At 54.7% G+C, this 141,003-nt stretch overlaps 1 protein-coding gene across 3 annotated transcripts; it reads left to right on the forward strand.

Moving 5' to 3' along the window:
- The first annotated feature begins 22,129 nt into the window (after window positions 1–22,129).
- SPSB1 (splA/ryanodine receptor domain and SOCS box containing 1) lies at window positions 22,130–90,827 on the forward strand. 3 transcript variants are annotated; one of them, XM_082612310.1, is made up of 4 exons: window positions 22,185–22,268; window positions 66,879–67,089; window positions 79,958–80,800; window positions 88,821–90,827. In XM_082612310.1, the coding sequence occupies exons 3-4, from the start codon at window positions 80,107–80,109 to the stop codon at window positions 88,946–88,948; spliced, it is 822 nt and encodes a 273-aa protein (XP_082468436.1). In that variant the 5' UTR covers window positions 22,185–22,268; window positions 66,879–67,089; window positions 79,958–80,106; the 3' UTR covers window positions 88,949–90,827. The 3 variants fall into 3 exon arrangements, with proteins under 3 accessions (XP_082468435.1, XP_082468436.1, XP_082468437.1); XM_082612311.1 differs by lacking the exon at window positions 66,879–67,089 and adding an exon at window positions 78,758–78,895 and having other exon boundaries at window positions 22,189–22,268; XM_082612309.1 differs by lacking the exon at window positions 66,879–67,089 and having other exon boundaries at window positions 22,130–22,268.
- Window positions 90,828–141,003: the final 50,176 nt, after the last annotated feature.

Here is a 141,003-nt window from a genome sequence, read left to right on the forward strand (position 1 = left end):
AGGGGACGGGCGGGGATCTAGGTGAGGTACGCTGCTTTTAGTCTTCATTCCCAGGATGGTCTTTGTTGAAAACTCTTACCTTCCTCTCAGGCGTTTTTTTTTTTTTTTTTTTTTTTTTGCGGTACGCGGCCTCTCACTGTTGTGGCCTCTCCCATTGAGGAGCACAGGCTCTGGACGCACAGGCTCAGCGGCCATGGCTCACGGGCCCAGCCGCTCCGCAGCATGTGGGATCTTCCCGGAGCGGGGCACGAACCCGCGTCCCTTGCATTGGCAGGCTGATTCCCAACCACTGCGCCACCAGGGAAGCCCCTCTCAGGCGTTTTAAAGGAAGTCTCTGCATCTTTTCTGTCCGTCCAGCGTGGGAAGGGATAAACACGTTTTCATTCACTGAAAGCTGCGTGGAGTCTGTTTGAATGGCGAGTAGCTTTGAAAGTGGAACTGTAAACAGAACTACATGTATTTGTCAGTTTGGGTCTTTAGCTGTACCCCACAGAAGTCTAGAAGGGTCGGTTATAAACGGTATGAGGTACTTGAGTATAAGAGGAAAGGACCCTGGAGGAGCTGGTAGTCAAGGGCCCAGTTGCATCCACTTCTCCGAGATGTGGCCTGTACAGTCTGCCCCTCCTGGCCCTTCATGTGGGAGAACGGGCTGAGAACAGACACCGTGGGCCCTCTGCTGGGTCCAAGAGCCGTTGCTGCCCATGGCTGAGTGAAGGGCCTCGTTTCCAGCACGTTGGCGCCGTGCTTAGTGGGTGCCAGAGTGAGACCTAGATTAGGGTGGGGGGTGGGCGTGTGGGCACTGAAATCAGGGCATGTTGCAATCTGGGTCGTGTCCGTGCGTTCTGTCCCGAGCTGGGAAAGCCAGCACAGCACGGACTTTTGTCGGGAGAGAAGAGAGACAGGAAGACTCTTTTCTCAGAGGGCCTGTCTGTTCCCTCATGTGCTGGGAGACCGTGGACGTGACCACCTCCAGCCCCGCCCCCCGCCAGTGGCAAGAACATGCCATGCCTTTCTGCAGAGACAGAAACCGCCCCTGGTTTTTATGGAAATACTGCACACTTTTAACGATGCCTCTGACAATGAGACATATTCAGAACAGAGTTTTTAAAATGCCTTTTTGTATGTCAAATGTACCATTTATTCTTTTAAACAATGAAATAGTTTTGCCAAAATTCATGCTTTCATTTTCTCTGGGAGATGGAATGTGACGGCTGTGTGTGTGCTTGAAGCAGGGGATGGGGAGGGAGACCCGGTTACCCCCGTGCCCATCACAGGTGGGACGTCTGAGCAACCAGCTGGTCTCCACTTGCTTGAGGGCCCCTGGGCTCCTGGGAAAGACAGTGGGGGGGCAAGACGACTGAGTCTCATAGGTTCCCAAGCAGTCAGGAAAGCTGTCCCCCCACCGCTGTCAACCTAGCTGGCAGTCCACCGACAGACAGCCTCACCCAGAGGGTGCTTACTGTGGTGTCTGAGGGGGCGGTCGGGACAGCGCACCTTCGGAAGCAGCAGCGCCTGATGCCATCTTCTGTCTTCTCTTACGTTCTCTGCTATCACTCCAGCCTGTGTCATGATCCCAGGAACACAGGGTTCTGGGGGAGTCGAATAAAACTGCAGGACCACTGGGGGTGCACGAGCCAGGGATTTGTTAGTTGTTGTCCACGGTGTGCAGGACCCAAGCAGACCTGGAGGCCTCACAAGGCGGGGACAGGAGCAGCGTGCACATCCAGAGGGGGTGGGATCCCGAGGGACCGAGAGGCACAGGTGACAGACACACCCAGGGCCCTCCCCGCCCCCCACCCCCCCCGGAAGAAGGGAAGGCCCGTGGGCAGTAATGGAGGCTGGAAACCGAAGGCTGCAGTCACATCCTTGATGGAGCCTTGGCCTGGGAACACACGGCTCACGCACGCCCTCGGGGAGGGCGCCCAGAGCTGGGGAGCATTCCCGGGTCTCTGCTGATGGCCTCTGGCTGTGCCAGATGGTGTCAGCCCGCCTGCCCCACTCCCAACACAAGGGGACAGCGTGGCTCCAGCTACCCCCACCCCACGCCATCCACTCCTCACCTGTCCGGCTGAGGACCAAGCCTGCAGACTCCAGTGTCTCTTGCATTTCGGGTACTTAGTGCCCTGCGGTAAATGTGTGAGTGAATGAAGGGCAATCATGAAAGCAGGAGAGGAAGCATCAGCTGCAGCTGGTAGAGCTCTTGGATGGCCCAGGTGTCGTGGTCCAGGCTGCCTGGACACTTGCCACAGCCCCTTCTCCTGAAGAAGATGCTGAGTAGGACCGTCTGCCTGGAAACAGACAGAGGTGGCCCCAGCAGCCAGGGCTCAGGACCTGGGCTGAGTCACCAAGAGAGGCTCAGGAGGGTCCGCCAGCAGGACCCAAGAGGGCGTGTAGGCCCCAGGCCCGCTGTCTGTGGCTAAGGAGAGGAGAATGGGAGCCGGCACCTTGGACAGGAGCTTCTCAGAGCTGGGGCGGCCAGCAGAGAGGCGGGACAGGACGGGCGGAGGACGAGGCAGGGGTGGCAGCCAGAGGGGAGCCTGGCCTTGGGTGGTCATCTCTAGGGGAGACTGGATCTCCTGCCTTCACAGGGGGCTGGGGCCGAGGAGGCAATGAAAGGTGGTCCATCCACGTCGGGGGCCAGCACTTGTCGGCACTAGAGGAATGGGGTGGGAGGCGTGACAAAAGCAAGGCAAGGTCTGAGCCCCACGCGTGGCGATTTTCCCGCTTGCTGCAGGTGGAGAGCAGGGCTAGGAGGTCGGGGCCAGCTGCCGGGCACTGGAGGTGAGGGCCTTGAAGCCCGGCTCTCCTCGTCCGTCCGCCACCTGCGTCACCCTCTGCCGTCGTCTTTCCTGTCCCAACCCCCTGGCTTGTGGGAACCCATCATCACATTTTTTGCTTGAAGAAGCATTCTTGGAAATAAAAACGGTAAAACTGAGCTCAACGCCCCCCGCCTACACACACCTGTTCCATAAACCTTTATTTTTCAATTACAGGGAAAAAAAAGAAGGAAAAATATGAGGAAAAGCGCAAAGACAAGACTACGAATCCATACAGATTACTTCCACTCAGCATTAACCACTGTAAGATCTTTGCCTGCTGTCTTTTTTTTTTTTTTTTTTTTTGCGGTACACGGCCTCTCACTGCTGTGGCCTCTCCCGTTGCGGAGCACAGGCTCCGGACACGCAGGCTCAGCGGCCATGGCTCACGGGCCCAGCCCCTCCACGGCATGTGGGATCTTCCCGGACCGGGGCACGAACCCGTGTCCCCTGCATCGGCAGGCAGATGCTCAACCACTTTGCCACCAGGGAAGCCCACCTGCTGTCTTTTTTTAAGGAAAAACATCACAAATATTTTGGTAAAATAAGGCTTACTTATTATAAGTGAATTCATAGAGTGCCAAAAAGTACACAAATGAATGTTCAAAAAAAAAATCACTGCAGTCCAGTCCCCTCCACTGCAGAAATTAGCAATATTAGCAAAAGGTGAACCAGAGCTCGTGTCCTCCGGGAGCCTCTCCTCCTCGTCCTCTTGATCCCTCCATCTGCCCTTTATTTTGGGTGGCCCGTCCGTCCATCCCTCTTTGAGTTCCTCTTTCTCCTCCATGCCCTCTTCACCAGCAGATTTCTCAGTGGCCTCCCCAGCGGCAGCCAAAACAGTCCAGGCGTGAGACCTCGTTTCGCTGATGGTCATCAAGAGGTAACCATCGTCAAGACCTGCCGGCTGACACTGAATCTGGGGGACCAGGGCAGTGTCCGCTGACCCTGAGAGTGAAGCCCTGGTCGGGGTTGGGGGACTCCTGCTTTCACTGCTGTCTTGTCCTCTTCCTTGATTCTCTGTGAATTTCATTACGTGGCCCCCAAAGCTGAGGTCTGTCCCCCCTCTCACTTCCAATCAAGAGGGGAGGCAGTTTGGAAAAGGTGACTTGTCTCCCGTTTGGATTTCTATTTATGTATAAAACAGACACCACTAAAAACATGAAATAGAGGAAAGTTGTCCACAGCGCCTGCCACCCTGCCTAATAATCGTTGTTGTGTCCGGCCACCTCCCTCGCCCATGAGACTCTCATCTCAGCGGTCTCTGTCGTCACACTTTTGTGTCCTGCTTTACTTCACGTTTATCTCATCGCGAGCATTCTCCACACGTCCTCATGGTCTTCATACTTTGTTTCCACGCAAGCGTGAGATCCATCAACCAATAGCATCCTGTTAACAGGTCCTGTCCTCTGTGGTTGAACACTTAGGTTATGTCTCGCTTTTACCTGTTGGAAGACAATGCTGCAACAAAGCGTACTTAGAAGGCAGAAACCCTTTTTATTCTTTTAAAATTACAGAAATATGAGGTTTCAAAGGACCCGGTACACGTGAACTACTTTGTAATCGAGAAACAAACCCTGATACGACAATCATTATAACCACAAGAATCATCAATGGCCTAGGAAGGAAAGGTGGGGAGAATCTGAAGACACAGGAGGAGGCTGGAAACCTCTAGGTCAGAAGAGAGAGGAGGGAACCATGGGGCTGGCACGGCCACAGGCTGTGTCGGGAGCACGACCCCTGAGAGAGAAGTGAGAAGAGGCTGCAGGCGGGGGCGCCAGGCCCAGAAATCCTCCTTCAAGGGTTCTTGAGCCCCTGGCGCTACACTTTGGGTTTCCAAGCCCCTGGATTCCCAGGCCACTTGCTACTTTGTTGCTGAATGGTGGCCATCACTTGCTATTTTAACCCAGACCCCTTTGGTCGCAAATGACAGAAACCCATCTCAAACTAGATCTGAAAGAAGAAGGAAGTGGCCGGCTCCTCTCCTTGGAAAGCCCAGGGTGGGAGCAGCTTCAGCCGGGCTGGACTCAGGGAAGTCAGCCAGTGTCACCAGGAAGCTGTTAGGCTCTCCTTTCATTAGGGCTGCCAGATTTAGCAAATAAATCTACAGGACACCCTGTTAAGGTTGAGTTTCAGGTAAAGAACAAATAACGATTTTAGTAGCGGTATGTCTGAGGCAACATTTGGGACAGATTTAGACTAAAACATTATTTGTTGTTCATTCGAAATGCAAATTTACCTGGGTGGCCTGTGTTTAATCTGGCGATCCTACTGTGCACGCTGGCTTCATTCCTGCCTCATGTACCTGGCCTTTCCTGGGAGGGCTGGTGGTTGCCGGCAGCTCACAGCATCTCGGTGGCCCCGGGATGCCGAAAGGAGAGAGGGCCTCGGGCTCACGGCTCTGCCTGGGACACCCTGGGGAGGACTTGGTTGCGTCCAGCAAGGGTCACTGTGGTGGTGGCACCAGCAGGTGTCTGGAGAGCCCTCTCACTTCCCTCCCCACCCCATCAGAGCACCCCGAAAATTCTTGGATATGAACAGTTGAGGTTTTCTCAATGTTTGTCAAGTTCTGGGCAATCAGTGCAGCCCGAAGGCAAGTACTGGGCTCCCCTTTTTAATCAGATACCTGCCCCAAAGCCCCTCCTCATGGGAATTTGGGTGGCACCCGCCTCTGAATTGATCACTGGATGGGGATGGGGGCAGTTGCCCATCCCTGGGGTGTTGCCATCATCAGGTGGGTCGCTGCCAAAGGAGAAGCAGACGCGCCCAGACCCACGTGGACCCACCACGCAGGCTGAACGCACGCTGGAGAGCTTCAAACTTTTCACTCGGTGCCTTCCGGTCCTTAGAAATCAGGTCCGTCTAGTGAATAGAAATAACCATTTTAGCAGTAGTTATTCCGTGTTCTGGAGAACGGAACATCCACCCAAAAGTTTTTCTAGTCCTAAAGCTGTTTCAGAAGCAAGTCATCCGCCAAGAAGCCCAAGCTAAGGATAGAGTTTACAGCCAGTTTTCGGGTCACCTGCTCGGACGCCCGCCCATATTCGGGAGCCAAGTTAGAAGGTGAGGCGGGAGGGAGTGTCCACGGGGTCCCTGTGCTCTTCAAGGTCGGCACAACCATGGTACTTTCCACGCCTCCCCCCTCAGCAAACGCTAAAATTACCCCCAGTGCCTCAGAAAGTCCAGGGCAACAACGACCTCTCCCACTGCAGCCGTGGTTTGATTCTTTGCAAATATTATGACTTCTTGTGCCTCTGTGGAGGGTTGTCACAAAATCCTACAAGGCGGGGTAGATGGCCAGGGACGGCAGAGGCGCAGTTGCCTATGTCTTGAATTTGAGCGACGTTCCAAGCTGGTTGAACCCAACAGACGGGCTGCGAGGGGCTGCAGGTGCTGTGCGCTGGTCACCTGAGGGGGGAAGGTCCCTGGGCTGGACCTCAGGTGACCCAGAAGCAGTTTGGGGCCGGGATCCCGCTGCAGCCTCCCCTGTGAGGGTTGTGTCTATGTGTCCCCGTCCTGGGACGGCCACCCTGGTGACTCCATCACCAACAGGCTCAGTTTTTCCTAGAAAGGGACTCTCGTAGCCCATGCCTTCTCTCCTCCTTGCTCTCCAGGCCTCCCTGTTCCCACACCCCAGCGCCCCAGAATCCACCTAGCAGCTCCGCTCAGGGATGCCTGCTGTACCCGCTCAGCCTGGCCCAGCAGGGAGGCCGTCCCTCTGGGCCTCTTCCCAGGCCTGATCTTGAGGACACCCGGCCTGTGCACCACGCCCTGGAGAAGCCATCTGTGTGGTGTGAGCGTGGCAGGGAAGAAGCCCAAAGCCCCGCCTTCCCACTGTCCCTGCAGCCTGAGCCCCAGGCTGGAACCTGGGGCCTCGCTCACTGCCCAGGAGGCGGCTGAGCACATCTGTGCCCAGCAGCCCCTGAGCACCAGGCTTGGGGACAGCCTCTTTCATCCGTTTCAACATTTATTGATTGGTGTTGAGCCCCGGTGAGAGGAGGCCCATCACAGGCCCTGACCCCTGGGGCCCGGTGTGCTGAGTGGGTGTCAAGACTGTGGCGTTCACCTTCCCACACGCTTTCCTCCCTCTGCCTGCCCCACCACCTCCACCCAGAGGAGGGCAGATGCCCGAGGCTGGACTGGCCAGGCTCCCTCCCCGGCCGCAGAGAGGTCCGCGGAGAGAGGGTGATGCACAGGGGTCTTCCGCGTGACCCATGCTGCATCCTGCCACCCCTCACCCCCGTCTGGGTCCCAGCAGGTTGGTCTGCATGGGCTACATCTCAGCCTCCCTTGGCCCCCGGTTCCAGTCGGATCCATCGATGGGACAAGAGTGAAGAGGGTAATTTATTACCCCAGCTCTGAAGGGTCCCCTGGGCTGGCCGTGTCCTTGAAGGAGGGTCACAGCGCTTGTGCAGCCAGACTCCCTGTGTGTCTCTCCCTTGGGGTTCCAGTGCTTGTTCCCTCGCACGGGCCCTTCAGACCTGGGGGTGGGAACAGCCCTCCCACCCCATCCCGAGGGCTGTGCTGTCCCCGCTGGTTTCCCTAATGGGCCCAGGCCTCTGTAAAGGGTCCCCTTTGCAGCTCTCCTCAAATTAGCCTAATGTGTGTGAGCCAGCAGGCTGGGGTCCAGGCTGATACAGCTTCCCTGGAATTTTCTACCTGGAACTGGTGGAAAAGAGTGTTTTTTCTGTGACTCAGACCTGTTTGTATGTTTGCCTGGGGAGCAGGCAGCCAGGCCTCCTGTCCTAGAGAAGGAAGCCACTTAGACAAGAGGCACAGAGGGTTCCAACCATCCCTGTCACTCCCAGGTTTGCCCCGCCCATGCCTTCCCAGTTTTGTGAATCAATCCATCCCACCTCTTTTTCCAACTTACTGGATTTTTGTCATCCGCTGGATTGTACAGTGGACAGACGTGGAGCGTTATTCTAACCCTACACTGGGAGTGTGATAAACAAGGGGGGGCTGGAGGACACGGAAGAGCACTGAGCCCCACCTGGGGGCCAGGAGGGCTTCCTGGAGGAGAAGGTGCTGAGTCAAGTCCTGAAGGGTGAGTAGGCATCAGCCAGAAGAGGAGGGTGGGGCCTGAAGCAGCCTGTGTTGGTTGGGGGGGCCACACACAGTCCTGTGCTGCTGGGGGGGACAGTCCAAGTGGCCGTTGTGGGAAGCAGAGGCGACAGAGGCCAGACCTCAGGGCCTTGAAGGCCAGCCAAGGAGTGTGGACGTTAACCTGGGTCGGTCCCAGCTTCTCAAACTTCTCAAAAACTTCACTACACAGAGCTGGGGGGGACTTGAAGCCACAGGACAAACAAAGCACCATATCCTAGGACAAAATCCGTACTCCAAGAGTTGAAGGCAAACATTTTTATGCTAAAACAAAGCTGGAGCAGAAAGTAAACTTCTATCCCTTTCCAATATAAAACACAAGATACCAAAGATATTCCCACTTGGGTTAGGATGGTCGGTAGGGGAAGCTGGAGCATCACTTCCTGGGATGGTGGGGTCGTCAAGGGGGCTGCTAACTGGGGAGGGGTCCAGCTAGGTCTGGTTGTGGTGTGAGGGCTCAGCAAGACGGGGATCAGCCAAACTGTCCATCCCTGGAGTCATCCGTCCATGCACGCATGCATGCATGCATCCATCCATTCCACAAATAACTCATCACTGTGGCAAGTGCTGGGGACACAGCCGTGAACAAGGCAGGCAGGGTCCCCCCTTCCATAGCAACCTGTGATTTGTCTGGTGACATATGCTCCCCACTAGCCCGGCCGACTGCTCGTCTCTGGGGCCCTGCTGTCTGGTACACAGTCGGCACCCAGTTAGTGCTCGTCGATGGAGTCAGCGCCGGCTTCAGGACCAGCTCGTCAGGTTGTGCGGCCGTGTGTTGTGGATCCGCAGAGAGGCCGCGCTTGCTGCCCCCACGAGGTCCCCACTCCGGCTCTGTCCACACAGTGGCTCCCGCTCCAGAAGTGCTCCTGCCAAGAGCGATTTCCTGTCGGGCCTGAGGCCTGTGCAAGGAGCGAGGGTGCTCGACTAGCCTGTGGCACAGTTTCCGCCCCTCAGTAGGATGTTGAGAGCAAGGATGCGGGTCCTGCCACCCTGGGCCCCCCTAGGATCCCTGGGAGAAGACAGCGCTCTGTGGGGTTAAGAGTCCGGCCCTGGAGTCAGTCACATCTGGCTTCAAATCCTGGCCCTGCTGCTTAGTTGCAGAGTGATGGCCCAGTTTCACCACTATGAACTTCAGTCTCCTCCTCTGCTAACCGGGAAGATGAACCCGGCTTTGTGGGAAGGAGCACAGAGCCAGGGGCTCAGCATGGCCCTCGTCAGGAGAGGCCCACGGCCCGGAGGCCCGGGCCCCACCGAGAGCAGGTCGTGTGTCCTCCGCCATGCCCACTCTTCCAACAGCTGGGGTCTCTTGGGTGCCAGGGCCTCTGTCTTACACAGAGCAGACTCTCAGGTGCTGAACTCGGCCTGGAGCAGCAAGGCTCTGGGAAAGATGGCAGTTCTAGGGTTCCGGGGAGTAAGGCAGGGAGTCAGGAAACAGCTCCACAAGTTGGGTCACAAATTACGTCTTCAGGAACTGCCGATAACTGGTGTCACAGTCATCCACCCACATTTGTTGAGCACCTACTGTGTGCCAGGCACTGTGCGTGGTGTTGTATAAATGGGGCACAGGGCTAGGCGGACCCTCCTCAGGACTCCCTGTCTGGTCGGGGAGAGAGACAAGGCCCAGGCAACAGCAGCCTGGCTGGGAACTGTGGGAGCGCATGGCAGGGGCGCTTACCCACCCCAGGGGGGTCTCACAGGCACTGGGAGTCAGGAGAGGAAAGGCTGCTGTGGGACTCAGGCTCAGCCACTTGCCGTCTTTGGGCCTCGGTCTCATGATCCACAAGCCAAGGGTGTTGGAGCTGCCAGAACCCCAGAGAATGGTTCTCTCTCGGGTCCTGGCAGCCTGATGGGATGTAACTCCCAGGCCTCCCCACGGTCCTGGAGGACCTACTCCCACTTATGACCTGGAAGCCCTTGGAAAGCACAGGGCCTTCACAGGGTGTGGCTATGGAGGCGGATTTACCAGCAAATCTGTCCATCCAGCAGCCCAGCCCTGGGGGCGGGGGCACCCAGCCCCTGCCTCAGCAGTTGCCTTGCCCATGTGCCCAGGCCTTCACCTCCCCAGGGGCACCCAGAGACCGGAAGCCCCTAAGGGGACACTGATCTTCTCTCTTGGGCCTTTGGCTGTAGTCCCTGTGTCCTTCCCAGCCACCCCGGGAGACAGAGGAGACCTCCACATGTGCACAAGCTACAGTCATTGGAGAACCTTGCAACTGGCCCTGCTGGGCGCAGAGAAACGCAGGTTGACAATCCCGCAGATGGCCCTGGCTTCAGGCGTCTGCAGCAGAGTGTCTCCCAGATGTGGCTTCCAGACAGCTCAGCTCACTCTTGGTACGTGCCAGCCACCTGGGTGGTCTGGTATCAGAATGAAATCCAGAGGCCAGAAGGAGCCTGGGTTCAAATGGCCACTAATTTCCTGAAAGTTCGGAGCTCCAGACAAACCCGCTGGCTGAGTGGGGAAAAAAAGAGACCCTTCACTTAAAACCAGATGTCAGCATCTGTCCTGAACCAGCCCAGGAAGCCGGACACCACCCTGCCTTCCTCTCCCCGTCCCAACTCTGCAGGCTGGGTCAGCCACCTCCCCGCCACACAGCAGACAAAGACCCTGTTCAGAGGAAGCAACTTCTTAGCTGGCACCTAAAAATATTGACTTGGGTTTTTTTCTTTAAATAGAAAGGAAACTCAACTCACTCCACCCCAGTCCTCCTCCTTCTGGGTAGTGAGTGGGCACCCTGGGGACCTCACCCAGACTCAGCTTCCCCAACACTGAGCCATTGGAGATGGAACAAGGACAGGGTGGGGGACACGGAGGGGCCCTCCCACTCCTGAGGGCAGATTCCTGGGGCAGGGCGGACCCGATGTCCCAGAGTGCCATCCGTCCTGAGAGGCACTGGGCGTCTCTGTGGCACCTAGAAATCAGAGGACAAAGGCAACCAGACGGCCCATAAAATGCAAAGGGGGCTCTGATGCCCCCGGGCCACCTGGCTTACTGACCTCACCTCCCCTAGATCCTCCATGGGCCTGGAGGCCGGGCAGGAGCTCTCCCTCTGTGTCAGACACCGGGGCTCTAAGCTCTGCCTGGACCTGACAGCCCTGCTCCCATGTCTGGGTGGCTGGCTTCATGTGGATCCTCAGGCATGTGGGGGAGAGCTCTCCCAGGGCCCCCTCCAGCCAAGACACCTGTCTTGATCCTGAGCCACAATGGAACACAATGGAGAGATGCTAGTGCCTGGACTGGACCATCTCCGAGAGAGAAGCAAAGGGAGAGAGCCATGTGTGGTATATAGCCCCCAGGTTAGAGCACAGACAGGTCTGGATGACACACAGGAAGCTGGCCAGAGGGTTGCCTTGGGGGAGGGGACTGGGGATCCCTTTTGTACTGTTTGAAGCTCCTTTTTTGGACTTGATTTGTATTTTAATCAAAATAATGTATGTGGGGCTTCCCTGGTGGCACAGTGGTTGAGAATCTGCCTGCTAATGCAGGGGACACGGGTTCGCGCCCTGGTCTGGGAGGATCCCACATGCCGCGGAGCAACTAGGCCCGTGAGCCACAACTACTGAGCCCGCGCGTCTGGAGCCTGTGCTCTGCAACAAGAGAGGCCGCGATAGTGAGAGGCCCGCGCACCGCGATGAAGAGTGGCCCCCGCTTGCCACAACTAGGGAAAGCCCTTGCACAGAAACGAAGACCCAACACAGAAAAAATTAATTAATTAATTAATAAAACTCCTACCCCCAACATAAAAAAAGAGGATATATGTATATGTATAACTGATACACTTTGCTGTACACCTGAAACTAACACAACATTGTAAATCAACTATAATCCAATAAAAATTAAAAAATAAAAAGGATGTTTAAAAAAAATAATGCATGCAAATAGTTTTTAAAATATCGGAGTCAAGTAAAACAAAAAACCCCCAGCAATTTCCTGTCCCGCTCCTCCCCAGGCCCAGTTGCTACACCCAAGAGGTGGCTACTTGCAATTATTTTTAGCTGTTTCTTCTGATATTTAGAGCTGTATTTCTCAACAGCTTGCTAATACTATTGTTTCATTTCTTTTTTCACTTATAACATCATCCAAATGTCTAAAATTTAAGAAACTACATAGAATAATGGTTAAGATGCTGACTTTTGAGCCAGATTACCTGGGTTCAAATCCAGGCTCTGCGCTTACTAGAGGAACAACCACGAACAAGTTATTTATCTCATCATGCCTCAGTTTCCTTACCTATAATATGGGATACTAGTATCTAACCCATGGGGCTCATGTGAGGAAGAAATGGACCAACACATGTACTTTGGGCCTGGCACGTAAGAGTCTCTCAATAAGTGTTGACCATCAACATCATCATCATTTTTACTGTTATTATTATCTTCCATCTATGAGAGATGAGAATCCACATTCTGTTCCTTCCAAATTCATAATTTAGTTATATCACCATTTTGATTAAATAAACATTTATTGTATCTATTGTAATGAGTATCCAAATATCATTTACAGCTGAGCCACATTGTGTACCATAATTAAATTTCTTTTCTGGTATGTATTTTGTTATGTTTTTCCTGTAGTTAATTATTGCTTTGTCTTTTAATTTCCTATCACTAGTTCTTCCCCTCAAATCCCTGAGAAAACTGTGACTCTCCTCTCAATATGGTCATCCATCAGCTCCACTTCTGGAGCCTTCCAGCCTCCTGCTCCAAGCCAGCATGGTTGCTCCCTGAGCAGGGGTCCAGCATGGGCAAGGGCCCGTGAGAATGAACACCCAGATCCTGGGTTCTAAATATCCCTCTCCTGCAAAAGGAATCAGGGCTCCTTGGAGAAATGGCTGGTTGCAGGGTAAGCATAAAATGAGCCTGGAACATCTAGCTGCGTAGGAAAGGAAATGTTCAGAGAATGGTGGAGATTTGTCAAAAGGACATTACAGAAGACAGCTTGATGGGTGTCCCACTGGCCAAAAAGGCACAATTTGAGCATTAAAATAAATCATGATAGTAATGGATTGTAATCCTTTGAAGTAGGAATCCATGAGTTCATACCAATGTAAACAGGGAAATAAAATGGAAGTTTGACCAGAAATGGAATCTTTACGTTGTCTCAAAGCACCTACCCACAAAATATGTGTTAATTCCAAAGGGGAAAAGAGTAACTTTACAATAGAAAAGTCTGGCAGACACTACCTTAATTACATGGTCAAAGTTAATGTCACCAGTAATGGGACAAATAAAAATCAAGCGCCACCTGACGGGAGGCCATGAGAGGAAGCCAGCATCATTTCTGTGATCTTCCTGGCAAAAAGGCCCAACGTGAATTTAGCCGTGAGGAAACTGACACACCCAGATGGAGGGACATCCACAAAATAACTGGCCTGTCATCTTCCAAAGGGGCCAGGTCATGAGACTCAAGGAGAGATAGAAGGGAGGCAAAGAGATGCAACCACTAAAGGTGACATGTAATTGTGAACTGGGATTTCTGCTCTGAAGGCCATTATTGGGACAACTGGCAGAACTCGTAGGGTCTGGGGATTAGCTGTGCTCACATCTCAAAGTGAGGTTCCTGATTTGGATGGATGTCTTGTGGTTGGGCAGGGGAGAAGCCTTGTTTTGGGAGTGATGAGGCATCATGCCAGAACTCTCAAGTGGTTCAAGAAAAAAAATCCTTTACACTGTTCCTGCAACTTTTCTGTAAGTTTCAGGTCATTGAAAAACAACCACCAGAATTATCGATAAGGGTAGAGAGTCATTACGGAAGTGATCGTGCCTTCTCTTTGCTACAGCAGCCCACAGATGATGGAGTCCCCGCTGGTCTGGGTCCCTCAGTGAGGGCAACATGGAGCGGAGCTTCCCTACAGTGAGATGAACAGGGAGTGTGGACGAGAAATCAGTGCTCTGAGCTGTGGGGAGCTGGGTCCCATCATAACCTCACCTCTGCTGACCGACTCAGAGACTCTGCTCAGATGTCTGACATCCTTGGCTCCCCTTCCTGTTTGAAAGTGAGGCTTAGAAGGTTGATGGAAACTCGGTGTATGTGTGGGTGGGGGGATGGAATGGTGCAGGTGGTGCTCATCGACCGTGGAGTGCCCTTGTTTGTCGAGGACCCTCAAATGTGAGGATCTGCAGGTCTTTGCTCTTGGACAGGTTAGTTTCCCCAAAGAAGCTCCCTCTAGTCTCTTGTCTGTGGGGAAAAACCTTGGTCACCAGTGCCCTGGGAGCTGGTGAAGGGGGCAGGGGTCCCACTGCTACCAAACCAAACCTGGCTTCACTCGCCTGCCTGCTCGCAGGAAAGCCCGCCTACTGACACCAGGTTGTGGTGAAGGAAAGCGCAACGTTTATTGCAGGCGTCAAACAAGGAGTCCAGGCAGCTGGCGCTTAAAAGGCCTGAACTCCCTGAAAGCTTTCAGGGAAAGGTTTTTAAAGACAGGGTGAGGGAAGGGGGTTGTGGGGTGTGTGATCAGCTCGTGGACATTCTTCTGATCGGTTGGTGGTGAGGTAATCGGGAGTCAAAATCATCAACCTTCTGGTTCCAGCTGGTCTGGGGTCTACGTGCTTGTGGGCAGCATGCACTTAATTTCTTCCACCTGGTGGGGGCTTCACTACCTGCAAAACAGCTCAAAGGACATGGCTCAGAATATTATGTATAGTACTTGAGGAGCAACTAAAGGTCCTTGACTTTGTTTAATGGCTAAGCTATTATTATTTTGTTTTGCTTGACTGTTTTCCTCCCATCTGATTCCCACTCAGCAGTGGAAGTGATATTTGCAAACTGTGTATCAGAATCCTTAATGTGCCCACAAGGCTCTAGGCAGTCTGCCTTCTGCCTGTCCCTTCAGCCTGTATGGACCCCCCTACCCCCCCACCACACTTCTCCTGGCTCCTTCCTTCTACAGCCCCTCAAAGTGCCATGCTCCCTCCTGCCATGAAGTGTTGCCCCAAGGCCTCTCTGCCTGGATTTCCCTTCCTTGCCTTCTTCTCACAGTCATCCCCTGCTTCTCCTCCAGCTCCCAGCTCCCATCCTATCTGGCCTGATCCTATTTTCCCATTGCACACTATCCCATGTACCCCTTCCTCTGTACACTTGTCACGGGAGTTAGTTTCACTCTTATTTATCTCAGAACTTGGTACACCATAGGCTCTTGTATCAGTCAGCTGTTGCTGCATAACAAACCACTCCAAAACACAGTGGCTTCAAGCTACAACCATTTCTTCTCATTCACATGTCTGCAGGGTGGCTGGGGGCCAGCTGGTCCCACCAGGCTTGACTGGGTGCCTCTGCTTTGGGCTCTAGGGCTCCCTGATGTGGCTCACAGCTGTGTTCTATGCACTCATCCCAGGGAAGAAGGGGAAGCGGAAACCCCTGGGAAGCTCTTCTCCCGGTTGTCACAGAGGTGCCAAGAAGGAAAGCCCAATGGTGCAAGCTCATTTCAGGGTCTGTTTGAGTTGCACATCTGCTCACTTCCCATTGGCCACACCAAGTCTGAGCTCCAGGTCACAGGGTGGGGAAGGACTGTCTCCAGTGGCTGGGGTGGAGGACAATAAATATTTCTCTCCTGCAGTTTTCAATCAATATTTGCTTGAGCAAGATTAGTCATGGGGAAATAAAGGGATGCAGAATTCCAGGAGGGTCCTGAATGCTTTGCAAGTTTGACATACCCAGTGCTGACCTTCAGGAGAGTGTTTCTGGGAGACCCTGCAAAGGTCAGTGTTAAGATCCCATGGAAGAGCGTAGAGATGCTGGTCCAACTTCATCACGGGGTGGCCACAGAGGGAGACCCTGGGGGTGGACTCGCTCTTCTCTTTCCTCACTGCTCCGGTGGTCTCTCCCCTCATTACACTGGCCCCGCTGATGTCTCACAGCCCACAGCTGGCCGGCGGTCAGCCCTGGATGCACTTCTCCAGAGAACATGCTGCCCTGCTGGCTACACCCAGCAGTGCCCTGCTCTCCCCTGCCTCCTTGTGATGACAGATGGCATGTTCCCATGTCTGGGAGTTACCTCGCAGACCCTGTCCCCAGAGGCAGGCAGGAGGCCAACTGATGCTTCCCTGCTCACCCTGGAACTTCGGCTGGGCAGACTTCCACTCTCAGAATCCTCATCTGTGATCATGCTATAGGTTTGGATGCCTTAATTCTTTCTTCTTCCAACCTGATCCCTCCTGGAGAGAAAAATTCAGGACATCCCCAATGAAGAAGTGGTCCACCCAGAATGAGCCTCACCAGTTCCCAGCCGGCAAGTGCCGGGCTTTGTGCAGAAGGGTGGTAGGCCTGATGCTTTAAGCTCTTGGAGGTATTTTCCAGGAGTGAGGCAGAATGGGAGCTGATTCAGAATGGGAGCTGAGTCATCTCATTCTCCAAACTGGTCCCTGTGGGACCAATGCTAACCTTAGAATCTCCCAGCACAGAATGGGAGCTCACTCCCACTAAATGTTTGCTTAATGAATGTGGCAGCTGACCCCCTAGCTGGAAGATGGGGCATCCTGTGATGAGGATGGAGTAGAGAGGCCAGACCTGTGAGTTTGAAGTCATTTCAAGGTGTCTACCAAACACGGCAAACGGCTGTGGGGGACAGGAAGGAGATATGAGTCCCTGACTATCGGAGGTCTCTGATCTGCCATTTGGGACAGAAGGGTTAACTTTCTAGAATCTTTACATAGAGTCTTTTTTTTAAAAAAATAAATAATTAATTAATTTTTGGCTGCGCTGGGTCTTCATTGCTGCATGTGGGCTTTCTCTAGTTGCGGCGAGCGGGGGCTACTCTTCATTGTGGTGCGCAGGCTTCTCATTGCGGTGGCTTCTCTTGCTGCGGAGCACGGGCTCTAGGTGTGCGGGCTTCAGTAGTTGTGGCACGCGGGCTCAGTAGTTGTGGCTCACGGGATCTAGAGCGCAGGCTCAGTAGTTGGGGCACAGGTGCAACTGTGCAACGCGGGCTTAGTTGCTCCGTGGCATGTGGGATCTTCCTGGACCAGGGCTCGAACCCGTGTCCCCTGCATCGGCAGGCAGATCCTTAATCACTGCACCACCAGGGAAGCCCATAAAATGATTCTTTATTATCACTTGTTACTCTCTGAAATGATCTCATTTACTGTTTATCGTCTGTCTCCCTCACTTACATGGAAATGGCCAGGAGTCTGGTCCATTTTGTTTACTACTTTCTCTTCAGCCTGCAGAGGAGTGCTGTTCGATATTTATTCATTCAGTTCCTCAATATTTAGTAAAAAATAAAATAAAATAAATACTTGGAGGGGTGCTTCACTCGTACTAGAGTTTTACTATAATACTGAAGATGTTCCCACGGGGGGAAAAAATACACTGAAGGACTATTGAAAACCTCCGGTGAAGAGTGAAGACAGGCATCGAGGTCTCAGCTGGCTCACTTTTAAGTCACTGAAAGTGTTTTTGAATAACTTTACAATAATTATTGTCACAAGTCCAAGGTCATCTCTTTATTAATTTCTTCTCAAGGCCATAGGAACTCTCCTCAAGTCTGGTTGCCACCCAGTGTCTCATTTAAAGCGTCTGCAACTTTGCTCAGCATCATCCCTTTGTTCTGATGACCGGCAATGTCTGATAGAGCTACACTGCAATATCACACTCTGCCAGCAGGTGTCCCTGTCTACTAATTATGTGATCAAGAGTGAAACCCACAGACCTTTAAGGCCGAGAAGAGTCTAAGAAAAGAATCCGTGTACTAATTCATGAATGCTTTAAGATCAAAGTTCTGAAAGATAAGGTCTATTCTACTTCAGTTTCACTTCATGAGCTAAGTATATGTCGTGTTAGGGATGCAGAATGGGCTTAAATTTTTAAAAATATGCTTCAGCGTTCTTTCTGTTTTGGTGGATCTTGCCACACTTTTGTGTTACGGATCCCATGCTTTTTTAGGAAACCTCTTTTTCTTATTGTCAACAATAATATCTAAAATGTGTCTATTATCTTGACATTCCTCTAAACCCTCTGGATTTCATTTTAGCCCAATACCTTGCGCATGTTGTACTCAATGAATATTTGTGGAATGACTGCTACTTTTCCCCCACCACCAAATCCTGGAAAACTTGTAGAGCTATTCTACAGGTGAGAAAACTGGGTCCCAGAAAGATTAAGTAACTTGCCCAAGTGAATGGCAGCGCTGGGGTTTGCCCTAGGCTTGTCTAATCCCAAATCCCTTGTCCATTCACTCCAATCAACAAAAGGGACTCAAAGACAATGGGAGCCCCCAGGAGGCAGGAGCTTGTGAGGGCAGCAGGATTCTGCTCTGAATGCTCAAAGTGTGTCTGAGACATCATCTCTGGACAGACTTTTCATCATCAGAAAAAGCAGCTGATAGCTAGTTTGCTATCTAATAATTTCTCCCCATCATTTTCCTGAAACAGATTAGAGAGATGAGCAAACAGTGTTGATGTAAGTGATGAAATGTTGAGTGGAGGTGGAGGTGGAGTTGGGGGGAGATGACACCACCAGGAGCCACAGCCACCCCCCCCCACTCACCCCTGTGGAACAGAGATACTTGGTTTAAGACTTGAGTCAGTCTTCAAACTCCTGGATGGTGTTTATCGGCTGATGTCACAATATGACAAGTTTATGTATCTTTTTAACAATAGTATCAGTGCTGATGGCATGAGTATACACCCCTTTCACACAATCTGGTCTCCACAATTGCTCAACACTGTTCCAGGTCACTGCTGGATGACCAGCTTCCCAGCATCGATAGGCTTACCTGCCCATGCCCTGGTGGAGAGGAAGGCTCACTCCCCAGGGATTGCTCTGGGAAATTTAGGTCAGCAGGAGCTAATTACCCAACTGGATCTGAGCTGAGAGGTCAGATTAATGCTGAAGGAGGGTGGGGTGGGAGCGCTGCGGACTTCTGATTGGAAATGGTCTGTTTCGGGGCCCTCACATCAGAAGTGGGGCTCTGGTCCCAAATGGACGGACTCTGCCACTTGAATTACACTTGGTCTGCTCTGGAAGGTCAATAATAACATTTAAATATCGTCCAGGCTAAGGGCGAGGCCTGGAGGAGCTCCCCTCAGGAAGGCTGACGGCATCACGGTCCCAGGCTATGTGGCTGAAGCACCAGCCTCCCCCCACCCCCTGTCCCAGCCAGGACAGCTCCTAGTGAGAGGTGCCCACTTCCCGCAGAACACGGAAGAGGAATGAAGCACAGAGGCCATAGAGGCAGCTGTACTTGGCAGGGATTAGGCTACTCTGGGGGTCCACCAGGAACTCGGAAAGACTTCCTGCCACCCTGGATGTTTTTGAAACAGGGGGGAAGGGGGCAGGGCACAACCTTTAAAAGAATGACATAGCCATAGGACACGGTATAAACTGGTTAGAACCAACTAGGTCCAAGATGGTGGACGAGTCCACATCCACTAGACCTTGAGCCTCATCATACACTCACTGTAACACATCAGCAAGCTAAACGACACACCCACAGACGCCATGACAGTTCCAAGGCTGACCATAAAGGTCAAAAAGTGGGCGGTGGCCCAACTTCTGGAAATCCCCACCCCTTCCCCCAAATAGCTGGAAGTCTCCCCCCACTCATTAGCCTATGAAATTACCCATCCCTATAAAAACTGACAACCCCATACCCTGGGGCGGCTCCCCACCTTCTGAGATGACCCACACTCTGTCTGTGGAGTGTGTTTCTCTCCAAATAAATCCACTTCTTAGCCATCACTTTGTCTCTCACTGAATTCTTTCTGTGATGAGACATCAAGAACCTGAGCTTCACTAAGTCCTGAGAGCAGGTGTGATCTCAGTTAAAAGACCGTGGGTCCAAGTCCCAATCTGAATTACAAGGTTTCATTTTCATGGTTCTCCCAAGTCCCATTTCATCTTGGGACAACTAACAGTTCTCAAATCGCAAGCGGCTAAAGGGAGTCCGGGGCTCCTTTTAAATGCAAAGCATCCCTGGGGTGCTGGCAGTGGCTCCCTGCCTGCCAGGCCTAGGTTCAACATACTAGACAACTCAGACCCAGAGTGTTAACCAAGGCCGGAACACAGGCCCGCCCTGCCCATGACTGCTACAGTATTTTTAAAATTCAAAACAAAACAAAACAAAACTGACTTTCAGCACCAGTGAGGTGAGAAGACAACAAACTCTGGCATCTCACAGAGTCCAGCTGGGCCCCAAGCTCTGCTACAGCGGGGCCTTTCCCCAGTTACTGCTGCTGATGCCGAAAGCTCAGCCTCTGTACACTGGTGCCGAAATGAATCTCCGAGACAGAGTTTTGGGTGAAGTAGAAAAGAATAGCTTCATTGCTTTGCCAGGCAGAGGGGGACACAGCAGGCTCCTGCCCTCGAAAAATATGTGTCCCAACCCGGGAGGATTTGGTGAGGAGTTTTATAGCAATACTTCAAAGGGTGAGGTTGCTGATAAGATCAGGGTGTGTGCAGGACCTGCACTCCTTTAATCTGGTCTCAGGTAATCTTTTATTTATTTATTTTAAAAATTTTTGGCCCCACCGCAAGGCGTGTGGGATCTCAGTTTCCTGACCAGGGATCGAATCCACACTCCCTGCAGTGGAAGAGTGAGTCTTAACCATTGGACCGCCAGGGTAGCCCCTCAGGTAATCTTGATGAGCTTCTCTGGTTCCTTTAGTCTGGCCTCAGGTGGTCTTCTCTGGTATGGAGAATGCTGACATCTTCCATTTGTTGGGTTTGAATTCCATAAAAAAGGGTTAAAGATATTACTCTGGGGCTTCCCTAGTGGTGCAGTGGTTGAGAGTCTGCCTACCGATGCAGGGACACGGGTTCGTGCCCCGGTCCGGGAAGATCCCACATGCCGTGGAGCGGCTGGGCCCGTGAGCCATGGCCGCTGAGCCTGCGCGTCCGGAGCCTGTGCTCCGCAACGGGAGAGGCCACAACAGTGAGAGGCCCGCGTACCGCAAAAAAAAAAAAAATTACTCTGTGTGTCCCTTTAGCTGGAACCAGGACTCTGCCCCAAGGCTGTACTACTATTTCTTGGGTGTTCCTCCCTTGACTCTGCATCCCCTCTCTTCCCGGATTAGCAACTGTTCAAATCTGCCCTTTGGAACTCAGAGAAGGTCATGGAGGCTGCACAGAAAGGCTCCCTACGCCCAGGAGCCCCTACAGGGTCCTGCTCAGTTTCACTGCTTCATCTTTGCAATCGGTATAACAGTCCCGCCCTCCTAGTTACAGTAGAGATGAAATAACTGTGGAGCCATGTTCTTCCCAGCAGCTTCTCTAATAATGTTAATTCTCCATTCCCTTCCAGGGACACTACACACAACGAGGGGTGGAGTAATGTAAAGAGATTTTGGTCTTTGAAACCTTCTTTCCTTACAATCTTCCCGGTTCTAGGGTGCAACTGCCTGCTCTGTTGAGGGCGGGGGAGGAATTTCTTTGGTGACCTAGAGAAGTCTTGGCGGGGTTGGGGGTGGTGGGTACCTACCAGGCATTCTCTCCTTCCTTCCTTCATTCATTCAACAAACACTCAGGCGAAGCCGCCTGCTGTATGCCCAGAGCCATCAAGGAGCTGGGGATGCCAAGGTGCCGGGCCCCCAGGGTCTGGGAGTCCCAAGACCCGGGTCCTTGTGGGCACCGAGACGGAAATGCGTCCCGGGGCTCCGGCAGGGCGGCGAGTCCCTGGGTTATCTGCCGGCCCAGGAACTCCTCTCCTGTGCCCTAGAATTACGGAACTTTAAGCTGCTGGGAATTTGAAATGAGGCAAGCAAGGCCTTGCTCCCGAGGTTACTGAAACAACACTGATCCTCCCAAGAGATTACAAAAATTATTATTAGTAAGCCCCCCGCCCCCACTCCGGGCCCAGCGCCGCCGCGGTCCTCCGGGTGTTGCAACTCCGGCCTCTTGCCCAGCGGAGGCTGCCCGGCGTTTCCCAAAGACGCCTCCGGAGGGACCACAGCTTCGGCGCCGCCCCGCGCGGCAGCTCGGCCGCAGCCCCGCGCGCCCCGATGGCCTCCGGGTGGGGCGGCGGCTGGGGCGGCCGAGCGAGCGCCGGGCACGTGACACACCACCCGCCCCGCGCCCCCGCCGCCGCCCCCGCTGCAGCGCTCAGCGCCCAGAGCGCCGCAGCCCGAGCCGGAGCCGGAGCCGGAGCCGGAGCCCGAGCCCGAGCGCGAGCCGGAGCCGGGGGGCGGGGCGGGGCGGGGCGGGGGCGGGCCGGCCCCGCCCCCCTGCGCTTTCCTTTTTTCACTTTAAAGCCTACGGGTGCTTTTCCTTCTTCGCACAGAAGTCGCGCTCGGCAGCCCGCGCGCTCGCAGGAACCAGGCTCCAGGCGCTGGCGCCGGGGCCACGGGGAGGCGGCGGCTTCTCTCCCGGCGGCGGAGCCTCCTCGGCCCCGGAGAGCGGGCGGCGGCGGCGGCCTCCGCGGAACGGTAGGCAGGGCCAGGCACGGGGACTGGGTGGGTGGATAGGGGGCCAGGCCGGGTGCGCGCGGGGATCGCACTGGGGGACCGAGTGGGCACCCGGGCGCGGGACCGGGCAGTGGGGACCGGGTGGGGTCCCGGCTGGGGACCCGGTAGGGGTGCGCGGGGAGCCCTTGTCTCGCCGCGGGTCCCAGGAGAGGGGGCCGGGGCGCCGCCCAGCGCCGCTGCCGCCTCAGGCGCGGGCAGGTCGCGCGGCCCCGGGTCCCACCTGGGGGGACGAGACGGGGCGGGAGTCCCGGCGGCCCCGGCGACCGTCGCACCCGGGATTGAGCCTCGGCAGCTGCAGGCCCAGTAAGGGGCTCGGGACGCGCGGCGGCCCCCGCCAACTTGTAGGTGCTGGCATTCCCGGGGGCCTCCGTTCCCGGGACCATCCCTGCGGCCGAGGCGGGGGGCAGCGCGACCCCGCTCCGCGAAGTTACTTTCGCTTTTCCCGCCATCTGGGGTCGCAGCGCAGCCCGACTAACTCTCTCGGGGCTCCCCAGCTCTGCCCGCAGCGCTTACCCCGGGGAGCCCGCCGGGCAACACCCCGGGCGGTGCCACCCTCCCCGCCGCCCCGGAGCCGCCGCGGCTTCTCCCGGTCACCAAGGGAGAGCCGAAGAGTTCTGTCAGGAAATCGATTAAAACGGAAAAACCGGAGCAGCCTGGGGCCGTCGGCGGTAACTGTCCTGTTCAAGTTCAAGGCAAAGGCTCCTCGGAATGCTCACGGCCCTGGCGGCGCGGTGGCTTGGTCTGCGGGGAGAGACTGCGAGGTGTGAGTGTGAGTGTATGGTGTGTGCTGAGTGTACGTCTGTGTGTGGGAGGGCTGTGTGAAAGTGTGTCTGTGTGAGCCCGTCTGTGTGTGTGTGCGCGTGAATAGTGTATGAATGTATATGTGCTAGTGTGTGTCTCTGAGTGCATGTGTGAGTGTGTCCTTGTGTGAGTTGGTGTGCACCTCTGAGTGCCTCTGTGTGTGTGTCTGTGTGTGGTGAGTGTGTCTCTGTGAGTGTGTGTGCGTGTGCCATCCATGGTAATCTGGCAGTGGGACTGCTGGCTCTTGAGATCTGCTTACCTTGACTTTCCCTGCTTGATTCTCAAAAGAGCGCTGCGCTGGACCCGGGAACAGGGGAACAGGGGACTCGGGCAGTTCTGCTGGTACCAGCTGAGGAGAGCTCAGGCTCCTCCCTCCCTCTCTTTTTCTCTGAAAATGAACTGTATGGTTTGGAGGTGAGTTGGCAGGGGCTGCTTCCTGAGTGAGTAATGTTTAATTAAATGCTCCAGCCAGTAGCATCAGAAACTGGTCATGAGTTGAGTTTTGACAGGTGTTGATGGTAAAAATGCCATCTCTGCTGACTAAAGGTTGGTATCCTTGGAAGAATTCTCTCCTGGGCAGAACATTTTGGGGGGAGGCAGACCTGTAACCTTGGTCTGGGTGTGTGGACAGAGGGCAAGGAAGGGGGCGGGGCTGCCCCTACCTTCTTCCTGGCACTTCCCCCACTCCCACTGTGGAAAGCGTGCGAGATCAAGTGTTAGCGGTATAGGTAGACTTCTCCCCCATTGAGGAGTCATGCGGCTAGGGAAGCCCTATGTTACTTATAGGGCATCCATCTGGGCCAACCCTTCCTTTCCGTGCAGAGGCCCGGAGAGGGTGGCTGGCTTACCCACACTGTACAGCCAGGGGCTGTGGACCACGTCTCCAGAGCCCTAAGCTGTTGCCTTGGGTTACTGTCACCAGTGCTGAGGTCATGTGCCAGGCACTTCTTATCTCCCCAGCTGTAAAGTGATGGGCTGGATTAGATCATTTTAAACACTTCTCTTGTTCCCTTACTGCTTTGTTTTCTGCAGGGAGTGCTTTACCCAGTAGATGGAGAGAGAGAGAAAGCAAGAAAGATAGATGGGGATGTGTGGAGTGACCTAATGCAATAACTTTACAAACTTCCTTTTCTTTCCCGGTCTGGCTACCACCAGGGAAGCAGAGAGAATAAAAGCAGTGGCACGTTGACCACAGTGGCTCTGACAGTCAAGAGCAGGGGCAGGCCTGGCTTCAGGGAGGTCGGGGCTCTAGGAAGAATCAGTGGGTTCTGGGGGTTCCAGGCCTCTTAGGGAGAAGTGGTCCTGCCTGGGGTCCCAGGTGATGTCACTTTGGAGCTGGGCGAGGTTGCGTTCCTTGGGCTGCTCCAGTAAGGCTGAAACCACCCGTCAGTGGGCTCCCTTGGGTTGCCTGGTAAAACTCTGACACCCCCTGGGGAATCATCTTCCTATGGGTCGGGGGAGCGTGGTGGGTGTCCAGCTGGTGGAGGCCCGCGCTGCCCACTGCTCGCTGAGGATGAAGGATGCTGTGCTCCCCCCGTGCTGTGCCTGTCCTTTCTCGCACCTTCCTCCTCCTCCTGGGTGAGCAGAGACTTGCCTGCTCGCACGCTTTCACACTTAGCAAAACCTGTGATTCTTAACGGTGTTCAAGAGCTTAGTCTGGGAATTTTGCAACAATTCTTCCCAAGAACTAGGTGGTGGCTGTTTTTCATGACCGATTTATCTTCTAGTTCCTGAAAAGTTTGAGAATGAGCATCTTTATCAGACAGAAGCACAGAGCAGGTATAGGTACGCCTCGGTCCACCTGGAGGTGGACCTCATCCTTCCCCCACGAGCCTGACCCATGAAATCCAGACTTAAAATAAGGACCGTTAGGGCTTCCCTGGTGGCGCAGTGGTTGAGAGTCCACCTGCCAATGCAGGGGACACGGGTTCGTGCCCCGGTCCGGGAAGATCCCACATGCCGTGGAGCGGCTGGGCCCGTGAGCCATGGCCATTGAGCCTGCGCGTCCAGAGCCTGTGCTCCACAACGGGAGAGGTCACAGCAGTGAGAGGCCCGCATACCGCAAAAAAAAAAAAAAAAAAAAAAAAAGGACCTTTATTTTGGACTTTCAGCCCAGTGCTCTCCCATTTCCCTGTTATCTGATAGCATCCCTCCCAATCTAAGACTGAAAAGTGCCAGGCATTGTGCTGTAAATGCTTTGTGGGTACGACCTTGTTTGGTGATGATGATGATGATGATGACAGTAATAATAATGACAGAGGGAAACAGTGTTATGGCCCCTGCGCTAGTGGCAGACTCTGATCTGAGTCCTTAACCCTCGTCCTCTTCCTATGAACCCAGGGCAGTGAGTGGCTTTTCCCTTCGTCCACCTTCTACTGAGGCTGGAACAGCCACGTGACTTGGCCAAGGTTAGAGTTTTGCTACTGTTTGGTGGAGGAAAACCCTAAACGTGATTTTGGCACCCAGACCCTTAACCAGTAGTCTCCCACCTCCATCACCTTAGCCTTTTCTTCAGGAAGCATTTGTTAATTTTTTAATGAAAAATTGTTATTATTATGGAAAGTTTCAAACATATACCAAAGTTGTGAGAAATATAAGGTTCCCTCACCAGCTTCAAGTGTCAGCACGCATACACACATACGTATGTGCATGCACACATGCCCATGCCCACACATGCACATGCACACACATGCACACATGCCCATGCCCACACATACACATGCACACAATGCACACACATGCACACATGCCCATGCCCACACATACACACACATGCACACACTCATCCTGGGTTATTTGGAAGCAAATCTCAGACATGATGTCAGTCACCTGTAAGTACTTTCTAAAAAGCATTTAGGGGAAGCGTTAAGTCTCCAAGAGGTAGACTTCGGAGGGCAAGTCGGGGTAAGGGTACTCTTCCGTACTTGGAGCTGAGGGTCCTTCCTGGCAGTGCCCAGGGGAGGATGGCTCACGGCAGGGGATTTACCTTGTTGCCACCAAAGCTCCCACCCCCCCACAAAGCCTTTGGGAAGCTTCCTGCTGTTTTGTGTTTTAAAAATTCTCTTCATTGTCCAACATAACAAATAAATGAGTCTGCTGGTCAGAAGACAGAGCACGCAGGCTCCCTGGGCCTCCCTTGGAGAAGCCACCAAGGCTGTGTGTTGTCCGTGTCCCTCCACTGAGGCTGGGCCCTTGCAAGGCAGGCATGGGCTTCAGGGCAGGGCTGGGCGTCAGGGATGCGGAAATGGTCCGTCCCCAAGCGCTGCCCCCAACATAAACCCAAGCTGAACCGTCTTGAACTCCCCCTGTGGATGATGGTGCGTGGGGTGTGTGTGGGAGCATTGGCCGCCCTCGGGGTGCCTCTGGGGAAATGAAAGAGGCGGTGGGCGATATGCGCCCAAGGCTGAGGGCGTAGCGCCACGCTGAGTAGGAATCTAGGGTCGACCTAGTGACAGGGTCTCAACAGCTGCTCCAGCTGTGAACAGCCCTCGCCAGACAGGCTGCTTGTGGCCACACACAGCTGCCGGCTCTGCTCTCGGGGCCTCTGACTGTTAAAAATGTTCCCTTGGGTTACGTTGCGTCTGTTTTCCTGCCGGGCAGGGTGGAGGTGGCGTTTTCAGGGTGGAGTTGGCAGGTTTGGTAACTAGTTGGACGTGGGATGTTAAAGAAGGGGGAAGAATTGTGGGTGTCTATTGGGGGGTCAGAGTGGATGGTGACCCGGTAGCGAGGGCTGGGGGCTAAGGACACACACGTGCCTTGAACCTGTCCCAGGTGGAAATGGTCTAGGCCGATGTGTCCAGATGGCAGCTAGGCCTGGGGCTCGAGAGAGAGGCCTGGGCTGGAGATAGAAACTTTGGAACCTTCTTTTCAAGGGGGTTAATGCCATCAGCAAGAGAGCACTTGGCATGAGATGAAGCATGCAGAGGGCATGGAACCCTCATTCCTGGCATTTCCACCTAGAACTAGGGAAGAGACCCTGGCACTAGAGCCCTCGGCCTGGTGCTCCTGTCTGGGCCTGCCATGTCCTGGGAGGGTCCACCTCTGACAAAGAGGGTGTGTGTTGGGGTCTCCACAGTGGGCGTCAGGGTGCCCAAAGGCCATCTGGGGAGCTTTCTCTTGGCTTAGGGCTTTGATGCTTTTCTCTCTCTTTTCTTAATCATGGTAAAATACACATGACATCAAAATTACATCTTAAGGGCTTCCCTGGTGGCGCAGTGGTTGAGAGTCCGCCTGCCGATGCAGGGGACACGGGTTCGTGCCCCGGTCCGGGAAGATCCCACATGCCCTGGAGCGGCTGGGCCCGTGAGCCATGGCCGCTGAGCCTGCGCGTCCGGAGCCTGTGCTCCACAGCGGGAGAGGCCACAACAGTGAGAGGCCAGCGTACCGCAAAAAAAAAAAAAAAAAAAAAAAAAAAAAATTACATCTTAACCATTTTTAAGTGTGTAGTTCAGTGGGATTAAGCACATTCACTTTGCTCTGCAGTGAGCACCAGCTCCACCTCCAGAGCTCTTTTCATCTTGTAAAACTACAACTCTGTCCCCGATAACACTACCTCCCCATCTCCCCGTCTCTCTCCAGCCCCTGGCGATCACCCTTCTACTTTCTGTCTCTGTGAACTTGACTACTTTAGATCTGACATGTAACTGGGATCATACAGGGTTGCCCTTCTGTGACTGGCTTATTTCCCTTAGCACCATGTCTTCAAGGCTCATCTGTGCTGTAGCCCGTGTCAGAATCTCCTGCTTTTTTACGGCTGAATAACATTCCACTGTATGGATGGACCACACTTTGCTTCTCCATTCGTCTGCAGTGGACACTTGGTCTCTGGTTTTTCATTGCTCTCCCTGCGAGTTACAGGCTCCAGGGAGGGGCCTCGTCGTGGACCTTTGGGGTCCCTGTGGGGATGAGGAAGGAGGGGCTCTGATGGTGGGCTTGGGGGCTCTAGAGCCGCCACGATGTGACTGGCCCAGCCTCACAGCCTGCTGCCCCCTCCAGCTGGTCAGAGGTAAACTGAGGCCCCTTGTGGGGACTTGGAGGGACCGGGGAGCCAGGGTTGCAGCCGGGAGGGGCCCCAGGGCTCAGGCTTCACTTGGCCGCGAGTCCCCAGAGGTGCTGTCAGGGTGGGAGAAGGGGCCCTTGCAGCCGCCATCCAGCCTCTCGTTCCCAGGGCAACACACACCTGGCTCCCACTTCCTCACTTCCCTGGCACTTCTAGGTCTTCCCAGCAGCCCCTGGAGGTCACCATCCTAACTGCCCGCGCTTGCGAGGACCTTTCAGTTCACGTCCACGTGCCATCCCTGCTGCGTTGGTGCCGTTGCCCCTCTTCCCTGCGTAGAGAGAGCTCTTCCCCCACCCCGGCCACTGCTGTGCCCCTCCTGGCGCTTCCTGCCATGCCTCCCTCACAGACCCCTCCCACCCGCACGCACGCCCCCTCCTCACATCTCTCTCAGGCCGCCCACCTCCTCACTCAGGTCCCGCTTGCCCCTCCCAGCTTCAGTCACCTGCATCTGTATCCTGTTGACCCCTCCTGGACTCTCGTCATGGGGCCTGACTGCCAAGTTTTCAATTCACAGACCAGAATTTCCCCCACGGCTCTGTGGAAGGTCAGGAGCTCCAAAACAGGTCTCTTCTCGTGAGCTGTTATTGGACCCCTGGTGTTCATTCTTTCATTCAGACATTTTCTGAGCACCTACAGTATGCAGCCAGTCTGCTGGGGCTGAGGATACAAAGGATGGAGGGGGAGAATCTCGCTTTCAGAGACCTGTCTGTCTAGTGGGAGATGTAGGCCTGTCTCCCGTGATGACCTGACGCCAGGACGTAGGGAGACACTGACAGGGAGAGGGTGGCTGGGAGGCAGGTGGGTATTTCAGGTGGAAGGACGGCAGGTGTGGAAGGTGAGCGTGGACCAGTGTGTGGCTGGAGTGGGGCTGAATGCGGGCAGAGAGGCTGGAGAACACCAGGAGATGGGCCTTGGGGAGAGGGGCCAGCACACTGGGGGATGCTCCCATGGGGAGGGGGAGGACATTGGGGGATGCTCCCATCCAGGGGCTGGGACCCAGGGGAGGCACCTGGAGGGTGTGCTCTGACTTGAACTCCTCAGGGCACTGGCTGAGCGCCTCAGGGCAATGCCTGGTTCCTGTTGGCTGCCTCACCTTCTTGGCCTTGGGTCCCTGCAGCGGGATGGCTGACTCTCATGGCAAATGCTGCTTCCTGCTGCAGTTTGCTCATTAGGTCTTCACTGTAAATAGGCAAACTTTGACCGTGGAGAGGACTCTGGGCACAGCAGAACTGGTGTGTGTGTCGGAAGAGAACCCATTTTCCTGCAGGATGCCTCCTACCCTGTAGCCCAGATGTGGGAGGTGGAGGTGGAGGTGGGAGGGAGTGTGGGAGATGTGAGGGTAGGTGGATGGGCAGGATGGGCTTAGGGGCACTTGAGCACCAAGCTGGACACTTTGGACGGGATGGAGTCACCAATGTAGGAAGAAGAGCCACACACAAGAGATCAGGTGGAGAATGGGCAGCATAAATGCAGGCATAGGCTGGGCTCAGAGCACGGTCACAACAGCCACCTACCGGAGGCTGGCTTGTGGGCGCGCTCCCAGGGGCTGTGTGTGCGTGAAGTCGCCCAGTCCTCATAATGTCAGCGAGGCCTGTAGGGCAGGTAGGTGCTGCCCCACTTTACAGATGAGGAAACTGAGATGAGTTCAGGGCTGCCCAGGAGCTGGGAGCTGGACCCTGCAGCTTGGCTCTCCTGGGTCTACACCCTTCATCACCAAACTCTGCCACAAAGAAGTAAAGCAGCAGACACGAGTGAGCTGAGAGACAGGCCAGAGGGTCAGGTGTCTCCTGTGGCCTGATACATAGGGTGTAGGGGGCTGATGAGAGTCAGACGTGGCTCCAGGTTTATGGGGAAATGGTGACACCCCCCCCAACAGAAATGGGATTGGTGGCTCCAGATTCCAGGAGGTCTCCATATGCTGATGTGCTCTGTGATATTGGCTGACTATGGGGGTTTTTTGTTTTGTTTTTTAAATTTATTTATTTATTTTTGGCTGTGTTGGGTCTTTGTTGCTGTGCGTGGGCTTTAGTTGCAGCGAGCGGGGGCTACTCTTCATTGCGGTGGGCAGGCTTCTCATTGCAGTGGCTTCTCTTGTTGTGGAGCACGGGCTCTAGGCATGCGGGCTTCTGTAGTTGTGGCTCACGGGCTCAGTAGTTGTGGCTCGCGGGCTCTAGAGCGCAGGCTCAGCAGTTGTGGTGCACCGGCTTAGTTGCTCCACGGCATGTGGGATCTTCCTGGACCCATGTCGCCTGCATTGGCAGGCGGATTCTTAACCACTGCGCCCACAGAGAAGCCCCTATGGGTTTTTTTTTTTAATTGAGGTGAAGTCCACATAACATAAAATTAACCATTTTAAAGTGAGCAGTTCAGTGGCATTTAGTACATTCACCATGCTGTGCACCCACCTCCATCTAGTTCCAGAACGTTTTTCTCACTCCAAACAGAAACCTTGTACCCATTAAGCAGTCACTTCCCGTGCCCCTCCCCCAGTCCCTGGCAAGCACCAGTCTGCGTTCTGTCTCTATGGATTTGCCGATTCCGTACATTTCCTATAATTGGAATCATCCACTCTGGGACCTTTTGTGTCTGGCTTCTGGCTAATTATGTTGGGCACAGCACGTTGAAGTGTTCCCTAGAAGGAAGCTGGATTCCCCCTCCTGGCTCACTTGGGGGCTACTTGAAGGTGGAAATGAGAGCTTGTCTTAAAACATTCACCTGGAAAAAGCAGGAAACTGCAGATACCTGCCTTTCCCCCTGTATCCATAACCACCAAAGACCCAGACACTGCCCTCTTGCATCCAGTGAACTTTTTCATGGTTCCTCATTTTTTCCATTTTTTAAAAACCAGTTATTTATTTATTTAGTTATTTATTTTAATTTATTTATTTGGCTGCATTGGGTCTTCGTTGCTGCACGCGGGCTTTCTGTAGCTGTGGCGAGCAGGGGCTACTCTTCGTTGTGGTGCACGGGCTTCTCATTGTGGTGGCTTCTCTTGTTGCGGAGCACGGGCTCTAGGTGCGTGGGCTTCAGTCGTTGCGGCATGCGGGCTCAGTAGTTGCGGCACCCAGGCTCAGTAGTTGTGGCGCACGGGCTTAGCTGCTCTGCGGCACGTGGGATCTTCCTGGACCAGGGATCGAACCTGTGTCCCCTGCATTGGCAGGTGGATGCTTAACCATTTCACCACCAGGGAAGCCCCTCCAGTGATCTTTTAAAAGTGAGCACCTGACAATGTCAACTTCCTTCTTAAAGCCCATCAACAGCATCCTTTGCTCTTAGGGTGAATTCCCAAACCCGTGACGTGGCCTTCAGGGAGTGACCTGGTCTCAGGCTCACTTTGTGCATCTCCCCCTCCCCACCCCCGCCCCATCTCAGGCAGCGATGCCGCATGTGTCTTTGTGGACCAGCTCAGAGGCTGGGGGTCGTGGCGCTCCTTCTCCCCCAGCCGCCCCCGGGTGGAAGCTGTTTCCAGGATTGGTCTCTGACAGCGTTGCCATTTGGTGCCACTTTCAAATCCTGCTGGCCCGTCTGGGAGCAGACCTTCGGCTTGAGCCAGGCACTTCCTCTTCCCCTTTCCTCCCAGTTTTCTGAGACCTGACTGTCTCTGTCTCCTCTGCGGTGTGACTGAGAGCTTCCTGCCCTGCTTTGGGGCAGTGATGCCCTGACCAGTGTCCATGAACGGTGGGGCCATTTGCTCTATGTCCACCCTTGCCTAGGTCCTCGGCCATGGTGCCATGACCGTGGGTGAGGAGACACTTTGTAGACAGGCACAGAGGCCAGGTGGGGGCGGGGGGAGGGAGACTTGCGCTGTCACTGCCCGGGAGCACACTGGCCCTGTAGTTGTAGGAGCCCTCTGACAACATTTTCCCGCCTTTCCCTCCCATTCTTGGGCCAACACCTAGTTGAGGGTATCTTGACTCCCATCTGCTCTGTGTATGGCTCTACCAGAAATGGTCTTAGTTTATATCGAATGCCTCCCATGTGCCAGCCACTGTACTTTCTTCTATAGACGGATTTCTCATCCTTCAAACAACCTGTGAGCAGGTATGACCTCCCCATTTACAGATGAGAAAGTGAGTGTCAGAGACGTTTTCTGTGCCGCCGGAGGTGACACGGCCCCGAGGATGATAGAAGGTTGGCCTGATCCACAGCTGTGTGCTTCCTGCTGTGACAGCTGGACACACCGCGTCATCTATTGGGCGCTTAATCTTTGCCAGACGTCATGCTGGAGGTGTGGGATGCAACCCTGGCCTCTCAGGAGTCTGGGGTCGAGCAGGTAGAGATGACAGGTGTGTGCAGGAAACACTAGCTTGTTGCCAGGTGTGCTGAGTGGGCGCAGGGGGCCTCCTGTGGCTGTCCAGAAGATTTTGCTCTAGGATGGGGGTTTTCACAGAGTGACCCCGAGGAGGACGGACTGGCTGTCACGAGGAGGATCACGGGAAGGCTGCTGTGTGGGAGGGAGCCCTGAATGCCGGGTCCAGGGGTTGTCAGTGGGTACGGGGTGACCTTGCATCCCCGCCCCCATTTGCCCCAAACATTGCTCCTGTGAAGCGTGCATAAACAAGACACTTCGTCTCCATTGGCTGTGGGGTCCGCGCTCTGACCAGGGCCTCTTAGGAGCATCGGTTCAGTGCCCTGGTCCTTTTGCCCAGATGCACTGGGCGCCCACCGGCAGATCATCAGCCATCTGCTTGGCGATCTGGCTGCAGGTCTGACTGAGGCTGGGGTTTCTGGCTGGGGCGGTGCTGCTCCTCTATGGCCCTGCACCTTCCCTCGGGAATGGGGGCTGATGGGGAGACCCCGTGAGCTCCCACACCCATGGTGGGAAGGCCACACGGGAAATGGGCCTCGAGGGTGGATCTGCCTGTTGGGTTGAGGCCAGGGAGCCTCATGCAACCCCGAGATTAAACCGAGGATTCAGAGGAAGGCAGATTTTCAGAGGGGAGGGGCCCTGCCAAGCGCTGGGGGCACCTCTGTGGATTTCTGAAGGAGGGAGGGGTTTTGCTTGTCAGAGTGGCTCACTTTGGAGCTTTTAAGAAGCTATAATGAGACAGGTTGCCCTGCCTTTGTGAAGCTTGGCAGGATCATCCTTAGGGGCAACACCAATGTGAAATCTGTTCTAATTATGTATAAATTATATATAAATGTCAGGGTCCCTTTAAAAATATCTTCCTCATCTTTGGAGAAGTGTGAGTTTCAAAAAATAGAGCTTTCCCCCACCCCGCCCATTCCTTGCAGTTCCAGCGTATTGGGCCAATTTTGAGCTGTTTTGTATATTTTATATCTTTGTCTCTTTGCCCGCACCCCCTGCCTTGTGCCCTCCAAGGCCCCAGAAAGCCCATCTTCCTCACCATTGTGTCACTCTCAGGGGTGTCTAGACAGCTTAGGATAAGGGTTTTTAAATTCCTTCCTCATTCACCAGTGTTCCCTGAATGCCCCCTCTGTCTCGGCTGCCACAGTGCCCGCACTGGAAGGTGTCCAGACAGCGCCGACCCCGAAGCTGTGTCTGAGCCGAGTCCCGAGCCATGACTGGGGTGTCTCCCCCTCCTCACCCCCAGGGTGTCTCACTGTGCTGAGGTTTTGCTTTGCAGTCAGTGTTTACATGTATATTTTAATGGAAAAAACATTTTAAAATAAATTTATTTATTTATTTAATTCTGGTTGCGTTGGGTCTTCGTTGCCGCGCGCGGGCTTTCCCTAGTTGCAGTGCGCGAGGGCTACTCTTAGTTGTGGTGCGCAGGCTTCTCATTGTGGTGGCTTCTCTTGCTGCGGAGCACGGGCTCTAGGTGCGCGGGCTTCAGGAGTTGCAGCACGTGGGCTCGGTAGTTGTGGCACGTGGGCTTAGTAGTTGTGGCACGTGGGCTCAGGAGTTGCAGCACGCGGGCTCAGTAGTTGTGGCTCGCGGGCTCTAGAGCGCAGGCTCAGTAGTTGTGGCGCACGGGCTTAGTTGCTTTGCGGCATGTGGGATCTTCCCGGACCAGGGCTTGAACCCATGTCCCCTGCATTGGCAGGTGGATTCTTAACCACTGCGCCACCAGGGCAGTCCTAATGGAAAAATCTGAACACAGGTAAGAGCAGAGGCCAGTGTCTGGAGCCCCCCTTCTGCACCACACTGGCAGTGGGCACCACCCAATCATTCAGCTCAGCTGCGCGCAGAAGACATCCTCCTTTCTGGACAGATTGGGCCGAGGGATGACAACGAAGCCCCGGGAGGGTCAGATGGGGCTCTCGTGCTTTGGGGGGTTAAAACTGTGCTCTTGTTTCCTCGGTGGCTCTGACAAGGGCACTGGGCGTCCCGGGACCCCTTGCTCGGAAGGCTGTGCAGGGCTCTGTCCCATGCCTGTGTGGACATCACCTCCCCAGCCCCCGATTTCCCGCAGAGCCTCAGGGATGCCACACAGAGCAGGAAGACAGGCCATGTGAACAGAGAACTTCAACTTTTTTCTTTTCTTTTTTCTTGAGCGGGGTGGAGTTTGGTACAAGGCTTAATTTGGGGGGAAAATCATTGGAGCTGCTAAAAATAATTTTGGGGGCCACTCTCCCGGAGGCAGATTAGGGGTGGTCTTCTCCCACCCACTCCTGCCTCTACCCTCCCTGCAACATGCGTCAGTAAACCTGTAGGAATAGATAAAGGTCGGGACCAGGGTGAGCTGCGGCGCCCAAGATGGTTCTGCCCGAGTTACCGCGTGTTGGGCACAGATGTGGTTTTATCCACCATGTTATGGGTTTGAGGATGGGATCTCTGTTTTCTTCCCAGGAAGGTGGGTTTGGAGCCTCTATGGGGACTTTTCTCCTTGGATTGAACCACACTTCAGTCCTAGCCAGATAAAATAGCTGCGTTCAGACAAAGTAGAAAAGTGGGGCTGGCTTTCCCTTCTTCGGCCACGGGGAGCCTCTTGAGGACCAAATGTTGTGTTGGTGTAACTGCTTCCCCTGAATTTTTTATAAGACAAAGCAGGCAGTACCCAACCTTTCTAGATATTGTAGCCGTGGGAGGCTGTCTTCTTCGAGGCTCAGAGTGTAAACCGTAGGAGCTAATGCGGGATTCATTTCTCTGCAGGCGGGAACCGAGGTAGGGGGATTGCAGTTTTCCTGAGTCCATAAGTGCTGGTAGCGATGTAGGCAGGTATGATCATGGAGGTTTCTTGGGCAAGCAGCTCATGAGCTGAGTTTTGAGGACTGGACGACCTCACGTCTTGTCATCTCACAGAAGCAGTGTGGTTTTGGAAAGAACCTATTGAAGGCTGCTCAGGTGGAGTTCTGGGCTGTGTGGAGGATGCCAAGGTGAGGTGACCAGGGACAGTGAGTGCCAGTTGCTCAAACCGGACTTGAGGCTGCGCATATCCCCAGCAGACGTGCGCACATGGGCCACTCTTTCCTCCTGTGTTTAGACCAGTTTGCTTAATGTTTACTGAGCATCTGCTATGTTCCAGGCATCGTTCTCGGCACTTTCCATGCATTAACTTATACTGCTCCCAAGAACCCCGTTGAGTGGGGGTTATTATGCCCATTTTACAGATGGGAAAACTGAAGCACACAAAAAGCATCAAATCATTTGCCTGGGATCACACAGAGCTAAGACGTCGAGCTGCTCGCAGACCCAGTCTGTGCTCTGCTCTGAATCACTGCCCCACATGGCCTCGGGGCGTGGGGAGGCTCAGGATCTGGCGGGGCTGGGGAGTGGGTCAGGAAGCAGCAGTCACTGGGAGACCGCACGGTGGCGGTTCTGCGCTGCGGGTGTGCCTGGGGTGCTCCGGGGGGACGGCGGGGGAGAAACCTTTCTGGAGGAGAGAAGCCTTAGCCAAGCAAAGGAAAGGGCCCATGAACGGTGCCCCAGGTGGAGGAGGCACGAGAGCCAAGACAAGGAGGGGAAAACGGGTTCACGTGATGCTGCAAAGCGGGGTCGAGGCCAGTCCAGCCTCGCCCTGCCGTGTCGCCATGGCCGGCCCTTGGCAGTGGAGGCTGAATTTGCCAAGTGTCCTTGGTGAGGCAGGGAAACAGGAGATCCTGAGTTTTGACTTCTCCCTTCAGGAGGGACCCAGACAACTTGAAAATATCCTCAGACGTCCACTAGACAGTTTCAGTATCTCTGCTGAGCTGTGAGTAGGCTCAGCCGTGTCTGCTGAATCCTCTCTCTCCTGCCCCCTTAAATAAACGAAATAGCCACGCAGCTCGGAAAGCTGGGGGCTCCCCGTCCTGTGAGCAGCTGTCCGGGAACCCTCCTAAAGGGTCCTTGTCGGCGTCTTGACCCAGTGCCCAACTTCTGCACATCCAGAGGGGCGAGATCCGAAGAGTGAGCCCTCTTTGGCTTCAGAAGCCAAAGGAGAGGGAGGGAAGTTCAGGCAGTGAAGGACAGGACCCTGGACACATGCTTCTGCTCTTTTTCTAGTAAATCCCGTAAGGAATTTCAGCAGACTACGGCCCCCTTCCTGGGTTTCCCCTGGCCACAGTGGGGCATAAGTCTTCTTACATTGTCATGTTTTTCTCTGAGAAAAATCAGCCTTAAGCATCAGACTTTAATTACCTTCCCAAGGGACACTTCCTGTGGCTATTTCCAGTGACAAGTGGTTGAGGTTGTGCTCCTAAATAAAATTAGGGTTTTAAACTGGGTCACAAACTTGGATGGCCCCAGGGACCAGGAAGGAGGTGCAAATGAAGCAGCCAGTGGAAGGCTATAGGGCGGAATGAGGACTGTGGCAAAGAGCATGCGTGTGTCCTGTAGAAGCGGGGGCCTCTCCTACCCAGAGATGTGGAGTCCAGGGCACTATAGCGTCCACTTCTTTCTCCCCTAAGAGAAGCCAGGAATCCAGATTTTTTTTTTAAGTAGGCAAATAACTTAGTGGGTTTTTTGTTTGTTCTTAAAGAAACAACACAGAATAGAATGTTTGTGCCCTTTCTGTACAGATGAGAGGGGCAGGGCCAAGGAACGCAGTGGAGTCACACAGCTTGGGGCTTATTTATTTACTTATTTTTGGCTGCGTTGGGTCTTCGTTGCTGAGCGTGGGCTCTCTCTAGTTGCGGTGAGCGGGGGCTACTCTTTGTTGCAGTGCGTGGGCTTCTCATTGCAGTGGCTTCTCTTGCTGCAGAGCACAGGCTCTAGGCACACGGGCTTCAGTAGTTGCAGCACGTGGGCTCGGTAGTTGTGGCTTGTGGGCTCTAGAGTGCAGACTCAGTAGTTGTGGCTCGCGGGCTCTAGAGCGCAGGCTCAGTAGTTGTGGCGCACGGGCTTAGTTGCTCCATGGCATGTGGGATCTTCCCGGACCAGGACTTGAACCTGTGTCCCCTGCATTGGCAGGTGGATTCTTAACCACTGCGCCACCAGGGAAGTCCCCAGCTTGGGGCTTAGGGCGCTGGGACTAGACCTGTACCTGCTGGCACCTGACCTGTCCCACTTCCCACTTGGCTGTGCCACAGCCTGGATAAAGCAGCAGGGCTGGGAACCAGCTCAGCAAATTCCACTGCACCAAGAGGGACAGAGCTCCGAGGGACAGGACCTGAAGACCGTCACATCAGTGCCCTCCTTAGCTCCCCAACGAAAGGCACCTTCTCAAGAGTCAGCATTTGTGGCCGCCTCTCTAGCGCCAGGCACAAAGAACTTCCCCTAGATTGTCTCTGGTGATCTGACGATGCACCTGGCACGTTCTGTAATCCTCATTTTACAGATGAGGAAACGGAGCCCCGGCGGTTCAACTCACTGGAGGGGGTGGGATTTGGAAGTGAGCCTGACCCTGAGCCTGGGCTTATCACCATTGCCCGTGTGTACAGTAGTGAGAAGTGCATTTCACCCTCCACCCGGTGCCAGTGGACTCACCCTCGAATGGCGAGGCATTCTCATGCTGACCCACCCCCAGGGCATCACGTGGACTTTGGAGAACCTGGCATGGAGGTCGATGCTGCCCTGCTTCCCTTCTGGACAGGAACCTGGAGAGCACAGGCAGTTGCACCCACAGAGGGACTGCTGGTCTGCTCACAAGGTTGCTGACTAATTCTCTTTACAAACGGTTCAGTTTCACATGCTTGAGTTTCCAGTAACTACGTGGGCGGATTTGTTTCATTTAAGGGGAAAACAAAACAAAACAAAACATGGAGGGGGTTTTCTTTCCCAAGAAGAGGACTCGCCAATTATGGGTTTACTGCGTGTGGCTCCGGGCATCCTGGTGCCGATCCGCAGCCAGCAGGGCCTCTTGCCAGGCGGGCTCCGAGGTGGAAATCGCTTAGTCATTTACCAGTGGGGACCAGGTGCGGGAGGTCAGGGAGGTGCAGCAGCCACCGGGTCCTGCAGGCTCTTCCCCGTTCAGCCCTGTCCCGCAGGGTCGGGGAGGGGCACCTGGGGAAGGTGCCAGGTGAGACAGCCGTCCTCGCCTGCCCTGGGGATTGGCTGCATCTCCCAAGGGCCTGGGCCTGGGAAAGAGACACTGCCCAGATGGCTGGGCCACCTGCTTCAGGTGAGTTGGAGATGGTGGTGTGCCCAGTCACGGTAGATTCTGCTGGGGAAGGGGTGAGAGGCAGCCCCCAGGGGCAAGGGGGTTGTGTGTGTCTGTGTCTGTGTCTGTGTGTATCTGCCCACACAGGCTCCACCGTGTAATGTCTGCATGCTGGTTTGGCGTGGGCACTGGCCAAGCAGAGCAGACTTGGCATTGAGGTTGGGTCCTGGGGCTCCTGCCATGCCAGATGGTGAGAGGGCATGGGCTGTGGCAAAGGGGCTGATCAATGGAGGGGGCATCTAGGGCCTCAGAGAAGTCGCTGTTTCCCAACAGGTCTGGGAGTGTTTGGGGATCTCAGAGCCCACACGTGTCCCTGTGCCTCAGAGCACAAACGCAGGTGCTCTGTTGGCTGGTGTCTCTGGCCCACGGTTTCTTCTCTGGAGGATGCCGCCCCAGAAGCCGCGTCTAGTCTGGATGCAGGGGCTGGAGCAGTTATGAACCTGGCTTCCGAGTCAGATAGAGGTGGCCAGAGTCCTGCTGTGGTATTTCCTGCCTCTCTGGCCTGGGCCTCAGTTTCCCATCTGTGAAAGGGGGGTGTCAGAGGACCCCATGGATGGAATGGGTTGACATGGGTGAACTGCCAGGTGCTCTCCTTTCTATAACTGGGCTCCAAGGCCTGAGGTGGGGTGGGGCCTTACCACCCATGGACTTTCCTGCTCCGAGGAGGGAACATGCCTTGGAATTTACAATCCTTAATTCTGGCCTTTGAGAGCTTGCTTTGTGTGCTTTCTGGAAGGGAAAAAGGGCAAATATACTGATAACTGTCAAACAATATCATGTTAAGCATCAGGTAATAAAAGCAATGAGAGGTGAGTGGAGTTCTGGAGGATTCTGATGAGGTCAGAAGGTGAATCCAGGAAGGCTTCCTGGAGGAGGTGACACTGAAGCTGGCCCTTCAGATGTGTAAGAACTAGAGAGAGAGAAGGAAGGGAAGAAGGGAAGTGATCTTTCACTGGTGGCAGGGGATGTGCATATGCTCAGGAGCTTAGATGGTCCCCAGTGTGCAGTAAGCGCTTAATAAATACCATCATCAAAATCAACAGGACTCCAGGGTTTTTACTTTAGGTGTCTGGTATTTTGTGTCTGGTATCTCAGTTTAGGTGTTTTTATAGATGTGGGAACTGAGGCTCAAAGAAGCTGAGTAATTTGTCCAGGATCCAGGGTGGAAGACAGAATACAAACTCATTGCCTTCGCAAGTCAAGAGGTGAAGGGGTGAAGTGTGTGTGTGTGTGTGTGTGTGTGTTTGCGCGCGCGTGTGCACATGCACAGGTGTGGGGTAGAGATTTTCAGGCCACCGTGTGGGAAAAGACGGTTTAGAAGCCGCGCGTAGCTGATTTCCTGTGGCAAAAGGGGGCCGATGTTTTTTTGAGCCCTCACAGATCCGCGGGCTTCTTGGGTGGATGCTTTTTGTTCTCCATTGACCTTCCGGCCTCTGTCCGTGTGCCGGGCTCCGTCCTGCCCTGGTCGCACAGACAGGAAGCGGGGACACAGGCGAAGGCCTGAGGGGAGTCCCAACCATTGCTGGGTTTTTGCGCCCAGGCTCTTCTGGGACTTCCCGGTGCCCCGGGCCTGTCCTGGAGCCTCCGGGGCAGGTGGGAGGGTCTGACCAAGCGTCCTCCGGGAGCCAGCGGGGAGCCAGGGGATGCCGTGGACGGTCGCACCCCTGACAGCCAGGTGGGGACCACAGGAAGCCTCTGCTCTCCCTCTTCCTTTCCGGGAAGATGCTGTGTGTGTGTATGTTGGGCGGTGGTGGGGGGACCGGCGCTTCCTGTGGCCTGGTGAGGGCGGGGCCAGGGAGTCGGGTTGATGCGGTGAGGGGTGAAGATGGACATGGGAACCCAGAGGCCCTTGATGCCCCTGGGTCCTTGGCCAGGGGGGTGGCCGTGCGTGCCTCCCCCAGTCTGGCCCCCCTGGGTCTGTGCTGCCCGTGCAGTCCATTCCCTCTGGCCCCTGCCTCTTCGTGCTCCCTCCCCAGCTGTGTAGGCCCTGCCTGAGGCAACGCATCTCCAGGCAGCGGTGGGACAGGAGGTAGGACGCGAGGCCCTCCGGCCATGTTCCTCTTTGTCCGCAAGGCCACCCCCGCCTCTACTGTCAGGCTTCCAGCAGCCTGGGAAGACCATGAGTTTTGATTCTCGCTTTCATCCTGGATAGGTGACTCAGCCTCTTTGAGCCTCAGTTTCCATGTGTGTAAGAATGGGCATGAGGATCACCACAAGGACAAAAGGAAGGACTTAATTACCTGTGGCTGGTGCCTCGGGGGCCAGTGTTTCCTTCATTCAGAGAATTGATCTTTGGTCGTCTGGCAATTCGGGCGGCTTGCCCAGGTCAGTGTCTCTGCCAGACTCTGGACACAGCAGGGACCCCTGAGGATTTTCCGTCCGTGGTGGGGACAGTCATGTGAGCTATAATCATAACACAGCATGACTGGTACAGGGACCAGCTCCAAGGAGGGACCAACCGTTGTTGGGTTTTTGCGCCCAGGCTCTTCTGGGACTTCCTGGTGCCCCGGGCCTGCCCTGGAGCGTCTGGGTGGGCGGGAGGGTCTGACCCCGCCCCCGGCGGTGTGGGCTGCAGCGCGTCCTGGGAGGTGGGAGCTGAGCGGACAGCGCAGGGAGGACACCAAGCAGCAGCGGCACGTGGGCTGCAGGCAGAGTGTGGACCCGGCAGGCTGGCGAGAGAGACGGACGGGGCCACCACGGCCAGGTGCCGTTCACCTTGCCCGTGGGACACGCCGCACCTCCCTCAGGGCAGGGCTTCACCCCCAGTGGCTACTCCTCATCTGGGGCCTTGGACTGCAGGAGAGGAGACCGCCTGGAAGGACGAGGACATTGCAGCCCCCTCCCCCCTCGGGCCCCCGGGCTGACGCTCTCCCCCTCTGAAGTTGGGGAGGAGGTGGGGGGCGCCCGGGGTTAGGAGCTTGGTGCAGTCCTGGCCTGCGAGGCTGACTGTGAGTGGGGAGAAGCCCTCAGGTGTCCACCCAGATCAGACAGAGGGGGTCGCGGGGGCCGGGGAGGAGCGGAGCACAGCTGCATTTCAGCGGCAGCGGGTGATGGAGTTTCTGGGGCTTCGACGTGCAGGCTCCCCCCAGGCCCAGGCGTGTCTGGTGTGGTTTGGGTCAGGGGTGATGTGGGTAGGGCCACTCCTCAAAGGGCGGGGCTTCAAAGCACTGTCCAGCCTGGTGGGCGGAGGCAGGACAGCCCAGCTGGAGCGACCTCCTGAGTCCACACCCGCTGGTCCCTTGGCCACCTGAGCTGCTGCCCTCCCTGCCTTTCCTGTCCCCAAGCATCCACCCCCAGACCTCCTGGGAGGACCCTGGCTGGGCCTGGCCCTGGGCCGGCCACCTGCCTGCTTGGTCCTGGAGTCGGAGGTAGGACTCTCAGAAGGGTGGAGAGGAATCCATACTTCAGGCCCATTGGGTCAGGTGACTTCTTTTGGACAGCCAGACTTACCTGCTCAGGACAGGGCCAGAGTTCTCTGCCAAGGCTTCCAGATGTCCAGGTTGGTGTCTGTTTCTCACTGTTTCTGGGCACCCCCCCCACCTTTGGTTTCTCTTTGCCTCCCTCTTAAATTTACATGGCAGAAACCTCCTTCTATAAATATTTACTGAGCACCCACTATGTCCTGGCCATTGTTCTAGGCAGGGAGGTTATAGCAGCAATAAGATAGATTGGAGGGTGATAATTAACCATTATTGTTTCTCCGGCCAGGACTGCCCTCTGTATGTTGGGTGCATCTCTATCTTCAGGGTCGACCCATAACACCTCCTCCCTCCCTCCCTCCCTCCCCCAGCCAGGTGGATTCACCCCACGTCACCCTGGGAACTGGTGATACAAGCTGGGCCTTGGGGTTTGTAAGGAATCCAGGAGGGGCCGTGGGAGTCTTGGGGGATGTGGTGGGAGCCCCTGAAACACCCTCCAGGGCTAGATCTTGGTTATTATGGTCAGGTCCTGGTGTCTGCCTAGCGCACTGGCTGGAACCTGGTGGGGCCTCAGTGGGAACTTGTTGGAGGAATGAATGAATGAATGAGCTAGCCAGCCTCTTCACTGACTGTGGGAAAGTTAGCATCCTTGATCTAATCAGCTCATATTAGCTCAGATTCTGTGGACTGTCTGTCTCCACGAGGGCGGGGGCTCCATCTACCTAGTTAGGCAGCCCGGCGCCTAAGACAGTGCGTGGAACACGATGGGGCTGAATCAGCTGATGCGTTTTCAGCTGTCACTTTATCCCGGCTGTAGGGGCTGACTGCACCCCTGTGTGGCTGCCCCCCACTCCCACTGATCACGTCCTTCCTTTTGACGGTGCCCTGGATGGTGGGCTCCGTGTCTCTTGTTTCCTTGTGGGGACTTTTCATTTATATCACTGGTGTTTTTGAAGCCACACCTCCCACCGTGGCTGGTTTTCGTGGAACGGAATTACAGGAAGCTCTGCTCATGGAAGATCGGCATGACCGGGAGGGGTCAGGCTCCAGTGGAAGACCGTCCTCACCTTCCAGAATAGTCATCTTGCTTCTCCTCTGCTCTGTTCACGTCTCAATTCCTGAGTCTCTGACCCCCTCCCCAGGCCAAGGCAGTGGGAATGGTAGCAGTGTAATTACAGGTACTGGAAATAGTCCTATTTTCTTCTGAACCTTCTTCTACACACACACACACACACACACACACACACACAGCTGAAAAAAGCTCTTAAACCTCCTCAGTTTAGTCTGCAGAGGCATCACAGGCGGTGGACCTGAAACATTTGCATTCCTTGGGCTTAGCCGATTCTTTAGAGTGTCGAGTTTCTGGGTTAGTGGTACATGGAGGGTGAAGCCAGAAGTCTTGACAAAGAAAGCATGTGTGTGTGGTGGAATTCCAAATATCCTGGATGGCACAGAATGGCCTCCAAGTACCTGGGCCCTTTCTCAGGGGGGAGCAGGCCCTGCACTTGATTTAAACTCGCCCTGACCTGTTAGGCATCACCTTGCTACCCGAGACAGAGGGGTCTCAGCGGGTCGGTTCTCAGACCTTTAGTGAACACTGACTATTCAGCCAAAACTGGGTAAGAGAGCTGTTCCAGAAGCTCCTGAACCAGTGAGGGAGACAGACACGGGCCGCTCGTTGATGCTGTATTTCATCACATCCATGACCCATCGAGAGGAAGGTTCACCATTCGGTAGTGAGCTTCTGATTGTCCCTGTAACGAGCCGTGGACTTCAACAGCAGTCTGGTTTCAGCGACGTTACGGTGTGAATCATGCTGAGTCGTGAGAGACAGGATTGGGGGCATTGTCCTGGCCAGGGGCATTGCCGAGTTCGTGGGAGAGGTTTGTTCAGCTGCAGTGGGTACCTTGGGGGACAGTCTCCGGGCAGAGTGGGGCTGGGGATGTGGCAGCAGCAGCAAGATCACTGCCAGTGGGCACTGCTGACCACGTCTGGGCCCTCGCGGTTCATGTATCCACTACAGCCTCTCACCCTCTGGGGGAGCAGCCATGCTGAGTCTGTTTCACAGGTTGGCCAAGGCCACCCCAGGTAACTCACACCTAGAAGTAGCATCGGGCGGGGGCTTTCAGTACCTGCTTTTCCTGAGCTCCCACCTGTAAGGGTCACGAGTGGCTCTTTATTAACGACCCAGACCCTTGGGGCTCAGTCCCTGGTGCCTGGGCTCCTTCTTCTTGGTCTTGGCCCCATCTCTGTCGCTTGTCGTTAGCGAGCGCTCGATGTGTACCAGGCACTGGGATGCTTGTGTCCCAGCATCGTCCAACCCTCAAACGGTCCCTGGGAGACAGATGGTGATTGTCCTTGTTTTACAGTTGGGGAAACGGAGGCCCAGGACATCTCAGGTCAGAGCTGGGATTTGAACTCCGGCTTGTCAGCTCCAAAGCCCGTGCCTGTCTCTCACTTCCACACGCTGTCGACAGATTCTCGTTTGTTATTCTTCCCCAGTTTGTATCGTGATTTGACCTCTTGGCAAAGTGGGACTTCAGAGTCCTGACTGGAAGTTGATTGAGAAGGGGTTTCTATGAATGAGACCCAGGGTGACGCGTGTTTCTCAAAGCCTTGTGCGAAGTGGCCTAACTGCTGGGGAGAGATGTGCTTCTGAGGTCCTGGGCCGAATTCTGGAGAGGCCAGGACCACCTCTGGTTCCACGGAGCATAAAAAGTGGCAGAATAATCCAGAGGGTCAGGAGAGCTAATGCAGGCGGGGGTGTACATCCGGTCCGGCCACTCCGACGGTCAGCAGGAGGCCGAGCTGCAGCGGTGGGGGGCCCCCGTGATGGCGGGGCGTGCCGCGTTGGACCATCAGACACCTCCAGCCCTCCCCCCCCAGCCCCCTGTCCTTTGTTGTCTGGCTGCGTCAGACGTCTGGGTTTGCAGGGAGGTTCCTGAATGGGCCTTGGAAATAGGTCACTCCCTTCCCGTGCTGCCGGCACTGACCCACATGTGACCTTCCCCATGGTGACAGTGTCTGGCCGTCGTTCTCTGATGCTGTCTGTGGAGGGGCAGTGTGTGTGCAGGGGCAGGGTGGCTGCCCCTCCCCTCTCTGGCCTTCGAGGACTTTGTCGCCCCTGCAGCAACGCCTGCCGGATGCGTCTGCCACTGGCCCTCCTTCCCTTGGCCATATCAGAAAGAGGAAATCCACACTCCCGACCCTCGGTCTGAGCATCCGACCTTTTCCGCTCCCTCAAGAGCCCTAGCTGGGCTGGCAGCTTTGACTGTCTAGATGGAACAGACTGATTCCTGCTGGGCTGAAGCCGAGGGGATGCTCCTTCCGCAGAATCGCTGGGGTTTTTCTGTTTCTCCCCCTGGCTGGCCTGGGGAGCCATCCCTCAGGGCCTGCTGGCAGAGATCATGGTGGGTCTTGGAAGAGGCTTGCTGTGTGGCCCGGGCGCAAGGCTGACCCCGAAGGTCCATGCTTCGACATTGCCTGGTGCCCAGAGTCAGTGCTGGGCAGCATTGCCCTTCCCCCGGGCCTGGAACCCTGTCTGCCACAGAGTGCTTAACTTGGGCTTAATTTTTAGGCTTCATGGAACCCAGATGTGCACAGAGCAGAGAAGGGAGAACACCAGGCCCATCTCCCTCCAAGGAGGTGGTTTCTTTCTCACACCTGGCCGTCCCTGGGTCTTGGGGCACCAGGCAGACTGGACAGATTCTGGGGAAGTGGCCTTTGCAGGTCCTTAAGGCACCCTGGGCCTCAGCAAGACAATTGCTGATGTCCACACCATCGACATCCTGCTGCTGGGCTCCCATGGCAATGAGCAATACCTTTCTGCTGCAGTGCTCGCAGACGGCAGCGGCCGAGCGCCAGACCTCGGAACTGTGGGACCTCGGAACCGTGGGACTGTGGGCCTCTTGCCTCCCTCCTCTCGGATTCTTCCTCCCTGTGGCCAGTGGGAAGTTTGGGGGGACTTTTCCTGCAAGAAGGAGAGCCGGGATACAGACCCCAGAGAGGGGTTCACACGCAGGCTTGATGTAGGCCAGCTCCCCTCGGCCCCCGAATTCTTCCTCGGGGCATCCTGGTTGTCCCATTCGGTCACAGGCCCTAGGTTTTTCTCCATTTCCTTTTCCCTAGGTTTTTTAGACCGTATCTTTTTCGTGCACCAAAGCAGGGGGCTGAATCCCTGCTGGACAATCACACGTTCCTGCTTTTCTTAACTAGTCGGTGTGTCGGAGGCAGTTGAAATGGGCTCCAGGTGGACGGCGCTTTGCAGGTACAGCACCAGCACGTAGTGGGGCTCTCAGCAATTCCTAGCATCAGTGAATTGGCCTAATTCGCTTTGTCACATCTGCCACCCTCCTCTGTAGCAGGTTCCACTGCGGTTCCGTGGCTCAGTGCATAGTAGGCCCTCGGTGAGGTTTTGGTGGGGAACATCCCTTGTGCTGTCTTTGGGGGTGTGTCTTGGTGCCCAGCCTCGGAAGGGTCAGCTTGGAAGGGCTTGAGTCCTGGATGCTCTGTGTACCCAGCAAGGAGGCCAACCCCGGGTGGGGATGGGCAAAGTCAAGACAAAGGCCCGGTTGTGCCCTCGGAGAAAACCCAAACCTGAGTTTCCCTGAGGCCGAAACTGCCAGTGCCCGGGCCCGCCTTGTTCCCATAAAGGGAACTTTGTGTGTGGTTCCTGGCGGTGGAGAGGCGCCCAGACACTCCCTGGGAATGGGCGTGACCGCCTCGGAGCCACAACTCTCTGGGACGATAACTCCTGTGACCCCTGACCTCTTAGAGCCGACACGGGGCCAGACAGTGTCCAGACAGTCGTGTTTGGGACAAGTCTGTTCTCCGTGTCTCGGGGGGGTGGCCGGCATCGTTGGGGCCAGAGCAGACACATTCTTTCTCGGAAAACCGAGTGGGTGAGGGCGGCAGGGACGGGGCTGTGATGGGAGGCATCTCGTGAGCCGGTCTGTGCCAGCGGGCAGTGGGGGGCCGCGGGAGCCCTGTCTGGGAGCCAGCCCCCCGCCCCACTGGCTGCTGCCCCCTGAATGGAGGGCTTATGTGGACACTGGAAGCTGGGGCCCCGGGGCCCGGGATGTATAGCTGGCGGAGCTGCTTCTGCTCCCGGGTTTTCCAGCAAAGAGGAGCCAGTGCGGGAGGAGGGCAGGGACCGAGGCTGCCCCTGTTTCTGGGTGCCAGCCGGCCAGGCACACTAAGGATTGTTTGGGCTGTGAAGGAATGAGCTCTTGCCGGGTTTGGGGACTGAGTTCTCAAGGAATAAAGGGTCTTCAGGTCAGTTGGAGGAAGGTTCCAGAGCAGGTCGGGGGAGGATATATGGATGCCTGACCACCCCCTTTAGGAAAGTGGTGTAGGAGGGGACCCTAAACCCTGTTTCTGCGGAGCATGGTGGTGAGGGCAAGTGGCTTCTCAGAACGGAAAGAGCCACTCTCATTCGACAGGTATTCCCTGAGCACCTACTGTGTACCAGGCGCTGCTCCAGGCCCTGGGACACAGCAGTGAACAAACATGAGGCAGGTGTTCTTATAGGGGGACAGGTCCTAAGCAGACAACCAAGTGGATGTCATTGGAAAGTGTGGAGGCAGGAGTTCTGGGGGCAAAGAACGGTAGCCATTTAAAGTGGGGTGGCTGGGGCTTCCCTGGTGGCGCAGTGGTTGAGAGTCCGCCTGCCGATGCAGGGGACACGGGTTCGTGCCCCAATCCGGGAAGATCCCACATGCCGCGGAGTGGCTGGGCCCGTGAGCCATGGCCGCTGAGCCTGCGTGTCCGGAGCCTGTGCTCCACAACGGGAGAGGCCACAACAGCGAGAGGCCCACGTACAGCAAAAAATAAAAAATAAATACAAAAAAAATAAAGTGGGGTGGCTGGAAAAGGTCTCTGTGATGAGGCAAGCTGAGCAGAGGCCTGATGGAAGTGAGGGAATAGCCATCTGGGTACCCAGGCTCAGTGTACCAGGCAGAGAGGGCTTGGGAAGTGCAAAGGCCCTGAGGTAGGAGCTTGGCGTGTGGCAGGAACAGCCAGAAGGCCAGTGAGGCAGGACACAGCGTGAGAGGGTCGGGGGAGGAACAAGGAGGTGCAGGAGGCGGGGCTGTGAGGCACCTGCTTCTCCCACACCGCCCCCCCCACCCCCGCCCCGAGCAAAACCACAGGGCAGTCAGGGCAGAGGTGGTGAGGGTGGCCGGGTTCTGGATAGATGGATGGTCCGGGGTTTGCTCCTGGACGGGCTTGGATTTCTGCCCCTTCAACACACACAATGTGGCCGGGGATAAAGTGCACCACCGAGAGGCAGGGTTGCTCCCTCTCCTCCTGCAGACGTCATCCTGCTGTGTGCCCGGTGAGAGCAGCCTGCCCTTGCCTGCAAGGACGGTGGGACAGGTGAGAAAATCAGTAGTCACAGCATCTCTCCACCTGGACCGAGCGGACTGAGGGCCAGGGCTTGGCTGTCCAGCACATATTTGAGGAACACGTGAACAGATGGAAAGAGCCATGGGTACAACAGCGTAAGACACGGCATAGAGGCATCGAAATGACACTGGGGAGAGGTTGGGAAGGCTTTCCAGAGGGAATCTGAGTCCAAGCTCAAAGTACACATGGGGAAAAGCCTGATAAGAAAGCCTGGATGTTCCAGGTGGAAGAAACAGCGTGAGCAAAAAAGTGGAGTCTTTAAAAAGCTTGGCTTGTTGGGTCGGTTAGAACTTTCCAGTTGCAAGAGATAAAAAAACTCAATCCACACAACCTAAGCGAAAGGCAAGTGGTTTGCTGAACTGTAAGCGGTTAAAAAGTCAAGAGGTTTCAGCCACAGCTGGATCCAGAAGCTCAAACCCTGGCATCAGTAATTACCTCTGTCTCTGTTTAAGCATCTGTTTTCTTTCTTCCAGGCCTCATTCTCAGAAGGTCATTTAAGCAAAAGTTTCAGGACTGGCTCTGACTGGCCTGCATACTCAGTGTCACAAGGGTGGGTGATGTCCCCATGCAGCAGACCAAGGCTGTGTACCCACCCCTAGAGCCCGGGGCCAGGATTGGGGTCAGGGAGTCCAAGACAGAATCGAGCTGCATCACCAGAACAAGAGAAGCCCGGTGCTGGGCAGACAGCTCAGCTGCCCACCCCACCTTGTCAGGGACAGCGTGCATATTTTCTTCTGGTGGGTGTTCGGGAAGGGGGCCGGGATGAGGCCAGGAAGGCAGTCAGAACCAGGTCATAAAACACCTTCATATGTGAGAGTTTGACTGTTATCCTTGAGGTGGCCCCGTGCCTGGTACATAGCAGGCACTTGGTACACTTGCCTAGGTGACCTGTATGTCTCGTGGATGCCCTCCAGATGGTTTTAATCAGGGAAGCAGTGCAATCAGATGAGCGTTTGGGAAGACCCCTAGTGAAGCCTGGGCTGGGCTGGGCTAGAGGCCGGTTGGGAGGGGGCCTGGGGCCAGGACCTCAGGCGGGCCCAGCACAGAGCCGGGCCCCGGGCATGGGGTGGGGGGAGCCCCCTCCCCCTCCCGCTTCCTCCTGTAACAGCCTGGCATGCTCACCCCCGCGGCCCTCTCCGTATGAGGCTGTCTGGACACATTTGGGTGGCGGAGTTGGATCCTATCATTAGCTTTACCCCCAGCATCCTCTCAGCCCTTGTCTTATCCGGAGAGCTGTTTTGTTCACTTCCCTCTTTTAGCTGCCGGCTAATGTTTGTGGCGGATGAGCAGGGTGTGTTTCTAAAAGCAGCTGGCTGCCCAGTGCGCCTTTTCACTTGGGTGGCCCTGCTTCCTGGGCTGGCACAAAACTCCCTGCGGTTGAATTTTTTTTCTCCATAAAAACTCGAGGGAAGAGGTATCCGGATCTGCTCGCTCGCCCTGGCTCCTCCCAGGAGCAGAGAAGATGCTACAAGGAGTCTGAGGTCCGTGAGGTCATAGTAACCCGCCCGCCCCACCCCACCCCCCCGCACCTCCTGTGTCCCGTCGGTCACCAGGAGCATGGCTGAGCTGCCGGCTGGCATTGGAGCGGTCCAGCAGAATATTCTCTGTGGGGCTGAATTTGCTCTGCCTGCCTGTGGTTGCCTGTGGGGGGGGCCTTTGGTGCTCATGAGATTTCTTGGGTAAGGAAGCATCACCCCTCGGAGCCGCCCGACGTGCCTGCAGAAAGTCAGTGGGTGGGGTCTGAATGGTGGCCCAAGTGGCCCACTGAGCAGTGGCTAAGAAGGTGAGATGGGACCTCCCTCCTCTAGGGTCACTGCCTGCCTCTGGCCCAGTGTTTTCCTGGTGGGCGGGCTGGCCTAGAAGGATGGGAGTGAGGGGCGGGGGCCCCAGCCCAGGAACTGGGGGGGGGTGAGTCTGAGGACCCCCAAAGCTGCCGTGCCCACCTGCTCTCTTGCAGCTGCGGTGCCCACCTTCCAGAAAGGAGCCGCTGGGCAAGGTCACCCTTGCTCCCCTGCCCCCAGCTCCCCAGCCCTGCCGTCTTCCCTCCCACTCGCCTGGCAGTGGTAACCCCCCGCCGACGGTTTGGAAGGGGCTTTCCTCATTACTGCAGTTTAGTCTGCGTTGGTTTAATTTGAAAGACTTATTGCCTCTGAGTCAAAACATAAAAATCCCCCTGGATGCGCTGTGGTGTTCACTGCCTTGGGAGCAGCTGGCGCCTTCTCTGGGGGGTCCTTAATCCTTCCCTTCCTGCTGCAGCCAGGTGGGCGAGGCTCCTGGGTCCTGAGATCCCAGACCTCCCCCCCCCGCCCCCCCCCCGGGTCTTCTGGGGCAGACGCTCAGGGCTGGGTGTCAGGATGAGTCCTTATCCTTCTCTGCTGCCGCTGGTTGGGGATGAGCATAGGCCCCTTGTCTGAGTGCTGAGCACCTGGGGGCGCCAGGTGACACCGTGAGCCAGCCGCCTCCAGAGTGGCTGCTTCTAAGATGGTCTGCCAGGGTGTGGGTAGAAATTTGTAGCTTTATTTATACTTTTATTTCCTCCTGTTTAATTTCTGTCTTTTTGGGTGTGTGTTTCATAATGCATGTCATCTATCGATACAGAAGCATGTGAGAATAATGCATGCACAATATATTGTCTTTCAGAGGATACGTGCTTAAAAGTTTGCAAATGGGGTGCATAACCAAGAAAAGGCTGATATATTCTGCTGTAAATGAGCTCTGGTTTGTGAAGGGAGGGGCATCACTGGGGTCCAGGGGAGGCTGTGGCGGAGGATGTGTAGGTGCAGGGGACGGATGGCGTGGGCGTGGGGTGGGCAGACGGCAGGATCCTGGCTCTTCTTTCCTGTGCTTTGGTCACTGTGTGTCATCCAGGTACACGTGGACACGGGGGCCTGGGGATGGTAGAAGAGGCTCTTAGAGGAGTTTGTGGGGGGATGTTTGGCCCCTGTAGACACCATGGTCAACACCATTTCTTAAGGTCTAGATCAAGGGTTCGCAAACTCTAAGGGCCAGATAGTAAATATTTAGGCCTGTTGCAACTACTTGACTCTGCTGGTATAGTGGACGAGAAGGAATGCCAGAGGCAACCAACCTGTAAACCAAAGGGAGTGGCTGTGTGTCAATAAAACTTTATTTACAAAAACAGGCCGTGGGCCAGATTGGCCCATGGCATCATCGTTTGCCAAACCCTGGGCTAGATTAAGAGGAGAGGCCCAGCGACGCTCAGAACCAGCCAAGATGACCCACCAAAAAAGCAAGCCCCTGACCTTGGTCCACTACCCTCGGAGGTCTTGGGGGCAGGGGTGGCCCCACAGAGAGTTGGCAGAGCAGGAAGCAGCCCCTTGTATCACCCTGTAGAACATGCAGCTCGGCAGCACGGTTCCACGCCTCCTTCAGAGCCAGAGAAACATGGCTATGGGAGGAGGCAGGGCCCTGCTCGTTGTAGAATCGAGAAGCAGCAGAACCAAGAGAGATTCAGAGGCCCTCCAAACTGCTGTCCCTGGGGTGTGGCGGGAAAATGTGTGGGAAGAATGTCCCCTTCTCTTCCAGGGTGGGACCCACTAGAGTTGAAATCTACCAAGCTCCACACCTGCAGGACTTCTCAGAGCCTTTAAGACGCAGATGGGCCCTGGGAGTCTCTAGGAGGGGGTATAATATTTCCCCAAACTCAGAAACAGTTTTTCAGGTGCTTAAGGATCTGTCCAGACCACTTTGGGGAAGAACGGATCTCCTTCGACTCTTTGTTTTATAGATGTGGAAACCTCATGCCCGAATGCGAGAGGCCGAATATCTTGCTCAGGATGACAGAGGAGGCTGGTGACAGTGTTGGGATGTGCACTGAGTCCCTACTCAGCCACCTCCCTCCAGGCGTGGCCTTGCCCTGACTCAGAGTCACAGATACGGGTGTCCGGGCTTGTGCTTCTGGCCACATGAAGGCGGTTTTGTCCCAGGGATGCACTGCATCCTTTCATCCGAAGCCCACTCTCTCTGGCTTTCTCAACCTTGCACTGTTGACCTTATGGGCAGGATAATTTTTTTGCAGCATCCCAGGCCTCCACCCACTGGATGTCACCCCGCTTGTGACCACCAAAAATGTCCCCAGGCCTGGCCACATATCCCCTGGGGGTAAAATCACCCCTGTTAAGAACCACTGTTCTATCTTAAGCCAGCCCGTGTGGAGCCTGCATTTCCTGGAGTTGTTGGTAAATGGTAGAAGGATTTGCCCAAGCTCTGATGGAGTGCAGGAGAGTTCTCGGCGGGGGGCACGGGGCGGTGGGGGAGGCGTCCCAGGCAGGTTGCTGGAAGAGTTCCGAGGGTGAGAAGCAGGACGGGGAACCAGAGGTGGTTCAGTTCTGCATTAGGGTCGGGTGGCCCCAGCTGAGGGGTTCCCATGGCGAGGGGGGCATACAGGTGGAGAGGAAGGCAAAGGTGAGATCCCGAATGGATGGAGGGTGTGTGCCCTGTGGTCAGTTGACTTCATGCCAGACCAGGAGGGGAATGACCCTGTGGTTGGGGAGTGTTCTGGAAAGGCGATGGGGGTGGTGGAGGGGACAGGTGAGAAGGTGCAGAAGGCAGTGGGGTGGAGATTGTCTTGGAAGGTGAGCCTGACAGCCAACCAGAAGTCAGGGCGGAGTCCAGGAGACCTCCAAGATCTCGGCCTTGGAGGATGGTGGGCTTGAGTGCGGACGTGTGCGGTGGGAGGGGTGTGGAGAACATTCTGCAGCTGGTGTCATCTACAGACATTTTCTTCTCGAAACGTTGATGCTCTGGAGCTTTTAGGGTTTTTTCTGGGCCTGCTGCCTTAGAGTCCAGGGAGGAGAACTGCCCTGGATGGTGGACAGCTGGTTCAGAGTAGCCCAGGAGCAGGCAGCCACACATCTGTGCAGAGAAAAGGAGAAACCTGATGGGCTGCGTGGGTCTCAGGCCACTGTTTGGGGGTACACGGGGTGCCCTTTCTCACCAAAGTTTTTAATCAGTCACTAGGTGTCTGCGTTAGGGCACCAGGCACATGGGGAGGGTTTGTTTCAAAGTCTAACATGAGCTCACGGAAAGGTGAGGGACTGCGCCCTGTGGTTGCTCAGTTAGGTGTTTAAGGTGATGGAGAACGTGCAGAGGGCTCCGGAGGGTCTGCCTGGTTCTGTAGTGATGGTCTTCCAAGCGGGTGGATGGCGTGGAGTAGCAGACATGTGTGTGAGCCAAACGGGGGACAGGAGCAGCTGCAGGAGCATGTGAACCGTTTGGGAAAGCCGTTCTGTGACAAAGCAGGTGGAGGTCAGTGTGGGAACAGTCTTTGGTGCTTGTCTCAGAAGTTCGTCTTCGTGATCTTGGGCTGAAAAAAAAGAATACTCTAGACAAGGCTGCTTAAACAGTTGACATTTCTTACAGTTCTGGAGGCTGGGAAGTCCAAGGTCAGGGAGGTGGTAGAGCTGGTGTCTGATGAGAGCCCTCTTCCTGGTTTGCAGACAGCTGTCTTACTGTGTAGTCACGTGGCAGCAAAAAAGAGATCATCTCTCTCGTGTTTCTTCTATAACGGCACTAATTATATTTGTGAGGGCTCCACCCTCATGATCTAATTACCTCTCAAAGACCCACCTCCTAAAACCATCACTTTGGGGTTAGCATTTCAATATATGAGTTTTGGGGGGACACATTCAGCCCATCTTTTTTTTTCTTTTTTATTTAAATTGAAGGATAGTTGATTTACATTGTGTTAGTTTCAGGTGTACAGCAAAGTGATTCAGATATATATATATTATATATATATATAATATATATTATATATATATAATATATATAATATATATATATTAAAAATATATATATTCTTTCTTAGATTCTTTTCCATTATAGGTTATTACAAGATGTTGACTATAGTTCCATGTGTTATACAGTAGGTCCTTGTTGCTTATCTATTTTATATATAGTCGTGTGTATATGTTAATCCCAACCTCCTAATTTATCCCTCCTCCCCACCTTTCCCCTTTAGTAACCATGTTTGTTTTCTATGTCTGTGAATCTGTTTCTGTTTTGTAAATAAGTTCATTTGTATCGTTTTTTAAGATTCCACATATGTGATATCATATGATATTTGTCTGACTTACTTCACTTAGTATGATAATCTCTAGATCCATCCATGTTGCTGCAAATGGCATTATTTCATTCTTTTTTTATGGCTGAGTAATATTCCATTGTGTGTGTGTGTGTGTGTGTGTGTGTGTGTATCTCACATCTTCTTTATCCATTCATCTGTCAATGGACATTTAGGTTGCTTCCATGTCCTGGCTATTGTGAAGAGTGCTGCTGTGAACATTGGGGTGCATGTGTCTTTTCGAGTTAGAAGATAACAACATCTTAACCATTTTTAAGTGTACACTAGTGTTGAGTACATTCATGATGTTGTGCAATTATCACCACCATCCAGCTCCCTAACTCTTTTCATCTTGCAAAATTGGAACTCTGTCCCCATGAAACAACAACTCCGTTTCTCCCTCCCCCAGCCTTTGGCATCCACCATTCTACTTCCTGTTTCTATGAATTTGAGGTGCTCTTGGTACCTCGTATAAGTGGAATCACACAGTATTTGTCTTCTTGTGACTGGCTTATTTCACTTAGCATAATGTTCTCAGGGTTCATCCATGTTGTAGCCTATGACAGGATTTCCTTCCTTTTAAGGTCAATTAATATTTAAGGTTCAAATGGATTTACACAATTTACTTATCCGGTCATCAGTTGGTGGACATTAATGCTGCTGTGAACACAGGGGTACAAATACCTGTTTGAGACCCTGCTTTCAATTCTTTTGGGTCTTTACCCAGAAATGAAATATGGTCATTCTATTTTTAGATTTTTGAGGAACTGCCGTACTGTTTTCCACAGTGGCCGCACCATCTTACATTCCCACCAACAGCGCACAAGGGTTCCAGTTTCTCCACATCCTCGCCAACATCTGTTCTTTTCTAGTTCTTTTTAACCTCAACCTTTTATTGAGGGGTAGGACACCCCGAGTAGCTCCATATCTTCCTGCCTTCCCAGGCATATATGTGTAGGTATGTCTGGGGACACCGCTATTTGATTAAAATGGGCTTGCCTTTCATATTCTACCCCGCTCTTCTCACTGAATGCATGTGGAAATGCCCCTAGGCTCCAGTGTGGTTCTACCTTGATTTTTCATTGCTGTGTGATGAATGGTTCATGGTGCAGATGCACCAGAATCGTCCACCTGATGAGTCAGATATGATGGAAACACTTAATTTGGACTGGCAGAAAATGGCAGTGCCTCTGTAATAAACTCATGTACAGATATCCTTTTATTCTTTTTTTAAATTAATTAATTTATTTTTGGCTGCATTGGGTCTTCGTTGCTGTGCATGGGCTTTCTCTAATTGCGGTGAGCGGGGGCTACTCTTCGTTGCGGTGCACGGGCTTCTCATTGCGGTGGCTTCTCTTGTTGCAGGGCACAGGCTCTAGGTGCGCGGGCTTCAGCAGTTGCAGCAATGGGCTCAGTAGTTGTGGCACATGGGCTCAGTAGTTGCGGTACATGGGCTCAGTAGTTGCAGCGTGCAGGCTTAGGTGCTCCACGGCATGTGGGATCTTCCTGGACCAGGGCTCGAACCCGCGTCCCCTTCATTGGCAGGCAGATTCTTAACCACTGCGCCACCAGGGAAGTCCCCAGGTGCTTTTATTCTGTGACCCAAGCCCCAGGAGTGGAATTGCTGGGTCAGTCCCCAGTTTGTTTCCCCAAAGCTGCAAGATTTCAGATTCCACCAGCCACGTGGGTGCACACTTCCTCCCCTGCCTGCCAGCAGTAGGCGCCATCTGTCTACTGACTGTGTAGTAATCTGGGGGGGCACAAGGCGATCGATAGCTCATTAGTACTTAATTTTTTGTTTCCCCGTTTACTAGACAGATTGGGCGTCTTTTGGTACAAGTTTATCTGCCATTTGCATTTACTTTTTTCCTCTGAGTTGCCTCTTCAAGTCCTCTGACCATTTGACTAATGTGCAATAAAAGGACCAGAAGCAAATGTGACCAACTGTTGACAGCGGTTCATTTTAGGTGCTGAAAATGTGTGTCTCTTTTGTACATGTTTGAATTACAAATTTTCAAAATGAAAAAAAAGACCAATACCTAAATGAGAGTGTTTTAGGAAGATCGGTCGGGGTCAGAGAGGTGCTGTGGGCAGGGAGACCAATTTGGAGACTCTTGCAATAACTTTGCGTGTGATGATGACCTGAACTGTGAGAGTGGGGACAGATTTGGGCAATTACAGGGGAATTTATACCAACTGGTGATGATGTGGGAAGCCAAGAAGAGAAGAAATCCAGGAAGATGAGGGGTTTGAATCTGGGTGACCGAGCAGGAGAACGAGGACAGATCCTGGCAGAGATGCAGAGGCTGGGAGGGGGCTGTGTTTGAGTCTGGAGAAGAGCTGAGGGGGAGTGAGGGGCAGGGTTGCCGTAAGAGTGATGCCATTCAGTGATGCAGATGCCATAAGGGTGATGTGTCAAGTTCAAGGAGAGATGCTCCCTGGAGCCACAAGAGCAGAGGAGCCCGTGGAAAGAGGGCCCCTCAGGAGCATCTGTGTTTAAGTTAAGGGGAGGAGGAAGAACTGGCCAAGGAGCTGGATGGGAGCCTTGCAGAACGGGGAGCGAACCATCACGGAAAGCAGTGTTTCAAGGTCAAGGTCATAGTCAGGGTTTTCAAAGGTAGTTGCGAGGTAGAGAAGATGCTTTTTTTAGGCCGTTCAATTTATCGATTAGCAGGTCATAACTTGGAAGAGCACGTTCCCTAAAGTGGCTGGGGCCTGAAGTCAAGCCTGCTGGGTTCTGCTGCCTGAGTGCAGGGAGGGTGACCGAGGCCACAGGAAGTGTGGCTGGCTGCAGGAGAGTGCCCCGTCGTCACCGGGCTCTGTGGCATTCCGGCTTGGTTTCAGTGCTCTTCACCCACGACTGTGGATTGAGCTGCCCTTGGGGGCCATGCTAGGCACCTGCCACTACAGGTGTCCAAGACGGGCTTGACAGGCTCAGGGTCCGCAGGGGAATCCACCAGAAGCCGCCTTCCTCTCGAGAACCTCAAGAACCTTGATCTACGCTGTTCAGTGTCTGTTCCCAGAGCAGCCCCGAGGGAGCAGGGGAGACATGAGTCATTTCCTGGACAGCAACCTGTCCCAGCTTCTTAGCCATTTTGGGCTTGGCCTTTCATAAATGTATCTTCCTTTTGAAGTCCACCTCCATTTCCTGCCAGTTCTGTCTCCTGGTCGGGTCTGTGAAGCACCTGCAGTGAGAAACAGCATGTGAGCACGCCTGCGAGTATTCACGTCCTTCTTTTTCTTATTCCAAGTGAAAAGAAGGGAGGTTGGCCAGGAGGTCTAAGAAGCGCATTAGCCAAGTAAATGGTGACATTCTCTCTCTGCCAATTTTCCTCTCCAGCATGACTCCTGGGAAAACAGCTCCTTGTCTGAACCGCCTTGGCCATTGGCTTAAAGATGCACACGGGGTGGGACCAGGGATGGCTGCCAAATGCCTTAGCTTTGTTCAGCGTTTGTTCCCGTAGCATCAGGATAGAGGGACCCCCCGTTCATCACTTTCTATGCCTCAGGTTTATTTTCCTTATTTTCATATAAAATGAAGCTTTTTTTTTTTTAAGATTTTGGTTTTTTTTTTTTAAGAAGATGTTGGGGGTAGGAGTTTATTAATTTATGTATTTATTTTTGCTGTGTTGGGTCTTCATTTCTGTGTGAGGGCTTTCTCTAGTTGTGGCAAGCGGGGGCCACTCTTCATCGTGGGAAAATGAAGCATTTTTTATTGTGGTAGAATATACATAAAATTTACCATTTTAACCATTTTTGAGAGTAGAGTCCAGTGGCATTGAGTACATTGTTGTGCAGCCATCACCACCATCCATTTCCAGAACTTCTCCATCTTCCCAAAGTGAAACTCTGTCCCCATTAAATACTAACTCCCCATTCCCTTCCCCCGTGGCACCCAGCCTTCCACTTTCTGTCTATGAACTTGACTACTCTCAGTGCCCCGTATGAGTGGAATCACACGGCATTTGTCTTTTTGTGATTGGCTTATTTCACTTAGCCTCGGGGTGCATCCACGTTGCGGTGTGTGTCACAATTACCTTCCTTTTTAAGGCTGAATGACATTCCAGTGTGTGTGTACACTCCACACTGCTGATCCATTCATCTGTCGGTGGACACTTGGGCTCCTTCCTCTTTTTGGCTATTGTGAATAATGCTGCTGTGAACACAGGTATATAAATATCTGTTCGGGACCCTGCTCCCAAATCTTTTGGTTCTGTACCCAGAAGTGGAATTGCTGGATCATATGGGAATGGTCATTCTATGTTTAACTTTTTGAGGGTTTGCCTTACTACCTGCCACAGCAGCTGCACCATTTTATAAAATGAAACATTTTTATTGGGTGATCTTTAAGATATCTTTGTGCTTTAAAATCAGGTTGTGGTTATCCAGTTCCGTGGTCAGTGGTTGGAAGATGACCTTTGGAGTTAAGGTTTGCTCACCAGAACGTCATGTGGTGGTAATAATCACAGCCGCCGCCTAACCCATTAATACATATGAAAGGCAAAGTGCCCAAAAGTGCCTCACGTGTTGTGAGGGCTGTGTAAGCATCCGGTATTGTCTGAGGACCTACTATGTGCTGGGAACTTTTTGGCCTCTTTGAGTATATTCATTATCTTTGCAGAATAGGTATTTATTATCTTTCTCATTCTTTTTTTGGGGGGGGGGGCCGCGCCTCGCGGCATGCGGGATCTTAGTTCCCCAGCCAGGGATCAAACCCATGCCCCTGGCAGTGGAAGCCTGGAGTCTTAACTACTGGACCGCCAGGGAAGTCCCTCTCTCTCATTCTCGCAGGTGAGAAATTAGTGATGCTTTCTCATGATGTTGGTTTGAAGTGGTATTTCTTGGGCTGTTGACGCACTTCACATTTTCTGTTTACCTGAAAGAAATGTTCTAGTTCTTTCTTGCGGGTTCTTAGCCTGCCTCCCCCAAAGTACTTATGGAACTGCTGCCCCTCACTGCGCTTTTTGTTAAGCCGTGCAAGGGTAGCTGCTCTGTGGAAGGAGAGGACGTCATCTCTCCGTTTTGAGTGCTTTCTGGTTCCATCCGGAAACCCGGCAGCGGAGCGGGGCGGGGTGTTGGGTGAACTTTAGGAGCAGGCTTTCTGATCTGTCGCCTCCCCACCGGCCCCAGTGCCTGAGTCCTGAATCCCTGTCATGACATTCAAGGCCCTTGCCGTCCACACCGTGTTCCTCTCTCCAGTTACTGCTCACATTTTCCAGATGGCATTCTCATCACGTGACTACCCTTCGGATCCCAAAGACACAGCTGCCCGCCTCTGATGGGGGGCGGGGTTCTCTCACCAGGGGGTGGAGGGGTCTGCCTGCTTCTTCCCTCAGCTCATCTCTGTTACTGAAACCCCAGCCTTGGTCAGGACCCCTCAAAGGGGACTTCCCTGAGGGTCCCACCCCTCCTCCGCCCTTCCTCCACCGCCACCCGTCTCAGCAGCCCCCCAGGTGGTGCATCCTGCTTCTACTGTAGCTCTCTGAAGACGTCATCTCTCCTGTGAGGCTGTGGGCATCAGGCGGCTTTGCTGGCCTCAGTCTCCGTGCGCGGGACAGGCCGTCGAATTTGCCGAACGGGTCATTAGTGGTTAGAGAAGAGCGAGGCTGTGTCAAGACTCTTTGTACTTTTTCCTGATGGTTTAAATGTTCCTTGCCGTGTGAGGAGAAAGACTACGAGGAGAAAGTCGGTTTGTGGGGGACTTTGCTGGCGGTCCAGTGGTTCAGACGCCGCGCTTCCACTGCAGGGGGCACGGGTTCGATCCCTGGTCTGGGAACTAAGATCCCGCATGCCGCGAGGCGCGGCCAAAAATAAAAAGAGAGAGAAAGCCAGTTTATGGATGTTCAAACATAAAATAGCACTAAGGGGCTTCTTCCCTAGCTGGGCTCCTGGTGGGTAAAGCAGCAACGGTTGCCTTAGCCCACGTCCCCAGAGGAGGCAGGGACGTGGCGGGGGGACACCAAGGAGGCTCTGGCGTCTTAGTCCAGTGATTCTTGGCTCCTCCCTTTCCCCCTCCAAGGTCAACGTCAACACCTGAAGGTCTGGAAGGAACTTCTCCATCAACTCAAGTGAGAGGTGGAGGGGGCCTTTGTGGTAGCTTCTGTCCAGTTGTCCTAGAAATGCCCCACTTCAGTTCCCAGCGCGCCGGAGCCGGGTCTGAGACTCTAAGCCTGGTATAACCCCCGCTGCCCAGCGCCCCCTGAACAATGGCTCTATGCATCTGGGGCGGGGGCGGCCGGTGCTGGCCCCCAGGGCAGGGGCTCGGCTGGGTGGGCGGGGGGACTTGATACTCAGGTGAACCAGGCCTTCACCACCAAAGGTACTGGGTTGATTTTTTTTATAAAGGGGGGCCCCTCAAGGTGCCTGCCACTGCCGCTGTGGCCACTGTTGGTTCCCCTCCCCGTTCCAGAGCACAGCCCAGGCAGGTCCTCGCACCCACAGGGGCCCAGGTTCTCACCCTGGAGCCGCTGGCCTGCCCCGCCAGGGAGGTCGTTGACTTGTTTTAACTTCAGGACCTTCCTGGTTTGCGGACAGGAGACCCTCTCTTGGGGGGACGGGGGAGCAGGGTGAGGCTGGAGGGTGGGCAGAGGTGCACCCCAACCTCCTGCCCTGCCCCCAGCTCCCCACCATCCCTGCCTGCCCGCCCCCCCGCACCACGGGAGGCAGCTCCCACTCAGAGCCTCAGCCCCGCCCTCCTGATGGGGACGCTGGGCCAGCCGCGGCGCGGAGCCCGAGTTTGTTGCGGCTGCAGGGTCTCCACCCTCCTGCTTCCCATTCCCTGGCTTCCTGTCCACTGCTTTCTCTGTGTCTCTCTGTCTCTGTCTCTCTCTGCCTTTCTGTCTCTGTGTGTGGGTCTCTCTGTCTCTGTCTCTCTGTCTTTCTGTGTCTTTGTCTTTCTCTGTATCTCTTTCTCTCTGTCTCTTTGTGTGTGTCTCTGTCTCTTTATATCCATGTCCCTCTGTATCTCTACCTCTGTCTCTGTCTCTCTCTGCTTCTCTGTCTCTGTCTGTCTCTGTCTGTCTGTCTGTCTGTCTCTGTCTGTCCCCTGGGAGGCCAGTGAAGCCAGGATGGACTCTTCTCACGGAGACCAGTGTGACTTCAGCAGGATGGGAAAACTGAGCAGTGTGCCCTGTGGGGTGGGGTGAGGGAATTCAAGAGGGTGAGACGGGTCGTGTTTGTCGGGGGTTTGGACTTGTTGCCACATTCCCCATCCAAGGTCAGCAGTCTGGCCCCCCAAAAGGTGCCCCACCTTCCCAGTGAGGGGAGCAGGGAAGAGAGGGAGGCTTGAAACCGGTACCTGGAGGACCTTGAGGCTCAGATGCAGGTCCGTGGTGGGGGGAAGAAAACCTCTTCCTGCGTGTGCCCCGCACCTGGGGGAGACCTGGGGATGGGGCTGGGGTGTCACTCAGCTCTCCCCCTCCCCCGTTTCCACTGGGGCCTCCGCACGGTTTCTGCTTCTGGGTCTGGACGCAGACAAGGCCCTGGGCGCAGGGGGCGTCCTCTGTTCCCAGGAGGAGGTGTGTGATTGGCTGGGGGGTCTCAGGTCTGCTGACAGGCGTCAGTTGGGGATCAGAGCCCAGGGTGTACCTGAAGCCCCCTCCCCGGGGACAGCCCTTGGCCAGTGGCCATGGCCCGGGGGCAGTCCTGGTGGATGGCCCACCAGCCCCAGCTGGAGCCTGGTAAGCGGGCACTTTATTCTTCGCTGGTGAATTTCTGTTCGTTTCATGACAACTTGCTTGGGAACAAGACAGCTGGTGGTTGCTGGGAGGGGATCTGGAAAGGGGGAAGTGGTGAGTGCTGTCATGAATCTGCCCCTGCGTGCCGGCTGGGGTCCACACCTGCCAGGCTGGGCCCACCTGCTGTTCTGGAACACGCCTTGGGCGCTGGAAGGGCGCACCGCCTGCCCGTGACTGTTTGCCCCGCTTCCTCTGTGCCTCCAGCCTTGCTTTGCTGGGCGTCCCCTGAGTGGGGTGGAGGGAGAGTCCCTGGGTCTCGGGGAGGATGCAGCGGCAGCCGCGGGAAGGGAACGGGTTACAAACCAGCCTCCCTTCTGGAGGGCTTTTAAAAACTGGCCGGTTACCTTGTAATTGTTCCCAGCAGTGAGGAGGGAGTCCAGTGTTTGTTTTGCCTTCTGTGTTCTCCTGGCCAGCGGTAACCAAGGGCCGCTTCCCCTTGGTGACGGCGGAGCTCACTCAGGCCAGGGCTGATCCAGCCTGGGTGAGGGAGGCCTGGGGACCTGCAGGGCCCGGCCACTGGCAGGGAGACACCCTGCTCCCGGGGCACCCGTGGGCCGCCTGCACTCCGCTTCCTTCTCCCTGGCCTGAGGACCAAGGGCTTCCCTCCTGCGGTTCCCCGGTTCCCCACCGACACTGCCTGGGCACTGGCCCGAAACATTCCAGAACTCCGATCCTCCGGTAGGTGTCTGGGAGACTGTGAGGCCACTTGCTGGCAGGCCATGTGGGGCTGGGTCGAGGGCGGGGTTGTGGACCTCAGCCGGGATGCTGCTTGGGCCCGGGGGTGACCTTCATTCTAGATTCTGGCAGAACCCAGGATCCTGAGCTCGTTTTGGGGGAGACTTTGCAGGGAAATGGAGACCTGCTGTGAAACAGCCCAGGTCGTGGAGGCCAGCGAGGGAGGGCTCCATGGTCGAGAGGGATCGATCCTGGATGGCCGGGATTCTGGCCCGGGGCGGGGGGGTGTTTGAAGTGAAAGGAATGGCGTTATAACAGGTGTGGCTGCAAGGAAGCGTGAGGCTCTTGGACGCGGCTGGACTGGCTTGGCTGGTGGGGGAATCGGGGATATTTGGAGAGAGAGCTGAGGAGGGCTCAGAAGGAGCTGGGTGGGGGGAGGGGGGCCGGAAGTGGTGTTGCCCCCACCTTGGTCTTCCCAGACCCCGAGTGACCGGGGGCTTCCAGAACGTCTGGGCCAGGGAACCACAGCCTGTTTAGTGCGCCCGACGGGGCCCTGACAGGCTCTGCCCGTGACTTCTGTTAAACACGTCGGCTTCTAGATTTGGTGTGTTGGGAGTCAGCTGCGTTTCAGGACTGGCTTCCTGAAGAGGGATGGACGGGCCTCCATTTATCTTTCTTGCTGATGTGTTTCCTCCTGGCCTCTGCCTTGGGGAGGGCCCACAGCACGTCCCCCATCCACCTGGGCACACGGAGCACCTGTGTTAGGGCCGTTCGGAGGCAGTCTGCATTTCCAACAGGCTCCCAGGTGATGCCCCGGCTGCGGGCCCACGGGCTCCCCAGGGCGTGACCGGATGCAGGGCACATGGGGTGACTGGCTCCCTCGCTCCTAAAGGGATCACTTCCCAAGGAGGGACTCGTACTGCTCCGCATGCAGGATCTCAGGCGCGTCTGCTTTTCCGTTTGGGGGCCTGGAGGGAGGGTGCTGTCAATCAAGGGCGGGGCTATCTGGGCGGGGGGCTGGGACACGGCGCAGGGGGCGGGGCCTGAGCGCCTCTGTCCGACTTTCACACGGATTCCTTCCACCAGCCCAGCTGTCGATACTGTTTAACCTCAGTGATTCATTGAAGTGCGTTTCAAGGGAAGGCGTTGTGTTACAGAAACGCGGGTCCCAGCGGCTTGTTTTGTTGGCAGGTCTTGCCGCCTCAGCAGAAAAGAGGCGCTTTTGATATGGGAACGGAAACTTGGGACAGCCTTAGAAGCACTCCGTGTGCTGGGCGGGAGGGGACCGGGGTCTTCCTGCAGTTATGGGACCGCACTGCCTGGCTGCCCACCTGGGGGTGGGGAGGGCTCCCCACACCTGGGTCTGTGCCCCCCGCGGCTGTGACGAGGCTGGCCTTCCTTGACACTGAGGGGTGGGGGACACGTCCTCTGCTCCCCATGTCGCCTGTGAAGGTGATGCGCTGCTGCCGTGATTTTATGGAAAGTCCAGGTTGCAGAGGAAATACCTTTCTGAGCGCGGTCTGTATGGAGTCGCAGAGCAGCCCGGCCGAGGCGCGTGCACGGCTCCTGTTAGGTACCGGGGGGGGGGGGGGGGGGGGGGGGGGGGGGCTGGTCCAGCTCGAATGGCCCATCCTGGGCTTGCTTGGTTCCAAAGTGGGGCTGACAAGTTTGCCAGACAGTCAAGTGCCTCCGTCTGGCTTCTTCCTCCCTCTGCCCTGATTGTCACCCCAGACTAGCCCATTAAATGGATATTGGACCAATTTCCCTTTTTCCACTTCCCCTTTCTTTCTTTTGTGTTCTCAAATGTGATAAGTGGACCAGGCTCAACCCAGATCCAAGTTGCTTTCCCAAGAAACTTCTCCAGATGTGTCTGTCCTGGCTGCCCGTCCCCAGAGAGCATGGAGGCATGGCACCCCACCGCCGCGGCTGCCACGCCCATCGCCCCCTTCCCGGAGCAGCCACAGCGGGGAATGAGGGGGAGGCATCGGGAGAGTTCTGCAGAGGCAGACAGAACCACTGCCAGCCTCGGGCTGCCCGTGGAGACCTCTGTGTCGCCATTAGTGAGCCTGAGATGGCGAGAGGCAGCCACAGAGCTGGGTCACGGACACCCCGAGGTGGCTGTTCTCTGAGAGATTGCTGAGTTTGCAGTGGAGAATGGGTGTCAGGATTTGCATGGCTACATTCTACCGTTGGGGAGCTACCAGAGATGCCTTCTCAAGGAGCCCTCCCTCCCTCCCTCCCTCCCTTCTTCTCAGACCACTAAACTACAAATACATGGCCAGTGTTGGCTCTTTATTAAGTGCTAAGCTTTTCATGGGATCCTCACTTAATCCTTAAAACAAACCAGTAGGATTAAACCGTCATTGTCTCCATTTCAGTGGATGAGGAAGCTGAGGCTCAGAGAGGTTGGAGCACTTGCCCAAGGTCGCCCAGCTTGTGGAGCTGAAGGTTAAGCCTAGGCAGCCCAGCCCCACACTGCAGTCTTCTCCATCTTCTCCTTGATCCACCATGTTTCAGTTCTGAGAAGTCTTGGATAGGGGCCTCAGGGCTACTCAGATGAGGATCCCAAAGGGATGGACTGGGCCCTTGGGGTCATAATGGCCCATCTACATTTTGAAGGTTCAAGAACTGGACTTCTTCCCCCAGTGTATCCAATATTGATACAGTTTAGAGATATCTACCAAACTCACAAGAGACTGATGTATAAACCTGAGGTGGGACACTCGGTATACTGAAGATTTGCGTTTGCCTCTGAAAGGGGCAAATGGGAGGCACTGAACCAGAGCTCAGGGAAACGGGCAAGAGGCCCCCAGGATTTGCGCCTCAAGCTTTGTAGCCCGATATCCCTGTTGTCACAGAAGTAGATGGAACAAGAGCTGGCGTCCGTGGTCCATGGATCAGGCCGCCATCTTCCCGGGCTCTGTGTCTGCGTCCTCACTCACCGCCACCTTTTAAGCTTAAGCAGTCCTTTGCTTAGGCAAGGTATGATCTCACCTATGGGATTATAGCTAGTTCGGGTAACGTTCTGGATCCTACCACTTCCACCACCCCCTGGTCCAAGCTGCATCCTTGCATTGTCTCCCTAGCTGGTCTCCAGCTGTCAACAGCCTCTTCTCAACACAGCAGCTAAGAGGGATTCTGTTAGAAGGGAAGCACTGCGCCCTCTGCCTGCACAAAGCCCTCTGCCGGTTTCTTGTCACACTGAAGACAAAATCCAAAGCCCTTCTTTGTGGCCCTCAAGGCCTGGTGTGCCTGCCCTCTGCACACCTTGCACTGTCTCCTCAGCCTCTTCCTCTCTCTGCTCTGGCCATACCGCATCTCTGTTTCTCCCCCGCCATGCCACACATGCTCAGACCTCAGGGCCTTTGCACGTGCTGTTCCCTCTGCCCAGAACACACTTCCCTTTGAATAGTCACATGCTTTTCTCCTCCCCTTCCCCCAGGTCTCTGTCCATGTATCACTGTATCAGAGAAGCCTTCCCTCACCACCTTCTCCCATCCCTTGCTCTGTCCTCACTACTCTGCTTCATTTTTCTTTAACACGTATTACCTGGCCTTATGTTAGATATTCATTCAGTCAACGCTTGTTTCTTGAGCACCTGCTTTGTTCCAGGCAACATTCTAGGCATGGGGGCTCCCACCGTGAACACACAGATAAAAATCTCTGCCCTGAAGCTTGCATTAATTGTTCAAGTGATTGTTACGATGGCTGTATGTCTCCCCCACTAGACTGTAAGCTCCATGGGGGCAATGATTTCTACCTATAGAGTATGTATGTGCATAAGGTATATAGTAGGTGCCTAATAAATATTTTTGGAATGCATTCCAGCCCTAAATCACCTTATTTGGACTTGGCTGTTTTCCAAACACTCATCAGCTGAACATTTACAGGCCAGGTGTCTATCTTGTAGGTTTTGTCAGTTTTTGCTGGTTTCCACCTGGAGAAGATGCTTTCTGGGAGCGTAGGTGGAACATTCTCCTACTTTCCCAGACACCGACCATCTGTGGCCCACAGTTTTGAATCATCCACTTCATCGAGGTTCTCGGGGACTAAGGAACAAAGAAAGGATCTCGGGAAGCCCACGCCCCCCGACTGGGGTTTAGCAGGTGCTTGTGGGACGGGTAAGTAAACAACTCAGGTGTTTATGAGCACCTACTGTATACACATAGGCCTTGAGCACGGCCCTTTGGGGCCCACTTTCCGTGTTTTCCACGAGCAAGTCTGGCCAGAAGGGGTCTGTGGGAGATGGTAGCACCTGGCATGAGAAGCTGGGGTCTCTCCAGGTCTTGAGCGACGACCCTCACGAGAACACAGAAACTCCACCCATTAGAGCAGGTTTGCAAATGGCAGCAGGTCCGGTCACACTGTGCGTTAGCCTGGGGCCCGGCTGGCCTGAGCCAGAGCCCCGTGGTGTGGCGTCTTAGCTGGCAGACGGGCACTGACAGGGAGTGAGCAGGGGCTGAGTGGCTGGGATGCTTTCCTGATAACACAGAGTGTGCGGCCTTTGCCAGTTTGGCCTCGGGGTGTTGACCTGCTCTGTGAAAAAGCTGGGACCTGGGAATCCTAGCCCTACCTTGTACCCAGAGTCGGGGGTGTGTGGACGGGGGGGTCCCCCATGACCTCAGCTCTTGTGCATCCTCATTCTCAGACCAGCGGCAGCTGTGCATGTGTTGGTCAGTCCCTGCCTGCACCACGTTTTGGGTGCAGGGATGAGGATGCAGGCCTGCATTCCGGATTCCTCCAGAGAAACTCGATCTACAGGTGCCGTCTCAAGGCAGCGGGGTTGCCAAACCACAGCTCTGTGCTTTTTCTTTCGGAGGAAAGACAAGGGGGGTGGGGCGGGGAGCAGAGAACTCAGCTCTAGAAGGCTCCACGCTCCCCACATATGAATATTGTTAGCTGTGTACCCATGTGTAACCCTGGCTGACGGGCCTGGCTCTGCCTGCCAGGCCTCTGCAAGCGCTGAGCTCCTCTCTGCTCTGCAGCCCCTTTCCACACTTGCCTCCTGCCGTTTGGATTTTGGAGAAGTGCATGGTTTTCATCCATTTATGTTTTTTTATTTGTTGCGAAATTCACATAACAGTGACCTTTTTAAAGAGGACGGTTCCATGGCATATAGTACATTCACGATGTCATGCAGCCACCACCTCCATCCAGTTCTAAAATGTTTTCATCCCCTGCACAAGAGACCCCGACCCATTAGCCCTCACTCCCCATTCCCCCTCCCCTGGCAACCACCAATCTGCTTTCTGTCTCTACAGATTTACGTATTCTGGCTATTTCATAAAACTGGGAGCATCACTAGGTGACCTTTTATATCTGCCTTCTTTCACCAGCATAAAGGGTTTGAGGTTCATCCATGTTATGGCAGGTGTCAGTCCTTTATTCTTGTTTATGGCTGAATGATATTCCATTGAATATATATTCCACAATTGGTTTATCCAGTCATGCATGGATGGACATTTGGATTCATCCATTTATGGTTTTGTAACAACAATAGGACAACAGTAAGGAAATGTGAAAGAAAGGGAAACTCATAAGCTCATCACTCTAAACAGAGAAACACCATGTTTGCACCTTCCTTTTCATCTCTTTTCCTGCATGTGCCTGTATAATTTTTTCTAGATTTTACTCTTAGGGCAGATACAGCTGTGTTCTTCCTTTTACCTAAGACAGCAAACCTTTTTCTGTGCCTCTCAAAGAGTGAGCCTTTCAGCTAGCGTCTTGGATGGCTGTGTCCATCTCCATAGATGTGGCTGGGGAGCTCCCTTCCTGCCTCCTTGCATCACCCCCACGTGACCAGCTAGTGCCGTGGGAATCTAGCACCCGGCCCCTTCCACTTGCCTGGAGGTTCAGGGTGAATTTATCCGCCACCTGTGGGCTTGCTGAGCCCCCTCCTCCCCGCCTTGTCGAGTTATCAGCCCAGGTGTTCAGGACTTTCCAGGTTGACAGGATTGGAGGAGGAAGACCAGCAACCTAAAAGAGGAAGTTCCTGCAGGCTATTGTGGCTTTAAAGGATATTTAAGTCCTTTTTTCACCAACTGGCCTGTGAGGCCCAGGGATTTACCTCTCCCTTGGCATCCTGTTGAGTTCCGTGAAATCCCACCCAGGGTACGGTGGTTAGGTTGCACTAGGAGACGGACTGCCCCATTCCTTTTAGAATCCTGCCCAAGTTCATTGGCTGCGGTCCATTCGAGGTCCAGTTGACAAACCTTCAGCCCAACTAGTTGTGCAGAAACTCCTGAGCGCCTTCAGACCCCATGGTCATTTCCAAGATCGGGAGGCCTTTTGGTAGGTTACTTTCACGTTTGATTTTTTTCTTCAAGGAATGGACAGTGGGAGATGGGGGGTTCTGAGGGCCCAAGATTTTGAGGGTGATGAGAGGAGAGGTGGCCGTGAAAATGAAAAGAAACACGGGACTTCCCTGGTGGTCCGGTGGTTGGGACCATGCTTCCGTTGCAGGGGGCATGGGTTCAATCCCTAGTCGGGGAACTAAGATCCCGCAAGCCACACGGTGTGGCCAAAAAAAAAAAAAGAAAAAGAAAAGGAAAGAAAAAAGAAACGGCTCTAAGGCCAGCTTGTTAGGGAGAAATTCTTAACCTCCCACACACGACCATCATTACAGTCAAACAACCCAGATGTCCTTCTATAAGGGAAAGTTACCAAAATTGTGATAATGGAATATTATGCAGCTACTAACGCATAAAATTGATGTAGGAGCTGATATATTATGGCTTGGAAAAAGTGTGTGTGGTGTGATCCTTTGCTATAAGTGGACGGCCCCTGTATCTGCGCTTGATTGGGAGGGAGACGCTTTAATTTATACTGTATGCATTTCTTTGAGATTTCTTATGAGCATGTATAACATTTGGAATATTTCAAATCAAGATAGAACAAGAAATTTTTTTAAATTGTGGTCATCAATCCACGCCTGTCAGTTCTCACTTAATGTGGATTTGAGATTCCAAAATGTTGAGCTATAATTCCTTCAAACCAGCAGTGTCCTAATCCCCTGGAGGGCTCATTAGTATGCAGAGTGCTGGACCCCATCCTCAGCGTCCCTGATTCAGGAAGTCAGGGGTGGGGCCCAAGCCTTTGTGTCTCTAACGGGTGATGCTGATCTGCTGATCTGGGGACCCCACTTTGAGAACCACTCCTGTGAACCTGTTTGCAAGAGAGCATCCCTACGGCCTCTCCCCACTGTAGACATTTTACGGGACTTCTGCCCCTGCTCTTGACCTAAAGGGTTTACATTATTTAATGGGGTTTTAGAGGTTGTACAACCACAGGTGGCTTTGCTGGAACGGTGGTCTCACACGATGGGACTGGGCTCCTTGGGCCACCCTGGGAGGCCTGAACTCGCACCTGTCTTGGTATTCCCTGGCTCAGTGCTCTCTTGCACTTGGCATTCAAGATTCTGCCCTTTTATTTATCTCCTCATGTTAAAAGGAGGCAGGAGGGCTTCCCTGGTGGCGCAGTGGTTGAGAGTCTGCCTGCCGATGCAGGGGACACGGGTTCGTGCCCCGGTCCGGGAAGATCCCACGTGCCGCGGAGCGGCTGGGCCCGTGAGCCATGGCCGCTGAGCCTGCGTGTCCGGAGCCTGTGCTCCGCAGCGGGAGAGGCCACAACAGTGAGAGGCCCGCGTACCGCCAAAAAAAAAAAAAGAGGCAGGAGGGGGCAGGGAGCAGCATGTATTAAGCACCTACTGTGTATGCTCGATGCTGTGTTGAGTGCTTTAGCTACCCTGCATGCTGCCCTTGCCCCTCCTTTTACACCCCCGCGTGGTTTGAGAGCATCACCGGGGTCTGCCGGGAGGGATAAGGGGACCCGGGCCCCTCTGCCTCTCTGTGAGCTGATTCCTCTCGCGGCCTTACATCTCTCCCTGGCCTCCCTCCTGCTCATTCTTCCTGAAGGGATGTGGGGTGACCCACATGATCACTCTCAGAGGTGACCTTTCCCAGTTGGCACATCCTGCTGAAAGAGGCCAGAGTGTCACCTGCTCCCACTCAGGCCTCCGGCCCCTAAAGCCTGGGCGTGGCCAGACTTTGTTCCAGGGACCCTGATGGAGGCCAGCGGCCGGTGGAGTGAGCGGGCAAGCCAGCATCCTGCGGGAGGCCAGGGCCTCCAGAGAGGACCCTTGTTTCCCTGTAGAGCCTTCTCCAGGTGCCCACCTCGGGGAAGGTGAGCCCCACTTTTCTCGGGACCGGAGTGAGCTCATTGGGGCCACCAGGCCACCCGGGGATTGTAGGCTTCTCCCACCAGCCAGGTGGGGTGAGGAAGCACCTGCATCCCCAAGCCTTTCCCCTTGGGCACCCATGGGCTCTCCCTCGGAGGTGGCTATGGCACTGTCCTCCGTGCTGCCTTCCTGCCCCCTTTCCACGGGCCCCCCAGCTCCTGCGTGGACCAGGCAGGCCCAGTTTGATGGACCACCCAGCCTGAGCAAGGTTGGGGGTCACCATCTAGACTTCCTTCCCACTGCCGCTCAAAGGCACATCCGCTGCCATCTCAGAAAACCTCAGGAAGGTCGCTGTGTGTCATTGTGTGTCCCTCAGTTCCCCCCAAAGAGCAGAGCCTCTCATCTGAACAAAGCACAGGCCGTTGCCGTTATAACCTTGACTTGGCTGCAGCCGTGACTTTTTTTTTTAAATGTTTAGTCTCTGAATGAATGTTGATGCTATTTCCCAGGGACAAGGCTCAACTGATTCGAGCCCTTTCTGAAAGTGCCATGAGTAATCTGGGTCCTTCCGTAGGTGTTTACAGCAGGTGCATTTTTTGGTCTTTTGAAGTCAGAGGCTAGAGCTCCGGCCCATGTGGGATTTTCTCTCCAGAATCACTCGTCAGAACTTTCCAGAAAGGTCCAATACTTTTGGTTGATTCTAGGGCCAGACACTGACTTTTACATCCCTGCTTGAGCAAGAAGACAGCTTTCCTGGGTCTTCCCGGGCATCCCTCCTCAAGGGTGCAGGTGAGATGGGGTAGGGGTACGGTTAGGGTAACCACATGGCTCTTGTCCTCTGGTTGGTGGCACCTTGGCCGGGGCTCCATGGCCAGGCTGCACGGAGCACACCCACCCTGGGCGCTCCTACCACCAAAATGTGTTCCGGAGCCCCGGCTGATGAAGCACAAAACCCTAATATGCAGGCTGCAGAAGTTGCATCCTGATCTAATAACCGATCGCTTAGGCCTGCTTCTCTTGCAAAATCCTGGGCTGCAACCAGCGATGTGTGAGGTGGGGAGGCGGAGGGAGGGAGCTTATTTGATCTGCAGGTGAAAGGAGGCTTTATAAATAGGTCACCTTGTTCCACATCCTGAATTTTATTCTTTCCCCATCTTGGGTCGAAACAATGGTTTTACTGTTCTGGGGTCAGTCAGACGCACTGAGGGGGAACTGAGCTGAAAGGGGGTGAGTGTACGTCTGCCGCTCCTCAGTGGCTGCCTCTGTGTGTCCCCTGCCCCCCACCCCTGTTCCATCCATTTGTCACCGGTCACCTTGGACGTGTCTCCAACAGAGGGTATGGCTCGTTCAACAAACTTTTTTTTTTTTTAACAACAAAACAAAAGGATAATTTTTAGTAGTTCCAGGACCAGTTGATCCGAACGTGCTTTTTTGGACGGCGGAACTGCGGAGCTGTGGCTTTAATTGAAGGGACAGCGTCGAGTTACGGGCAGGTGCTGAGTGAGCCGTCCCAGCTGAGCCAGGGTTGGCATTCTTGCCCCCTCCAGCCTCTGCTCCCCCCGCCCCACCCCTGCCGAGGTCCTCCTTCCTCACCTCCCCACCTGGCCTTGGCGGGGCCCAGAACCACATACAGCTGCCAGGGCTGGGTTTCCAGTCTGAGCACGGAGCAGTTCTTTTCTTGCTTGGGGCCCACGGAGACAGATAGCTACCCCATTTTTGCTGGGAAAATTAAAATTTGTGATGTGGAAACAGTGTAATTGGAAGTCTTAGGAGAACTCATTATAGAAATACTGTCCCCTTTGGGGATGGCTCCAGAGCTGTAGCTGGGAATTCTTGTCCTTTTATTTTAAATGCCCTACTATCTCCATGTGTATCTTCCTGGGTAAATTAAACATTTATCCTGTGCTTGCTTTATAAGAAGTGACACACGTGGAGAGCCTGTAGGAACAATTGCTCTGAGGACAACTTGTGCTTGTGACTGTAGTGCGTTCAGTCAGTATTTTGCAGCCTTTTATTCTTTTTTTCTTTGCTTAAACATTATTTTCATTGCAAAAGGGAATACATGCATTAAATTTTTTTTTTCATTTCAAAAAGTCCTTAAAGTGAACGCATCTTTCCTCCCGCCTCCCACCCGCCCCCCTCCAGGACTAACCGTTGTGGAAGGTTTGGTGTTTATCCTTCCAAACCTTTCTCTATGCCTACGGGCAAACGCTCACAGATAGCATCTTTTAAAAATTCTGTTCTTACAGACATGGGATCGTGCTCTGCATGGTGTTCTCCGATTTGCTTTTTAAAATCTAACAGCGTCATGTTGCATTTTGTGTTAAATCAGCACATCTGAGGGGCTACCTCCCTCTCTCCAAGGCTGCTGGAGTTCCTGGTGCAGTGAGCATCTTTGCCCACATGTCCCTGGGCAGGGCTGTAGGGTTTTGTAGACTAGACCCCTGGAAAGCTGGTCGGTGGGTGATCGCGGCTTATTTTACACCTGGATGGGGACTGCCACATGGCACCTGCACGCCGAGAAGCATGTCCCAGTTGGGGTCTGTCTGGGATCCACGCCCACACCTGTGCACAAACGGCCTTTTCCCAACATCCTTTCCAGGTCCCCTTAACCTTTGTTAACCCTGTGCATCCCACGAGGCTTGCTGGTGCCCCGTCACCCATAGAACTCTGCCAGCATCACTTTTCTCTGTGACTTGCATAGTGAAAGCCATGGGTGTATCCAACAGGCATTCTCCACCACGTGTGCCCAGGAGACACGGATAGGAGCATGCCCTTGCCTCCCCCTTCAGAGAGAATCACTGCCTTAGGTCATTAAAGGCCGGGTGCCCTTCACCCAACCCACCGTTCAGACCCGCAAGCGGTACGCCTTGGGGGTGTTTCTTATGCCTCCCCACCCTCTGGGGATCACTGTCCAGTCCTGGGCTTCCTTCCCTGCACGTCCACTAATTCTGGATCTGTTGTCCCTCCCTCCGTGGGCACAGAGAGGCCACCTGGAGGAGCCCAAGAACCTAGAGGGAAGGTGGTTTGTGAGGCTTTGGTCTTCCTTCCTGTGGAGAGCTGTGGTCCCCAGCAAACCCTCTCTGAAGCAGGGCTTCGGGGTAGGAGCACTGGTCCCTGGACCCTGAGCAGAGAGCACTTAACTGGCTGCCGGTGGCAGCAACGGGAGAGGTTCATCCACTTAGAATTCCTCTATGGATGGGTGGCTCTGGTGGATTCTTGGGAACGCTGCATGGAAGGCTTCTGCCCGTTAGAGGGTCCAGGTGGCATCCCTTTTCAAAGTGAACCATGAACTGACCTTTGACCCAGTGAGGACGATGTGTGTGGCATTGGGGGAGAAGGGGGTTCTCGGTAGGTGGAAAGTGTCCAACCAAGTCAAGCCATAGGGCTTCGCAGACGTCCCTTCCCCTCTGTCCCAGAGCTTTTTTTTTTTTTTTTGCGGTACGCGGGCCTCTCACTGCCGTGGCCTCTCCCGTTGTGGAGCACAGGCTCCGGACGCGCAGGCTCAGCGGCCATGGCTCACGGGCCCAGCCGCTCCGCGGCATGTGGGATCTTCCCGGACTGGGGCACGAACCTGTGTCCCCTGCATCGGCAGGCGGACTCTCAACCACTGCGCCACCAGGGAGGCCCTGTCCCAGAGCTTTTGATCTCATTCACTCTATTGAAAGTAAATGCAAAATCCGAGAAGCCTTGCCAAGCTTCTAGGGTGTGTGTGTGTGTGTGTGTGTGTGTGTGTGTGTGTGTGTGTTACTCATTTGTATTCTTAGTCCTGGTTGAGATACTCATCCTGCTGTATCTGACGCGGGTAATGACCCGCCCACCAGGCACGAGAGTCCCCTGTCCCGCCGAGCCCGGGGCATGCTGGTGTCTACCCCTTTCTGGCTATGCCCTTGGTCTTTGGGAAGCACCAGGCGCCGGAACCTTGTTTGCAGCACCCTGTCCCTGCAGCCTCAGGGACTGAGGACAGTGAGACCAGTGTCTTATTGGGGCGATCAGAGGTTGGGGGCAGGACTTTGTTGTCTGAGGGTTGGCTTGAGGCAGCCCTGAGGAGGAACGGGTGGATGTGCTCTTAGGAACACGTAGCTAATGTGCGATGCTTTCTGGGAAAGAGCACTGCCGTCAGGGCACTGAAGGGGAGTGGGGACCGCCGGCCACGGCACTGCCTGGACCTCCTCGCCTCCCTCCTGCTCTTTAGCCCTGATGCCACCACAGCTGCTGGAGCTCTGAGTGTGCACACACACACGTGTGTGTATGTGTGTCTGCGTGTGACTGGTGGGGAGTGGTGACAGCAACAAGGCCACCTCTGTCCCCCACTTCTCTCTTCCAGCCCCGCAGGGCAATACACGGCCACCCCCTCCGCCCCCTCTGTGGCTTTGCTTCTCCCGGGTGGGGATGAGGGCTGGGTCCTCCCACCTCCTGGGGACTCACCAAGGACCTGCTGAGCCAGCCCAGGCCCTGACACTCCTGTAGCAACTCTAGGCCCTGCAAAGCCTGGACATCCACATTTGTGTCTCAGACGCAGGAAAGGGGGCTGGTCCCGGAGCCGGGGCCTGTACTGCTTCTCCCACTTCCTACCTGAAGTTTGGTGCCCACCAGGGACTCCCGCCTTGGCCTGGCATTAACAGGATCAGCACAGGCCAAAACAGCATCTCCATCACTCGGCACTTTTGGATGATGTAACCCACTTCCCCTCCCCCCTGCCCCCACCCCAACCTTCATGTCTAGGTATTTTAACGAGAGTGTCAGCAGTTTTGCTTGGGTTTAGAACAGGGATCAGTAAGCTATGGCCCCTGGGCCAAATCCAGTCCCACTGTCTGTTTTTATAAATAAAGTTTTATTGGAACATAGCCATGCCCATTCACTTACATATTGTCTAGAAAGCCTAGAATATTTACCATCTGGCCCCTTATTTGCTGGCCCCGGCTTAGAAGGGTCCTTAAACTTGATCTGCTCTAGCTCAGCATTCCAAGCACTTGGGTCTGGCCCAAAGACAGCGTCCATCTGTAGGACCAGGTATGGTGACCAAGAAGATGGCTAACAGTGATCTTCGTTCAGTGTATGGAGCACGGTCTAAAAATAAAAACAAAAAAGTGAAAATGCCAGTTTTCTAGGTCCTCTCTGGAACATTGTCTCAGCTGAGTCTTAGGTAAGCGTGGGACACCCATCTTACAGAGGAGCAAACTGAGGCTCAGAAAAGCTAAGGACGAATCCTAGGCAGAGAAGGCCGAGGATTGGAAGCTGGGGGAGCAGGACTGTTGGAGGAATGATGCAGAGTCAGGTGGTGAGGTTGGGGCGGAGCCTGGAAGGGAGCGCCCTGCCAGGCTACAGTCCCCAAAAAGAGGCCTAGTGGATCTCTGCGGCCACATTTGGAAGTAGACGGAAAGCAGAGGGCAGCTGGATGGCTTCAGTGGCCTTGCGTGGCAAGTAGGCGGCTCTGTGTGGACAGCAGGAGGTGTTGGCCTGGACACAGGGTGGGGTTGGGCAGGTGACAGGTGAGTCAGGAGTGGCCCTAGGGTTGCCACAGTGATTGACCACCTAGGAGGTGACTCAGATGGCAGGACGGCCCAGGAACAGCAGAAGGGGTGGCTCACATCCCGGGCTAGGCCCCGGGGTGCCCTTGTGCGGGAGTGGTCCCGAGATGCTGCAGGCATCTCTGCCTGCCCTCTCCGTGCCCTCTCCCCAGCCTCTTCCTCCCAGGGACACCCCTGTGCTCAAGGTCACATGGTCCAGGGGCCAGAAGGGCTCCCCCGCTTGGATGGTTCCCAATATGGGGGACCAGGAGGGTAGGAGCTGAACACAAGGGCCATGTAAGTAAACCTGCTTGGCAGCCAGGAGGTAGAATCTCAGAAAGGGAGGCGCTGGTGGAGCTGACCTGGACACACAGCCGACAAGTCACTGTGAGGTTACGTTGTCTTTTCTGACCCCTCGTTCTGAGGCTGGACTGACCTTGCTGCCACGAGATTCCTTTTCGCCTCCGTCTTGTGCTTTCCTACTGCAGTGATCCCTGTGCAGGGCCCTTAGTGTGGCTCAGGGGTTGGCCGACTACCTGCTGGTCTGTTCTTGTAAATAAAGTTTTATTGGAACTCAGCCAGGCTCACTTATTTATGCATTGTCTGTGGCTGCTCTCGTGCTACAGGCAGAGTTGAGTAGCTACACAGAGACTGTTGGGCCCACAAAGCCTAAAACATTTACTAGCCAGCCCTTGACAGAGAGAGTTTCCTGATCCTGGTCCAGCTGAAGTAGGAGTTATATGTGTGCACAGGCCCAGGTTTACTGGCCCATGAGCCCCTCTCTCGCTCTCTTCCCTTCTCGTCCCACACCCTGTCAACTCTCCACCCCCCAACCTCTGACTTGTCCCCAACCTCCTTGTTGTGGCCCTTCTTCGTTCCCACCCATTTCTCTCCAAGTATTTTAAACTAATGTGTTAGCAGGACTTTTCCCTACCACCTTCCCTTTGCACACAGCCCACCTGCCCCAGGTCTCCCCTCCCCCGACCCCCAGCCTCCCCGTCACTTTTCCCACCTGTTCCCATGGGTCGTGGGTAGAGTGGGGTCTTCAGTGCCGTGAGATTCTGAGAGAGAGGTCCTTCCTGCTGTGAGGCCAGAGCCAGCCGACAGGACGGCGACAGACTGCTTCACTCTAGGAACCGGTGAAATGAACTCTCTTCAGATATTAATTCCCTCCTGGTCCTCCCAGAGAGCTGACCTGTGTCCCCACGGGGTCCTGCACAGAGAGGTTGCTGGGCATCAGCCAGAGGGGGTATCCAGACAGAGATGGGTGTGGGTGCTTCTGACTTTGAGATCTGCCTTGGACCAGCTTTCCCCCAGCTCAGAAAGATGCTGTTGGGGAGGCGTGGAAGAGGGGGGTCAGGGAAGGCCAAGCAGCCAGTCTCTGCAGTTACCAGGACCGCGTTTCCACACCAAACCCAGGCTCTCCGCATCCTGGTCATCAGGCCCCAGAGCCATGGGTGCTCGCTCAGCAGGGCCCCGGGGGGAGTCCTGGAGGTTTTGATGGCTCTTGAGAGTTGATGGGACTGAAAGCTTGAACTTGGGATTGACCTTGGGAGGTCACCATATCCACAGAACTTTCCAGAACCAGGGTGGTCTCCCAGCCGCCGAGGGACCCCTCAGCTCTGTACAGCTTTGCAGACATTTGACACGAGGGGTCCCAGCCCCTCTCTGAAGCAGTGCCCGTGAGGGAGCCTCTTGTTCCATACCACAAAAGGGAGGGCGAGAAGGGTGACCTGCCCACGGACGTGAGGAGGTCCGGGCCAAGGGCTCCCACTTGGGTGTCTGCCGAGAGCCAGTCTCCAGGGGCCCTGGCCACCCTGAGGACGGCGTCTCATGGGGTCTCTTCCCAGCTGAGAGGAAGGCGTCTCCAGGGCAGCCAGAGACCAGACCGGCATCCGGCCCCGCGCAGGTCCCGCCCCTCCTCCTGGCCCTGCTGGTGCCTGGGCGCCCGACAGGGAGGCCAGCGGTCCCAGGTTCCCAGATTTCCTGCAGCCGGTCCCTGCCCTCGTCCCCCGGCAGGCGCTCTGTCTTCTGCCACGGTGGGACAGCAACACGCCCGCTGCAGCCCCTACACTGGGCTGCTTTGTATTCTTCTTGTCCCAGGCACCATCGTGCTCCTTGGAACAAGTGGCCCTGGGATGCTTCTCCAGCAGCCAGGCACCGATGGCCTCTCGCCCAGCTCCTCTGTGTCCTCGTTTGGTTGTGTTTATGTAGCCAGGAGCCTGCCTGCTCCCTTGTCTGGTTAGTCCTGGGAGCCCATCCCCCCAAAACCAGGCAGCCGAGAGTCCCTTCTGCGGGCCGGGGGCGGGGGTGGGGTTCTGATGGCGGGAACCACCTTCTCTCTTTAGTGAGGCTCGGGAAACCCAAGTAGCTCGTGATTGTCCCTTCTCCAAGGCGGACACCGGGGACAGGAGTGGCAGGGATGGCCGGAGTCCTGTCCATCGCACGTTTCAGCCCCTCTGCCTGGTGCTGCCGAGACAGAGGATGACGGACGGATGCACTGAGATCTCTCCTCCAACCCAAGGCTCCGACTTCCCTTAAAGGAGCCAAGGGATGGTGGAGCCAGGGCGGGAGTGAGGCATCTTGGAGTCGGACTTCCTCCCCAGATGGGCTGTGGGGACCCAAGGAGAAGTTGAAGAGTGTGGGCGGGAAGGGGTGGCCATCGACGAGTTGGTCCAGAGCTACCGGGGCTGAGAGCCTCTGTGCCCACCCGACTCGGGGCCCGCCGGGGGGTTGCTGTGGCCTCAGGGACCGCTGATCGGGAGCTCTGTGCGCACTGGGGTTCCCTTCCCTAGTGTGAACTGGCGGTACATCTTCAGAGGCGGCTGTGCTGGAAGAGAGAGGGACTGGGAGGTGGCATCTCAAACAGCTTCTGCTGCCCCTCAGGGATTCACCTTCCTTCCAAACAGCGGGCGCAGGGAGTAAGCGTCCCCTTGCTTCGACCAGGAGAGATGCCCACTGCGCTGGGCTGATTTCGGCATCGGGCCACCTTGGCCTTCTGCCCTGAGAAACCGTGATGAGGTATTTGGTGAGCCTCGGGCTGGGCACCCGACACAGTTACGAGTAGTGCCCGCCCCAAGGCCGTCAGGTGGACGGCCTCCCTGCCTTATGCCAACCTAGCTGCGGGGACAGAAGGGAATTTCACTGTGTGCCGAGGCTCTGGCCTGCCCGGAATCCAGTGTGATAGGAGCCCGGAAGGCAGACTGCTGGGACGTGCCGGCGTGATACGAACCGAGTTAATTTCTCCCCTTCTCTCCATACCTCCTGCTCACTTGGCCTCCTGTTTCTCCTTCCATCCACTAGGCAGTACCAGATGCTCCACACCGGGCAGAGGCCGCCTAGCAAACTCCCTTAGGAGTGCCGTCCAGGCCTGATTGGAAAACTGGAGAAGAGACCCCGTGATTGATGAGTTTGCCTTGGACGTTGGTGACCAGGTGAAACGGGAGGCCGACATGGGTCAGAAGGTCACTGGAGGTATCAAGACGGTGGACATGAGGGACCCCACGTACCGGCCCTTGAAGCAGGAGCTCCAGGGTCTGGACTACTGCAAGCCCACCCGCCTGGACCTGCTGCTGGACATGCCCCCCGTGTCCTACGATGTCCAGCTGCTCCACTCCTGGAACAACAATGACCGCTCGCTCAACGTCTTTGTGAAGGAGGACGACAAGCTGATCTTTCACCGGCATCCGGTGGCCCAGAGCACGGACGCCATCAGGGGCAAAGTTGGGTACACGCGCGGGCTGCACGTGTGGCAGATCACGTGGGCCATGAGGCAGCGCGGCACCCACGCCGTGGTGGGGGTGGCGACGGCAGACGCCCCCCTGCACTCCGTGGGGTACACGACACTCGTGGGGAATAACCACGAGTCCTGGGGCTGGGACTTGGGGCGCAACCGGCTCTACCATGACGGCAAAAACCAGCCGAGCAAAACGTACCCAGCCTTTCTGGAGCCGGACGAGACGTTCATTGTCCCTGACTCCTTCCTGGTGGCCTTGGATATGGACGACGGGACCCTGAGCTTCATTGTGGATGGACAGTACATGGGAGTAGCTTTTCGGGGACTCAAGGGCAAAAAACTTTATCCCGTAGTGAGTGCCGTCTGGGGCCACTGTGAGATCCGCATGCGCTACTTGAATGGACTTGACCGTAAGTGTCCTCTGCTCTGTCCAAGGTGGCAGTGTCCCTGGACTCCCTGTGTCCCCTTTGGTCCTCGCTGGGCCCAGCTAGAAGTTTACAGTTGTTGAAATTTAAATGTCTTTAAGTAGACATCCCAGCATTCAGATCCTTGGAGGAGACTCTTGCCTACCTCTGGTTAATTGAGGATTTCTAGCCAGAGTCTGCAGATTACATGGCAGCACCTTGTGGATGAATGGATGGATGGGTGGATACGTGGGTGGGTGGATGGATGGATGGATGGATAGGTGGGTGGATGGGTGGATAGATGGATGGGTGAGTGGATGGACGAGTGGATGGATGACTAAAGGAGTGAATGGATGGATGGATGGATGGATGGATGGATGGATGGATGGATGGATGGATGAATGGGTGGGTGGGTGGGTGGATGGATGGATGGATGGGTGGATGGATGACTAAAGGAATGAATGGATGGGTGGGTGGATGGATAGAAGGGTAGATGGATAGATGGGTGGATGGGTGGATGGATGGATGGATGAGTGGATGGATGAGTGGATGGGTAGATGGATGACTAAAGGAGTGAATGGATGGGTGGGTGGATGGATAGAAGGGTGGATGGATGGATGGATGGATGGATGGGTGGATGGGTGGATGGGTGGATGGCTGACTAAAGGAGTGAATGGATGGGTGGGTGGATGGATAGAAGGGTGGATGGATGGATGGATGGGTGGATGGGTGGCTGGATGGTCTTTGATAAACATGGTTTGTTTCTGGTTGACCTGCCTCCAGGTTTGATCTGCAGTTGACCACATTGTAGCACAGTAACCAGCATATTAGTGAGCTGGGTTTTGCAGCTTTGGGGGCACTAGGGCCTCTCACGTAAATGAAAGCCAATGGCCTCTCATTCATTAGACAGGTTTAGGGTCTTTCCTGGTGCTGGAGCCTTGAGTGGGCTCCTTTGGGACACAGTCCCCTGCAGGGGGTTTGTTTAGTTATGATGTCAGGAGGCCTTTGGAGAGGAGAACATGGATTAGAAACAGGCTGAATCAGCGGCAATTTCCACCTGTCCCTTTGGAAAAGGGAGTGGCCTTTCTCAGACCACGTGTGAAAATAGCCTACCTGTGGCAGCACTGCCCTGGTTTGGGAAGCGGAGGGCTCTGTGGCTTTGTGGCTGGGAGCCCATGGCGGCAGGAGGCCCCAGCGTTCCAGAACTGTCCATACCCATGCTCAACCCTCACTCCTTCATGAGTCCCTTCTACCGTCTGCAGATCTCACCTTGGAAAGGGAGTGGGCTGGAAAGCTTTGTCCATCCATGCACCGACCTCTTTAAGGGGCGGATATGGCCTGGCACCTGAGATCTAACCCCACCTGTAGGCCAGGTGAGCCATGGGGGAGGCCGAGGGTCAGGAGCACAGATGCTTCCTCTGGTCTTGCAGCCTCCAAACCTTCAGGTTCCCCCACTCTTCCTCTTCCCCACTTTAGTCTTTGGAAGATACCAGAGGAAACATCCAGAGCCATCAGTCAGAGCAAACTCTTAAAATGTTTGTCTTTGGAGGCCTCCGCCACCCCTCTTTCCCTCGCTACCCCTCTCAGGCTTTGGCTGGGCCGTGACAGTGAGCCCGCAGCCAGGCGGGGCATCGCCTCACCTGTGCAGCCAGCACCCTAGGTCCTGGGACTCCTGGCAGGGGCGGCTAGGTGTGCATCCAGCAGGTAAACTCTCTGAGGAAGTAGCCTCAGACCTGGTCTAGGGAACCAGCAGGGCGAGTGCTGTGAGTCTTGTCTCTCCAGGTAACAGGGTAGAAGGTCCACAGCCACATCTGCCCTGTGTGGGGATGGGCAGGGATTGGAAGCCCCAGGGCCTAGGGTCTCAGGGGACCCTGCCTGCACCTCCGTCTCCCTCTTCCCAACAGAAAATGACCACGGCCCCAGGGAGTTTAATGCCCATTGTGTGCCGCCAGATGGGTGAATTGTTGGGTCCGCTGCCTTGTTGCCAGGCCTCTGAGACTGTTGGCCTCTGCAAGAACAGGGCAACCCTGTCCCCTCTGGAAACAAGTCCATCAGTGCTGGGGGGTTCACACGGCTTCACTGTTTACATGCCCAGCTCCAAGGCAGAACACAGAGCCCGGAGTGGCTGGGAGAGGGCTGGGGCCTGTTCCCCCCATGGCAAGTCAGGGCATGAGCAAGCAGAACTGTTCCCCTGCCGAGTCAGGACAGGGCTCAGCAGCAGTTCTGAGGAAACAGTCCTGGAGGCCCAGACCGGCGTGATCAGTAGATGCCCTGTCAGCTCTGCATAAGATGGGAGGTCAGATGCTTTCGCAATTTTTCTTGTTTGGGAAACTTAAAAGGGGGTTGAGGGGGAGAGGAGTAGCATGGGCATGCTCTACGAGAGGCTACCCCTGAGCTGGACCCAGGGGCGGGGGGGAACCGGAAGTGCCCAGAGGCTTGGGCCCCCTCGACAGTCTTGGTTACCGATGAGGACACCCCTCTCTCCCCACCATAATGCCAGGCAGTGCCGGGGCCCCCTTGGCTTCTCGCCTCCCCACTCCTGGTCAGACATGAAAGAGCCCCAGTCTGCACTGCTGGCTGACTTTGGAGGATCCGGATGGGAAACCCCGTGAGGGTGGGGCAGGATCCCCAGCCACTCAGGATGTTAGATCTCAGTCCTAGAAGGGTCACTCTGGCTCCTGTGTAGAAATGGACAGTAGGGGCAAGAGTGGCCGCCGGGAGGTCAGGGAGGAGCCGTGACGGTTGTCCAGGGGAGAGGTGATGGGGGTGAGGGCCAGGGTGGGTGCCGTGGATGTGTCACTTCCCTGTGGATACGGGGAAGTGACACATCCTGGAGGCTCTGCGGGTCTGGAGACAGGGTCCAGGACATTGGTCAGTGGGGATGGAGCTGAAACCTGCAACCCCTGGATGAGGTCACCAAGGAAAGGAAGGAGGAGGGGGCCGTGGCCGAGCCCTGGGGCGCGTCACCGGGTGGACGATGGGGAAGGAGAGGTGGAATAGCCGTGGGGCTGGAGGGGAGAGTAGTGTCCTGAGCACCCAGTGAGGAAAGGATACTTCAAGAAGGACACAGTGATGCCAGATCAAGTACACTCACGGCTGAGACTTGTCCATCAGCTTTGGCAATGAGGTGATCACTGGTGACCTTGACGAGGGTCGTCAGGATGGGGTGGGTTCAAAAGCCTGAGGGAGGGGCTGGTGTAGAGACGAGAGGAGGGTGGTGTGCTCATTTCCTGGGGCCCCAGGAACAGATGACTGCCAGCTGGGGAGCTTAAAGCAACAGACATGTGTTCTGTGCCAGTTCAGGTGTCCGAAACCAAGGCGTGGGCAGGGTCGCTTCCTTCTGAGGGCTCGGAGGAGGGTCCGTCCCACGCCAGCACACCTTGGCTTGTAGACGCATCGCTCAGCCTCTGCCTCTGTCATCCCGTGACCTCCTCTGTATCTGTCCTCTTCTTATAAGGACAGGGCCCATCCTGCTCCAGTATGACCTCTGCTTAACCAATTACATCTGCAAGGACCCTGTTTCAAATAAGATCACATTCTGAGGTTCCAGATGGTCCTGAATTTGGGGGGGGGGAGGGGCAGTGCTACTTCACCCACAGCACGTCCCCCTCCCTGTGCTACCACCTGCAGGGGAGACAGACAGTGGCAGACAGAGCCCAGCGCTCAGATGGTGGAGTGTCTGTGACGTGAAGTCAAGGACACCCAAGTCCTCTGCCCAGGAGGGCTTGCTTGGCTTTCCACTGCAGCTGAGGAAGGAGGAATGTCAGGGTCCACCCGGGGGAGCAGGCAGTGACAGCCAGAAGGTCTGGCCAGATACATCTTCTTGGTGTCAGGCCTGGGCCGGGCTTCGCTCTCACAGTCTTGGAGGTGATTCTGACCTGTTAGTGCTCCCTGGGTTGTCTGGAAAGTCTGCTCCCTCCTTCCCCACCCAGCCCCACCCCACCCCAGCCGCCAGGTCCTGACCTCAGCAGGAAGCAGCTGTTTGCAGAGCGGGTCAGCCGGAGTCACCAGAGGCCTTTGCCCGGCCCCCTCCCCTCCACCCCGGGTGCTGCGCTGGGCATTTTGTCCTCCCAGCCCGCCTTTCCCGGGACTCCCGGTGTACCCTCCCCCTCAGAGTCTCTGCCCCAGTGCTGGGGCCATGGGCTGAGCTGGCCGAGGCCAGAGCAAAGGCAGCGTGTCCCTATGTGACCTCCACCACTGTCCAACCACCTCTGATCACAGGCTACTTGTTCTGACTCTTTCTAGGGGCTCAAGACTTCCAGGGCTAAGGCTGCAACCAGAGGGGTTGCCGTGTCATCTTGTTCTTTTCTGGGGTGAAGGGGCAGTGATGGTCATTGTAGGCGGGGGACAGGGCCCAGCTTGGACCCTAGGTCTGCCCACCACGCTCCCTGGAGATGCAAGAGGGAAAAGGCCTGTTTGCAAGCAACAGACTGGCCGTCACACAAGGGAGAGTCCCTGACCCGTGGGTCCTCCCTCCCTGCTCCCTCCTGCTTTTAAGGGTGCCTCCCACTAAGGAAGCATTGCCCTGCAGTTCAGCATTTTCAAATTCTCCCTTTTTTTGGCTCCCAGATACATTTGGTGTGGTTTGTCATGATTGTGGGTTCAGGGAAGGCCCACCTCTTCTGCTTTTTGCCTTGGTGACCTCCTCCTGGTGTCCTCCCAGCCTCCTGGGATGCCCGCACCTGACGCTGGCTCCTTCCTTCCCCCATTCCAGCTGGGTTCTGGGCGAGCTCCTCGTCGGGGGGACTGATTACCCTGCCCTGCAGGGGCTTCCTTCTGCGGGGGGAAGGTCACATGAGGACAGCAGGTTCTCAGAACTGGGGCCAGAGAACCAAGCGTGCCCACGTTACCTGACCGGGTGTCAGGCATCCTTCCCCAGTTGGCAAAGACAAGGGGTTGGTGTTTTCTTTTGCTTCTTTTTTGTAAAAACGCCTTGAGGTAGAGGGAAAATACACACAGGTCCCGGGATGGTCATCCTCCACCCACGACTTTCTAGAACACATTTCTGAAGCGTTTTCACGGCAAGCTGCTTGCAGGAGGGAGCGTAGGGCCAGTCCCGGCAGCTGTGAAGGCGGCGGGCGGGAACGTCAGTGAACCGGGCACTTCCTGACCTGAGACGTTCATCCTTGACCTCACAGACCCCAAGTTCATTCACAGCCTGTGAACTGGACCCAGCACCGGGCTCGGGGGCTCCAGCTGGGTTGCAGTCTCTCGGAGAACTGGGAGGTGGCCCCGGCCGTGCGTGTTCAAACAGGCCACCAGGTGGCCGCTTCTCCTGGAGATATGGACGTTGGCGCGTGGCCTCGTCCAGTTGCTCGACCTTCTGCTCCCAGGAATAGCGCCCGCCTCGCTTTCTGGTCCCTGAGCACCACCCCTTCTCATTCATATAAACCACGCACAGGAGCGGGCACCTGGGCTTCCCAGAGGCGGGCGTGGCAGCCAGAGGCCCCTCGCGCCTCCACAAAAGCACCGGCCACGTGGGTGGAGCCGGATGCAGAACCTGCAGCCCCCCAGGCGAAAGGACCGAGATCGTCGGGGAGGCCTTCTGGGTCCTCTGAGTGACCAACCAAAATCTGTGGGACAGACGTTTTCCCTGGCACCGTGCCCATGTCCGTTTCTGTAGCCTCACGCACGGTCTCTGCGATCAGACCGTGACCCTGGCCATCGCTGTTTTGCCTCCCGCAGGATCAGTGGCGGTGGGGTGGGACTGACCTGCTGTTTAGAAACGTTTCTTCCTGAGGGTGTTGGTAAGTTGACCCGAAACCCATTTAGCCAAGAGGTGGTGACGGGACCTCCCTCTCGGCCCTCCCCCGCCCAGCCCGGCAGGGCCCTCGGGCCACAGGCAGTGGCTCTTGGAACTTTCTCAAGTGCCTTCGGCCGCCAGGGGAAGCCCCTCTGCCTCCCAGTGGGGGCTGAGCCACATCCTTGTGGGCGGGGGTGCCGGAGGAGGATGGAGGAGAGCTTCTGAGCAGAGGAGAGGAGCTGAACTTCCCCCTCGATTGCTCAGAGGACCACTCACTCCTCAACCACAGGTCCGGCCGAGAGCTGCTGTGAGGCGTCGCTGGCCTTCAGGAGCTCAGCCCGTAGGACTCCAGGGAGCCTTTGGTCCACATCCTTCATCTTCCAGCTGGGGAAACTGAGGCCTGGGTGGAGGGAGCCATCTGCTCGAGGTCAGGCTGCTGTGCAGGGTGAAAGTGAGGGGCCAGATCTGGGGCCACCGAGGCAGGTCGAGGTCCAGTGAAGGAGACCCAAGTCTCTGCGGGCTGGCAGGTGGGAAGATCCCAGCCCAACCCACCAAGGTCTGTGGAATCCTTGACCCACAAAGATGGAAGGTCATTTAGTTCATCCTCCTGCCTCCAGGGAAGGCCCCGTTTCCAAGCTTTCCGTGAAAAACATTTACTGCTTCCATTCCGTCTCCTGTGACTGCCCGTGGGAGATGAAGAGCCATTGTTTGTCTTCTTTTAAAGCCTGGAATTTAGTAAATGCACTATCAAGCCTAAGATGTATTATTATTATTTTTTTTAATGGCAGCTTTATTGCGATATAATTCACATGCCATACATTTCACCCATTAAAGCGCATGATGCAGTGGTCTCCCGCATGCTCACAGCTGTGCAGCCATTGCTGCATCTTAGAATGCTTTCATCACCCCAAAGGGAACCCTACTCTATCGCTCCCCATTTCCCCCAACGCCCCCGGCCTTAGGATTTGGTCTTCAATCACCGAATTTTAATTATTTTATTTTATTTATTTATGGCTGAGCCATGTGGCTTGCAGGATCTTAGTTCCCCGACCAGGGGTTGAACCCAAGCCCTCGGCGGTGAAAGCACCAAGTCCTAACCACTGGACCGCCAGGGAATTCCCAATAACTGAATTTTTAAATGCTATTTTTAATATTCTGGGACACACTGGTGAATATTACAGAACTTTCGTCCACTTTTTATTGGTGGAATGGGATCTCAAGGGAAATGGTGGGGGGTTTCTCACTTTTTTGGTCTGACCTTTATTTTGTTCACGAAGGAGTTGGGGGAGACCGTGGATGAGGCCACAGATGCCCTCATTTCACCTCTTTGCCTGTCCAGGACGCCGTGGGGGGACCCCAGGCTGTTTTGGTGTGCTCACCTGTACGAGAGCTAGGAGGAGTCAGCTCCAAGAGGTCCAGGGTGAGCAGGGCCCACCATGCTCCCAGCAGCCTCCAGGGCCTTGGAGGACATGACTTTCCGGTTCCTTCTGGAGCTGAGAATTTATCTGAGACGCGGGCTGCACGGAGCCTCTCTTGCAGGAAGCTAGGCCCCAGGCCCTTCGGGACACAAGGACAGAGGTGCCCTTGCAGGCTGCAGCTAGAAGCCCTTCTCGAATCCAGATTCCTGAGGCAGCTCTGCCACGAGCTGGGCCCAGACTGCCGGGATTTGGATCCCAGCCTGTAGCCCTGGCAATTCGGTCTCCTCTGCGCCTGAGCGCCCTCAGCTGTAAGAGGGACTGGAGAACAGTCCCCGTGAGCAACTGGGTTAACACAACATGATTCCCCTTCTAAAGGTCCGCGTGGGGTCTGGTGCTGGGGGTACATGCAGGGGAGAGTCCATCCTGTGTGCCCCGGATGGACGTGCACTGAGGGGGCCTCCAGTATGATGGGTTAGAGTAGGGACGGCCTGGCTTGGAATGCTTGCTCCGTGTTCTACCAGCAGTGTGGCCCTGGGCAAGTTATTTGGATTCTGTCCCTCAGTTTCCTCATCGGTAAAATGGGGATGATGGTCATGGTATATCTCCCTGTGATTATCAAATCATTCATAATAAACCACTGTGAGGATTGAATAAGGGCTTACAAAGGGTCCTGGTCCAGTGAGTTCTCCGTGCTAGCAACGAATAATTCATGTAAAGTGTAAAATGAGTTAATCTGGAGTCATCTCATCTGGGCGTTAAAACCAGTATCAATGATGGCTGTCACTGTTGTCAAGGTGTTGTTTGTTCTAGAACCACCTAGAGCTGTGCTAACCCAGCGTCCTCTGTCTCTCCTCGGTCTCCGCAGCGGAACCCCTGCCGCTCATGGATCTCTGCCGCCGCTCAGTGCGCCTGGCCCTGGGGAAGGAGCGCCTGGGCGAGATCCATGCGCTGCCACTGCCCGCCTCCCTCAAGGCCTACCTCCACTACCAGTGATGCTCCACCCGGGACCGCCAGCACGACCGCCCCCATCCACCCCGGTGCCAATTCACTGAGCCACCGCTGCGCCCCGCGCCCTGGACCAGCGTCTGCGGCATGGAAGTCCTGCTCTTCCTCCGCAGCCTCCCCGGCTGCCCCGCCGGACACAGACTGCTCTGGACACGGGCCCCTCTGTCCCCCTTCCGGACACTGGCTGAAGTTCCCCGCATGCCGCATCACAGCCCCTCCTGGGAAGAGGACACAGAGGATAAACGCCTGCACTGAGCTCCGATCTGCTCTCGGGGTGGCCGGGGTGCTCCCGCACCTGCCGGGTCCCACGGCGCCGAGAGCAGATCCCGGGGGTGCTAAGAGGTGCTTAGATGAGGGCCGGTGCCCGCCCAGCGGGGCAGCCGCGCCAGACGAAGCTCAGGACGTCAGAAGCTCACCGTGGCCACCGAGGCAGAAACCAAACCTGGACCTTCCCCAGGCACGTGAGCACCCAGCGTTAGTCCTGGCTTTCGGTGCCCCCGTACCCTGTATTTATTCTTTTAACAATAACAAAAGCCATTTATTTATTCCATTTAGAAAGGACACCTTGTTCGGGTCACCTCTCTCTGGAGTGTTCTGTTGCTTTTCTTCCACCTGCCCCTCCCTGGGATGTGTGTGCCTCACCTGGCCTTTTTGCTGGGTCGTGTCTGTCGTGTGTCCCCACGTGGGCACAGGGGTGTCTTTGTCTGGGTCCCTTGACCTACAGTTTCCAGGGGGCTCTGCTCCGAGTGCCCAAATGGGCCCCTGAGGGGGCATCAGCCTCACGTGCAATATGAGTGCCTTGGGGGACCCGTCTGCATGGGCAGTGGCAGCTCCCCGTATCTCTCCAGGCAGCCACCCATCGCTAGGGCTCATCCGTCTTTGCGCGTGGTTTTATTTCTTTAGTCTTCTGTGGGGTTTTTCGGTGTGGGTTGGGTTTTGTTTTTGCTTTCCTACCTGAGACTTGCCACGTGCATCCTCAGAAGCTCTAGCTTCCCTGAGGACCACCGAACCGAGACGGGAGGATGAGTGAGTCTCCATCCCCTGAGAGGCCGGGAGCAGGGCGGGGTGGGGGAGACCAGAGCGGAGTTGCGTGTCCTAGAAGCCAGTGCAGGTCTCCGCTTGGTGCCCCTGTCCGGGTTCATCATGGTGCCCCAGAGCCGTGAGGTGGGGCAGGGGGTCAGGGCGAGCAGCCAGCAGGAGAGGGATGCACTCTCCCATGCACAACTCCCCCATGTAGCAGACCCCGGCCCCTGCCGCCACAGTCACCGTTTCTTATGTCTTGAAGTCGCCTCTCTTAGATTCTGCCTTCTGTTCATTTCTGTACAGGTACAGTGGATGACTTTATTTGTTTAAAATGTTTAATATATATGCATATATATTTGTCTGTAAGAATTATGTTTTAAACAGCTGCTGTAGGGTACCTTTAAAAAAAAAAGTCTTCCAGTGGAGTATATTTTTTAAAGCACAAAATTGGTGCCAAGACTGGGTGAGGAATGTAAATTACCCCTTTATTATTTGGAGGTTTTATGTCCCCCAGCGGGTGGGGGGAACCTAACCTGTAAGACTTTTAAAGATTTCCCTCACTCCTGTTTCAGGGTGGGTCATGTTCTGATGAATGTTACACGAGAGGGTCTCACTTATACAGATCCCAGCCTTATCGCCTTGACCCAGCCGTCTCCCACAGACGCTGGACAAATCACCGGGGTCCTTGCCGTGTCTCTGCACCTCCCGCCCCCCAGCTCCCTGAACCTCGACCCCACCCTTCTTTCCTCTCAGCCCAGAGCCCTGTGGCCTGTACAGTTTTGAAACTCCCGTTCTATTTTATGATGGTTGATAATAGTCAATAACCTAATAAAGGAAAGTTTATTAAAATACACAGCCGCTTTGGAGTCCCTCTTTGTGCTTTGGGGGAACGGAAAAGGGCGGGTCCATGGTTTTCAACAGATAATTGGGTGCTTCCCCCCCCCACCCCGACCCCTTAGCAGAGGGTGGGATGCCAGCTGGAGCCCCAGATGGAGGAGAAGGAGAATTCCAGAGGGGTGATCCTAGACCATCCCCATCCTTTTTCAGAAGTTTGTGAGCCTGCAGCTCAGAGTAAGGGAACTGCTGACCTAGTAGAAAGGATTCTGCACATCAGCAAGCGCCTCCAGCTTGTCGTTGAGTTGACTGGGCTTTTTGGAGCCCAGATGTGGGCTCGGAGCCCAAGCGCCGGGCACTCAGTGGAAGGAGCTGGTCCTTCCTTCGTCTCTGTGTCCCCAGAGCCAAGTGCACAGGGATGCTGAGTGAACCCCTTCTGCCAGCTGCTGTGGGCAGAGTCCCCCCGCTCCACACCCCAGCAGAGAAGACAGGAAATTCCGGCTCAGAGGATTGGCAAGTGATAAAGTGAAGAGTCAAGAGTGACTGGTTTCCAAAGAATTAACGAGGGCATTCAGCTCCCTGTGGGCACTTTAAATTCTAAAGGCATGTCAGGATCTGGTGGTGCTGGGAAAAGTACCCTGGTCTGAGGGCCCAAGACCCCTGGCACCAAGGTCCCGCGTCCCTTTCCCCGAGAGCCTCCTGGCCAGCTTTCCTCAGGCCACCTGCATCAGCACCAGCTGGGAGGTGTTTGTTAAGATGCTCGTCTCAGTGCCCTGCCTGAGATGGACTGAATCAACATTTCTGGGGCCGGGCCCAGGAATGTGCAGTTTTCTCCAGCTCCCCAAGTGACCTTGTCTAAGAGAGTTTGGAGACCACTGTTGGCAACTGTGTCAGTTCTGCCTCTGGAAAAGTTGCGGGGTAACGGGAAATTCTTTCGGTGTATGGCTGGACCTGCGAGGGGCACGTGGCCTCCTGAGTCAGGCCTGGGTCCCAGTGTTGCTCTGACCCTCACGAGCTGTGTGATCTGGGATGAGCCTCTGCAAAATGGCAGTCACCGTAGTGCCCACCTTGGAGGAGGGTAGCAAGAGCGAAATAAAGCTTTAGAACAGGGCCAGGCCTCTGAGCAAGCATGCGAACAAATGCCTTCCTAGCTCCTGCACTTCTGGAAAATGGCAGCTCCCGGATTGGAATTGGTCTCTAAGAATGAACCAAACATCCCTCAACCAACCTCCTGACAAATACTCTTTCTTCCCAGGTAAAGTCTCCAAAGATCAAGGTGCGTATTGAGAAAAGGGACCCCTAGATGCCTTCCCCAGATGCAGTTGGAGGAAAAGGGAGGGGCTGAAATTATTTTTAGGTTGGAGTTCATGTCTGGGTTGGAACTCCAGCTTGCCGACAAGGGGGTGGCAGGGGGAGGAGAAGGGTGAGGCGGGGGGCGGGGCAGGGGGCGGCAGTAGAAGCACAGGGAAAATAAGGGCCTTTGTGCTGCCGGGAGACTTCTAGGGGAGCAGGGTTTTGTGTTGAAGGGAGTGGTCTTAATAAAACCATCGTGCAGACTGGCCCATGTGGTTGTAATTAATACCCTGCCTTCGAGCAGGTAGCAGGCTCTTGGCTTTGCCGTAGATGGCAGGAGCCCCCTCCTGCCGTCCATCTCCTGCGCACGGCTTCCCACCCGCCCTCCCTCCTGCTCCTCCTCAGCGGCGGCGGCGAGATGAGGAATGTGGCTTTACTGAACCATAAAGTATGCAGAGGGAGCTGGGGAGGGGGCCGAAGACAGAGCAATTAGTTCATGCTCCAGTCCAGACACCCAAACATGGTTGGAGGCCAGCTGCAAGGAATATTTGAAATAAATGAGCTGCCTGGGGCCAGGAGTTTGCTGTGTTTTCTGCACGGGGCCATGGCAACCAGGGAGGAAATCATGAGCTAGGGATTGGGCTCTAGAATCAACAAATGATGTCCTGGCCTAGCAAGCTTGGAGGAAGCCGCTCAGGACACTCCGAGGGTTTCTTGGGGTTCAGCTGACGCCGGGCAGGACTGCCCGAGCATCCTCCTGGTGTACTCAGCAGAATCCCGTCCCAGCTTCGGCCCTCCGAGCCCTCCATGGGGCTCTGACTTTTTCTTTTCTTTCTTTCTTTCTTTCTTCTTTCTTTCTTTCCACTTTCTTTCTTTCTTTCTTTCTTTTCTTTCTCTCTCTCTCTCTCTCTCTCTCTCTCTCCTCTCTCTCTCTCTTTTCTTTCTTTCTTTCTTCTTTCTCTCTCTCTCTTTCTTTCTTTCTAAAAGAGAAAGCTAACACTTCTCTGGAACTTTTCTTCCTGGGCCAGAGAACAGCTGCTGGTCTGATAATGCTATTCCTGGGCAGAGGGGATGTTCCTGCCAGAAAAGCCCAGGCCAAGGGCAGAGGGGATGTTCCTGCCAAAAAAGCCCAGGCCGAGGGCAGCTGGCTAGATGGAAGGTGGCACTGACCTTGCCCCGGGTCTGTCTTCCCACCCAGCCCAGCGGCAGCCTGTTTGGGTCTACTTTGTAAGCAGAAAAGGCAAAGGCCTCACGAATCCCTTCCCTGGCTCTTCTGAGGGTGGACCTTCCAGCCGCCCCTAAGAATGTGTTTTAGAGAAGCACAGGAGTAAGAAGACCTAGTCTGGGGACATTAACTTGAAGTTCAAGTACCTCCTGCATCTGAATCACCAGGTGACCTTGGGGAGAAAGCAAAATCTCAGAAACTTTGATGCAGTAGGTGGAGCCTGGGAATCTGCATCTTGAAACACCCTGTAGCTGATTTTGAGACGTTGTCCCCTGGGGCCCCAGAGTTTCCTGCAGAGTTGGACCCATACAGAACCCCCTGCTGGTCCTCACTTCCTTCAGAGACCTGCAAGGGGCTGTGACCCAGAGAAGCTTGGCGAGCGCTGGTGTGGAAGGTTCCATGGGAATCAGCTCCACCCACTGTTTCAGAGCGTGAGCAACAGCCCCAGAGAGCTCACCCAGGCGCAGAGGCCCTTGTCTTGGAGGAGTGAACGGAGTGGGTCCAAGGGGAAGCACTGGAGTGGGGGCGGGGAAACCTCAGGCCCGGGCTCTTCCCCTGAGCCTCGGTTTCCCCAGGGAAATCAGCCCCTGGAAAGCTGAACCAGGAGCTGAGAGGCGCCATTGCCCTCGTGCCTTCCATCAGGGCTGGACACTCTGGAGATGCTCTCGGCTCCTTCCCACAAGCTCAGCGCCCACCCAGACCGGTGAACCCCCAGCCCACCCCTGTCTCTTCATGGCATCGGGAGCAGACGTTCCATTCCCCCTCCCACCTGCACCCCCAGGCCCCATCTTTTGAAAAATTTTCAACCAGAGCCCGTTTATGAAGTACCTTCCCAATGATTTCAGTTAAGCAAAGCCACCATTGGGCTGCTGATGAGTACAGGTAGAGGGAACTTCAGCCAAAAAGCAAAGAACCTCACCTTCCTGCTGGTTCGCGTGTTGACGGGGGAAGGGCCTGAACTCTGGAGCCAGGACAGCCCGGGATTCGTGCCCAGTTACCCTCCTTACTGCCCGGAAGGGAACAAGAACCCCAGTAGCCTTGTTCTCCCCATCTGTGAAGTGAGAACAATACTTTCCTCTGGGGGGGTCCACTGAGACACCGTGTGCTTAGGGCAGGGCACATCAGGGAACCTGGTACAAGGCATCCCTGCCTCTCCGCTTTCCAGCTGGCTCTTTTTAGAAATTGAGGTGAAATACACATAACATCAAATTCACCATTTTAAAGTGCGTCTGTAAAAAACTTAGAGCACTGCCCTGCCCATAGTAAGTGGTCAGTAAAAGCAGCCGATGTGATTATTCGCACACCGCCTGGGGCGCCCAGAGACTCTTGTCTGTGCTACAAAATCTCCTGAAGCCGCTGTCGGAAACGAGACTTTCCTGGGAGGGCATCTTGCAGGGAAATTGCCTGAGCCTGGGAGCTTCTGTCCTTCTGGATGGAGATGAGGTCACTTTTCTAAAAACCAGTCTCACAGTCAGGGCGCCAGACTACCCAGCAGTTAAGAGCTGTGTGGTCCTGCCCACTCTCTCTGACCCCCAATCTCCACATTGTATTAGTTTTTAGAGCCTGCCACAGTGAGTTACCAGACATCGGGTGGTTTAAAACAACACACATTGATTCTTTTACAGTTCTGGAAGCCAGAAGTCTAAAATCAAGGTGTGGTCAGAGCCGTGTTCCCTCTGAAGGCTCTAGGGGAGAAGACTTCCTGCCTCTCCCAGCTTCTGGTGGCTTCAGGCTTTCCCTGGCTTGGGGCTGCATCCCCCAATCTCTGTCCCCATTGTCACATGCCCTTCTCCCCTCTGTATCTCCGTATCTATCTTATAAGGACAATTGTCCCTGGATTTAGAGCCCACCTGGATTATCCAGGATGAAATCATCTTCAGATCCTTAACTCGATGGCATCTAAGACCCTTTTCCCAAAGAAAGTCACATGCACAGATTCCAGGGTTGGGACACAGACCTATGTTTCTACCATTCAACCGTCTACACACATCTCTAGAACAGAGTTCATAATCATACCCACTCATAGGATGACCATGAGGATTTATGAAATGATGAAGGTGGAAAACAGCCCAGTGCCAGACCTGTGATGGGTACTTCCAAAAATGCGAGAATTCCCAGAGTTACTAGCTACGGTACCATGGCCCTCCTGTGTCCCAGCCTCTGATGGCCAGTCCCACGAGAGCAGATCTGCTCTGGAATTGATGGATGTCTTCTATGAGGTAGGTGCCCAGGCTGTGTGTGGAAACCACAGCGGATGTGGAGAGAACTTGAAGCGTGACCACAGACAGAGGATGTGGCCCCTCTCTCCGGGTCTCCCTCTGACCGGCTATAGTGAGCGGGTCTCGCAAGGTCTGGAAAGGTGTGGACATTGCTCAGGGGTCCTCGGAAACCGAGCCAGGGACGGGAGGCCCAAGTGCCAAGTTCCCCGTGGGGTCTCACTGCCCGCTCTCCTCCATCTTTCTCTGGGACGCAGGGGGGTTGGGGGGAGGCAGCTCGCATCCCTGCAGCCTCTCCAGCCAGGCCCCGCTTGTGCTGATCGTACAAGGAAATGGAATGCGAACCCCGGGCTATTTAAAGAGCAAGAGAGACGGGGGCGAGGCTGGGACCGGGCCAAGCAGGGTGTCTCAGGTCGGCCCAGGGCTCCTCTTTGCACATGGCTTGATTTACTGGAGGGCTGCGAGCAACTCCAACTTCAGACAGAGAACTATTTGAAGCAGCTGCCAGATGTTGTGTCTGAGCTGGGTTTTTACAACTTGCTTACTGGTTAGCAGCCTGCCTCCCGCTGGAGTTCATCTTGCCCCAGCGGGTTCGGGGGCCCTGGCACTGGCCCACGGGCCTTTGTTCAGAGGCTTTGCCACTTCCCCCCGCGCAGCCCAGGCCTGCTCTTCCTTGAGTGCAGCGGGAGTGGGAGTCCGATTTCCAAAGCATTCAACCCACCTGGGGTGGCAGCGTGGCCCTGACTTCAGGGCATCTTGCAGGCACCCGAAACTTGTGGAATGTTCCCCTGGTATAGGCAGGGTCTAAAACCAACCTCGAGACCCCCAAGGACAGCTCTGCGGTGAGCGCCCGTTGGAGCAGGCCCTAGTGCCAGGGCTATCCCCTGGGAGGCATGGACACAGACCTCACCCTTTCTTCCCTTCTTTTCCATCCTGGTCCCGCTTTGGCCACCTGATGCCAGCCTCTTCCAATGGAGCACAGAAGGCCACAGGGGACCGGGGCTGAGACCACAGTTCATTTTAGGGGAGTGGTTCTGGAAGGTTCCCAAACCTCTGGAAATCCCAGTGAACCAGGGAAGTTCCAGGGAGGCACCAGTAAGACCAACCTTTGGCTGGAGGCCACCGTGTCAGGCCAGAGGCCAACCCCATCGAGCAGGCCAAGAAGTCCCAGCATGAGACTGTTGGGGTCCACAGGACTCAGGGTTAGGGGATGTTTCTGATCCCCTCTCCCCACCAAGGAGGCCTGTGGCGAGAGTCACGTGATCCACGTGTTCACTTCCTGAGGCCACTGGGAATGATTTCTCAGAAGTCTGCTCTGCAGCAGAGCAGGCGACCAGGGACAAGGGAGGGGATGAGAGGTGGGGCGCGGAGGAGGCGGGAGGGAGGGGGCTGTGCAATTAATCTTGTTGCATGTGAAAGCACACTTGTGTCCGTCCAGGAATCCTGAAGGCCGCCAAAGTGGACAGAGTGTTCAGTCCCCTCCTGAACGCGCCAGAAATGTTTTGTCCACTGGGCAAGAAAACATCCTCTGCTTGCGCGCCCGTGTCTGGCTCGTCCTCCTCGAATGAAACGCCTCTGAGGGCTGTGCTGGGAGGGGCGGGGCGGGGGTGGGTGGGTGATGGGATGTGGGGAAGGGGAAGCAGCTCACCGGCCTGCCTTCCTGGGGTACAAGGGGAGACTCCCCAGCCTGCCCGCCAGCCCTCAGGCACCCACCTCTGCACCACCCATTTGCAGCCCTGCTCGCTTTGAACTTCTGAATCTTCCAGAGAACCAGAGAGAGATGGCGACCAGGGTGCCCTCTCCCCAGAGCCCGTGTGCCCAGTCCAGAAATGGTGGCAGAATTTAGGAAGTCCCCAGGCCTGCCCACCGCAGGGTGAAGCCCACGACAGTCTACAGACGCACAGAGAGACCCAGGCAAGGGGGCGGAAGGGCTGGGGTTTGGGATTTAGGTTCAGAATATCAGTTGCCAACCCCGTGTCTCTTGGACACGCCTATGGAGCCTCAATTTCCTCTCCTGTAAAGTGGGAATAATGATACCTTCTAGCCAAGCTCATGGTGTTGCAAAAATCAAACGAGGCCTGGGTGTGGGGCAAAGCCTGGAGAAGTTGCAAAGCCCAAGCATGCCCGAGGTCTGATTGTTGTAATATCTGTTTACAAGAAAGTGGGAAAAGTAAGCATCTTAGACAAGCCTGCCCCTCCCAGAAAGCACCCGTCCTTCTGGTCCTATGGCTTCTCCTCGTGCACCCTGCAGCCATCCCTGGAAGCTGGAGATCCCCTTTGAGTATACCCCACCCGTAGCTTCCTGGAAGGGTGAGCTGGGGATGAACTGAAGCAGCAGCCTACCCAGACTCATCTCTGGAGGACAGGCCCTTGCAGTCATCCTGGCCACCTAGGAGGGAGAAAAGCAACCTCTTCCTGCAGGAAGCCCTGTGGGAATGAGGAGAAGAGGTGCCACAGCCTTTGTTATCCCATTAGGCAAGCCCGTCTTGACCCCTTGTCCGTGCCAGACACGTGGGGACACCAGGGATTCAGACTCAGAAAAACTTGGGAGATGGGCCTCTGCATCCAAGTGAGGCAGACTGAGGAGCAATGGACTCTACCAGGAGATCAGGCCAAGGATGCCCTAGTGGGGTTTTGAGGGATGAATAGGAGTTTTCTGGGGGGAAGGGGAGTGAGTTCATTTGTGTAGGTTCCTCTGTAAAATAGGGATGGTGATAGGACCTGCCTCATTGAGTGGCTCTTTGTAAGGTACAGGATTCAGTTTCTGGCACATGGTGAGTGCCATTTAAGGGCTGGGTAGAAACAGCAATACCACTACTGCTAATAATAATAATGCTGTCTAGGGCTTCCCTGGTGGCGCAGTGGTTGAGAGTCCGCCTGCCGATGCAGGGGACACGGGTTTGTGCCCCGGTCCAGGAAGATCCCACATGCCGCGGTGCGGCTGGGCCCGTGAGCCATGGCCATTGAGCCTGTGCATCTGGAGCCTGTGCTCTGCAACGGGGGAGGCCACAACAGTGAGAGGCCCGCGTACCGCAAAAAAAATAATAATAATAATAATAATAATAATAATAATGCTGTCTAAGCTCACAGCCTCTCTGCCTCCCACGGGCAGCCCCTTGAAGGAACCTTAAACCCAGAACTTCAGGAATCCAGGGTCTTTTATTCTGCTTGCATACAGAAGTTCTTCCAGCTTTCGGCAGCTCCTGGTCTAGGCTCTGGCTCTGAATTCCCCTGGGTGCTCCAGTCTCAAAACCCACCAGAGGCTATACTCCTGAGAAGAGCCCAGGCCTATCTGTGTGGCTCCTTAAGCCCCGCCCTTTGGTGTCTGGTTTGTCTGGGAGCATCACGGTGGCTGCGTGGAGCCCACTCAGCGCAGTGCAGATGTCCCGGGAAGGGGGTCCTGTGCTCCCAGACCTATTCTGAGCACGGTGACCGTTCCCTCAGGCACCGGGGCTGTCAGTGGGTCAGCCCCGAGCCATGTTGCTGCTGTACCTTGGGGTGTGTTCAGGGGAACAGGGCCCAGCATCCCCAGGTGAATTGAGGCTGCCTTCCCCCTAGAGTCGTTCCTGAGCGGGAGTCCAGGAGGAGCTGGGGTCTGCCTCTCCTGAGGGACGTGGGTTCAAAAAAGGACTTAGAGGGCTTCCCTGGTGGCACCGTGGTTGAGAGTCCACCTGCCGATGCAGGGGGCACGGGTTTGTGCCCCGGTCCGGGAGGATTCCACATGCCGCAGAGCGGCTGGGCCCGTGAGCCATGGCCGCTGAGCCTGCGCGTCCGGAGCCCGTGCTCCACAACGGGAGAGGCCACAACAGTGAGAGGCCCACGTACCGCCAAAAAAAAAAAAAAAAAAAAGGACTTAGAGTGGAGACCTGGGCTCCAGCCCAGCTCTGCTACTGGTTGGTGATTCTAGGGAAATGACCCACTTCTCTGAGCCTCTGCAGCCACCCTCCAAAGCAGGTGTGATCACGATGTGTATGTCTAAGCAAAAACGCAACCCTGAGAACTCGCCCTGGGCCAAGCAGACTCTCTTTGCACGCATTAACACGTGCGATCCCGTCAGCAGCCCTCTGTGACAGGAGCTGCCATGACCTCAGATGCTCAGAGAGGCTCATTCCCTTGCCCAAGGTCACACAGCTGAAGTGGTGAGGCCAGAATTCAAAACCAGGCCTCCCTGACACCAAACCCTGGACTCGTCACCCCAGGCTCTACTGCCTCTCTCAAGATGTCGAGAGCTTTCTGCCACCCCTGCAGCCATGCTCCCATTCATTCAGCAGGTGTCCACCAAGCCCTCACTCTGTGCAGGACGCTGTGTTAGGCCCTGAGTGTGGTCCCTGGGCACGGAGTGGACTTGACCTGCCACAGGAATGGGAGGGCGGGCATTGTGTCTGTCTGGCTTCCTACTTGAACTTGGCACATAGTAGATGTTCAGCAAATACACATGGAGTGAACAAGAGGCTGGGATGCAGGGCTCAGCTCTTAAAGGCCCAGAGGGCCAGCAAGAGAAACCCCTGGGCTTTCTGAAAGTGACGGAGAGGCAGCCAAGTCTTCTCTGACCACAAAGGCCCCAGGGCCGGGGGATGAGGCAGGGGACCATATTAGGATGAGGACTTGACACTGAGAAGCCAGGGCAGCCTTTAAGACAATGACCAAGAGGGAACTTGTACCTTGTACCTTCAGCTGGCACTGGACGGGGGTCAGGGTGGGAGGGCCAGTCTGCCTGAAGGGTCTATCTGTCATGGGCTGTCACGCCCTGGCCTTCTGTTCACAGGAGAAGCTGGGACCCAGGTGTCCAAGCAGCATCCTGCGATCCCAAGCCCCGGGTGCTCCGTCCCTGGCAAGCCTGCAGGGGAACCACTAGCGTCCCCATTCCTCAGAAGCAGAAACCGAGGCTCAGAGGGGTGCCAGGATTTGGGGGCAGAGCTGGTGCTGCCGTGCTTAACCCCACGGGAGCTCTCTCCTGCCCCAGCTGGCCCCTCCAGCTCTGCCCCGCTGTGTCCACACAGCAGCCTGGACAGCAGCTGCCTTGCCCCTTGGGGAGGCCTGGGTCAAGTCCACTCTTGCTGCCTTCTCTTCCTTCCCTTTTCCCAGAACTGACATTTCTGTGTTTGGAGCTTAGAAGTTGATCCCGGAGGTGCTCACAGAGAGGGAGACTCCCCAGCAATCCTCCCCCTGTCACTTGGTTCGTGCCATCAGCAAACACCCAGCTTGCAACTCTGTGTAGGCCCCGAAGGCAGAAGTTGGATCCAGTGACCACACTGGGACGCCCCCACGACGTGCCAGCGCTCTCCTACCCACGCAGTCCTCTCCCCGAGGTGGAGGGTCCAAGTCATCCCCATTTTACAGGCGAGGACACTGAGGCACAGGGCGGCTGGCGGCACCGTCCACACGGGACTAGGAGGTTCAGGCCCCAGCCTGTCGGGCTCACACGCACGTGTGCTCAGCTCCCAGGCCCCACCTCCCAGGATGTCAGACGGCGAGGGGAACAGTGAGCCTTTACAGCCCACAGAGGTGGCAGTGAGAACCCTTGCCTGGGGTGGGGGCTGCCAGGGCTTCGAGATGGGCACGTCTGGGCTGGGTGCCCCAGGTGGGACCTGGGGAAACACCATCCAGAGGAGAGTGAGCAGCCCCTGGACAGGCTCCGAGGAGGGGAAGGGGGGCCCTGGGGAGGGTGGGACGCCAGCATTGGGCTGAAGGGTGCAGAGAGGCAGGCAGGGGGCGAGGACTGAGGAGAGATGAGGCTGGTGGCGAGGAAGCCTGGGCTGGTGTGCCCGCCTCTGCCTCATGGGTACCAGGTAGCCCTTTAACTAAGGGAGCAGTAAGGTCAGATGACTCCGACATTTCTCCAGGACACGAACCTGTGTTTTCACGTCTATTTCCCCTCATGTCGCTCTGGAAGCATCTTGAAGACAAGACCTGAACTGCTGCCTGGCCTGTGGGAAATGCTCAGTACATATTAGTGAACTGACTGAATGAATGAACAAATGAATGGATAAGTGAATGAATGAATGAACATAGGAGGTATGCCCCGGACACGTGTCTCCTTGATCAGTCACCCAGAGCCTGGCTCTCTCTTGAAGCCCAGATAACTGGGATGACCAGCAAAGGCCTCTGCGCTGAGGGTGGGAGCCTCAAAAGACAGCAGCTGGGTGCTTGGCAGCCCCGGGGAGGCAAAGGTTTCTGAAGATAGAGTCCCGGCTTCTCCAGAGGCCTGTCCTGGCCAGGTGGCAGTCCTTTGTCTCCTCCTGCCCCTGAGGGGGAGATTCTGCAGCTTCCCCCCCGCCCAGCCCCCCATGGATCTCTGCCGAGGGGCACCAGTGGAGCTGCTGGCTTCCCCAGGGCCACATCACGCCTTGTTTTCTCTGAAAGCATCCCCATGTCCAAAACAAATGAGGACCATTGACCTAGCTGGGTTACCTTGGTCCTCCTGGCCCAGTGCTGTTCCCAGCTTATTTTTATGAGCTGTTTAATCTGCACACTGTCTTCTGTTCTCAATAAATGGGGTTGCGCATTCCAGGATGGCCTCGAATGATAACACCAGCTGTCTAGACGGAGGCCAGCCCACTGACACTGTCATAAATAAAAATAGCTTTGTCTTCCAGCCTCTCGCCAGAGCCTGGGGAGGGGAGAGCAGACTCCCTGCGGGCTGGCTGGGATACAGCTCCCCGTCGCCCTGCCTGCCTCTGCCCCACCTCCAAGCCCCAGCCCCGCACCTGGGGGGCCGAGGAGTCCACACTGCCTGTCGGGGGAGGAAGGAGGCCAGGCACCCCTGGAGGGGCCCACTGGGACCCCGGTACTCCCTTCTCCACGTGGCCTGTGGCAGCTGCTGGAGCAATGGACACCCAGGTGGCCATTGGAGGCTTTAACTTCGGACTCCAAGGTCAATGGTCCACCCACTGGTCCCTGGGCCCAGGTCTGGGCTGGGAGAGGCTACAGACCCAAGCCCAGAACCACCAGGGGTTAAACCAAGAGAAGGGGCGTTCCCTCCACCCAGCCCAGACCCCGAAGCCGACCAGGGTCCAGAGCTCTGCTCAGTCCAGGAAGTCAAGGCACAAGGTCAGGATTTTCAGCCACTTGCCCGCTCCTTTTGTCATCATTTGCCCCAACTGTCACTTGCCCCCTCCTTCATTCATTCGTTCGCTTATTTGGTCTCTGCTTGTCCCTCAAACTCTGACTCAGGTCTGCCCTCGGGGAGCCCTGGGAGCAGCAGGCAGGTGGAGGAAATTTGGGGCACCCCCCAAGCTCAGTGGGGGATGGCACAGCTGTACATGTGTGTGTGTGTGTGTGTGTGTGCCAGGAGTGTGCAGGCACCTCTCTGAGGGTGTCCAGGCCAGTGTGGGGCTCCCCACAAGCACAGGCCTGGATTCTCACACTTGCCCACGTGGTCTCATATAGGTCAGTTTATATCTACACTGACAACTGTCCTCACAGGCCAGGTGCCCTTGTGCAATACACAACCTGAACATCTGTACACGGCAGCCCTGTGCCACTTCCTCTCTCTTGCCCCAGATTGAGTCTCTGTAACAGAAAATCTAGCTGCTCCATGGTCAGTGTGGCCTCTGGTGTGGGCTAGAGGAGTCCCGGGGGTCATTGGGTAAGCAGAAGAAAGGTTTACACAGAACCAAAAGGCAGATGCTTTGAGATGGACCCTGGCCTCAGGGAGTTGTGAGCTGTTTACTGTGTGCCTAGCCAGGCCCGTAGAGGCTGGGCTGCTGGTCCTCTGCTGTCCCTGCCACTCCAGCGTCTTCGATGAGCGCTTGTTGGGAGGCTCCATCCATACCGGGCAGGACCTCTGGAATCCAAGTCAGAGGAAAATGGGGGCCACAGGTAGAACGGAAGGGGTCAGTGCCATGAGACTCGTGCACCTGGGCCATTCCCCAGCTCCCCAGAGAAATAGCCGGGCGGATGCAGTGGTGTCTTCTGCGGGGGCTCTCTGGCCTATTGGAACTAAAGGGCATCTTTAGGCCAGAATGTTCAGTGGGCAATTCCCCAAACCATGCCGAGCAGCTCCGCCATGAGGAGGGACCCTCCCACTCGCCCCTCTGGCTGCAGACAGGTCTCTGCCAGGATTGCCTCAGACAAAGGGGCAGTCCTGGCAGAGGCCTTTTTCTCTTCGGGAAGGAGACTGCACACTCCTGAGAGCTTTTTCTCTCCTCGCCTTCTCTTTCCCCTCACACCAACAGACAGCGCGCACAAAACAAGGGGATTTCTGGCCCGAGCATTCGGTAGTAACACCACGTTCTAAGGGGAGAGTGAGTGAGACGCTTCCTGTTGCCCCAGATTACACCCGCCTCCAGTCATACAGACAGACTCCGACCACCAGGGCCAGAGGCCCTCCCCTTACTGGGGGGCCAGCCCCCCCAGGCATCTTCCTTCCCTGGCTGCAAGGAAGGAGGTCCGGGGAAATTCTGGGGAGGGAAACAAAGAAGGGGCCACTCGTCCCCCCGTTGGATGATTCTCATGCCTCCAACCTGTTGATGCCGGGGAAGCAGAAGGAAGAGAGCAAAGGAGGAGACCAAAGAATTAGCATGCGGAGGCCTCCGCTTTGTAAAATTGAAAGTGATTGAAAATCTGCGAGTCAAGGGCCAGGAAGGAGCGGTCTGACAGTGCACAGCGGGGAGGCAAGTGATGGGAGCAAAGTCCAGGCCAACCACGCCAGGCTGTTTGATGAGCCAGCCGCGAAGCCTGCGGCTCGGGGACCCGGCCCCTGCAGGGCACTGGAACGTTCTGCCTCACTTACAAGCTGCCGCACTTCCAGGAGCTTGGCTGCCTGTCCTTGTTTTACAGAGGAAGAAACTGAGGCCCAGGGCGGGGAAAGGCTGGCCCAAAGAGAGACTCGCAGCCAGGAGGGTGGTGGGGGGGGGCTAAGTTCAGACAGAGGCGGCTCTGATTCCAGGCTGCCCGGCTCCTACGCCTCCCCGTGCCCCCCGCCGCCTGGCACCGGGTCGGAATAAGACGTGTTTCTTCAATGTCCGACCCGGAGAAAACAGAGCCGTCCCTGCCCCACTCCCACACGTCAGCCTCCCAACAAGCACTTATTGAAGATGCCAGGGTGGCAGGGACAGCAGAGGACCAGCAGCCCAACCTCTATGGGCCTGGCTGGGCACACGGTGAAGAGGAGGACACGGAGGGGACCGGAAACACAGGCCTCAGCTGCAGACACCAGCCCATCCCAGGCCTGGAGATGGAACTCAGAGGTCGGGATCTCAGGCTCGGACAGGGACGGGGTGCTTGTGAATGTCTGCTGAGGCCCCCGGCAAACTTTTCTCCTCCAAAGTGTCCTACTTAGTTGTCCCAACAAAGGCAGCGGGCCTCCTTTTTACAGCGAAGGAAACTGAGGCCCAGAGGGCAGAGGGGCCAGCCCCAGGTCACGCAGCGAGGATGTGGCAGACAGGGGTCCGGCCTGTTCTCTCACTACATCAGAGCCTTTGTGCGGCGCAGCTGGGGAGCTCTAGGGACCCGCAGTGTCTGGAGCTGCAAGGGCAGACTGTGAAATAGCAGCCCTGTCCCTCGGGAGGGTTTATGGTGTTGAAGTCCTGTCCACCTGCACCCAGCACCCAGGAGCTGGCACCTACCCCCGCCCCTGACAGGCTGCCCACCTCCTGCTTCCTGGATCTCTGGCCAGGCAGGACCCCGGCACGAAGGAGGAAGAAGCCCCAGGCCCACGTCTGCCCGCCCCGCCCCCACTGCTGCAGGTGACTGATAAAACCTCCGCCCACCTACCTCACCAAGCTGGAGGACGCTGCACCTGACCTTTCCAGAAGTCTCCGTGGTACCCTGACTTCCCCTCGGCCGGGGGAGGTGCCTGCCCGGCATGTGATCCAATCCACCACTGTCTTCCCTGGGACTCCTGCAGGCTCTGGTGGGAAAGCAACTCTCTGCTGAGAGGCTGAAGCTGGGAGGATGAGAGCCACCTGGGCCCTCCCCGGGCAGAGCTGCTGGAGGATGGAGCCAGCACAGGGGGACGCAGAGCTGAGAGAGGGGAGGGAAACACACCTATTCCGGGCCATCCTCTGCACACCTGAATCCAGAGGCGCCTCAGGCCAGGCCACCCCCAGGGCTTCTAAGGCACATGAGCCACTAAATTCTCTTCCTGCCGAAGCCTGTGAGAGCTGGGCTTCTATCACCTGCAGCGACACGAGTCTGGAGCAGTCCAGGTGGTCAGACCCCACTCTCCCTGCATCTCCACACCCTGAAGGACCCCTCTTGGAGGCAGAACTGGCTTTTTCTGGGACCCCGAGAGAAGGAGGGTACTGTCCGTGACTGTGAAGCCCAGAGAAGTCCTACAGCCCCGCACCTCAGCCACATGGCTTTGGGCAACTAATTTAGCCTCGTGGAGCCTGTTTCTTCTTTCAAGTGGGGATGATACTAATTGTAGGGGCAGGAGTGCCCGTCATCGGCATCCCAGTGAGAAGCAGATGGCTCCTCTGGATCCTTCAGGGAGGGCTTATTCACAAGCTGGGGAACCTCAAGGGAGAAAAGGGGAACGTGGGAACAAGGGTTGGCACCAGGAGAGCCATTACCACCCGAGGTCCAAGAGGACAATGATGAGAGAGAGGCGTGCAGGGCAGGACACCTTAACGGGCAGTGACCTTCGGGCAGGGGACACAGCCAGTCTAAGAGGGCTTGCCCCCCAAAACTCATGTCTCCCCAAACCTCAGAATGTGACCTGATTTGGAAGGAGGATCTTTGTGGCTGTAATCTGTTAAGGATCCCGAGATGAGATCACCCTGGATCTCGGGTGATCCTAAATCTCTCCCTGGCGTCCTAATGAGAAGAGGAGAGGACACACAGAGGGGAGGCCGTGTGGAGATGGAGGAAGAGATTGGGTGATGCTGCCAGAGCCAAGGAAGAGCTGGAGCCACCAGAAGCTGGGAGAGGCCAGGATGAATTGTCCCCTAGAGCGCTGAGAGACCGTGGCCTGGAGGACACCTTGATTTCAAACATAATGACCTCCTGAACTGCGAGAGAATAAATGTCTGATGTTTTCAGCCACCCAGTCTGTGGTGCCCATAGTGACCACTCCAGGAAACTAACACAGGCCTTGAAAGGAGGGGCCCGGGAGAATGAACACCTTGTCTCAGCCTCCTCCCTCCCTCTAGCCTGCGGTGGGGCTCCCCAGCCAGAAGGTGGAGGGCACAGACCTGCTGTGGTTCATACAGGCAGCCTCTGAGGCAGGAATGCTGAGGCCAGGACCTGGAGGGGCAAGTGGAAGATACTAGATAACAGTATTACAGGACATCCCACCCCGATCCCAAAGGGAGAGCTGTGGTTCTTCTATCCCCAAGGAGGTGGAAACCAAAGCCCCGGGGACCTCGGTGGACCCTGGCCTGCCCGAGGGCGTGGAGAGTCCTGCCACCCGTGTCTGTGCTGAGGACGGTAATGTTGGTATCTGTGCACATCACTCTCTGCCTATTATAACCTGGGCATCCACGAGATTTGCCAGCGAGACACCACGTGCTTTCTTTCCCGTGTCCCAAGCCCAAGCCCTCGGTTCCAGATCATCGTGGATTAAAACATCAGCAAAGAGGGCCTCCCTCGCCAGGAGGGGGTCTAGGAGGACTGAGGTGGGGGCCACCTGGGGAGGGGTAGTTCTCTGTTTCCTTCCAGGCAACGCGGTGATGGGTGGGCACATCCAAGCAGGGAGCACTCAGGTTATCGCAGAAGCTCCCGAGTCAAATGGTCCAAGGAATAGGGCAATACTTCCTGATTACCCACGACAAGCACTGCAGTGGCCGCCGTAGGAATGAGGCAGGATGAGGTTGGGGAGGACTTCCCGCGCCGTGGCTGTGACTCCATCCCTTTCTTTCCTGAGAAAACGGACCTCGATACAAATGGCAGGGGGTGGCATCGTTATTGCAAGTGACAGAATCCCACCTCATACTGGGTTAAGCCAGTCGGGGGTCTAGTGGTTCATGTGTCAGCAAGTTCAGGATCGGGTTGCTTGGGGCTTGACCAGGAGGTCAGGAGGCACCTGGACCCCCTCTCAGTTCTGGGTCCCTGATTTCTTGCGTGGGCTCCATCTCAAGGAGGCCCCTCCCCTGGCAGGGGCTGATGGCCGCCAGCCCTCCCAGCTCCCATTCATCCTCAGTGACTCTCCTCCACGGTTTCTGCAAAAGTCCCAGGACAGAGCCTTTTCTGTTGTTGTTGTTTTTGCGGTACGCGGGCCTCTCACTGTTGTGGCCTCTCCAGTTGGGGAGCACAGGCTCCAGACGTGCAGGCTCAGCGGCCATGGCTCACGGGCCCAGCCGCTCCGTGGCATGTGGGATCTTCCCGGACCGGGGCACGAACCCGCGTCCCCTGCATCGGCAGGCGGACTCTCAACCACTGCGCCACCAGGGAAGCCTGACAAAGCCTTTTTGATTCAGGTCACCTGCCCTGGGGCTGGGGAGATGTGATGTTGTGATGTTTTCATTTTCTGGTCATTTGCTCCACTCAGGGGCTGGGGGCTGGGGTCAGTTCCACCCAACACAGGGAGGGATGACAGCAGGGACAGGAGGTTGCCAGAAGAAGGTCCAGGAGCTGCCACCAGGGAAAGGGGAAGGAAGGCCGGACAGAGCAGGGCAGACCTCGATGGCCCCTGTGTTAGTTTTCCATGCTGTTATAACAAACTGTCACAAAGTGACCTAAAGCAACACAAATGTATTATCTTACAGTCTGGAGGCCAGAAGTCCTAAAATCAAGGTGTCAGCAGGGCTGACTTCTGGGGCTCTAGGGAAGAACCCGTTTATTTGCCTTTTCCAATTTCTAGAGGCACCTGCATTCCTTGGTTCATGGCCTCTTCCTCCATCTCCTCTCTCTCTCTCTCCTTCTCTTTCTCTGTCTCTCTCTCTGTTCAGGCTGCCATATAAAATAGCACTGACTGAATAACTTAAACAATAGAAATTTATGTCTCACAGTTCTGAAGGCTTTGAAGTCCAAGACCAACGTGCTGGCCAATTTAATTCCTAGTGAGAACTTTACTCCTGGCTTGTAGACAGTCACCTTCTCACATTGTCCTCATGTGGGCTTTCCTTAGTGTATGCACATGACGGCGGGGTGGGGGGCGGGGGTGGGGAGGGAAGAGAAAAGAAGAAGAAGGAGGAGGAAGAGGAGAAGGAGAAGAAGGAGAGGCTTCCCTGGTGGCACAGTGGTTAAGAATCCGCCTGCCAACGCAGGGGGCACGGGTTTGAGCCCTGGTCCGGGAAGATCCCACATGCCGTGGAGCAGCTAAGCCTGTGCACCACAACTACTGAGCCTGCGCTCTAGAGCCCATGAGCCACAACCACTGAGCTCTTGTGCCACAGCTACTGAAGCCTGCACACCTAAAGCCCGTGCTCTGCAACAAGAGAAGCCCGTGCAATGCAATGAAGAGCAGCCCCTGCTCTCGCTGCAACTAGAGAAAGCCCACACGCAGCAACAAAGATCCAACACAGCCAAAAATAAATTAATTAAATAAATAAAACTTTAGAAAAAGCTTATAGAAAAAAGACTTCAAAACAAAAGAAGAAGGAGAAGGGGAGAGGGGGAGAGAGAGAGGGAGGGAGAGGGGAGAGGAAGCATGGGGGAGGGGGAGGCAGGGGGAGAGAGCACAACCTCTCCTGTGTCTCATAAAGACACTAATCCTGCCTGATCAGGGCCCCACCATTATGACCTCATTTAATCTCAGTTAGTTCCTTAGGTGCCCCATCTCCAAATATAGCCACACTGGAGTTGTTGCGGGTTGTTAGGCCTTCAACATGTGGATTTTGGGGAGACACAAGCATTCAGTCCATAACTGTCTCTCTCTCTTTCTGGCCCTCCTGCCTCTCCCTTGTTAGGACCCTTGTGATCACAGGGGGGCCCACCTGGATAATCCAGGTTAATCTCCCATCTCAAGATCCTTAACTTAATCACATCTGTAAATCTCTTTTGCCAGGAAGGCCTCATAGTCACAGTTCTGGGGATTCGGAAGCAGACATCTCTGGGCAGTTCTTATTCTACCACATCCCCTGCGAGGATTAGCCTCATATCCATCTTAATGTTCAAGCCCTAACTCCTACTAGTGACAAATTATTCAGTCTTGCCTCAGAGAACCATCCTGCCTGTTAGATCCTGCCCCGACTTTTGACCTATGCAAACGGGGCCCAGCACTCAGTCCCGTGGCAGACAGAGAACCCTCTCAAAAAACAGCCCAGGGGTGGAGGAAGAGAGGCCCAATGATGCTGAAAGCCAAGAGGACACGGTGCCTGGTGCATCACTGTCCCCCGCTCCCCAGGAAGTCACAGGAAGGTAAAGCCAGGGGAAGGGCCCACTGGAAGGAGGGAGGGAACCCAGCTGCTCCCTATACTTTCTCAGACCCACCTACGTGGACTCGGGTCAGAATTCCAGACTCAATAAAGAGATTTTTTAAAAAAAGAAAAAGCGAGTGATTTACAAGAGGAGAAGGGGATCGGTTCCGAAATGGTCACCCTTCCCTGAGCTGGCAGGTCCAGGACGGAACTGCACACTCAGCAGGATCCTGGCAGCCTCTGCTCAGCCATTGGGCCCCAGCAGTGGTGTTTGTGGGCAAGGGGCAGGGCCCTGCTGAAGGGTCCTGGTCTCAGCTAACCCCAGGAAGGGGAAGGAAAGGAAAGGGCTCCCAAGAGAGCATCCCGGCCCTGGCTGCTGCCCTGCTGCCTTCTGCCACCCTAGGGGCCACTCTGTAAAAGCCCAGCACCACCCACGCCTGGTCCTGTCAAGCTGGACTCCAGGGGACTGAGGCCTCCACAGCTTAAGTCCCCAGACTCGGGCTGGGCCCTGAGGTTTCTTTCCTGGGGAGGAATAGGTCCTGTGGGGCTGGGGGCTGGAGCTCTCCCAGGCCCAGCAGGCTTATCCCCTGGAATGGACTCCAGAGTCCAGAATCCCCTGTTCAGCCCTCAGCAACCAGCAGCTGGAGAGATTTAAAAGGACTCTTCAGTGAAATCAGTGAGGCCAAGCAGCGCGCTTGTTTAGGGTGGACAAGCCCGGGCACCGTGGCGGCTGCTCAGCTGGCACAGGGCCTCTGGCCAAGGCCAGCCGGCCACACCCTTGGACAAGCCAGGCTTTTCCTGAGTGGAATGAAGCAGGGTTCACATCCCATGTGTCCTGCAGGACCCAAGCGCCAGGCAGGTCATCCGGGTCCCATAGGAAAGGTGGGGAATTCTGGCCGGCAGCCAGGGAGGGGATGGGAGAGGATGCTGAGATGCTTCCAGGCTGCTTCTCCACCCTCTTGAGTCACACGGGACCATTTGAGACCAGGAGGCAGGTGGCTGGGGGCAGGGGGGAGGGGGCCGTCAGCCAGCGAGTGAAGCTGGAAAAAGGCTGGGAGGAGGGTCCAGCTGTAGCTTCAGCCGATTCACCCCTCCCTCCTTTCCAGGGACGTGGCCCACCGAAGACCTCATTCTCTGGAGTCACAAGGACAGGGGACAAGCCTCCCCATCCCCAGTATCCCAGGGCATCCCACAGCCTGGACTCATATCCCGCCGCTCTCTACCACCCCCGTGGGCTGCTCCTTCTTCATTCTGCCCCCAAAGCATCCAACACCAAGCCAGGCAGGCAGTTGGGGGGCAATAAATGCCAGTGTCCTCTCCTCCTTAATATCATGACAGAGTTTCCAGTGTCCACTTTGCCCCAGGAGGGTCACTTACAAATTAGAAAGTAAATAATCAGCAAGAGCTGGCTTGCGTGCCCTTGGAGGAGGTGACCGAGGAGCAGCCTGGGCTCCCCCCGCCCCCGCCCAGCCCCAGGGAGATGCTGGCGGAGCCCCTGCCTGGGCCTGTAAGCGGAGCCACCCTCAAGCCCCACTCCCTGGGAGGATCCCGCTGTCACTCTGATCCTCAGGCTGCCTCTGGGCACCATCCTTGTTTGCAGTTTGGCACTTCGAGCAAGCAGAGCCCTGTTTTGCCAGCTGCCGGACTGGCAGCTCAGCCCATCCTGCAGCTGGGGGCCCAAGCCGGGAGCCCAGACGAGCCCTTTGAAGTCCCTGTCTCGGCTGACAGCCCTTCCCTCTGGCCTCCCACTAGGGGATCCCACTGCCTCTGGTGTGGACAAATACCCCCAGAGCTTTGGGGTGAAAAGAGCAGCCATCTTTCCAGAAAACATGCAGCCAGGCTGGGCCTGCTGGAAACCGCTGCATGCAGTTCTCAGGGCTGGGACCATGGGGGCCATGGCTCTCTGCAAACTGACGTGGGCTTTGGGGTGCAAAGGGGAACCACAAGACCTCAAGGTGTCGAGGCCAGCCCGTCCCAGCCACCTGTCGCACAGGCAGGGCTGAGGAGAACCTGGGGGAGATGTTTAGTGCCAGCTGCTGCCTTGCACCCAGGACTAGAGGTCGGGCAGCTGGGATTAGTCAGAGGTTCCGAGTTGGGTCCTCAGCCAGCCCAACCATGGAGATCTTCTCCAAGTGAAAACCTTGGCCCAGGCTTGGCTAGCAGTTGGCTTATGAGCTGGAATCAGACCGGCCCACCTGGCTGGAGACACCGATGGCCCAGACCACGTGAGCCTCTGGGGCTTCGCAGGGAGGAGGAGTTTGGCTTTGAGATCTCTGGCTCCCGGAGGACGGGGGTGGGCTCCTTCCTGCCAGGACCCAAGAGGGGTTTGGGGACCAGCAGCTAAGCCTCCAATTCAAGCAGCCAACAAATGTCCCTGAATTCTGCTCTGTGCCAAGCCCTGTGGTTGGTTCTGAGATGTGGAAATACACAAAACCAGTCCCTAGCTTAGAGGAATTCCCTGGAGACAGGTAAAGTATGGCATCACAGTATGTCTGCACAGGTGCACAGAAGCCCAGAGAAGCCTCCAGCGAACCACCTGAGAAGTGACCCAGAGCTGGACCCTGCACGACGGGCAGACTGGGTCAGCAGGAAGGGGTGAGGATGCTGGAGACAGGGCTCTGCAGGGCTGAGGGGGCCCGGGGTTCATTTGTTCAGCCATCCCTCCCTTCCCAGCGCCCAGAGTTCAGGCTCTAGGAGGCGTGAGCCAGTGTTCAGGCCCCCGCCCTGGAGCCTCTGCCGTCCAGGAGGCTGCAGCTGCACCTGCCCGGCCGGCGGCCAGGGGAAGTGACTCGCCTCCCAGGCTCCTGCCGGCCGCATCCCGGGGGAGCCCACAGGAAAGAGTTTGCAAGTTTTACGGCCACTGAAGTCAGCTCGGGCCTGGGCCGGGTGCGGGCCAAGCCGGCCGGTTCTAATTAGGGGATTGGGCTCCTTGCAGGAGCCCTCGGGGCCGGGGGTGGCGCCAGGTTTGCAGAACGGCCAGCACTGTTTTGTACCGGTGTCTCCCAGCAACGGGGGGCACTCTGATGCAGGCTGGGGTCAGGGGGGCGGCACCCCGGGAGCTGGTGAGAGCCGAGGCCAGCCTGCTGCACAGGCCTGGACACCCTGGGCTGGAGCTGGTACTCCCACTCTTGCGGCCCCCTTGAGGGCTGACCTTGGGGAGCAGAGATCCCTGTTGGGCTGAGGGAAAACTGCTCTCACTTGCTCAGGGCACCAGTGCCAGGACTCAAAGGGATGGGGGCAGGGCCTGCTTCTGGGATTTACTTTATTGCCTTGGGTTGCCCTGAGCAAGCATTCTACTACCATGCCTGGCACACACATTACAGTAGGTGTTCAAGAAAATGAAGGACAAAGAGCTGGAACCCAATATCCAGACAATGCCCAGCACACAGTAGGTGTCCGAGAAAGGTACGCTGAAGAGCTAAATCCAGTGCTTAGAACTTTGCCTGGCACATAGTAGGAGCTCAATATAAATGTGTTGAACAAAAGAAAGAATGAGGTTTGTCTTCAGCACGATGCAGTCGGCTAGAAGCAGGTACCCCTGCTGTGCCCCCCGCCCAGGTTCCCACACCCAGAGTGCCCGAGCCTGGGCAGGATGGGCCCCAGCGAGGTTCCTGCCTCGCTGCTGGGGGTGGGGGTAGGGGAGACGCCGGCAGGCAGCTGGTCAGACAGTGTGAGTCTGGACTTTGAGTGCTATTCCCGGCAGTTCCTCTGATTCACAGCTGTCCCAGGAACAGTCATGGCTGTGTCAATAAATATGGGTGACTCTGAATGACCTCTCCATCTCGCAGGGCCGTTAGGGCCTTCCTGCCCCTCCAAAGATCAAGTCCAGGCCATTGTTATTCCAGCCAGCATGTCACTCTTCTTCTTGCTAGTGAGAGGGCCTTGGAGAATGAATGGCCCGGCGAGCTGATAATCCAGGAAACGTGTGCCGGGTCCCAGCTTTGCATTTTCACGTACCCGGAACTGTCCAGACCTTCTGGGACTTCATGAACCTGGGTGCAGAGGGATGGGTGACACTGCGAGGCCCAGACTCAGAAAGACCCAGAAAGACGCTCAACTTTGACCCTGCCCTTCCCCCCACACCCTTGCCTGGGTGTCCCATGCCTCCCTCTGTGCTCCAAAAGGACAATATCATGTCTCAGATGGACACCACCCACCGGGCAGAGACAAGCTGCCCTTGCTGTTTTCAAGGTTCACAGTTCCCATGGTTTAGACTGAGAGTTTGAATTCTCAGTATTTCCTCAACTGCCCTCCCTTTACAGGGTACAGATTTTATCATGAAAGGAAAGGATAGTTGTGAGCACACAGAATTAACTCTCGTCTCCAGATTCAACTTCAAGAGATACTGATTCCCTGCTTTCTATATGCCAGGAACTCCGGGGAACACAACCAAACCCAAGACAGGCTCTGCCTTGCCCTCAGAGTGCGTGCAAAGCAGAGGATTAAAGAAGCCGCTCCATAGGGAGGATTAGGGCTTTGGTGGGTGACCTCTGGCGGGTGCTGCCAGAGGGATCAGCAAGATGAAAAGGACCTGAGACCAGACACCACGTGTAATTCTTGCTTGGATCCCGGATTGAACAAACTAAGGCCAGTCGCTAATTTTAGGGACTATCGGAGAATTAAATCATGGATCGTATATTAGATAATATTCCTGCATCAAAGTTAAATTCCCGGGCATGAAAATGGAATTTGGGTCATGCAGGAGACTGATCTTGATCTTAGACGACACTTGCTTAAATATTCAGGAGTGAGGGTAACGGTGCCTGTGATCAGCTTGAATATTTCGGTGTTTTTTGAGGAGGCAGGCACCTGCAGGCTGAGCAGGAATTAGCTGAGAAAAGCAGAGAGAAGGTGTCCAGGACAGAGGGCAGCCTGGCAGAGGCCAGCACTCAGGGGTGGCTGCACGGAGAACAGCTTGGAGGCTGGGAATCTTAGGCCGTGGCAGGCAGGATGCAGCAGGATGGAAGGACAGGGCGCTGGTGGTGGGTGTGGAGAGAAGCAGGGGCTATATCTGGGACGTAGAATCGACAGGGCTTAGCTTGTATGTGGGGAGAGAGGGTGTGGAAATATCGAGAGACCTGGTTTCCGGCTTGAGATCCAGGACGATGGAGGGGCCACTGTCCGAGGCGGAGACCCCGGGGAGAAGCAGATTCAGAGTGGGAGAAGGTCAGAGCTCGGTTCAGACCCGCCAAGTGTGGGGCTTGTAGGGCATCTCTGTTAGCGTCCCAGGAATTTGAAAGTGCCTCTGGCCAAATACCCGGGAAACCAGAACTCTGACCTCAGGCGTGGGCCATGGGATGCTGTGTCCTTTGGCAACCCCAGCCAGGCAGGCTGGACACTGCAGAGTGGGGCCTGGTGAGGACGGACAGGGGGACGTCTGTGTGGCTGCCCATCCCACATCTGTTTTCCCAGGTTCCTCTTCATCTGCCGGGAGGGGTGGGCTGGGCTGGGACCGTGCCATCCCTCATCCCCACAAGGCCCTCAATGGGAGCCAGGATTCTGAGATGCACCCAGAGGCCACCCACCTCCTGTCACGGGTCTGATTTCCCAGAACTCAGTGGAAACGAAGCCATACATTTCAGCCTGGATTTTCTGCATTCCCACGTGTCTTGTTTATTTATCACCAGGGCAATGCCGGGTGGCTTGGTCAGGTGGGGGCGGGCTGGGCCAGCCTCAGGGATCAGGCTGGGTGCCTGGGCCCTTCCCAGCTCCCTGGAGGCAAAGACCTTTCCCCCACTATATAGTCACTCAGCACGTAATTACTGAGCACCTACCGTGTTCCAGGCATCATTCTAGATGCTGGCAATAGAACAGTAGGCAAAACAAGAGGCCAATCTATAGTAATAATCTTTTATTTTATTTTATTTTATTTTTGCGGTACACGGGCCTCTCACTGCTGTGGCCTCTCCCGTTGCGTAGCACAGGCTCCGGATGCACAGGCTCAGCGGCCATGGCTCACGGGCCCAGCCGCTCCACGGCATGTGGGATCTTCCCAGACTGGGGCACGAACCCGTGTCCCCTGCATCGGCAAGCGGACTCTCAACCACTGCACCACCAGGGAAGCCCGCAATAATCATTTTTTATTGTGGTAAATGATTAACATAATATAGATAATAAGGGGTCAGTATATGGTCATGGATACTATTTATTGAGAACTCAGTATATGCCGGGCACTGTGCTCAGCGCCCTCCATCCCCTGTAACCTTCATGACCACCTATTGTGTAGTATTAGTATTCTGATTTGACAGATGGGACAACATGGGCTCAGAGAAGCTAGCTGCCAGCCCACCCTTTGGCAGGTGGGAGTTAAGAAGTTTGAGACCAGAGCCCGGTTCAGGTGCAGGTCTGCCCCCAGCAGTCCAGCCTGACACATCACTTCTGCGTCCCCCCGCTCCTGGGCTCCTCTTTGAGTCTGGAACCCCACCCAGAGGGATGGCTGGAGAAGACGACCCAGGGGCCTGTTCAGGTAGGTGCGGGTGGCACAGAGTCACCAAACATTGCGAGGGATGTACTTAGACTAAAAAGTTATTTGTCGTTTATCTGAAATTCTAATTTACCTGGAAGTCTTCTTTTCACTTGCTAAATCTGGCACTCTTAGGGACAGGACTGCAAAGCAACGTGGCAGTTCCCAGCAGGAGGGGGCAAGGGAAGGGGGTTTGGATGAAATCCCCTGGGAAGATTCACCTTTGGGCCTGCTATTCATTTATTTATTTATCATTGAAGTCTAGTTGATTTACAATGTTATGTTAGTTTCAGGTGTACAGCAAAGTAATTCAGTTATACATATATGTGTATATATCTATATTCTTTTTTCAATTCTTTTCCATTATAGTTTATTACAAGGTATTGAATATAGTTCCCTGTGCTATACAGCTAAGCCTTGGCGTTTACCTATTTTATATATGGTAGTGTGCATCTGTTAGTGCATCTGTTAATCCCATATTCCCAATTTATCCCTCCTCCCACCTTCAGGCCTTCACCAGTCCCCCGGGGCCAGTCCTGCCAGGCAGGAGGTGCGTGATCTTAGTCGAGGACCCACTGCACCAATCATCCTCCCGGGTGGACTGGTCCTGCCACCAGGGATGTGCTTTTAGCTTGTGCTTGCTCAGGCGGGGGTCCTTGCAGGCTTTGAACCTCCTGCCTGGCTTACCCTCCCAGAATGAGGCTCACACAGCTTCTCAGACATTTGAGAACCTTTCCTTCCTGCCGCCTAGAAGTTCAGGTGTCAGCTTCCCGTCCCCCGATGGCTTCGTTCAACCAACATTCGCTTGTGAGCTTTACTAGCACAAGAGTGACATGTAAGCCTGGCTAAGAGCTTAGTGTTTACAGCGGTCACTGTGACCCTTCCTCCCCATCTAGCCCTGCGCGTGATGCCACTCCCCCATCCTCCACCAATTCCAGCCATGCTCTAGGGCTGCCGGGGCCTGTTCCTTCTGCCTGGAACACTGTCTCCCCAAGAGAAAGAAAGATAAATGAGCTGGATGACAGCACTCAGCCCAGAGCCGGCACAGACAGGATGTTTTTTGAATGGTGTTTGAATAAATGAATGACTCAGTGCAAAGGGCCTGGTGCCCAATATTTTGCCTGCTAGGCTGCACTCACCCTGAGTGTGCCCCTCGAGGCCACCCCCCATCCCCAAAGGTCACCTAGGCCCACATCCCGCCCTTCCCACGAGCTCAGCCCAGGTTCACCTGGGGTCTCTGGGCCATCTCCCAGGATGGGTGGGCACTGGACCCGTCCAAACCAGGAGGCCCTCACCTTGGGTTCTCAGACGCCTCACCGGCGCCCAGGACACAGCCTGTGTATGTGCCAGGAAGCCACAAGGATGCCCAGCCAAGGCGTCTTGATGGGCAGGGAGAGTGGACCCTTCAGGCTATGGCTACAAGAACCAGTCCCCACCTCAGCTCAGACGCAGGTCACCTTCCCACGGGGCTCCGGCTGCAGGGCCATTGGCTGAACTGACACTGCGGATGGAACGCTGTCTCTGCGTTAAGAATTTTGACATCCACGCTCACGTTCTGTGCTGTGCTGATAAATGCTTAACAACCGGCTCTCTGCGGGGAGGTGTGCCCATAAATATATGTACATAAGTTTAGTATAAATTTTACTACAAATAAGTGCTTGATTACCATCCACCTCAGCAAAAGAAATCATTCACGTCATTGAACAGAGAGTGCTGTTCTGACATGGAGGTTGATTAATATTTCCACTTATATTAATGCATGAGGAAGAGTGAAACAGTGAAGATATACATCGGAACTTCACTTTTTTGGTGAATTGCATCACAGTGTTTGAACACAGGAAGAATGCGTCCTTAATTGTTTGTGCTCTTCACGATGCAGTGACCCGAGACACAACTCACTTTCAAGTTTAACCTGCATTATTACCATTTTTCCCATCACTTTCTTAAACCTAGAAAATCAACAAAACAACAAAGCAAGCCCTGACTAATAGAGTTTACCCACTTCCCTGGTGTAAAGCTTCCACCAAGGCTGATTCCAAGCCACCAAGGCAGTGTCACTGACCATGGAGTTGAGAAGAGACACATAGCAGCCGCCGTTGTACAATGTTTCCACCATGCAGATGCAACAGATGTAAATAACCATCAGAGCACAGACAATAGTAAAATGTAGTAAAATAATGAGGAAGTGATGAGTTTTGAGTATTTGCTTTGTTTTTAACATAATTTATTGAATTGTAAGTTTGTAAAACTGAATCGTTCATGATGGCCATATTTAACCTCTGGCTCATGCAATTCCTGAAAACCGACGATTCCACCCTTATGAGCCGGTCCAAGCTGGCTCCAGCAATCCAGTGAATGCACACCTCATCCCCCTACAACTCTGAAAGGGTAGGATTTAGTCTCCCTGCTTCACAAATCAGGAAGCTGGGGCTCAGAGGCCACAGGACAAGGGCTTGTGTCCAGGACCGTCTGATGCCATGGCTCAGTGGGGCTGACGTGAGCAGGGACTGAACAACAGGTGTGTCTGGGGAGTTGCTATTGTGTCAGGAATCCATGAACACACTCCTCTCAGTCTGGTGTAGCCTGCAGACGTCACAGCCCCAGCACGTAGAATCCACTAGAACAAAGTTAACAACAGGAGACTTTCAAAAGAAGATAACATGGTGGCAGATTTTTCCTTTCCATAACACAGTACAGGAGAGCTTTGCCCATCTATTTCTAAAAAGAGGGGTCAGGGGCTTCCCTGGTGGCGCAGTGGTTGAGAGTCCGCCTGCCGATGCAGGGGACATGGGTTCGTGTCCCGGTCTGGGAGGATCCCACATGCCGTGGAGCGGTTGGGCCCGTGAGCCACGGCCACTGGGCCTGCGTGTCTGGAGCCTGTGCTCCGCAACGGGAGAGGCCACAGCAGTGACAGGCCCGCGTACCACAAAAAAAATAAAAAATAAAAAATAAATAAAATAAAATAAAAAGAGGGGTCAAGTCTCATAACCCAAATGCTGAAGCTCTTCAGCCAAAAATATTGAACAGTTCAAAAGCATGGAGTCAGGCCTCAGGGTTCCTCAAGCTCAGGACTACTGACATTTGGGGCTGGTCATTTCTTTGTTGTATTGAAGGGAGCTGTCCTGTGCATCAGAGGATGTTGAGAGGTATCCCTGGCCTCTACCCACCAGATGCCCTAGTACCCCTCCACACCCAGAGTTATGACTACAGCCAAAAGTGTCTCCAGACATTGCCAGGAGAGGAGGGAAGAACCATCCCCATGTTGAGAACCGTTGGGCTTGGGAAAGGAGGAGCAAGGAGAACCCAGCTCAGAGTGGACACTTTGAGGGCGCAAACTGATGAATGGGCTACATGTGCCCTGGGCCCCAGAGTTGGCCTTGGTTGCTGGCTGAGCAGCAGGAAGGCTTGGCAAGAGTGGGAGGACCCCGGCATTGGGAGGGGCCAGCAAAACACCCTCCGACATATCTGCCATCCTGGAGTCTTGAAGTCTGGGCTTTTTCCAGAATGGCAGCCATAGGGATTTGTGGGAGAGAGAGGCCTGGAACAGTGGACTTCTTTCAGACTCACCCACTGTGTCTCTGATTAATTTAAGAGCTATGGAGTCCACTGGGTGCCTGGCACTGCCAGATGCTGGGGATACACAGCTGAGAGGGGAAGAGACCCTGCCCACTGTCCCCTGCTGGAACAAAAGCTCCACGGGGACAAGAATGTTGGGTTTTGCAGAACCCATAGTAGGTGTTCAATATATACCTGCTGAATGGAGGAATGAGAGATGGGAGTTTTCAGCCTGGCTGGGGGACGGATACATAAACAGATAATTATACGGAGCCAAGGAAAACTTTGCGGACCCCTGAGCGGAATCAGGAAGCATTGGAAGAAGCCAGCCAGCTAAGAGTGCCAGGCAGAAGGCACAGCATATGGGAAGACATGAAGGTGAGAGAGAGAGACAGACAGACAGAGCATTGCTGGCTGAGTGTATTAGTTTCCTACTGCTGCTGTAACAAATTACCACCAACGTAGGCACTTAAAACAACATAAGTTTACTCTCTTGTAGTTCTAGAGGTCTGAAGTCTAAAATCAGTCTTGCTGAATGTTATAGACTAAATTGTGTTCCTCCTCCCAAATTCATATATTGAAGCCCTAACCCCCAATGTGACTGTATTTGGAGAGAGGGTCTTTAAGGAGATAATTAAGGTTAAATGAGGTCATAAGGGTGGGGGCCTAATCCCATAGGACTGATGTCCTTTTTCTTGGCCATGCTGCACGGCTTGCAGCATCTTAGTTCCCCGAGAAGGGATTGAACCCTGGCCCTTGGCAGTGAAAGGGCAGAGTCCTAACCACTGGACCGCCAGGGAATTCCCAAGACTGGTGTCCTTATAAGAAAAGGAAGAGATACCAGAGAGCTCTCTCATTTTTTCTCTGTATGCACAGAGAAAAGGTCAGGTGAGGGCACAGCAAGAAGTCAGTCATCTCCAAGCCGGGAAAAGAGCCCTCACCAAAAATCAAATTTTCCGGCTCCTTGATCTTGGACTTCCAGACACCAGAACTGTGAGAGAACAGATTTCTGCTGTTTAAGCCACCTAGACTATGATATTTTGTTATGGCTTACCCAGTAGACCATACCCAAGGCTAAAAGCAAAGTGTCAGGGTTATGTTCCTTGTGGAGGCTCTAGGGGAGAATCCGTTGCCTGGCCTTTCCCAGATTCTAGAGGCCACCTGCATTTCTTGGCTCATGGCGTCTTCCTCAGTTCGCTCCAGCCTCTCTTCCTGTTGTCGCCTCTCCTTCTCTGACTCTGACTGTCCTGCTTCCCTCTGATAAGGATCCTTGAGATTACAGGGGCCACCGGAATAATTCAGGATACTCTCCCCATCCCGAGGTCCTTAACTATAGTCACATCTGCCGAATTCCTTTTGCCATGTGAGGGCACATAGTCATGGGTTCTGGGGACTGGGATGTGGACATCTTTGGAGGACCCTTATTCTGCCTACCACACTGAGGTCAGCCAAAGAGAAGCTTGTGCAGTGTGTGTGTGTTAGGGGCTGGGGGTGCCATGAGGACACAGAAAGAATCTGGGTCAAGACTTTGTGTACCAGGTCCAGTTGTTAAAAAAATCAACTTGCATCAGTTCCTCCTGAGGACCCAAGCCATATCCAGCAGAGTGGAGCAGCAACAGTAACCCCTGTGGTCTTCTCTCTTACTTAATAGTACCAGAAACCCAATTCATTCTAGCTTAAAGGGGGAAAAACCTATGAGCTCTGATCTGAAAACTTCACGATGGGCCAGCTTCAGCTTCAGGTACATCAAGATCTATGAGGTCAAATGATGTCATCAGGTCTCCATCCTTCTCTAAGATAAAGTCTCTCTAGGAGCAGATTGGGGGGGCAGGGGGGCACCTGAAACCTAAAACTTGCCGTTTTTCCAATTCACCTGCCCTCACGAGCAGGAAGGAGAGCTCCTGCCCAGCAGAAAATTCCTGGGAGGGCTCTCATTGGCCAGCTTGGGGCATGTGCTTATGCCTAAGCCAATCACTGCAGTCAGAGGTGTGAATGGGTACCCTGATTGGCAGGCTCTGAGTCATGGGCCCACCCCTGAGGAGAGGAGGGCGGGTCTTGGAAATGCTGGGAACAGCGTGATAGTGGGCTGCTGCTATCAGGGGATGGGAGGGGTGCTGGTCGTGCAGAAACAGCAGTGCCCCCTGGTTGGGGTGGGCTTGTTGAGGCTCCTCCCACCTTTAGCTGTGCAGTCATCCTTCCAGTGGACCCCCCTGTCTCTGGGGACCTTTCTGTCCCTGAAACCAGAAGAGTCTGATCACAGCACGTAGGGTGGTTCAGGCCTCCTTCCTCTGCCTTCTGGGTCACCACCTTGTCCTGGGTGAGCGGCCACCTTGTGGGTTCTGCTACTGATTCTGGGGCACCTTGGTGTCTGAGGCCCCCTCGTACCACCCACAAGGATGTTAGAAATACAATCTCAACCTAAAATAAACGTCTAATAGATTAAAGGGAAGTCGCTAAGGAGTTTTACTTAAATTCCAACACACCAGGCCTAGACAGGAGGCCAGGTCTACAGAGTATCACTCCATCCCCTGAAGGGCCTAAGACGTAAGAAACAGCATTGCTCCAAGTCTGGGCTAGAGGTGAGCAGTGGGATGACAGAGGTTTCCTTTGAAAACAAACCATATATTCTGCATCCAGTAGGTGATTAGCAGATGTTTTCTGATGGATGTAGGCTGTTAGAGAATGGAACCAAAATAATCTCCATCATTGAAAAATAAAAACATGGCCATGCCCTGTGCCACATCCCCTTGGGCCTTGGGGAAGAGCATCTATTCTACAAAAGTACTCTGAAGTTCCTCTGTGTGCCAGGCTCTGGAGGGCAGTGCAGAAGGCAGTGCTTGGGTGCTGCGTCCCTCCCTCCCATGCCTGCTCTGGTCCCTGGTCCCTGGTCCCGAGCCCAGCCTCCCCACCCTGTCCTCACCCTGACCCAGCAAGCAGGGCTTGGCTGGCCTGACCTGTTTTGCCTTCTAAGTGGAAACCGTCTGCTGAAAAAGAAAGTCAGCTCAGGGCAGAACCCGGTAACTCTTGATTCATGTTCACCTCTGACCAAGACAGAAACCCAGCTGTGGTTATCATAGAGCAAGTGAGAGGCTGGGAGTGGGGGTGGGGAGCAGAAGGAGGAGGAGGGGTACGGGGAGGGATGTTGGGGGGAAGAGAGAAGTTCTGAATCACAGGATCTTATTCATGGGGCAGACGTGGCCACAGGATGGGATGGGGCGAGGGTAGGGAGTCTGAGTCCTATGCCGAGGGCAGGCTGCACGGAGCAGGGCTTCTGCATCCCCTGCCTCCCTCCTGCCCCCCTCCCCAGAGTGCACGGCATCTCCAAGGAAGAGTGCAGGCAGCAACTATCCCTGAGATCAAGGGGGTGAATCAGTCAACAGTCACCTGAATCCTGCTAGCAGATTACCAGGGGACCAGGGAGGTGGCCTTGGCAGAGCCCTGGAGCAAACGTCCCCAACTGAGCAGGGCGAGGCCGGGCAAGGCCCAGCAGGCCCGGGACCCACGGAACCCCCAGGGCCAAACCTGCCTGATTGGCCAACCCATGGAACCGAGATGGAAACCCCCAGCCTGTGGCCAACAACTGCCAAAACCATTTGAAAGGGAAAGTCTCCCACTGGCTAGAAACTTCAGACTTTGCAAAGGTCAGGATTAATTAGCAAATCGGTTGCTTAGAGATCCTTAGAAAGACAGTGGAGGGAGCAGGACCAGGACCTAGGGGCCAGAATGGAGAAGGTGGGCCTGGGGGCAGCCCGTCAGCAAGCTGGTTCCAGGGGGGCAGCTCTCAGGTTGGCGGTGGTGGCCTCACCCTAGCCCGAGACTCCATGCAGGGAACAGCTCTCGTCCCTGGAGTCTGAGCCAATGTCCTAACTCTTCCCATAGCCACAGGAAACTTCCAAGGAACTGGGACCTCCAAGCCCAGAGAGAAAGCCTCCAAAATTCCTTGGGATTTTTCTTTTCTAGTCAACCGAGTGTCTATTTATAGACGTGGAAATATGCATGGAGAAAGGACTGGAAGGAAATACGTAAAATGTTAACATGCTTGTTTTCTTCTTTTTTTTTTTTTTTTTTTTTTTTTCTTTTTGCGGTATGCGGGCCTCTCACTGCTGTGGCCTCTCCCGCTGCGGAGCACAGGCTCCGGACGCGCCGGCCCAGCGGCCGTGGCTCACGGGCCCAGCCGCTCCGCGGCATATGGGATCCTCCCAGACCGGGGCACGAACCCGTATCCCCTGCATCGGCAGGCGGACTCTCAACCACTGCGCCACCAGGGAGGCCCTGTTTTCTTCTTTTTGGTGCTGTTTTATAAATTTTAAAAAAGACTCTCAAGATAAGAAAAAAGATTTTTTTAATAAAATTAATCTTGCTATAAGTATTCATGCTTGTTATAGAAAAGTGGAAAGGAGAAATCAGAAATCACCCACGGCACAGTCAACCGTTAACACCTCACTGTGTTTTCTTTCACTATTTCTCCTATGCAGACCTGTCTGATGTAAGGCTGTTGTTTGTTTCACATAGCCGTGATCACCTTACATTATTACAAACCTTTTTCATGTGACCACAAAATCATCAAAGCATCTTTTAAAACGTCTATCTAATATTTATGCAGTAGATAATACCATTACTCCTGTAGCCATTCTCCCATGTTAGCATATACAGGTAGTTTCCAGTTCTTTGCGGTTATAAATAACACTGCTGTGAACATCTTCATCTGGAAAAGTCTTTCATTTTTTGGAGGTTATTGTCTTCAGACTCTCACATTTCCAGATGTGGGATTACAGTGTGAAAGGTGGCCACACATGAAGCAACAGGGTGAACTTGAACCCAGTTAGTCTCCCTCCCAACTCCCCAGCCTTTAATCCTAACAAAGGGTGTTGAAAGAAAAATAGGAATGAGGCTCCTCTGGGGACAGGGCAGGGGTGGGATCTCTCCTGCCTCCCCCATGCCCCCTCCCCGACCCCATCCGCCCAACACATGTGGTTTTTATCATTAGCAGTGGTGTTGGCTGTGGGTCCAGCCCTGCCACATTTGACAGGATGCTGTGGGGGGTGAAGAGGACTGAAAGACTCCCCAGCAGAGTTGGGGAGCTAAGATCTTAAGAATGAGCAGCTTGGGCCACGAGGGAGAAACCCCTTGTGCCACGAGTGGGAAGGCTTCTCACACTTGATGCACCAGCCACATCTTCCAAGGTGGGTAGGGTTCCTGCTGACAGAGTCAAGGAAAGCACACTCCCAGGGCTGGGGCCCCGGGGCCCCGGCTTGGCAGTTAGTTAGGGCCCATGCAGAGGAACCCAAGAGGTAAGAAAGCAGTGAGAGGCCAGGCTGACATAGGGGCAAGTCAGTTCCAGGTGGGCACGTACGGAACTTATCCCCCAGTACATCCCCGGGGACGTGAGACAAAGCCCCGCCCGCCCTCTTCAGTGTCTTGGAGCATTTCCGAAGTTTCTTCACCTTGCAAGCATCCTAGCCCCTGGTCTCCCCCACCCCACTCCAGGCCTATCTCCCACCCAACCCTCGCAGCCACTGCCTCCCTCAGGTCCCTCCCTGGTTCCCGTTGTTCTGTGGAGACCACAGCATCCTGTCCTGGCCCAGGAGGGCTGCTGTATATGCTGAGGGTGAGCGACTTCCTGTCCCAGCCAGGCTCCGTGGGAGGTCCTGTCTCCTGGCTGGCCCAGCCCCGGAACAGAGGGCAGGCTCACACTGACACACACACACTCACTCCCACCTTCACACGCCCTCTCCACCCTCCCCGTGGCTCAGAACACCTGGCCCTGCTGCCCTACGAGAGGAGAAGGGTCCTGGTCAACGGGACCAGCTGGCTGGTGTCCACTGCCCCCAGCAGCTGCAGCCCCCGCCTCGGCTCCTGCCCCCTCCATGGACACAGGGGGACACGCCCAGAGGAAGGACCCAGGTCCCAACCCCGGTCCCACCACTTGGGAAGAGACTGGGCTCGGAGCCTGTTTCCCTGCCTGCAGGAGGCTTGGGCAACTAAAGGACGTAACGTGTGCTAAGGGCTGGGCCTGGTGAGAGCTATGCGAGTCACACGGCTTGGATTGTAAGTGGCAGAGTTAAATATCACCACCATTAGAAGACCTCACACGTTAGGTACCAGGCCGGCGCCAGGGCCCCGGGGCTGAGCGCCCTGCCGCTGCTCTCTGTGTCCCACGCTGAAGCCCAAACCCAGCAGCCCGGGCCCTGCCCAGCTTCCTACCAGCCAGACACACCCAGACAGCACTCATCCCCAAACTGGGGCAGCTCCGCCCTCGATCTGGGGACCCCTCGGCCCCTCCCGCCCAAGGGCCTTGATCAATAAGCATTTTATAACTCCCCTCAGCTCTCCCTCTTTGCTCTGATCACCGTGGTGCTTTTCTTCCCTCCAGCCCTGGGGTGCACGCTGCCCCCTCCCCCTTTTCTGGCCTCAGAGCCCCTTTCTGCTCCATCTTTCCCTGTCCTCTCTGTCCACATCCCACCCCGAACCGCTTCGCCACTTCACACCCATCCCCGCCTCCCTCTCCCCCCGGCTTCCTCCACACCTGCAGCCTCTTCCCATGACCTCCTCCCCGTCCCCTCTGACGGCTGACCATCCTCACCACCTAATCAGACCAAGCTAGCTCCCTGGAACCCGGCCCAAATTTCAGCCCAAGAGAGTCCTCTCCTTGGAGCAGCCTCTCCGCAGACGAGGGCTGTGGTGGGGAACGAGGTGATTCCAATGGGAGCGTCAGGAGACCAGAACCGGACGTGACCAGTGTGAACCGGGCTCAAGGGCCACACCTGCGTCCATCCTGCCGGGAGCCCCAGATGGCTGGGGAACTCTCGTTGGATCTGCCTTCCCTCTCTCTGGGGCCAGGCGGTCATCCGAGAGGCGCATGTTGGCGCAGACTGGGCTGAGGCCTCCTGTGCCTGTCCTGGAATAGCGCTCCTGCTACACTTGGAGAGATGCCCACAGCCAGGGACAGCGCAAGCACCCAGCCCCTCCTGCAGAGCCGTGAGCCCATCCCAGGCTGCTCTGGCCCATGGCAGCTGGGAGGCCCGGCTCTGCCCCCAGCAATCTCTCCAGGACCTTCCTGTGGGCTGCAGGTGGGGATCCGTACCTCAGCTGGGAAAACTCTACCCCGGCCATGGTGCCCAGGGCACACTCACATTGGTGGCAGGCATTTGAAATTCATCTGCCCAGGATGGTTCACCTCGTGTGGGGCTGCTTATCATGAATTCGGTGCCACCAGGTGAGAAACACAAATGCGGTTCACTCTGCTTTGCACTCTGTACAGCATGGAAGCCAGGTTTGGGACCAGACAGACGTGAGTCTGAGGCCCAGCAATGCCTCTTCTTAGCTGTGTGACCCCAGCAAGTTACTTAACCTCTCCGAGCATCAGCTTCCTCATCTGTAAAATGGCGACTGTCAGAGAACGTACCTCTAGGATTTGGAAAGTGAAATCAGCTCGTGCTTCTAAAGCCAGGCACAGGGTGGGCACTCCAATGTCTCCTCGGAAAGAAGTAGAAGTAGCTGCTGTCATTGATATTATTTCTCAGCTCGGAGTATAGGAAATGAGGTATTGTCCCAGACACCCAGGTGGGGACAGCAGCCTCAGAGCCCCAAGCCAGGACCAAACGGTGGAATTTGAGCACGAGGCCTGACCCAGGCTTTCCCCATCTTTGCAACCTGGAGCCCAGCCTCTCCCATACCCCAGAGATAGAAAGGGAAAATGAGTCCATACCGGGTTTGTTTCTACTCGCCCTCAAAGGAACAGCAGGCCAAGCTCTGCTAGCTGCCCATTTGCTTTTGCCAGCATTGCTGTTCTATAAGGCTGTCGTCACTGGATGAAGCATCGCGGTAACCCTGCTGGTTTCCAGGGCTCGCAGGGGAGATAACACCCGACTTCCGCTCTGCTTCTCCTGCTTCCAAGAGGCCTGTTTCCTTCTGTCCTTCCTTCATCCTTTGCTTCTCCAAGAGGTCCCAGGTGGTAAACGGGTGGGCGGATAGACATCACAGTACAGGTGGAAGCGGGAACCGGTTGCTGTGAGAGATAGAACCGTCCTTCTAGTTTCACCTTCTTTTCCTATGTGAGCCTTTGCCCGGCAGAATTAGGTATGAGAAAACCACTCCCACCCACCACATACACACACCCCAATTTTAAAAAAATTTTTAACATCTTAATTGAGATATAATTTACTTACAATAAGCTGTACCCACTTAAAGTGTACAATTCAATGAGTTTTAGCAGATGAATATGCCTGTGAAACTACCACCACGATCAAGATAAAAACCAAATCTATTTAATCGGCTATGGGTGGCCCATTTGTATTATTCACGGCATTTTTACTGGCAGATGGCAGGAGCTCAACTCACACTACCTAGGCCAAGAAAGGGGAATGCTGATTTGTGTAACTGGAACATTCAGGAATAAATCACCTTCAGGTATGACTGGATTCAGGAGTTCAAGTGACGTCATGAGTGTCCCTTTGCTCACTTGCTTTGTCTCTAAGAAATCCTCTCCCCGTGGCTGACAAGATGGCTGCTGAAAGCCCCAGAATAACATACTATCTCTTTATCAGTGCCAAGGGAAAGAAGTGGTCTTCTCTGATAGCCCTAAGAACTCTGATACAGCACCTCTGGGTCATGTGCCCATCCCCGGATGGGGCAGAATCAGCACCACTGATGTGCCGTGCAGGTTCAGTGATGACACGTTTGTAGCTTGAAACTGGCCGTGGTGGGAGCACAGGCAGACCTCAGAGATATTGCGGGTTCGGTTCCAGACCACTGCAATAAAGCAAATATCACACTTAAGCGTGTCACATGATTTTTCGGTTCCCCAGTGCATATAAAAATTATGTTTACACATAATATTTATATAATTATGTAGTCTATTATAGACTACATAATTATGTAGTCTATTACGTATGCAATAGAATTATGTCTTTAAAAACAATGTACAGGGCTTCCCTGGTGGCGCAGTGGTTGAGAGTCCACCTGCCGATGCAGGGGACACGGGTTCGTGCCCCAGTCCGGGGAAATCCCACATGCCGCGGAGCGACTGGGCCCGTGAGCCATGGCCGCTGAGCCTGCGCGTCCGGAGCCTGTGCTCCGCAACGGGAGAGGCCACAACAGGGAGAGGCCCGCATACCGCAAAAAACAAAAACAAAAACAACAACAAAAAAAAACAATGTACAGAGAGAGTCATGGACATATATACACTACCAAACGTAAGGCAGATAGCTAGTGGGAAGCAGCCGCATAGCACAGGGAGATCAGCTCCGTGGTTTGTGACCGACTGGAGGGTTGGGATAGGGAGGGTGGGAGGGAGGGAGACGCAAGAGGGAAGAGATATGGGAACATATGTATATGTATAGCTGATTCACTTTATTATAAAGCAGAAACAAATACACCATTGTGAAGCAATTATACTCTAATAAAGTTGTAAAAAAAAAAAAGTACAAAGCTTAATTTCAAAATATTTTATTCCCCCAAAATGTTAACCATCTTCTGACAACGCCAGGTTGCCACAAAACTTCAATTTGTAAAAAACACAGTATCTGTGGAGCGCAATAAAGCAAAGAGCAATAAAACGAGGTGTGCCTGTATTTACACCATGGAAATTGGCAAACGCTAGAAATCAGGGCTTCCCCACTCCACCCCCCAGAGCCAGCTGTTGAACACAAACACACCACGGAGTCGGCCTACCTAAACCAATGAAACAGGTTCTCCTGAGGAAAGACACATTCTGTTACCGAAAGAGGGGAAGTAGAGGGGGGTCAGAGAGAAAGAACAGAAGAACTCCACTTTGTTCATGCAGAGCTGCCGAGAGCAGATTTCAGAAAGGAATCTTCCAGGGTTTCCTCCCACCCAAAACCCTCGTGAGAACACTGACCAGGCCAAGGCTGGACCCGCCACAGAAACAGTCCAGCCAACGTGCAGGAGAAGTGTCCAGGCTCTGTTCCCCAGCCTCCACCTCCCCCCACCACTGCCAGTCATGGAAAATTCAGGAACTTTCTGAGCCCGCCACTTTCTGCAAAGCCATACCAGCAACCAGACCCATGATTTTCAGCTTGTTCAGCTATTTTAAAACAACTCTTTCAAAGCAGCCCAGAGATGGGGGCTGTGACTTGATTTGAGGTTAAACAAATAAGTGCCCTTTATCCAGCGACACTCTAGGAATGAGAGATGTCTTAAGGCAAATTCCCCAGCTATGTGCTCCAGAAAAACTGCTACCCCAAATTGCTGGGTTCTAGTCCACTGTTCTCCATTTCTGAAGATATTTGGGTTGCTTTCGGCTGCACTCTGCACAGAGCACTTGGGCTGAGGGTGGGGTTGCCAGCCAGGCACACAGCCTCTAGGCTGTGTCAGCCTCCCACCCAGTGCCCACAGGACCCTGGAGCTCTGGGGTATTTCTTGGCCCGCTGGCAGATGGCTCCCCTCCAGCCAAGGGAGCCAGGCCAGACTGCTGGCTATTTGAAGCAGACTGCTTTTCTTCCCATGTTTTGAGGGTAGGCAAGAATGAGAAAAAGGAAGAAGAGAAAAAAAAAACCCAACAACCACATTCTCAGACAAATAAAACTCAGCTCTACGAGACAGGAAAGCCGAGCTTCTCAGCACATAGGGTGCAGGAGCAACTCAACAGAGAAATTTTCCTTTTCTCTCTGAGAGATACCAGTCTTTGGGCCCTTGCTGGAAATCTGGGCCAAGAGTTTTCAGCTCTCCCTACTCTACACACGAAGTACCCGGCAGCAGAATCAATGGTGCTCCCCAAGTATGCCAGTTGCTCCCCTGCGTTTTCCAGCTGTGCCGTGTGACTAGTTTTGGACGATGAAATTGAGCAGAAGGGATGCATGTCATTGCAGGCTGAAACAGTAAAAAGCCCAGGCCGTGATGTCTAGTCTGTCTTTCCTGGCCACTCTGACCACGGAAGCCAAGTGTTCCAGATAGTGTGGCTATAAGATGACGGAGATTCCGCCCACCTGGGTCCCTGAGTGAGTCTGTGGAGCAGAACTGCCTGCTGATCTGCTGGGAGGTACAGCGTGAGCAAAACCCTTGTTGTGTTCAGCCACTGAGACCCAGCATTACCTGGCATGCCCTGACTGATTCAAGCTCTGGTGTACTTTGCCATGTTGTCACTGGGAGAGCCCAGCATGCAAGAGGTGGAAAACCATACTTCCTCCCTTTCTGGCCAACAGCCTTCACCCAAAGGATTGCTTATATTCAGGGGCCCACGATTCCCTGTCTCACCAAAGATTTAAGGAACTTCTCTGAGGCCTGGGCCTGGGTCTGTGCCTTCCTTTGAATTTCTGTGCAGCACTTGGATGAACACAAGCACAGAAATGGTCATCTCTCACATTCTCTCATTGAACAGGAAATGAAGCACTGTCAGTGGTGATCCCCCATGAGGAAGGTGGGACTGCCTTAATTCCTATGTTAAAGATGAGAATATTGAAGCTCAGAGGGAGTTAATGTCCTCCTGAGATCGCACAGCTAATTAAGGAACTTGAACCTAGGTCTCTGGCTGTCATCACAACACTAGTATTTCTCAAAATGTAGCTCACAGACTCCAAGGTGGGGCCTAGGAATCTGCATTCTCAGAGCCCAGCGTGCTAACCATTACACCATGGAACTGCACAGGATTCTGCATTTTCAAAGCTCCTCAGGCAATAATGATGCTCGCTAAGTCTGAGAACCTTTACACCACCTGCTTCCGTCAGACAAAGCCACCGCCAGAGCAGTGGGGTTTGAGGGGCGCAGCAAAGGACCACCTCTCCAACTAAAACAACATAATGTCTCCCCTGCCAGACAGCTCGTGAAATTCTCCCCAAAGAGCCCTTCCTTTGGGTTCAAATACAAGTTGTCCTAGAAACACGTGAGGCTTTCTCGTGAATTAACTCAGATTATCCCCAGCTAGGAACAACCGTCTGTAAGACGTCACTCTGCAAGGGAAGTTTGTGCAGGGAAACAAGACCTTGCTCTGGAAGCGTGCATCCAGCTGGAGGCTGCAGACGGGGATGTCCTGGACTGCAGGAAGAGGCTGAGCCTCATGGGCTTGGGGGTGGGAGGAGGACTCCAAGGAGAAGAAAGAAATGCAACTGCAGGAGGTGGTTAAACCCTCACATACGAGAAAGAGTCAGAAAGAACTGGAGTAAAGTCTCAGCCTTACTATTTACTACCTGGGTGAACTTGCAAAAGTTACTTCATCTCTCTGAGCTTCAGTTTTCTCATCTGTGAAATGGAACTACTCACAGAACCTACCCGTAGTTAGGCTGCTGTAAGAATCAAATGCATTTGCACATTCATAACAGTTATCATTTATCCATCCCTTACCATCTGCCAGCGGCCGTTCTAAGTGATTCACATATATTAACTCACTTAAACATCACAACTATCCCATGATGTGGTTATTGCTTTACCCATTTTATAAATGAGGCCACAGAGGCACAGAGAGGTAAAGTAACTTGCCCAAGGCTGCAGAGCTCATAAGTGTCAGAGTCAACATCTGAACCTTGTTGGTCAGACTGCAGAAGCAATGACCCTGGGGACTTCCCTGGTGGTTCAGTGGTTAAGACTCTGAGCTTTCAATGCAGGGGGCGAGGGTTCAATCCCTGGTCGGGGAACTAAGATCCCAAATGCTGTGCGGTGCGGCCAAAAAAACCCCAAAGAGGCCATGACCCTAATGGCTACATTCAGGGTGTAAGTGGAAGTCTTATCTCAAAGGGAAGGATGCCGCTGGAGGAGGGCTGGAGTGGAGTCTGTTGAAGGCTGGAGTCCCTGTTGCCCATGTCCAGACGCAGTCTGAATGGCAGCAACAATTATCAACACAGATACCAGCACTCTTGCTCTACCTCCAAACCAGGCAGTGTCCTGGGAACGATGTGTTCGTTGTTGCTTTATCTCTTTGGGCTTTTTAGTGCATCCCCTTAAATAAACTGCAGTGTTGCAAGTAGAAAAGGGAACCCGCATCTCTTGAGCAGTTACTACAGGCAAGATTCCATATCAGGCGAATCCATGTGTCTCATTGGGCCTCACAATTTCATGAAACAGATATTATTGTCTCCATTTTACAGATGAGGAAAGTGGGCCTAGAGAGGTTAAATGACTTGCAGCAAATCAGTAGCACGGTGCTGCTTCAAACCCTTGTCTGTTGAATCCAGAGCCACTTATGAGAAGTGATGGCCAGCCAGGGCTTTTAGATCCAACCCCTGAAGATGAAGTTCCCTGTTCCTCATCCATCCCTCCACGTGCTGAGTGTTTTTGAACGGCTGCTCTATGCTAGGCACCGGCTTAGGGACCGTGGCAACCCGGCTTCGGCTTCATTCTATTCAGCAGGGATGCAGGTCTATCTTAGTAGTATATTTGGGGCTTCCCTGGTGGCGCAGTGGTTGAGAATCTGCCTGCCAATGCAGGGGACACGGGTTCGAGCCCTGGTCTGGGAAAATCCCACATGCCGCAGAGCAACTAAGCTCGTGCACCACAACTACTGAGCCTGCGCGTCTGGAGCCTGTGCTCCGCAACAAGAGAGACCGTGACGGTGAGAGGCCCGCGCACTGCGATGAAGAGTGGCCCCTGCTCACTGCAACTAGAGAAAGCCCTCGCATAGAAACGAAGACCCAACACAGCCAAAAATAAATAAATAAATTCATTTAAAAATATATATGTATATATATCTTTAAAAAAATAGTATATTTGGAGAGATTTCTATTGTCCCCGGGATCTGTGAGGGCCGACCATCAGCCCAGGGGCTGCTTCGTGGGGCTAAGGGGACTCAGCCTCCTCCTGGGAGAATCCAGGCTCTGGGTGTTTCAGGAAATGTCTGACCTGCCAGGTTTCCGTGTGACTGATCAGTTAGAGCTGAGGAAGGGGGGTCGGCGGCCGGGAGGGGAGGTTTCCCGTCAGCCCAGCTTTTGTCTCTCACATGAGCCCGAGACAGACAAACCACAACCACAGACTCGACCAGCTGTGGAAGCATCGAACAGGAAACCCAGAACATCTGGTGCTCCACTTCCTCTGAAGGCTGTGCAAGTCTGGGTGTGTGCGTGTGTGCGTGTGTGTGTGTGTGTGTGTGTGTGTGTGTGTGTGTCCCTGCCTGTGTGCATGTCTGTTTTCTCTCCCTCTGTTGTTTAGTGGGATGGGGATGCAGACAGTGTTGGAAACCACAGGCCTTGTAGTAACAAGGGAGCCTGACACCCGCTCCCCAACCCTTACGGTGCCTCATCCCCCCTCAGACAGTGACCCAGGATCTGACCCACCCTCACAGGCCACCCTCCAACACCTAGCTTCAAGTCACCACACACTTTTTAGAAAAGGATTTTTTTTCCTTTTGGATTTGGGTGGTTTTAGTGGAACTTGTTCGGGGATGAGGTGGGAGGGCTCTGCTTAAATCTAATTTGGCCTCGGCACACAGACTCACAAAAAGCAGCGTCTGGATGAAGGCTGCTTTGAAAACAATTTGAGCAGAATCTGTGGATGACCTCTGAGGCTGTGTGCCGGTCAGGGGGCTGTTTTCCCACTAGTCGTGTTGTCCTCTGTGTAAGGCCTGAGAAAGACAGGCACTGAGAGGGGAAGAAATGTAAGGAAGTGGAAAGAATACCCCCCCACCCCCCAACCACGGCACAAAGCTTAACTCTCACGTCTGTCATCTTTAGGAGGTAGGATTATGCTCATTTTTACAAATCATGAAATTGAGGTGCAGATGGAGTTCATAACTCACCCAAGATCATTCAGCAAGTAAAGAGCAGGGCCAAACATCAAGATCAAACCTGACTCCTGGCTGCACCGTATCTCCTAGATCTCACTTCATTCTTTCAATGAACAGTAATCATGCCCCACACACAACTGGTGTTCAATGAATGTTTCTTGAATGAATCAATGAAATGAGCTGTCACGGATGGCAGGAGCTGGCCGCATCACTGTGTCCCCAGGGCTCAGCACCAGTGGGTGTTTCCTAAGTTCCAGAACAGTGACACTTCATTTACCTGGAGGTCATTTACTTAGCCAGGTCAACTGCTTGGATCCTGGCTAAAAGTCTGAAAGAAGGTAAAAGGAACCACAAGCTGTCCACAGAAGTCGCAAATCCTTAGAAGTTCAAACACTTGGCTCGGAGACCTTCTCAGGCCCTCAGTCGGAGTCTGGTTACCCTTACTTTACAACTCGTGCTAAAAAGTTTGCTTGCTGACCTCACAAGCGTTGGCTGAAAAGCTTCCTGCTAGAGGAAGCTTGCTGGCAACACAATCTGGGAATCCAACTAGCATTTTCAGACTAGTAGGTGGCATTATGGATGGAACAACGCACCAGGAGAGGTAACAGGCAAGACAAACTGCCCGATTCTCGAATATCTGCTAGCTTTGAGAAAGCCAGTTGGAACTATAGCATCTCTGACGATTTCTCTGGTCAAAATTAAAGGAACAGCTGCGAGAGCAAGCAGACCTCAACTGTGCTCGCTCACGACTTGGTGTTTAAGAGCTACACATGCGCCAACCTGAGATGACACATGTGCAGTGTCCGAGGCCGTGCTCGTTCTCATACCTGCTGGTCATCAGAGCCCACTACTGAGCTGGGACTGACGTCATGCAAGCGCCGCGGGGGCATGACGTTATCAGAGTGCGCCTCCCACGGTGCCGAAGCCCCCGGGCTCCTACTAAGGTGTTGCTATGGAGACGGGGCGTCGAGCCCCACCCCCGAGACGGGATTGGAGGAGAGCTGGTCATCTGACGTTGGTGAGGTTTCGAAAGCGCGCGGGAGGCGCTGTGGGGCGCTCTGCGCGCGGGTTTTCCTGGCAAGTCAGATACCTTCCCGCAGTTCTGCCCGGCAATTTCCGGGAACGCTCCCCGCCCAAGTTAAGAGTCAGAGCCCAAAATTCAATTTGAGGGGCTTCTTGACTTACGGTAGTAAATTTCGGATGTACCACTTGTCCAAGTAAAGTACAAATTCAAAGTGCCCTAGACCCTATTCTGCGTGGGGCAGGAGGCCCCGTTAAGGCTTAAGTTTATCACTTAAAACAGCGTAGGGATGGGAAGAAGAGTCTGGACCATAAGACTTAGTCCTAGGGGTAACCTAACCTTTTTTTAAAATAAATTTATTTATTTATTTTTGGCTGCGTTGGGTCTTCGTTGCTGCACGTGGGCTTTCTCTAGTTGCGACGAGCGGGGGCTACTCATTGTTGTGGCTTTTTTTGTTGCGGAGCACGGGCTCTAGGTGCACGGGCTTCAGTAGTTGTGGCTCATGGGCTCTAGAGCGCAGGCTCAATAGCTGTGGCGCACGGGCTGAGTTCCTCCGCGGCATATGGGGTCTTCCCTGACCAGGGCTCAAACCCGTGTCCCCTGCATGGGCAGGCGGATTCTTAACCACTGCACCACCAGGGAAGTCCCAACCTAAACTGTTTGAGTCTCAATTTCTTCTCCGTGAGATCTTTCCCATAAGCATATAAATATATTATTTCTTCCTTCCTAAGAAATCCTTTCCTTGACTCCATTTCTCCCTCCAGCTCACACCTCATCTCTCTCCTTTCTCTGAATATCAGCTCCTTGAAAGAGTGCCTACAGTCACCGGCTCCAGCTCTCCCCAGGCTTTGTCGAATCCTCTTTCTGCATACTCACTTTCTTCCCCATCTTCTCACCTGCTCTGTCAGCAATGTTTGAAACAGTTTATCACCTCTCCCCTGAGAAACACTTTCTTCACTTGCCTTGCAGGACTGCACACCCTTGGCTTTCTTTCTTGTACTTCTCAGTCTCAATTTCTGGTTCCTCCTCATTCCCCTGAGCTGTCAATGTAACAGTACCCCCAGGACTGGCTCCTTGGATTTCTCTCTCTTTTCACTTAATATATCTTGGTGACCTCATGTAGTTTCATGACTTTAAAGACCATCTATATGCTGATGAGAGCCTCTCCCCTGAATCTCAATACCTGAGTTTACAACTACCTATATGACATCAAAACTTGGATGCCTAGTCAGCTGCTCAAATTCATCATGTCCGAACGGAATTCCTGAGCTTCTCCGCCAAAAGATGCTTCACCCGTGCTCTTCCTTATCTCAGAGAATGGAGCCTCTGTCCTTCTAGCTTCTCAGCCTCCAAAACTTGTGTTCTTCATCCCGCGTCCAATCTGTCAGCAAATCCTATTGGCTTTTTCTTTAAAATATACCCAGAATCCTACCTCCACTGACACCACCTTAGACCCAGCCCCTCATCTCTCACGGATTATTGTAAATGGGTTGTTGTAATTGCCTCCAAACGGTTCTCCCAGATTCTACCTTTACCCTCTCTTCCTCAGTCGATGTTCACATAATGACAGCCTGAGTAATTCTCTTAAAAGTCATATCATGTGGCTCCTTTTGAGCAAAACCTTCCAAAGACTCCCCTCTCACTCAAGTAGAAGGCAAAGTTCAATCATGGCCAGAAATGTCCTCCACCACCCAGCTCCTGGAAGCTTGCTGAGCCACCTCTCCTAACCTCAACTCCCTCACTGCCTGTACTGCAGCCACGTAGGTCATTTTGCCAGGCTTCCTTATGCCTCCAGGACACTGGACTTGCTTTTACCTCTGCATGGAGCTTGTCCTCAAATAGCCCCAAGGCTCCCTCTCTCAATGTAGACTCAGACATTCTCTGCTCAGAAAGGCCTTCTAACCTCTGATTTTAAGTTACACATCTGCCTCCGTAATCCCACATTCCCATTGGGCTTCATGGCATTTATCACATCCTAATATACCATGAAACTTACTTCTTTATCTTATGTGACATCCCTCTCCATATGAAGGCGATGATTTTGTTTTGTCATGGCTGCATCCCAAGTTCCTAGACAGAGGCTAGCAAGTGATAGGTACTCAAGAAGCATCTGCTGGGTGAATGGATGCATTTCAAGATCAGAGGGTTCAGTACTGGTTTCAAGCCAGAGCTTTAGGGGCTTGTGTTCCAGTCCTCCTTTGCCACTTAGCTGCTTTGAGGCCTTTAGGAAGTTTAACTGAATCTCAATTTCCTCATTTAAAAAAAATCAATTAATTCATTCATTCATTCATTTGTTTGTTTGTTTATTTTTGGCTGCATTGGGTCTTCAGTGATGCATGCAGGCTTTTCTCTACTTGTGGGGAGCGGGGGTTACTCTTTCTTGCGGTGTGTGGGCTTCTCATTGCGGTGGCTTCTCTTGTTGCAGAGCACGGGCTCTAGGCGCACGGGCTTCAGTAGTTTTGGCATGTGGGCTCAGTAGTGTGGCTCGGGGTCTCTAGAGCACAGGCTCAGTAGTTGTGGTGCACAGGCTTAGTTGCTCCGTGGCATGTGGGATCTTCCCAGAGCAGGGCTTGAACCCGTGTCCCCTGCATTGGCAGGCGGATTCTTAACTACTGTGCCACCAGGGAAGTCCTCAATTTCCTCTTTTTTTTTTTTTTTTGCGGTACGCGGGCCTCTCACTGTTGTGGCCTCTCCTGTTGCGGAGCACAGGCTCCGGACGTGCAGGCTCAGCGGCCATGGCTCACAGGCCCAGCCACTCCACGGCATGTGGGATCTTCCCGGACCAGGGCACAAACCCGTGTCCCCTGCATCGGCAGGCGGATTCTCAACCACTGCGCCACCAGGGAAGCCCCCTCAATTTCCTCATTTTTAATGTCAGTGAAATAATACTTCTTTTATTCAACAATATGGAACCCCCCACATGTGACCAGCAAGCACTGTGCTAGTTGCTGGAGACTCCACAGAGAACCTAAGTGCACATTTCCTCACTGCTCTGGAGTCTAGAGCCTGAGGAGGGGACACAGACAATATCCCTGTAGTCCTCCAAATAAGTGACTAGTTGCAAACTGTGATAAGTGTGACAGAGGAAAAGCAGTATAGTGCTGAAGGGGGAGGGGTGGGGAGAATCTCTCTTGGGGTGTGACTTCTTAGCTGTATTAGTCAGCTTGGGCTGCCGCAACAAATACCACAGGCCAGGTGGCTTAAAAACAACAGACAGTTATTTTCTCACAGTTCTGGAGGCTGGAAGTCCAAGATCAAGGTGCTGGCAGGGTTGGTTCCTCCTGAGGCCTCTCTCCTTGGCTTGCGGGAGGCTGCCTTCTCCCTGCGTCCTCACATGGTCTTTCCTCTGTGCACTTGCACGCTGGTGTCTCTTCAGATGGTTCTAATCTCTTCTTATAAAGACTCGAGCCAGATCGGCCTTGGGCCAACACCAACGGCCTCATTTTAACATACTTACCTCATTAGGGGCTCTATCTCCAAATGCAGTAACATTCTGAGGCCCTGGAGTTAGAACTTCAACATATGATGGGGCGGGGGGGCACCATTCAGCTCATGGCATTAATTAAGATCCAAAGGATGTTGGGCTTCCCTGGTGGCACAGTGGTTAAGAATCCTCCTGCCAACGCAGAGGACACGACTTCAAGCCCTGGTCCAGGAAGATCCCACATGCCGCGGAGCAACTAAGCCCACGTGCCACAGCTACTGAGCCTGTGCTCTAGAACCCGAGAGCCACAACTACTGAAGCCCGTGCACCTAGAGCCCGTGCTCCGCAACAAGGGAAGCCACCACAGTGAGAAGCCCGTGCACTGCAAAGAAGAGCAGCCCCCACTCACTGCAACTAGAGAAAGACCGCGTGCAGCAATGAAGACCCAACGCAGCCAAAAATAAAATGAATAAATTTTAAAAAAAAGGATGCATAGGAAGGAGAGATGGGACAAGGGGAACCCCAGGGAGAAGGAAGAATATGCACAGAAATCCCATGGCTGGAAGGAGTGTGACAGCTTGGAAGAAATGACAGGACCATGTGGCTTGAGCTCGGGGTGAGGGGTCTTGGTAGGAGATACGCTGGGGTTTGGGGGAAGCAGCCCACACAGAGCCCTGGAGGCCACCTCGGCCTGTGGTTGGTGATGTGATAGGTGTCATCTTATGAAAAGATTCCGCTGACCATGGTGGGTGGAGGGAGGCTGTCCCCAGCTCCAGGGTTGTGGTGTGCTGAGGACTACCCGATAGATTACATGGTGAGGGTCTCACTCAAGGGCTCAATAAAGGGTTAACTGTGAGTGTTTTTAATAATGCCCTCCCAACACAGGTGATGGGGAGACTGATGAAAAAGAGACCAGGCAGGGGCTTAATAAACTGAAGTGATAAACACACAAGCACAGTAAGGAGAAGCATCCAAAAGGACGGAATCTCCACATTTGGGGGCTCTGGATATAATACAGCTTAGACAGATGTGATTTATGATTAAAACTGAGAGTTTTTGGGCTTCCCTGGTGGCGCAGTGGTTGAGCCTGCCGATGCAGGGACACGGGTTCGTGCCCCGGTCCAGGAAGATCCCACATGCCACGGAGCGGCTGGGCCCGTGAGCCATGGCCGCTGAGCCTGCACGTCCGGAGCCTGTGCTCCGCAATGGGAGAGGCCACAACAGTGAGAGGCCCGTGTACCGCCAAAAAAAAAAAAAAAAAAAAAAAAACCTGAGAGTTTTAGATGAAACTAACACAAAACAGAAAAGGTGTAGATAGAGCCACTGAATGCTTACCCCCTACGTCTGTCTCCTGGAAGCCAAAATACAGTGGAAATGATTTGGTGAGAAGGAGCACTTGTCTTTTTTTTTTTTTCAGGCCTTCCCTTAGGTTTTACCTTGGGGGAATGGATACACAGCAGGTAATCCTAAAAGGCTTGGAGGGAAGAAGAGGTGGTCATCTCCCATAGGCTCTCAGTAATGATGGGGGAGTGGGCGGTGTTCTCATTTCATTCCTAGAATTCGTATCAGGAAGTGAAACCCAGTGTCACTTCCCTCCCACCTTCAACTTGAGTGGTGAGTCTGCCCTCTGATGACTTAAGGCAGCAAAGACTCATTGCCTCTTTGCATTGGAGGGAACCAAGATGAGCATTTCATCTCAGTGGCGAAAGAGCAATAACTATCCACTTTGATACTCCGGACAGAGGGCCATCTGCCAGTGATTGGGAATCTGCAGGGCAGCCCATCCTAATCTGGGGCAGAATGAACTGTTGGAATCTGCTTTGTAATATGAGGCCACATCTATCTCTTGTAAGTCTTGGCCTGGCCTTGAGGAGCTGCACAGACCATGGTCCCTCCTCTCTATAGTGTCAAGTATTTGACAATAGCTGTATGGTCCCCTTCTGAGGCCTCCAAGGCTTCTGTCCCCAAACGGAACACCACCCTCCCCCCAAAAGTGTTCTTTTCTTAACAGTAATTTTATGAATATCCTCGTACATAAATCTTAACATAACTGTCTTTGGATACATTTCTATAAGCAA

This window comes from Mesoplodon mirus, assembly GCF_964341445.2.
Source record: "Mesoplodon mirus genome assembly, chromosome: 3".
NCBI classification, from domain to species: Eukaryota; Metazoa; Chordata; class Mammalia; order Artiodactyla; family Ziphiidae; genus Mesoplodon; species Mesoplodon mirus.

What these genes read in the sequence shown, in the direction of transcription:
- SPSB1 (XM_082612309.1), top strand. Translation starts at nt 80,107, where the DNA reads ATGGGTCAGAAGGTCACTGGAGGTATCAAGACGGTGGACATGAGGGAC. An exon ending in CTACTTGAATGGACTTGACC is followed by an intron (nt 80,801 to 88,820) that starts GTAAGTGTCCTC and finishes CGGTCTCCGCAG; the next exon opens with CGGAACCCCTGCCGCTCATG.